Source organism: Oryza sativa, chromosome 5 (assembly GCF_034140825.1).
Source record: "Oryza sativa Japonica Group chromosome 5, ASM3414082v1".
Classification (NCBI taxonomy): domain Eukaryota; kingdom Viridiplantae; phylum Streptophyta; class Magnoliopsida; order Poales; family Poaceae; genus Oryza; species Oryza sativa.
Window position 1 is genome coordinate 28218402 of NC_089039.1, and position 118599 is coordinate 28337000.

At 44.0% G+C, this 118599-nt stretch overlaps 18 protein-coding genes across 25 annotated transcripts; 12 read left to right on the forward strand and 6 right to left on the reverse strand.

The window, feature by feature from the left end:
* The first annotated feature begins 700 nt into the window (after positions 1-700).
* Positions 701-6258, forward strand: LOC9268260 (auxin response factor 15-like). 2 transcript variants are annotated; one of them, XM_026025637.2, is made up of 12 exons: positions 701-1253; positions 1343-1399; positions 1508-1678; positions 1793-1877; positions 2503-2593; positions 2667-2831; positions 3255-3374; positions 3466-3538; positions 4417-4576; positions 4660-5525; positions 5627-5728; positions 5815-6099. In XM_026025637.2, exons 1-11 carry the CDS (start codon positions 969-971, stop codon positions 5633-5635), a joined length of 2082 nt encoding a protein of 693 aa, XP_025881422.1. In that variant the 5' UTR covers positions 701-968; the 3' UTR covers positions 5636-5728; positions 5815-6099. The 2 variants fall into 2 exon arrangements, with proteins under 2 accessions (XP_025881422.1, NP_001411179.1); NM_001424250.1 differs by having other exon boundaries at positions 759-1253; positions 5598-5728; positions 5815-6258.
* Positions 6259-6586: 328 nt separating this feature from the next.
* On the reverse strand, positions 6587-9057 carry LOC4339616 (E3 SUMO-protein ligase MMS21). Of its 2 annotated transcripts, XM_015784778.3 has the most exons (7): positions 8899-9057; positions 8742-8813; positions 8540-8650; positions 8304-8414; positions 7841-7980; positions 7053-7135; positions 6587-6977 (listed from the first exon to the last, which is right to left on the reverse strand). In XM_015784778.3, the coding sequence occupies exons 1-7, from the start codon at positions 8968-8970 to the stop codon at positions 6829-6831; spliced, it is 738 nt and encodes a 245-aa protein (XP_015640264.1). In that variant the 5' UTR covers positions 8971-9057; the 3' UTR covers positions 6587-6828. The 2 variants fall into 2 exon arrangements, with proteins under 2 accessions (XP_015640264.1, XP_066166720.1); XM_066310623.1 differs by lacking the exon at positions 8742-8813.
* A 4643-nt stretch (positions 9058-13700) lies between these two features.
* On the forward strand, positions 13701-14707 carry LOC9272120 (fasciclin-like arabinogalactan protein 13). The gene has a single exon (XM_015782576.3). The coding sequence runs from the start codon at positions 13751-13753 to the stop codon at positions 14504-14506; it is 756 nt and encodes a 251-aa protein (XP_015638062.1). The 5' UTR covers positions 13701-13750; the 3' UTR covers positions 14507-14707.
* A 3337-nt stretch (positions 14708-18044) lies between these two features.
* On the forward strand, positions 18045-19268 carry LOC4339617 (fasciclin-like arabinogalactan protein 13). Its single transcript, XM_015781918.3, has one exon. It carries the CDS (start codon positions 18191-18193, stop codon positions 19007-19009), a length of 819 nt encoding a protein of 272 aa, XP_015637404.1. The 5' UTR covers positions 18045-18190; the 3' UTR covers positions 19010-19268.
* A 14973-nt stretch (positions 19269-34241) lies between these two features.
* LOC9269297 (monothiol glutaredoxin-S9-like) lies at positions 34242-34936 on the forward strand. The gene has a single exon (NM_001424284.1). The coding sequence runs from the start codon at positions 34247-34249 to the stop codon at positions 34643-34645; it is 399 nt and encodes a 132-aa protein (NP_001411213.1). The 5' UTR covers positions 34242-34246; the 3' UTR covers positions 34646-34936.
* A 3956-nt stretch (positions 34937-38892) lies between these two features.
* LOC9266451 (protein ECERIFERUM 16) lies at positions 38893-42849 on the reverse strand. The gene is made up of 4 exons (XM_026025798.2): positions 42515-42849; positions 41949-42058; positions 41445-41549; positions 38893-40263 (listed from the first exon to the last, which is right to left on the reverse strand). Exons 1-4 carry the CDS (start codon positions 42846-42848, stop codon positions 39532-39534), a joined length of 1281 nt encoding a protein of 426 aa, XP_025881583.1. The 5' UTR covers position 42849; the 3' UTR covers positions 38893-39531.
* An 897-nt stretch (positions 42850-43746) lies between these two features.
* On the forward strand, positions 43747-44991 carry LOC4339620 (uncharacterized). Of its 2 annotated transcripts, none has more exons than XM_015784237.3 (2): positions 43747-44521; positions 44614-44991. In XM_015784237.3, exon 1 carries the CDS (start codon positions 43801-43803, stop codon positions 44473-44475), a length of 675 nt encoding a protein of 224 aa, XP_015639723.1. In that variant the 5' UTR covers positions 43747-43800; the 3' UTR covers positions 44476-44521; positions 44614-44991. The 2 variants fall into 2 exon arrangements, with proteins under 2 accessions (XP_015639723.1, XP_015639724.1); XM_015784238.3 differs by having other exon boundaries at positions 43747-44479.
* A 1588-nt stretch (positions 44992-46579) lies between these two features.
* LOC4339621 (splicing factor U2af small subunit B) lies at positions 46580-49329 on the forward strand. 2 transcript variants are annotated; one of them, XM_066310287.1, is made up of 4 exons: positions 46580-46633; positions 46742-46797; positions 47362-47909; positions 48029-49216. In XM_066310287.1, the coding sequence occupies exon 4, from the start codon at positions 48060-48062 to the stop codon at positions 48972-48974; it is 915 nt and encodes a 304-aa protein (XP_066166384.1). In that variant the 5' UTR covers positions 46580-46633; positions 46742-46797; positions 47362-47909; positions 48029-48059; the 3' UTR covers positions 48975-49216. The 2 variants fall into 2 exon arrangements, with proteins under 2 accessions (XP_066166384.1, NP_001407811.1); NM_001420882.1 differs by lacking the exon at positions 47362-47909 and having other exon boundaries at positions 48029-49329.
* A 2156-nt stretch (positions 49330-51485) lies between these two features.
* LOC4339622 (probable E3 ubiquitin-protein ligase ZFP1) lies at positions 51486-58745 on the forward strand. Of its 4 annotated transcripts, none has more exons than XM_015784359.3 (7): positions 51486-51598; positions 54153-54842; positions 55668-56497; positions 56680-57020; positions 57670-57765; positions 57844-57999; positions 58267-58745. In XM_015784359.3, the coding sequence occupies exons 3-7, from the start codon at positions 55735-55737 to the stop codon at positions 58411-58413; spliced, it is 1503 nt and encodes a 500-aa protein (XP_015639845.1). In that variant the 5' UTR covers positions 51486-51598; positions 54153-54842; positions 55668-55734; the 3' UTR covers positions 58414-58745. The 4 variants fall into 4 exon arrangements, with proteins under 4 accessions (XP_015639845.1, XP_066166577.1, XP_015639846.1 ...); XM_066310480.1 differs by having other exon boundaries at positions 54153-54753; XM_015784360.3 differs by having other exon boundaries at positions 54158-54842.
* Positions 58746-59192: 447 nt separating this feature from the next.
* Positions 59193-60935, reverse strand: LOC4339623 (ras-related protein RABA1f). The gene is made up of 2 exons (XM_015784362.3): positions 60534-60935; positions 59193-59930 (listed from the first exon to the last, which is right to left on the reverse strand). The coding sequence occupies exons 1-2, from the start codon at positions 60749-60751 to the stop codon at positions 59495-59497; spliced, it is 654 nt and encodes a 217-aa protein (XP_015639848.1). The 5' UTR covers positions 60752-60935; the 3' UTR covers positions 59193-59494.
* Positions 60936-66450: 5515 nt separating this feature from the next.
* Positions 66451-71676, forward strand: LOC9266766 (WUSCHEL-related homeobox 12). Its single transcript, XM_026025403.2, has 4 exons — positions 66451-66835; positions 66924-68015; positions 70845-71101; positions 71399-71676. The coding sequence occupies exons 1-4, from the start codon at positions 66661-66663 to the stop codon at positions 71420-71422; spliced, it is 1548 nt and encodes a 515-aa protein (XP_025881188.1). The 5' UTR covers positions 66451-66660; the 3' UTR covers positions 71423-71676.
* Positions 71677-75502: 3826 nt separating this feature from the next.
* On the reverse strand, positions 75503-76707 carry LOC136356492 (ethylene-responsive transcription factor 15-like). Its single transcript, XM_066310481.1, has one exon. The coding sequence runs from the start codon at positions 76652-76654 to the stop codon at positions 75806-75808; it is 849 nt and encodes a 282-aa protein (XP_066166578.1). The 5' UTR covers positions 76655-76707; the 3' UTR covers positions 75503-75805.
* Positions 76708-78991: 2284 nt separating this feature from the next.
* On the forward strand, positions 78992-81299 carry LOC4339624 (large ribosomal subunit protein eL20z). Its single transcript, XM_015784507.3, has 4 exons — positions 78992-79429; positions 80218-80296; positions 80381-80498; positions 80998-81299. Exons 1-4 carry the CDS (start codon positions 79108-79110, stop codon positions 81055-81057), a joined length of 579 nt encoding a protein of 192 aa, XP_015639993.1. The 5' UTR covers positions 78992-79107; the 3' UTR covers positions 81058-81299.
* A 3356-nt stretch (positions 81300-84655) lies between these two features.
* LOC4339625 (large ribosomal subunit protein eL20-like) lies at positions 84656-86794 on the forward strand. Its single transcript, XM_015784508.3, has 4 exons — positions 84656-84734; positions 84851-84966; positions 85053-85116; positions 86142-86794. The coding sequence occupies exons 1-4, from the start codon at positions 84720-84722 to the stop codon at positions 86481-86483; spliced, it is 537 nt and encodes a 178-aa protein (XP_015639994.1). The 5' UTR covers positions 84656-84719; the 3' UTR covers positions 86484-86794.
* Positions 86795-89367: 2573 nt separating this feature from the next.
* On the forward strand, positions 89368-91170 carry LOC4339626 (cytochrome b561 domain-containing protein At2g30890). Its single transcript, XM_015782955.3, has 4 exons — positions 89368-90068; positions 90190-90351; positions 90447-90595; positions 90691-91170. Exons 1-4 carry the CDS (start codon positions 89928-89930, stop codon positions 91019-91021), a joined length of 783 nt encoding a protein of 260 aa, XP_015638441.1. The 5' UTR covers positions 89368-89927; the 3' UTR covers positions 91022-91170.
* A 406-nt stretch (positions 91171-91576) lies between these two features.
* On the forward strand, positions 91577-94768 carry LOC4339627 (urease accessory protein G-like). Its single transcript, NM_001402633.1, has 7 exons — positions 91577-91722; positions 91815-92015; positions 92787-92847; positions 93209-93410; positions 93591-93712; positions 93835-93939; positions 94061-94768. Exons 1-7 carry the CDS (start codon positions 91643-91645, stop codon positions 94142-94144), a joined length of 855 nt encoding a protein of 284 aa, NP_001389562.1. The 5' UTR covers positions 91577-91642; the 3' UTR covers positions 94145-94768.
* A 116-nt stretch (positions 94769-94884) lies between these two features.
* LOC4339629 (uncharacterized) lies at positions 94885-99565 on the reverse strand. The gene is made up of 11 exons (XM_015784581.3): positions 98616-99565; positions 98511-98521; positions 97299-97528; positions 97029-97094; positions 96296-96370; positions 96146-96208; positions 95996-96055; positions 95801-95890; positions 95607-95714; positions 95397-95519; positions 94885-95247 (listed from the first exon to the last, which is right to left on the reverse strand). The coding sequence occupies exons 1-11, from the start codon at positions 99548-99550 to the stop codon at positions 95119-95121; spliced, it is 1890 nt and encodes a 629-aa protein (XP_015640067.1). The 5' UTR covers positions 99551-99565; the 3' UTR covers positions 94885-95118.
* A 152-nt stretch (positions 99566-99717) lies between these two features.
* On the reverse strand, positions 99718-100405 carry LOC9272230 (uncharacterized). Its single transcript, XM_015784580.3, has one exon. The coding sequence runs from the start codon at positions 100289-100291 to the stop codon at positions 99893-99895; it is 399 nt and encodes a 132-aa protein (XP_015640066.1). The 5' UTR covers positions 100292-100405; the 3' UTR covers positions 99718-99892.
* Positions 100406-118599: the final 18194 nt, after the last annotated feature.

Below are 118599 nucleotides of genomic sequence, written 5' to 3' on the forward strand. Positions count from 1 at the left end.
CTTGCGCTCTCTTTTTCACCTTTCCCCCATTTCTTTATTCCCCCACGCCCTCATATCCCCTTTTTTTACTTCCCCGTGACACCACCAGTAGAGTAAAAAAAATACAGGTATAGTAGCAAGTACTCCTTGTACGGTTGTACTACGAGTAGAAGTAGAAGTATTGATTTCAACTGGCACGGCCAGTAGCAGTTATACTGGGTTCACAATTCCAGTGAAATCCGATTTGAATTTCGCGAAATCCAGTTTTCTTGAACCGGGTTGAAAACCAGATCATTCCGTTTTTCGATCAAGTTAAACTTTGGCTGTGTTTAGTTTCTGAAATTGGGAAGAAATTTAAGAAAAATTGATAGTTTGAAAAAAAAGTTGAAAATTTATGTGAGTAGGAAAATTTTTGGATGTGATGTGATGTAATGGAAAGTTAAAAGTTTGGAGGAAGTTTTTGATTGGATTTCACAAAATTCGATGATATCGGTCGTAAGCGGATTTCGATCCGGTATACCTAGAATAAGCGAAACGACATATTTATAAATGAAAAGTAATTTATAAATAAAATTTCTATATACGTGTTCTTATAAAATCTAAAAGTACATAATGAAAAATAGACTTTAATAAAAAAATTTTAAAACCAGCTATAAATTTAAGGTTAAAAATTTAAATTTTGGCTAATATATGTGGGCATAAGCAAAAAAGACGAGGCCCCGGGCTCCTCTGCTTCTTTTGGGCAATAGCTTCGCGTAGCTTAGCTCGGCTTCCCCCTCATTCATGGCCATTACCACGATGTGTCACCCCACCCCACCACCGCCCGCTGCTCCACTTCTCCTCCTCCTCCTCCTCCTCTCCTAGTAGTAGCAACCTACGGACACCACCCCCACCCGCTTCATTTATCACTTGTCTCCCCCTCTCCCTCGCCTGCTCCGCTGCTCTTGTGCTTCGCGCCTCGCCTGACCTCGCTGTCGCTGCCGCCAGCCATGACCGGGATCGACCTCAACACCGTCGAGGAGGACGAGGAGGAGGCGGCGGAGGAGGTGGCGGCGAACGGCTCGTCTCCGGCTCCGGCGAGGGCGGGCGCGGTGTGCCTCGAGCTGTGGCACGCCTGCGCCGGGCCCGTGGCGCCGCTGCCGAGGAAAGGGGGCGTCGTCGTGTACCTGCCGCAGGGGCATCTCGAGCACCTCGGCGACGCGCCCGCGGCGGCGGCGGCCGCGGCCGCCGTGCCGCCGCACGTCTTCTGCCGCGTCGTCGACGTCACCCTCCTCGTGCGTCCCTTCTCAATGCTCGTATCGTACGTGTTCTCGTCTTCACGGCGGCGCGAGGGGATTGATTGGCTTTGTGTTCTTCTCTGCAGGCGGACGCGGCGACCGACGAGGTGTACGCGCAGCTCTCGCTTGTCCCGGAGAAGGAGGTGCGCGCCCGCCTGCGCGAAGCAGTTGGAGCATTTGGTTTGATGATTCCGTTTTTTTTTTTTGTTTTTTGACCTGAGTTTTCTTCTCTTCTCTTCCGGGGATTGAAGGAGGTGGCGAGGCGGGCGGACGACGGCGAGGGCGAGGACGGGGACGGCATGAAGCAGCGGTTCGCGCGGATGCCGCACATGTTCTGCAAGACGCTCACGGCGTCCGACACCAGCACGCACGGCGGCTTCTCCGTGCCGCGCCGCGCCGCCGAGGACTGCTTCCCTCCACTGGTCGGTGTATATTGGAGAAAGAAAAAGAAAAGCTTCCTTTTTTGAAGTAAAGATTTTATCTTTTTTTGGGGGTTTGTTTAGCTGATGAAATCCTTCGGATTGGGAACCTTGCAGGATTACAGCCAGCAGCGGCCGTCGCAGGAGCTTGTTGCCAAGGATTTGCACAGCACTGAATGGAGGTTCCGCCATATTTACCGAGGTAGAGCAGAAAAAAAACATGGACTTTGAGAACAAGTTTTTTTTTAACCTGTTTTGATGACTGAGATGCTCTACGCAGCTGTGCCATGCATGCATTCCATCTTCATTAGGCTTCTGTACTGTGCATGCACTTCCCCTGGCTGGAAGCCTCTGCGTCCTGAATGATTCAATGGGGATTGAATATTAGTACTGGATTTGTGCTTTAGTTGTTTCTGACGACCAGCGCGTCTTGTTCAGATAGAGCAGTAATAGCTTGTGAATACACACATGCATCAACCGAGCTCACCGAGAACTTGCACTTTGCGGTTATGATCGACATCTGTACTTTTTGCATATCCACCTGTTTTATGATGCTAAATCATGACTGGGCTGACATGATATGATTGTATGCAATGTGTTGATTCTCCAAACACTCTAATATGTGTTGGCTAGGCTACATTATGTTTCTCCATAGCTCCGACATTGTTAGTTAATCAATCATGTTTAACTGTATTTTACATTTTTTCTTCTTTCTTAAAAACCTTTGTATTGTAATGTCTGGTCCCTTCTTGAGGATTGCAAAGGACAAACATAACAAGTTAAGTGGTCCTTGATTTCTGATAGATCTACATCTGAATATGCTACAGGCCAGCCACGTCGGCACCTTTTAACCACAGGTTGGAGTGCATTTGTTAACAAGAAGAAGCTTGTTTCTGGGGATGCCGTACTATTTTTGCGGTAGGCCACTCGATCATTCAGATAATTATCACATGTTGACGATCTTTTCTAAAGATTCTTAATCAATCTGCAGAGGTGATGATGGGGAGCTAAGACTGGGAGTTCGCCGTGCAGCTCAGCTTAAAAATGGGTCTGCTTTTCCAGCACTTTACAACCAGTGTTCTAATCTTGGTACACTTGCCAATGTTGCACATGCAGTGGCTACAGAAAGTGTGTTCAACATATACTACAATCCCAGGTAATGAAGAACCTCGAGTTATTTTGTTAATGCTCCCGACAGCTGATGTTCTAGAACTTTCTTGCTGTTGGCTGGTGGCAGCCTTAAATTGTGCCCATTATTTACTGCTTGTTTGAGCTATTTGTTGATAGTCATACATTATGCCAGCTCAGCATGTGCAATCACATGGTTTTATCTGGTTGCATTTGTAGTCTTGCTGAAATTCGAAGTTAGGCGCTGTTGCAATAGCTTGGAAAGTTGTATTTGTAGGTTGTAACTGTTCTTTTTAAAACAAAAGATTATATGAACAGAATCAATAGTCTCGTTTCATATATTTATCAATGTAGTCGTTTTGCATTTGATGCTTTACAGAGCTAGCGCCTACTTCTGTTCTTGCAACAAAACAGTGTCTTATTTCAAAGCTCTCTTCTGAAATATTGACAGGTTAAGTCAGTCCGAATTCATTGTACCCTACTGGAAGTTCATGAAAAGCCTCAGCCAACCATTTTCTGTTGGGCTGAGGTTCAAAATGAGATATGAAAGTGAAGATGCTACTGAAAGAAGGTAGATGGACAATAGTTCTACACTTGTACTAGAATGGACTGAACTGCATTCTAGATTGGTGATGCATATGTGATAACTTATAATTTTACAGGTACACCGGGATAATTACTGGAAGTGGTGATACAGACCCTATGTGGCATGGTTCGAAATGGAAATGTTTGTTGGTAAACTACCCTATCTCTTGTGCCTCGTAATATATGTTTATGGGCATCTGCTGTGTATTCAATTAACATTTTTTTTGTAGTGTTGCTGCCATTTCACTAATTAAACCCTTGTTTTTTTCCTAGTGCCGCGTGGCATTTGCATCATGTGGCCATCTTGACTTGTTTGTTTGGATTATATTTTACATATAACAAGAATTTGATGCTAATCTTGGTTCCCAAATTTGCTAGCATGGAACCCATTCACTCTATTAACTGATGTAGCAGTTGAGCTTTAGTTTACATATTACTAAAACACAGTTTAGTTGTCTTGATGCATTTTGTTTCTTATCCAAACTCAAGTCAGATAGTAGTGATTTTTCATGAACTCAATCTGGAAAGTAACAGGTTTTCAGATAATTGAGCACTGCGGTACTATTACACAATGTCAGCTTACATGGTTATGTTTTCAGAGTGACAGTTGCACTGACTAGCAAGTTTGGTTGCTCACAATAACAGTCTTAGATTTGAAGATATCAGTTAATCTTCCTGGTTTGTTTTCAAAAGTGGTAATCTTAACTTGCAATTTGACTTCCACTAGTAGTTTTTGTAGCTAGTCTAGAGCTGTGTTCTACACTCAGCCTGGTTTCTTCAGCGAAATATTAGGTGGATGAAGTTATGGACACTGCTAGCTTGATCTTCTTTTGAAATTTTACCTTCCAGGAGTACTTAGGCATGTGAAAGTTTTTAGACTATGGCTCTCCTGAGTTAAAATTTCAATTTTTGAGCACATAATTCTGTTCTCATGGCCACACCATAAGTCCCGTAAAAGCCATTATTGCAATCAGATCCTCTTTATGACCATATGTATATGATTTATCGACCTATGTCTACCTTGGTAGGTGAGGTGGGATGACGACGCTGAGTTCCGTCGACCAAACAGGGTCTCTCCTTGGGAGATTGAGCTGACTAGTTCAGTGTCAGGATCCCATTTGTCCACACCCCATTCAAAGCGATTGAAACCATGTCTTCCCCATGTTAATCCAGAATACATGGTTCCACGTATGTCTTTCTTCTAGCTATTACCAGTTAATAGGATGGTTCTGTTGGATGCACTGTGCCGATTTAATTTATCCTTTTGTCAGGTGGAGGTGGTTGTCCTGATTTTGCGGAATCTGCCCAATTCCACAAGGTCTTGCAAGGTCAAGAATTATTGGGTTTTAAATCTCATGGTGGTACTGCTGCTGCTACTTCTCAGCCATGTGAAGCAAGGCATTTACAGTACATCGATGAGCGGAGTTGCTCCAGCGATGCGAGTAACAGTATCCTAGGGGTTCCAAGACTTGGTGATAGAGCACCACTTGGAAACCCAGGATTTTCCTACCATTGCTCAGGCTTTGGGGAGTCTCACAGACTCCAAAAGGTCTTGCAAGGTCAAGAATTATTTCGTCCCTACCGAGGAACTTTGGTTGATGCGTCTATGGGTAGTAATGGGTTTCATCAACAAGATAGTCCTCGTGCACCAGGTGTGGTGAATAAATGGCAGGCACAACTTCATGGCCGTGCTGCTTTTCATGGACCACCAGCACTGGCTCTTCCATCTCAATCATCATCTCCGCCATCTGTCCTAATGTTTCAGCAAGCTAATTCAAAGATGCCCAGGTTGGAGTTTGGGCATGGACAGTTGGACAAGCACGAGAATGATAGGCGTGTTAGGTTTGGTCCTTCTGAAGGAATTGAAAGAAGAGAGCAAAGAATACCACTCCAGCCTTATCCTACTTCTGGAGAAGTGATAGATGGACAGGTTACAGTTGAGAAGTCTCACTCCCCTGGTCGACATGGAAAGGATGGTCCAGATAACAAAGCTGTTGGCACAAATAGTTGCAAAATATTTGGCATCTCTTTGACTGAGAAGGTTCCAGCAAGAGAAGAACTAGATGATGGCGACGCCAACTATTCACTCCAGTCTTTGAAGCAAGTGCCAAAATCCCTGGGCAATAGTTGTGCTACCGTGAGTGTTTTATGATGAGTAATTTTCATGCACTCAGTAATGTAAACTGCTTTTTAACTAAAAGCTCTGCAGGTTCATGAGCAAAGGCCTGTTGTTGGCAGGGTGATTGATATTTCAACTATGGATATGATGATCTGATTTATGAGCTGGATTTGCAAAATTATCTGGAGGTGAAGTAACACTAGGATTGCTTCCAACCACATGTTAGTGATACTCCAAAGGCATAAAATCCTCACCTGTGACAGTTTTACCTAGAAATGTTATGATCATTGTTTTGCCGTTGTTCCAGATTTTGCTGTGGATCTCCAGATGGTGGCCGAGTATCAGGGAGATGGAGGGACTGATGATTCTGATATTTTTATCTTAGATGTAGGCGTTGGAGCACTTATCATGTGACATAGTACCTAGCTGCTCGTCTGCATTTGTTGCCTCTGCAACTTTAACTGTCAGCGGCATTTGTCGCCGCTGGAACCATCTAAGTACGTGTTTATAAGCTGTAAGCTATGACAAGCGCATTAGAGGGTGCTGGTACTGTTAGAACATTAATTAATGTCAGTAGCATGCTTTGATCTTACGTGATGCTTTTCCTATGTTGACCGGAGTTCAGTATAACATGATGGTGGCTTTGGGAGACCTCATGTTTTGAAACCTTGGTGCTGATCGCTGATTTGTAACTATAAATTTAGTTGTATTTCTACCACTTAGCTTATTAATTTATCATCGTTTCCATCAACTAAATAAGCTCTTAAAATTATGCGAATCAAGCCTATGATTCATGAAGATATAATGCGGTATAAGAGTTTGGGTGGAGTAGAAGAATACCTCTTTGGTTTTGGACCACGTTTCATTCCATCTTTTCCTCTGATTCTTTCTGCAACATAAACGCCGGTCTTCCCAAACCACGGCCCAGTTTGTTCTATTAGCTAGTTCTCTGGCTGTTGTGATTATTTGTGTACCAAGGGTCCATAAATCATACATAAGCCTGCACTGGAAACGGACAATTGAAAATGGCTCTTCAGAAACTTTGTTTCTCCAGCACTGAATATATGAGATTTGAGAGAGACAGATACAATATTGGACCTTTACTCACATCTTGCCGTGGGAGCTGCCCATGTTTCATTGGCTACAAGTAGTGCAAATAATGGTTAGAGGGGAACAGAATCAACAGATGCTAAGCAGGGCCAGATGATCAGACTGACGTAGCAACCACATTCCCCATAAAACATACCAAATACAACAGCAAAAGTTTAAATTTGTCCCTAGCTACAATAATTATCCAAAAGGGCAGTCATTTTCTAGAGCTTCATTCATTGCTGTCATCCTCGTCGTCAGTTAAATCCTCTATGTTTTCAGCGTCTGGAGCAGAAGGCCCTGACGAGCGTAATTCATCGATTTCAACCTGGAGGAGGGAATCACAGGTAACCCTTCCTACTTGTAAGACTCTTGGGCAACCTGGTTGAACATACAATCTGAAATGAGCATCCGTGAAAAGAAAATAAACAATGAGGCAGCGAACAAATGACCTACCTGCGATAGGGCACTTCGGAGGTTTTTGGTTTCTTATGTAATGCATAATTGGAACTTTTTCATATATGTGCCTACAATCCGCACTGAACAACACAAATAGCCTTGAGTTCAACGCAAAAACTGAATATCTGCAAATATATGTTCACACTGCTTTCTACATGCAACAACTTAGGAGAAATCCATTTGACTGAGAAAAATAAGCAAATTAAGTAGTAGGAGTTTCCGATTTGAATTCAATTATGTGAATAGTAAAACTGTAGAAAGACCTTACATACAGGGGAATGATTAGTTTGAATCATGCCTAATAGTCAAATTGGCTGAAAGGATTGTACTGGTAGAAACCGCACTATTTCTGCCCCCAGAAAGCTATACACTATTATACTTTGAACACAATGATGATTATTCAGTGACAACAGCAAACTTGTTCTACTGCATGGAATTTTCACAGAAAGACAAGCCATTGTTACCGCAAGATGCAAACCATATGGAGAAGGAAACAGATCCTGATGATCTCAACTTGGGCAGCAAAAGAAAATTGGAGAAACATAATCCTAAGGCTTTGCGACATGTTATTTGTGCCAACAAAAACTTGGTCTTTAGCAGGTGAAATCAGATTAATGATGGATATTTTTTGGGACATTAAGTTGTGCTTAAAAACAAAATGAGAGTATGTGTTCTTTGAACAACCATGAAGGAAACTATCTAGCATATGTAACATATCATAATAAAAATTTCCTAGAGTTACAAAACAAAACCATGCCTTAACAGTTTAACTGCTTAACACTTACCACCGAACTGGCTCTGTCAATTGAATTACAGGCTTCCCAGTTAATGGGCACGTGACATTTAAGATGCTAGTTTGGGTACTGGTCATAAGAACATCCTCCTGTTCATCACCAGGCATTGGTTGGCCAGCATGGTGAACATTCTGTAGAAGACAACACAATTACAGAGAGAGAAAATAATTAGAAGTAATGCACAAACCTTTTACTTTCTCCAAACATGACCTATTGGAGATACCATACTAAAAATTGCAGTCATTTCAATCCATCTTTAATGTAACATTTTCAGCAATAGTTCAGCACCGAGCTAACTCAGTGAATATATAGGCAAAAAAGTACATAATCCATACCGTTCTCAACAGCCATTAGCACTAAGGGAGAATTAACATTTGTAAATTCCTCTAATTCCTGATCTACCGCATAGAAAATTGCCAAGTCTCTCAAAACACAAAGGGTCCACGGAACATACCCAAACTGCCTCTCTGAACTGCCGAATGAGCAGATGGTTCTCTACTGATGTTGATGAGTTCCCCTTGACCTTGTTAACCTCAGCCTCGATCAGCTTTTCGAAATCCGTCATCTTGACACAAATTCAGTGATCAATACCAAAACAACAAATAACCATTTAGCCGAAATTCCTCCAATACAATTCGAATAAGCCCCTGAAACCAAAAAAATAATCATCGCGGCTACCAGAGTCCGCACCTGATTAGATGGCTGGTACGCCCCAGGCACCTTCCGGATCGCGTCGGCGTAGCACGTGCAATCTTCGCACGAAGCAACCAGTTCCAGCGCCGCCGCCTCAAGCTGCTTCACCTGCAAAAGAGGATAACGATGGTGGTTATGGGTTTAGGGTTTCCGCGGCACAACGCCGCGTGAGGTTAATGTGGGGGGAGAGGCCGCGTGCCTTGTCGGACTTGTTCTCCCTCTCGTAATCGACGGCGATGGACTTCATTTCGCCGATCGCCTTGCGAATCTCCTGTGGGTTTTGGGGGGGGATTCGATGAGATTGCTAGGGTTTTGGGGGTTTAGCGGAGAGCGGGCAGCCGAGTGGGGATTCTTACCGCGATAAGGGTTTCCGCCTCCGACGACTCCCTCTCGGCGGCGTTAGTGAGCTTGTTGACCACCGACGACATCTCCGGCGACCGGCGGCGATCTCCGCCGCGCCCGCTTTCCCGCGATTTGGTTTTGGTTTTGGTTTTCGAGGGAAAGAGAAAGCCGTCAGGTGGATGGGTACTGGAGGATTTGAGCCTTTATATCTTGTGGATTTGTAGCCCATGAAATATTTTGCTGGGCTAGAGGGCCCGGCCAGTCAACTAGCCCAGCTAATGGTAGAAATACTTTGAGCCCAAGTTAGCTTTCTCTCTTTCTTTTTTTTGCAGGGAGGCTCAAGTTAACCTTCAGAAATTACTTTGGGAGTTTTTTGGTAGCACCACATCTTGGATTAAATCGTCTTTTAACAAACAGTACAAACGCAGATCATAGAACGTGCGTACGCTCACCCTTATGAACACGCGCACAACCTACCTCTATGAGCATCTCCTAAAGACTGAACCGGTATATCTTGAAATCGACGAAGTCATCACGAGCGTCTCGCCATCGATAGATACGTCGTCTACCACTGAAATAATAATTAACCGTAAATCGTTGTGATCTTCAATTCACTTACAAACTACTAGTGAGCGAAATCATGTGAAGTTGGCATTGGCAAGAAGTTATATCAACTGCACCGTAAAAATTATCGAATTTTGGCCAGTAGGAAAATGTTTGATCCTTGGCACTAATCAAACTGTAGTAGCAACAGGATTCCGCACCTATAACTCTGTTGCAATTCGAGATGACAAAAACATCGACAAATCTGATGGTCAATTCAAGCAATCCTCAATCCAGTGGGGCAAACCTAGCCAAACCGAGATGCTCTCTTGTATAACAAGCTCAGAATATTTGATGGTAATTTAACCCAGTTTGAAGTTTGAACGAGTTCTAGTAGATTTGTGGGGCTACACTTGGTGACTTGGAGTAAATTTCATAAGGTGATACCGATTTCAATTTGAACCAGGCATTAGCAAGGCAATACGCAGCAATTCATCATGTGCCATAATAAAATTCAGCAGTTCTGCCTGCCTGACCTAAAGCCTTGGATCTGAACGTTCTGAACTGACATGTCATTCATGTGGCCACCTGCGACTGCATCTTGCCTGCAGGCTGGACAAGCATATGGATCCCAACCTTCCTATGCAGCAAGCGGGCGTCCATGGCTAGGAATTCAGAGCCCTCCAGCATGTGGACGAACCACTTGTCGATGTAGATGTAATCAGTATACTCCAATTGCATGGCAAGCATTGAAGAACAGACAGAAGCCATGGGGGCGATGAAAATTGCTGCCGCTTCACGCATTCGAAAAATAAACCCACGGATATTGACTTCAGGTCATACAAGATGCTCATACTTAGTTCAGTATACATAATTTATTAGTTTACAGTGTAACTGATAAGAGAAAAGAAAAAGAAATTAGTGTGATCAATTAACATTTCTCAGTGAAGTTTGAACTGTCGAGAAAAGAAATCAATTGATTCTAGAACTTTCTTGCAAAGATCCTCTTAATTTAATCAGAACGGCAATTCTGTATTTAGTGCAACTTGTCATATGAAATTCTGAATGCCAGCCAGCAAAGAGCCCAAATTGAGTGGGGTCCGGTCAACTAACCTAACCTACAGAACATCAAATGAAACTGCAACGAATTTTTTAATTAATTGTAAACAATACCGGCCTAATTACCCACGTAAATTTCACTGCAAATCACGCTACCGTTTCTGTATTCTGAAGGCAACGGCTACTCTCAGTCTCAGCTCTTGTCGTATGCTATTGCAATCTGCAACAAGTCGCATAATCAACGGCTGCTTCTGACTGAATCCAATTCTTTTACTCGTGTAGGTTCAGACTTCAGAAAGCAGAATTTCATCAGCGCAGAGATGCGTGATCATCGTCGCCCTGATGCTGCCACGACGAATCCTTAGGAGAAAAACCGCAGTGATCGATTCGAGTTAGTTTACGCAGGTCAAGGAGAGATCTTACAATCTTAGAAGAAATGAAGCCCACATGATGATACTCTCAGAGACTAAAGAATGGAAGATTGGATTTGTGCACAGTGGTCACCCATGTACAGTACAGAATCCCATTAACCCAGTAGAACATCGCGTTGATTTTGTGGCTGCATTGGAGCACCAAACCATCCTACAAACACAAGTGTTTTTCTTAATAGTACTACTACTGTGCCTTTGAATTTTTTTAGTGATTTTCCAGTTCATAAGGAGATACTGGTATGTACTATATTTTTCGTGTAAAAATTTGATACCTCTCGGTATTTTCGGACTAGGAGATACTAAATTTTACATTACCTCTCAATACCTCCGGTACTAAGAGATACCAAATTTTAGAGACCTTTTACAGTGTTTGCAAGGTACTTAGAGATATTGAGAGGTGAAACAATGTGAACCATTGATTAAGAGGATTAAAAGAGGGGCAAGTATGGAATAAAATTTTCATAACTAATAGCAATGGAGTAATCAACTACTAAACGATGAGCATTTTGAGTGAATCGAATACCTGGATCCAATCACCAGTATTGTTAGGTAGAAAACAAAGTAAATCTTTCGAACAATTTAATGCATCGATCGATCTGCAGTTCTACATCGGAAAAAAAAAAGAGATCGACGCCTCCTTTCTTCGACCCTTTGGCTTAGTTCTTGTTCTAGGGTTTGAATTGGTCCACTAGAAGAGGACAAAGGGAGAAATATCAGCATAGTTGAGGGTTCAAGATGGACCAATTGACGGCTAGGCGCAATCGCATCAGATAAGATCTACTCTGCTCCTATACTATTTACACAATTGATTCGTTATTTACATAGTTAATAAATTCCTTCGTATAAGGAACTAAAATGAGATCTCCTATGTTTTTCTTCTAGGGTTTGAATAGGCGAACATGTAAGGAGACATGGTTGAGAGAGAGAAGCTCTAATATCTTGTTGGTTAATCTGACATAGCATGTTCAGATGGATGCAATCATTAGGTATATTTTCTCTACAGTTTATGTTTTCCATGAATGTAAAACTTAAATCGGCGTAACCCTTGAGTTATATTTTAATGTTCTTGGGAACAAAATATAAATCTCAAAATAACTATGCAAATAATGTAATGGAGAATTAATGGGAAGAGTTCTACCATGTTCTTGGGATCAAAATGTAAATCTATAGAAAACCACGTAAATGAGAACTTTAATACTAGTACCACACAAACAACTTAACTGGTACCGACACGGTACCGATCTGAATTTGCGGACAACTCTTTCCTTTCCTCTCTACTAGCAAATTTATCTTTTTACTTGGTACCTGAGTGCCTATGCCAATACTCAAATACCATAGTACATTTTATTATGGAGTGTTGGATCTTTACTCTTTTTGAATGCAAACACCATAAAAGGTTAGTATCTCTTAAATACTATAAAATTTCTTTTTGTTTTTTGTTTTTTTGGAAAATAGAATTTGCCATGCGACAAACTTTAACATAGTTTTGCATCTTGCGCGTTACACATCGGAAATACTAGCATGGCACTAAGTACAGAGGCCGGAGATGTATTACTCATTTTTCCATCATCTTAGTGCATTTCATTTTAAGAAAAGCTGTGTGCTGCTGTGAACTAGAAAGCTGAAGAACCATTATCGAAAAAAGAAAGCTGAAGAACACCCCTAGCACCTGGCTTTATTCTGAAGTGCGCATGGGCTCAATAGCACACACTCATATGATCATATCGTCCAAATTTCAATTCGCTGGAGAGATTCTCTCCGTCGCAAATGGGCAATATAATAAAAATCACAAGAATTATTCCCGTAGCTGGAACGGTTGGCTCAAACGAACTCCTGTCTTTCTCTTCAGTGTCCAGCTCTCCATGATGATGAGCGAGTACATATACATACAGTTGTATGCTGTTCCTGAAAATTACCTGCTCAATCAATCATGGCGCATCATCTCGTCGTCGTGCTCGCTGCGAAGCGTACGAACGGATGCTGACAAGGACCAACCATTAGAGTGACCATCCCCGTTTTGTGTCGGTAGATGATGCTAGCTGCCGTTGGAGCTGGAAGTTTGTCTGAAATCTAGAATTGAGCTCATCTCAGAATTGTGCTAGTTGTCGATTTCGAATCGTGCAAGCCTGAATGTCTGAAACTCTGAAATGCATGGCTCCTGAAACCTCTGCAGTTAACCGTTGCTCTGCAGACAGATGACTGACAATTAGCAGTAGATAAAAACGCATTTGCTGCTTATCCTACAGTAACACACTGATTTGCAAGTTGATGTGTTTTCTGATGGATCATGTGAGCTGCGAACCGTTGATCTGTGCAAAAAACCGCAGACTTTCCTGTGCGAGCTCTGTCCAATTGCCGACCGAGCGAATTCAGTGAGCTGCATGCGTGGCGTGCGTGCAGTTGAATTTGCCCAGGAAAGCTCATCGAATTCGCTCCCATGGGGGCAGAGAAGCATCCCATGTGCGATACATCTGAAAAAAATTGAGTTCAAAACTCGAGTGGTTTGATCTGTCATGCTAACTAAGCCGATCTGCATCTTGAAATCTGCTGCACCTTGGAGGAGAAAACAAATACCAAAAACAGTACTGAAAATTTGCGATTGATTCCCTTCCTGATCTATGCTCCTGACCACTACTATCATCTCGTCTCGTCAGTCAAATCATCATTTGGTCAACACTAATGACAGACTGTTCATCCATCCACGTCGGCTCGCACATGCCGACAGCTACAAATGCAGCTCGATCTTGGGATATAAATAACGGCATCTCGTTTGCCGTTGATCTGTCTTAGCTAACTACTTCACACTAGTGAGAACAGAGCTGAGCTGAGAGCAATGGCGATGGTGGCGAGGAGGTTCTTGGTGGCGGCGGCGGCTGTGTGCCTGGCGCTGGCGGCGGTGCCGGCGGCGATGGGGCAGGCGGCGGCGCCGGCGCCGAAGGGGGCGGCGGCGGCGGCGCTGAACGTGACGGCGATCCTGGAGAAGGGCGGGTCGTACACGACGTTCATCCGGCTGATGAAGAGCACGCAGCAGGACACGCAGCTGAACAGCCAGCTGAACGGCACGTCCACCGGCTTCACCGTGTTCGCCCCCACCGACGGCGCGTTCAGCAGCCTCAAGCCCGGCACGCTCAACTCCCTGTCGGCGCAGGACCAGGTGTCGCTGGTGCAGGCGCACATCGTCCCCAAGTTCTACTCCATGGACGCCTTCGACACGGCGAGCAACCCGGTGCGCACCCAGGCGTCCGGCGGCGACGGTCCCTACACGCTCAACATCACCGCCACCTCCACCAACCAGGTCAACGTCTCCACCGGCGTCGTCGACACCACGCTCGGCACCGCGCTGCGCGCCGACCAGCCGCTCGCCGTTTACTCCGTCGACAAGGTGCTCCTCCCGTACGCGCTGTTCGGCCCCAAGCCGCCGCCGTCCCCGCCGCCGGCGCCCAGCAAGAAGCCGGCCAAGGGGGACACCAGCGCGTCCGCGGAGGCGCCCGCTGGCTCCGCCGACCACCCTGCCGGCGCCGCCCCCGCCGCCGCCAGGGCCGCCGGGTGGGGCGTGGCTGCCTTGCTGGCCGCCGCTTGCCTCTTGTAAGATGAGAAATTCGTGTCGGTGCATATGAGATCAGAGGCTACTACTGGCTGAGTGCATGATGCATTTCAAGAGTAGTTCTTGCTGCAACTTAAACTACTCCTCTTCCTCTCCTTATTCTTCTCTCTCTCCTTGTGATTGAACAAATTTATCCAGTGGTTTTGAAGAGTGGATGACGAAATGCAGTCGAAATGTTTTTCTGTACATTTTCGTAAAAAATCTACGTAGATCTTCGATCTGTAATATTTTACCAGAGTAGGTGACTAGATCGAACAAGCATTTTTAGCGGTCCAAGCTTACCAATAAAAATGGCATGTTGCATTTGGGCCAAAATGGGCTGCATTTGGACCTGATCATCCTTAACCAGCCCAAGATTATCATGGGCCCATTGGGCCAAACGAATTTAGCAAGGCCTCAAGGCTCTCAACTCTATCAATCTAGTGCAAACTGGGCCAAGCTGGATATATGTATCACTACGGCCCTGTTTAGAGGAGTTTTTAGTTGCTGCAGCTTTTTTTAGAATCTCCTAAAACAGTCTAGCTTTTGATTCAGGTTCTAAGAAGCTGTAGTTGTAGAATCAAGAAAATGAACTAGAAACCAGAAGCTGGGCTTTTCTAAATTCTCAGAAACTGGTTATCAACTTCTTTGAATCTTAAACTCCTCTAAACAGGTCCTATGTCTGGCTCGTTTATTTCGTGATTTTTTTGCATGGAATGCGATTAAGAAAAGACAAACGGATTTGGTGCCAAGCACAAGCATGTTCCGGTGAGCAGTCAATTTCTCGATCTCTCGCTGTTCCTGGTCTGGAAATTGAAGCTTCCCCTTGGCTAGCTAGCTGGAAATTCAATTTGGTTTTTAGTTCAAGTGGCGACGTATGGGTGCTCGCCTGTCCATCCGACAACAATGCAAATTATTTTATTCTCGCATCTCTCGCGCCATCAAGATCTATCTATCTAGCATCAGATGTTTTACGTGCTTAAAAAGTGAAGGAAAACGCATCTAGCTTAGCTGGTGATACCTTCTTAAACACTCGTCGTGTTCCTTAAAAAATCATTTGTAGAACGCCTCATCTACCAATGGACCAATGGAGCACCGGAGTCGGAGAAGAAGCTAAAAATACTCACCAAATTAATCGACGCGGCCGGATGGATGGATGGATGGATGGATCGGGTGTCGCTTCCGAGCCGCTGCGCCGTCGCAGTCGCCAATATCTCTTCCTTCTTTCTGATCGTCTGCATGCTGGTGATTGACCGGGTTCACGTATGTATCTACAAGATTCGGCAATAAGGCCAAGAAAAGTATAGTACTTCTGCTGCAACTGCGTGAATGCCCGGGTGTGTACAAGGAGGTAGAGGTTCTGATAAACAGCTGGTGCCAAATGGCAACTACTTCCCCCATTCTAAAATACACTCCCTGTGTTTTATAATGAAAGATTTTCTAGCATACCCATATTTATATAGATGTTAATGAATCTATACGTATATGAATATGAGTAATGCTAGAAAGTCTTACATTGTGAAACGGAGGAAGTAAGTGTTTTTTTTAACTTCGACACAATTTTTAGATGTTATTTTCACTAACAATATCTTTTAAAGTAAGATGTTTTAAATAAAAAGAGTTATTGATCTTTTTATATTTTTACCATTAATAGTCAAAATAAAAAATGGTTAACTTACACTATTTCTAAAAATATTTACATTTTAGAACATATAGAGTAGCTAGTAAGAATTATATAGTTCTTACTAGCTAGCTAGCTACTTATATAGTTCTTTCAACTTGTCTTACATAGTTCTTTCATGGATTCTAGGATGATTTTATAGGAGAAGTTACAAACCAGAAGCTATCTTAAACAGGATTAAGTTTGCTTTAATGTGGAACAGATTCTGGTGATCAGATATTAAACTGCTAGCTAGCTGCATACTGTCTTATTTGTATGAGAACTCCATTGATCAACGGCACAGTGACAGTATACACTACACCCATCATGTTCTCATCGGTTGAACCGCTACTGATACATATAAAAAAAATCAGCACAGTTGCATTGATTATTTGATTTGATTAATTATGTATGGTTCAACTCTCTCCTGGAAGTTGAAGTGGAGTAGTTTCATATTGCAAGTCTCGCACGTCAGAAACGTTGCGGAGGCACTGTCAAACGATCAATATTTCGACAGGGACGGCCAGCTTGCAGTAGAACTACAACTATACTGTCGGTGGCAAACTTCTTCCAGTTTTGTATATATGACACTGCATGATTAGCATACATATAAAATTCTAGTGATAGATTCTTTGCTCTCTGATGTTGAAAATTGCAGTGATAATGTATATAATCATGGGGCCAACATGTACATATATGAACTGAATGAATGCATGCATGCATGCATGGTTTGTGGCCCAACCTAACTGGAATGCACATTTCCTGAATATACAAGATGAACAGACGACAAAATGTTGAGACTGATCATATCATTCATTTGTATGTAGTACAGGTCACACCTAATAATAATATCAAATTGTAGGCATCTTGGGTACTTTGATACAGTTGGTTTTGTACATCAAAGAAGATATTCGATCAAGTTTCTGGCAGTTAAAACATCGCCCTCGAGAGGTGCCTCCCCGGCCGAGACTACTTACCACGGCCGCCAAATGCATACACACTGCAAAAAAAAAAAAAAAATCTCGTAGTGCAGGGGAATGCAAACTGGTGTGCAATCATCCAGTGAAATTTTTGTTCTGGTCGTGTGTGAAATTTAGATCGAAAGGAATCAAAGAGTTTTTAGCACAAAGAGACATCCGCTACGAGCCTATATATTCGCAAAATTAAGGAGGCAACCACATGGATGTTGGCATGGAAAAAATGGCCTACTTTATGGACGTATTTTTTTATTTTGTCCTGTATATAACTGTATTCAATAAAATATAACAAGTCATGTGTGAAATTTAGAATGCAAGGAATCAAAGAGTTTTTAGCACAAAGAGACATCCACTACGAGCTTATATATTCGCAAATTTACGAGGAGGCAACCACATGGATGTTGGCATGAACAAAAATGGCTTTACTTTGTCCTGTATTTCACTGTATTCAATGAAATAGAAGAATCTCCAATCTCTGTCGTATTGATTTTTTTAAGAGAAAAGGGTATTTTTTTACCTGGCCTTTTTAAATTAAGAACTTAGCTTTTAAATAATCCAATCTAAAATTCGCTTCTATAAAGATTTGAATTCAAGATCTTGGAGTGCTACTCAGGGTACTGTAACCACTATGCTACATGCCATGTAACCACTATGCTACATGCCATAGTATTGATATCTAGTGAAGAATGTGAAATAAACCTGCAAATGTGCAATGGAATGAAAATGTTGTAGCATTTGCTGGCTTCACTTGGGTTCAGGTAGCTCGCAAATCACATCTAAGCTCACGCAATAAACTAAAAAAAGAAAAAGAGAAGAGAAGAAAAGAAAAGTTGGCTATGATTATGAAATGAGCCTCGCTGCCTTTGCTGTTCCAGGCCCACGTCCAGCTCACCACCTCACCTTGATCGCTCACTCACACTCGCTCACACACACACTCTCCCTCGCCACCAACCACACTATAAGTCTATTAAACACGCACTGCTCCCAGCTCTCAGATCGCCGCCTCCACCACCGTTCGTCCGATTCCTCGCCACCACACCCACCCACCCACCAATGGCGTCCTCCCGCCTCCTCCTCCTCGCCGCGCTGCTCGCCACGGCGGCGGTGCTGGCGGCGTCGCAGAAGCCGAAGGCCGCCACGCCGACGAAGGCCACGCCGGCGTCGCCCGGCCCCGCGGCGGCGGCGGCCGACGGCCCCGCGCCGACGAACGTGACGGCAGTGCTGGAGAAGTCCGGCAAGTACACCACCTTCCTCCGGCTCCTCCACGAGAGCCGGGTGGACACCCAGATCAACAGCCAGCTGATGGACAGCTACAACGGGCTGACCATGTTCGCGCCCACGGACGCCGCGTTCGCGGCGCTCAAGCCGGGCACGCTCAACTCGCTGTCGTCGCAGGACCAGATCCAGCTGATGCTCTACTGCGTGCTCCCGCGGTTCTACAGCCTCGCCATGCTCACCACCCTCGGCGGCCCCGTGAACACGCAGGCGTCCGGCGCCGACGGCCCGTACAAGTACAAGATCAAGCCGTCGAACAACAACGTCAACATCTCCACCGGCGTCAACTGGGCGCTGCTCTCCACCGTCGTCAGCAAGGACTTCCCCCTCGCCGTCTACTCCGTCGACAAGGTGCCGCTCCCCTACGAGCTGTTCGGCCCCAAGCCGCCCACGCCCGCGCCGGCGCCGGCGCCCGCGCCGTCCAAGTCCAAGACCAAGAAGCACAAGAAGTCCGCCGGGATCGCCGAGCCGCCCGTCGCCGACGACGCCTCCGCCGACGACACCACCAAGAAGGCCGCCGCGCCCGCCACCGCCGTCTCCAGGTGGGTCGTCGCCGCCGCCGGTGTCTTGGCCGGCGCCATTCTCGCCGCCCTCTAAGCTAAGGAGACGACGACGACGACGAACAAATGCATCGCCCATGCATGCCGTATGCACGATGACTGAACTGGAGTGGTGAACCGAATCCGAATCCGAATTGATCGAGATCGATTGAACCGTGTACCGATATTGTTGTGCTGCTCTGTATGTCCATCGGCTTTATTCTTTCTCTTATTTTTTTTGGGGTTATAAAATTTCTTGTTGATTTGTATTTGTAATTTATGTGATATACTTACTAGAGTGTACTTTTTTTTTCCCATTGGATTCTACCGCATGAATCATTTCAAAATTTTCGATCTGGATCTGGGGCATGTGTCACGGCTCACAATAACGACATCCACTGATGCTTAGAAAAAGTACGAGTAGGTGTGGGTGGCCGCTGCCGCTACTGCTGCCAGATCCAAAACACGAGAGAGGTTGGTAGTGGCAGCAGCCTGAGCAGCACGTCGATCGGTGCAATGCACAGTAGTAGATGACACAGTAGATCTCAGCAATTGTTGCATGCATTCCAGCGATGTTTCGCTGTCCGTCTCGTGGCGAAGAAGATCTACTGGGTGCAATGCAAACGCAAGCGATCGTTTTCGCTGCCAGAAGCGACACCGCACCAAACGACGATCGATACTGCCTAGTAGTACTACACTGTGTTTGCACAATCACCACCCATCTCTTTGTACTTGCAAAAACCAAAGAGAAAAAAGAACCAAAACACTCCAATTCCATAGAAAATAAACTTAATATGAAATGTGACACATTCTATCATATTGTTACGAATTTGGATAGAAATCCGTTCAGTACATTGAAAACATATACTCAGATTTTTGGCATACCCATATATTGGAGATGAACATCTGGGAATGGAATCTGTCACAGAAGTAATTGATCAAGCTGATTTTTCGTGTACGCAGTGGAGGAGCTGAGCAGAGCGGCGTATAAAGTATTTTCAGGTACTATACAGCGGATGGGAGGAACAGAGCATCTGATCCGGCTTTGCCTCACATGGAACCTACCTACCTACTACTACCAGCTCTGGATCCGGGCTTGAGCTTCCGGTTCTTGTTTGTGCCGTGCCGGTGATAAAGTAATCGGTGGTGGCTACCTCGGTCTTGCCCATACATGTGATCCTAGTAATGAACCAAATTAATTTTCTACGGATCTCTCTCTGGGCAGGTTAACGTTGTGCGCTTTTGAGAGTAGTTTGGTTCGGTATCCGTTGGATTTTACGTTCGTAGAAGAATTTAAGTGCATTTGAAATTGAGCATGCTCTCGTGTAGCCATTCCTGTGGATAAATTAAGTGGTGGAGGTTATATGCTTATCAATTTATGCCCCCGGAAAATAATAATACAATTTTCGTTCAGCTTAGTCTATGTACGTACAAGTTAATACGTTGGACATCTTAGGACAGAATTTACATCCTACTCTCAAACTGCATTTTCTTTTTGTTCCAGCTGAATGGGCACCAAATGTTAGAATATACTCCCTCCTACACTAAATATTTGACACCATTAATTTTTTTAAACATGTTTAACCGTTCGTCTTATTCAAAAACTTTTATAAAATATGTAAAACTATATGTATATATAAAAGTATATTTAACAATAAATCAAATGATAGAAAAAGAATTAATAATTACTTAATTTTTTTAATAAGACGAACGGTCAATCATTTTTAAAAAAGTCAACGGTGTCAAACATTTTGGGATGGAGGGAGTATGTCTAATATACTAGTTTTATTTGGTTATACTTGCACTCTTAGAGACTAGGTACTACTCCCTCCGTATTTTAATGTATGACTCCGTTGACTTTTTAACCAATGTTTGACCATTTGTTTTATTTAAAAAATTTATGTTATTATCATTTATTTTACTGTGACTTGATTAATCATCAAATGTTCTTTAAGCATGATATAAATATTTTTATATTTACACAAAAAATTTGAATAAGACGAATGGTCAAACGTTGATTAAAAAGTCAACGACATCATACATTAAAATACGGAGGGAGTACTATATTGATTGGGAATGAGTGTCTTTAATCAGAGCTCCGAAAATGTAGGTTTCAGCTGAATTTTGTTAAGAGCAAGTTTAATAGTATAGCCAACTACTAGCTCCAATTCATCTATAGCCAATCTAATAGCTCATTCATATAATAGTTAAATACTACACTATTAATATCTGGTCCCACCTGCCATACACACACTGTGTCTTGGAGTCCGTGTTACAGCTGGCTACAAATCTGTAGCCCGCTGCTCTTCTCTCTCCTTATTCATCTTCTTAAAATATGTTTGCAGCTGGCTTATAGCTTGCTATTGTACCTGCTCTAACAATAGCACGTGTTTATGTATCGTTATATGGCGTCTCTTAGGCTATTAATGACTAACATCGTTTCGCCATATGACTAAATTTTATAACATTAAATTACACGCCTGCATACACTTAAAAAGAGAGAGGGATAAAGTTGAGTTTTGGGCTACACTTAAAAAAGCGGGCCACACGCCTCTCTAAGCTGGCCCATAGAAAAGGAAAGGCTCACATTAGCTATCTCTCATTGGGCCCCTGCCAAACCGAGCCCACTTAACACTTGCTCCTGAAGGCCCAAATATCGGCCCATAATAATATCCCCGGTAATGGATGGGCCTAAATTCTGAACAGGGTTGGCTAAGCTGCCGCCGCCGGTCTTGCCCTCTCGCGGAGCGATGCATCGATAGGCATGGAATGGCCGTGTTCAGCAGAGAAGAAGCTTTCTTGTCCAATCGGTTCGGCCGGTGACGCAAGAGACTTGACGTGTACGTGTGTTTGTGTGTGCAGTACACGAATCCATGCGTGCGTGGTCGAGCGCGTTGGGACAACGTGGCTCACGAACACCAAGGGCTATACATCCCGGTGAGGTACGGTGGCAGTTGTCAGGCATGCAGCAGCTGACGCCGCCCGGAAGCCTGATCTGATCTGCCGACGACAAGGCGAAGGCGAGATTTGAGTTTAGAACTACTAGCATCATCATTTCGTACAAGTTTTATGCGTAAATTATTTTTTATAAGCATAAGTATATGTTAAATGATGGGCTATAATGCTAGAGTGACGTATATATATCTCATGGCTCGTTTGGATCTAAGGGGCTCCCTGAAAATTCTTATCATTTAAGAGTATTTAATAAAGTTTATGTATAAAACTACTTGGAGAACCTCTTAGCTAATTTGCAAGACGAATCTGTCAGGGTTACGGGTTAGATATACCCTTTGCCCTTCGATATACGTTACATATCGATATGGCATACCCACGCGCATGCGGATATTTCCTGTATATTCTAAGGAAACCTTTCACGGAATCTATAGATGAAAAGAATCCTACTCGGACAGAACTGGGTCGTTGACGTATCGTATAGGGTCTGATACCTCCGAGTTCTATGAGGAGACCTCCACATCTGCTATATAAAAGAGGCCCCCGGGGGGGTTTAGACATCGAATCTCAGAGCCAACACAACCTCCACAGCCTACGAAGCCGGAGCTTACGAGGAGCCAAGTCATCGAGAGCTAGTCGAATCAACTCGACTACAATCTCGCCGGATCCGACAAGTTCCCTTGTTCTCTTTGTAACCTTTGTTTTCTACCATATAATCCCATATCAACTGGATTAGGGCTATTACCTATCAAGGGGCCTGAACCAGTATAATTCTTGTCTTTTGTTTGCTTGATGTCGTACTACGTAGATCCTTGTACCAACGTACTCCAATACCCTCTATATCCGGTCTACGGGTATCACCCGTCAACAGTGGCGCGCCAGGTAGGGGTCCTTGGTACTCAAGGTTCTACTACTATGTCATCCAACTTCGTCGACAACAACGTCAGCACCAGCCTCAGCCAAGTACTCCCTGCTTCAACAATGCTGGTATGGACTCAAGTCGGCGAAATCGTCTTCCCGGTTTACACCACGACGCCGATCTCAACCAGTCCTCCAATGACCGTAGACGAGAACGCAGTGGCTACGAACCAAGGCGATTCCATGTCGAAAAATCCTCCCGTCGAGACGGAGAACAGAATATCGACGACATCCAAGCTCAAGAAGGATTCTGATACGGCCAAACCTTGTCCTTCCGACATGAACCACGAGCCGACAAAGATGACTTCCGAAGCCACAAGGTCTTGGTGTCCTATCCACAAAACCAAGAAACACACCCTGCAAGATTGCTGGGTTTTCCTTAACGTCCGTGCTGAAATTCGCGCCTGCAAAGAACGTGGAATTCAGCGTACTTCTCCAACTCGGGATGTCTATTGTCCTATTCACAAGACAAAGAATCACGACCTCTCGAGCTGCAAAGTCTTTCTCGGCGCCATGAAAGCTCAGTCTCCTAAGTCATATATCCCCATCAGGGATAACGGCAAGGAACAAGGAGCGACTCCAACTTCAGATCGATTCGTTGGGGTAATCGATATCGATCCTCACGAACCATCGGTCTTACATCTCCTCGAGGACTATGGGTCATCGACAACGAGCGCGCCGCGGGAGGTATTGGCTATCGATGACGTTGGCACGTCAGCGCACGCCAACACAGTAGCGGGGAATCAATCGACTACTCCAGCCCAGCACATCAGGGCCGTTCAAGCGATACTGAGGGAAACTCCCTACGATCCCGTTCTGAACGTTGACCTCGAGCGTTGGACAGAACGACTACGGGAATCGGTGACTAACCTCAGCAACGCGTTTGAAGAAGCCGCTACCGCAGCACACCAGGAGCAGCCACCAACTAGCGAGGCCAATGGTGAAGATCCGGAATGGAGGGAATCACCTCAACAAGCTACCCCTCCACCTCGCGGCACTGGCGATCTTCGAGATCAAATCAACGGCCGCTGGGAAGCACGACGCACACGAGACAACGTGAATCGCTCTCGGCGTCATGTCTCTTCACGGCGCCATGATAACAGAAATCGAGGAAATCGCTCAAACGAGGACCGGGACCACGGCAATCACCACGATCACAACGATCGAGAACGACGGGGGCCAGATAATACTGGTCATGGCCGCCGCCGTATCGACGACGACGATGGAGATCGGCACCGAGACAACAGTGCAAGACGACGACAGGATTCCCGAGATCCAGGCCGTCATCCTCGTAATCGTACGCCGGAACCAAGTGTAGGATCAAGGAGGCCGACTAGAGGGGGGGTGAATAGGCGGTTTTAAAACTTAATGGCACTTAAACAAAACTAATCTAAGTTGCTAGGCAAGGTGAGGTGCAAGGTTAACTAAGCAACTAAGTTAAGTTTTGCAAACCTAGGTGATATGGGCTCAAATATGTCTCTATGAATGTAAATTGCACAAATGTAAATGCAACAAATAAATGAGACAAGAGACAAGGAATTTTTCACCGAGGTTCGGAAACTCGCCGGTTTCCTAATCCTCGTTGAGGCGAGCCCAACTCCACTGCTCAACCACGAAGCCACCGCACGCCCCCTTCATCAAGGGGTGGGCAAGGTGGGAGCCGGCCCACGGAGAGGACTACCCAAGCCTCGATCACTAGGGTAGTTCTTCCTTCACTCCGAAGGTGGTGAACTCTAAACCACTCACAAACAGCGCCGGGCCTCCTCCACAATCTCCTCGGAGAGGTCACCGGGCAACACCTCCACAAGCCGTCTAGGAGGCGGCAACCTCCAAGAGTAACAAGTCTAGGATGCTTGCCGAGGATGATCAAGTGCCACACTAGCTATAACAATGAAGCAATGCACTTGGATTGGCTTAACTCACTCTCTAACACCTCACTAGATAAACTAAGTGCACAAGGGTGTGAGAGCTCTTGCAAGGGTTCAAGATAATGCAATGGAGTGCCAAAACCTTACCCTTACTACTGGGGAGTGGGTATATATACCCCCAACCACCAAAACTAGCCGTTGGAGTCGAAATACTCAACTCTGTGCTCCGCCGGTCAGACCGCCATAGAGTGGCCGGTCAGACCGGACTACTATGTAACGGCTAGTTACAGGGCAATCATTGAGCCCACTCAACCTGGCCGGTCTGACCGCAGTGTAGCGGCCGGTCAGACCGTCCACGGCTCGGTCAGACCGTCATCGGCTCGGTCTGACCGGTTGCAGCTCTGGCGGCTCTGTATCGCCACCAAAAAACAGACCAGTGCAACAGACCAGTGGGGCCGGTCAGACCGGCCTTACCAGGTCGGTCAGACCGGCTAACAGCTCCGGTCAGACCGACCTAAGGCCCACGGTCAGACCGCAGGTCACTTTTCAGCACAACCAACCGTTAGTAAAACGACGATATCTCTTGACTCGAGTCTCGGAATTTGACGTTCTTGGACTCTATGGAAAGCTTATTCAAAGGGCTATCCAACCCATGAAAAATCCATCCAAGAAACATAACTTAAGTCAAGGATAAAGGGCTCACACTCCAAAGGATATCCACCGGACATAGCCACAAGATGTCACTCACTCCTATTGGACATGCCCACTTCTCTCTTGGTTTAGGACTTGAGAAAACTCATCACACTTGGTTAGACAAGCCCCAAAAATGCACCTACATGCATATGAACTAATATGGCACAAGATCATCCACAAGCTCGCTTCATAGACTCCTCTTGATAGTACGGCGTCTATCTAGCAAATCCGGTCTACACCAAACACCAAGACCGGGAAAAGACTAAGAAAACATTCTTAGCTACATTATACCTTTGCCTTGCGCCATCCATCTTGGGGTCAAGCTTGAGCCGAGATCAACACTTGTGACCATCCGGTTGAACCATGTTTATGCCGAGGTCTTGTCCATACTTTGTCAAGACTTTATTCTCATCACAAGCTTGACTTCATTCTTGCCAACATGACGATGCATTTGGCTTGGCGACCACTAACCCATGGTGTCATTCATTAGCCTCATCGTAGTGGGACCTATTCCTTTTCACACCTCAAAGGAGAACATTAGTCTCAACAAATCAGTTGTCATCCTTCACTTGATGACCAACCGGTTGCATATGAAAGATATGGATATGTTTGTTGAGTATTCGTTAACATCACAAGTGTCACATACTCGTATGCAAGCTCAGGTGTAAAGATCCGATATAAATAATAGGTGAACAACATGGATCTAGAACATGCACAATAAATGTATAGGATTTGCTCCCCCTAAATATATGCATACAAATAAATATACAAGAGATGCAAGTGTATGCATAATTAGAGAATGACCAATGGGGGTTTATCCTATACATATAGAGAAGGCATATGTAGTAATGATGTAGACCAACATAAAACATATACCTTCATGATCTCCATGTTCTCAATGTAAATGAGACTAAATAAGATAAGACTCGAGTAAACATTAGTCTCACACTTATATATCAATAACATAGAAATCATATATATGAACCTATCAAAAAGTAGGAGATAAGAAGTAGTACATATCGTTTTATCTTCATGTATTTCATCCTTGTCATGATTAAGGTCCATCACAAAAGAATGCATGTCTTCCACATCTCATTATCAGGAAATAACCTAGTAGACAACTTATGCAAAAGAGAGGTTAATCCCATAAACATCGGTTTATCATCTATCACCAAAGTAACAATTACACAAATTGTTTAATCCAAGATCTTTCAATCTTTTCTCTCTTTGGTGATGGATAATAACCCGATATAAACAATATAGAGAGATGAGATGAAAAATGATTTCAAATCAAGATAAAAATCTTATAATAAACAAAATATAGAATAAGCTCCCCCTCAAGATGTGCATACATATGGATATGAAGGAACGCATATGCACATAATCAATAAAGATCAAATAGGAAGCTCACACTATATTTTGGATCCACAAGAGAGACCAAGTTAGAATATGTGAAGTTTAATACATACCTCTCATCATTTTTACTTTCATATCCAAATGAGACTAGTCAAAGAAAGGCTCATAAAAACGTTAGTCTCATATAATTAAATTTGTCATTAATCACCGAAACCAAATTAAGGCATTTAAACATACACCAAGCGACCCATCGTCATCGTCATCATCCGCATCCTCCTCATCGTCAGACAGACATCCACGAAGGACACACGACCGCCGGCAACCCACCGCCCCCAACGCTGGGTGTAGAGCTTTCGGTCGTTCCCTACGTGATGTCCGATGGCCTGAGAGATTCCGACCCGGAGCAATAGAAAAGTATGATGGGAGCACCGACCCAAAGGAGTTCCTTCAAGTCTACTCCACAGTACTCTATGCTGCCGGAGCAGACGACAACGCGTTAGCGAACTATTTACCAACTGCGTTGAAGGGTTCTGCACGTTCATGGCTGATGCATCTTCCTCCCTACTCAATCTCTTCGTGGGCAGACCTGCGGCAACAATTCATCGCCAATTTCCAAGGAACATACAAGCGCCACGCGATCGAAGACGACCTACACGCGTTGACACAGAACTCGGGTGAATCATTGAGGGAATATGTTCGACGTTTAAACGAGTGCAGAAACACAATTCCTGAAATCACCGACGCTTCTGTAATTCGCGCCTTCAAATCCGGTGTCAGAGATCGCTACACTACCCAGGAGTTGGCGACAAGACGCATCACAACCACTCGGAGATTATTCGAGATTGTTGAGCAATGCGCCTACGCTGATGATGCGCTAAGACGCAAGAACGATAGGCCGAAGACCGGGGGAGAGAAGAAACCAGCCACGGATACATCTGAGTCAAGCAAGAAGAAAAATCGCAAAAATGGGAAAAGGAAAGCTCAAGCGGAAGTCCTCGCAGCAGAATACGCGAACCCTCCCAAACGTCTAGACCCACAAAGCAGCGACACAAAGAAATCATGGTGCCTCATACACAAGACGGATAGACATTCTCTGGAAGATTGCCTTGTTTTCAAAAAGTCGCTCGAGAAGCACATGGCATTTGAAAAAGGCAAGCGAGTACGCGTTGTCGAGATGAACGAAGAGACGGCTCCTCACGAACCGGACTCAGCGTATCCAGACTCCGACCTCCACGTCTCACACATCTTCGGCGGTTCCACAACGTACTCCTCAAAGCGAGAATATAAGAAAGTGGAACGTGAAGTCTGCTCGACATGGCAAGGGGCTGCACCCAAGATGAAGTGGTCTGAGCAGAAGATAGAGTTCTCGGAAGAAGACCACCCCAAGACCGCCGTTATCCCAGGACAATATCCGATCGTGGTCGAACCTACTATTCGGAACTTCAAGGTAGCGCGAGTTCTCATTGACGGTGGTAGCTCAATCAATCTTCTTTTCGCCAGCACTTTGGACACGATGGGAATTCCGCAAAGCGAGTTGACACCAACTGATCAACCCTTCCATGGAATTACTCCCCAATCATCGTCCAGACCTTTGGGCAAGATTATGTTGCCCATGACTTTCGGCCAAGCCAACAACTTCCGAACAGAACAGATCACCTTTGATGTTGCTGAATTCGATACAGCTTACAACGCCATCATCGGGAGAACTGCACTTGCGAAATTCATGGCCGCATCTCACTACGCATATCAAGTGCTTAAGATGCCGGGACCGAAGGGAACAATCACTATTCAGGGGAACACAAAGCTGGCGGTGCAATGCGACAAGCGGAGCCTCGACATGGTCGAGCAAACGCCCAGCCCACCCGCCACGACCGAGCCACCCAAGAAAGTGACCAAGACAAACAAGACGCCGAAACCAGACGGCGCCATCAAGATTGTTCCACTCTCCAGTGCCAACCCCGACAAGACTGTCAAGATCGGAGTGACACTAAACGAGAAATAGGAACTCGCGCTCATCACCTTCCTCTGCGACAACGCCGACGTGTTCGCTTGGCAGCCGTCCGACATGCCGGGGGTCCCCAGGGAGGTGATTGAGCACAAACTCATGGTGCGACCCGATGCCAAGCCAGTAAAGCAAAGACTGCGGAGATTTGCACCAGACCGGAAACAAGCCAAACGAGAAGAGCTCGACAAACTTCTCAAAGCTGGCTTCATCAGAGAAGTATTTCATCCAGAGTGGCTAGCCAATCCAGTCATGGTGCGGAAGTCCAACGGAAAATGGAGAATGTGCGTCGACTTCACCGACCTCAACAAGGCGTGCCCCAAGGATCACTTTCCACTTCCTCGAATAGACCAACTGGTGGATTCAACAGCCGGTTGCGAGTTATTGAGCTTCCTCGACGCTTACTCTGGCTACCACCAAATCAGCATGGCAAAAGAGGACAAAGAGAAGACAGCATTCATCACGCCGTTCGAGGTATTTTGCTATGTTAAGATGCCGTTCGGATTGATAACAGCTGGGAATACTTTCCAGCGCACGGTCCAGGGCGCACTTAGCAACCAGCTTGGCAATAATGTCGAGGCTTACGTCGACGACATCGTTGTCAAAACCAAGACAGGCGACTCATTGATTGACGATCTGCGGGAAACGTTCGACAACCTCCGACGATATCGCCTCATGCTCAATCTTGAGAAGTGCACGTTCACTTTCTGAGATGACGCCACCTGATGGTCCGCGAGCGGTCCGATGATATCAGTCAAAGGAAGGGCCTACGCTCAATCAAGTCATAAAGTGATTTCGAAAGGAGAATGCGGGATGTTCATCGAATATACTTATGTTGATGGCTTCATCATGTTCCGCTGCCCCCTTTTCACAAAGGGGCACAGGGATGTCACTCGCCGTGGTCGGGCCATTGGTCATCACTTGGCCGACGCGGCGCTCCACGGTTTCGCCGCTCAGACCTGTTAATTAAGAACCAACCTTTGATAAGTCAAGAGGAATGCGAACACAAGTATGTCAAGATAAATGCGAGAAAGATACCCCGAGGAGAAACCCGGGTCACGTCCTCTGGCTCAGAATAGTTATAAGCTGGATGGGCCCGAGCCTGAAGCAGATGGATCCGCCTACCAACGAAGTCTGCAACGACTTCATATCCCGACAAACCCCGTACTCGGAGATCGTCGATGATGTCGATAAACGACTGAAGAGAGGGGGTCAAGGGGGGCTTTGCGGTCCAAGACGGAATCTTGTCCGGTTGATCTTCGGGAACCACGAAGACAGGGTTCGAGTCCTTGATCTCAAGATAAAACCACCTATTCCTCCACTTGCTGCGAGAAGAAGGGCACTGGAAGGGAATGTAATGCGACTTCAGGCCATCCCGAAGTCGGAACCCGACGCAACCAGATACCCTATTGGATTCCATCCAACGCAGTTCGTAGTAAAAGCGAAAAAGATCAAGGAAATGCTCTACCCCAATGTAGGCCTCACAAAGATGCACAAAGATGCTAAGGAAGGCGATGGAATTGGGGTTCAAATGGAGAAGAGAGAGGCCATAGAAATTCAAAACCAGGAGAAGAAATTCGGAAGGTGGAGGGAGAAAACCGCAGAGAACATAATCTTCGATCGCAACCATGCGACCCAAGATGGGCTGAGGATTAGTACCTCCTGCTTCCCTCTCCATGGTTCCACGGCCAGGAAGAGCGCCATCCTCCTGGAGTTTCTTCAACGTTGCATTGGTGGAAGCTGATTTGCCGAGGTCCATTGCTGATCGAAGGTCGCCGAAAAGCGAGCTTAGGTTGATGAACTAGGGTTTCTTGCGGCGGCAGAGAAGGCAAAGAGTGCTTGGAGGTGGTGTGTGTTTAACAGGTTTGGCGGACTTCAAGATGGACTCCCAAAATTCCTTTAAATAGGCGCACTACCGACGGTGCGAATTCCAGGGAACAGAGAGAGATACCCGCCGGAAATTTCTGGTCCCGTTACGCGTGGCGGTTTTTTGGACTTCAGTTTAAAATTCGCTCACGACCATTGAGCTTCGAATGGCGTGCTCGACTACGGTCTATCTCCGCGGTTCTCGCACCGGGAATGACAGCAGTCTCGACACCCGAAGTCGCAAATGGTTGCACGAGTTCATTTTAAGCAGAAGTCGGGGGCTACTGTCAGGGTTACGGGTTAGGCATACCCTTTGCCCTTCGATATACGTTACATATCGATATGGCATACCCACGCGCATGCGGATATTTCCTGTATATTCTAAGGAAACCTTTCACGGAATCTATAGATGGGAAGAATCCTACTCGGGCAGAACTGGGTCGTTGGCATATAGTATAGGGTCTGATACCTCCGAGTTCTATGAGGAGACCTCCACATCTGCGATATAAAAGGGGCCCCCCGGGGGGGTTAGACATCGAATCTCAGAGCCAACACAACCTCCACAGCCTACGAAGCCGGAGCTTACGAGGAGCCAAGTCATCGAGAGCTAGTCGAATCAACTCGACTGCAATCTCGCCGGATCCGACAAGTTCCCTTGTTCTCTTTGTAACCTGTGTTTTCTACCATATAATCCCATATCAACTGGATTAGGGCTATTACCTATCAAGGGGCCTGAACCAGTATAATTCTTGTCTTTTGTTTGCTTGATGCCGTACTACGTAGATCCTTGTACCAACGTACCCCAATACCCTCTAACAAGATATATTAATCTATGATTAGCGGATGATTACTATAGCATCACTACAACAGATCATGGATTAATTAGGCTCGTTAGATTCGTCTCGCAAATTAGCCTTGGGGTTATGAAATGAGTTTTGTCGGTAATAAAACCTAATAATGCCACGAACTTACTTAAAATATGACACAAATTTAGCAATAATATATATTTCATAGCATTACAAATCCACTAAAAGCAACATTTGAGTTCAAAAGTGCAACTTAAATAGTTTCAAAGTTGCTTTAGCAAAAACCATTCCATACGAATTTTAAAGGAATTGGTAGAAAATAATCATTTATTTCAAAGTAACCTATATAATTATTTTTCATAGGATAAAATTCTCTAGAATTTCTCTGCCTTTTTCCATTGTTTCAAAAGAGAGCCTAATTACATGGTTGCTGGTCTCCGTCGACGTCCATTTGGCGGCCGTAGAGCAAGTTGGGGGCGGTCGATCGGTCGGACTGTCCAGGCCGGGGGCGGGGTCTTCTCTGCCGCGATCGACGTACGACGTGACGTGTGCGGTTGCGCGCGCGTCGTCGTGCATGCATGATATTATGATATGGTGGGTGACGCAGCTACGGATCATGCCGCGATGTGCTTCCGTGTCCGCCTTGGAAATTATTAACTGGCCCCTTGTTAGTTAACCGGCCGCCTTTTGGTTTTGAAGCAATTAACCGCAATCAACACGAGCAAATGATTTTGGGGGGGTGGGGGGGGGGGGGAAGGTGAATCACATCGGAGCTGGATTAATTAGCGTCAGACTCTACACAGGTGCATGCATATTGGGATGCAGTTACGAGTACCTAACTCATTATTCTGCAGGTAAGTTTACCATGACAAAAAATCGACCGTGGTAATTGTCAGGAAACTTATATAGATACACTTCATCATGCGCTTCAATAATTAATGAGTTTTGAGAAGCGGACGGCATGGAGTACGTACGTGTGACGACTAAACAATCTTTAATTGTCGCAAGCCAACGACTGATGTTCGATCGATGAAGATGCCAGCTCGATGCCGCTCGCCCTATCTGAACAGAGGGAGGAATGGTTCAGCCAGCAGAAGCCAACTGTTTACGTCACCCATGATCTGTATCCTTTTTAGCTCGCCATGGACACGCGAAAAACAAGCACATACCAACACCAATACGTCGTCAGACACTTACTACACGTCGTGCGAGCATGCACACACGTACACATATCCATTCTTACATACGTGATCAACGAAGCAATCAATTAATCCAGAAAACAAATGAAAACCCAGCGGCCGATCGACTGAATGGATCAAATTAACCATTTACAGATCGATTAAGCCTCTATCTAGATCCCACTACTAATTTGTGAGACGAATCTTTTAAACCTAATTGCTCCATGATTTGATAATTTGGTGCTATAAACATTTGCTAGTAACGGATTAACTAGACTTAATAAATTCGTCTCATGGTTTACTGACGGATTCTATAATTATATTTTTGTTAGTGTCCGAACACCTCGTACGACATTCTATATAATAACCGATGTTACATGTCAAAATTTAAACACCTCTAATAGATCGAATTGGATGAGATAGTACTGTAGCTGCAAGAGGAGATGTCCAAGTCCAATCAAATCACGTCATCGTCTCGAACGAGCGCATCGATCTGCCGACGCCGTATTGCAATCGAAACCTTGGGCGGATCGATCGACGTCCGCATCCGATCCCATACCTGCTGCTGCGGCGAACACCCGGTGCTGATGATGATGCAGAGCTGATCAATTGATGATTGGATTCTTTCCCCAACTTGGCCATGGCAACCGATGAAGTGACATGGTACAATGGGCCTGTTTGGTTTTCAGGGACTTATTTCTAATTCTTGTCATATCGGATGTTTGGACACTAATTTGGAGTATTAAACATATACTAATTACAAAACTCATTCCATAAGCTTGGACTAATTCGCGAGACGAATCTTTTGAGTCTAATTACGCCATGATTTTGACAATGTGATGCTACAGTAAACTTTTGATAATTATGGATTAATTAGGCTTAAAAAAATCGTCTCGCGGATTAGCTCTCATTTATGAAATTAATTTTTTTTATTAGTCTATGTTTAATACTCTAAATTAGCGTCCAAACATCCGATGTGACATAGGCTAAAAAGTTTTAGTCCCATCTAAACACCCCCTATACTAGTTGCACTTGCACGGCTTGGAAGTTGGAACAGGAGCTGTTTGAACGTGTGAGGATGATCAACAGTTGATAATTAATTAGTGTCATAATCCAATGTTGCCGTGCTTACTACACCAAATTGACACTGTTGGTATACTTTAGCAGCAGAAGCAGATCATATCTTTTTTTTTTAAGACTTAAGCAGATTACTTACTTCTATATCATTGTCAGGTCGGCTCAGTGCTACCACGACGTTCAAATCAAATCTACCACGACGTCCTCGTGGCGATTAATCCCGGCCGTCCATGTGGGCACCAGGGCCCCACACGAGACCCCATCCGCACGTCACCCTCCACGTCATGGATTCGGCGGGCGCGCGCGCGCGCGTCGGGTGGGCCCCGCAGCCCCCTCCCCCAAACCGCGGCTGACGCCCCGCCACGTCACGCCCGACCCGCCGCGGTTGGGCGCGAACCGGGTCGCCGTCCTCTCCAGCCTTTGCGCGTGGGACCCACCGAAACCGACCGGCCGGCTGGCGTCACGACCCCCCGCCGTGACGTCACCGGCCTATATATATCGCGGTGGCTCTCGGTGCGCTCTGCCCAGCACAATTTGCATTTCGCACGCAGAGAAGAGAAAAAAAAAGGGAAAAAGAAAATGTACCAGGCGATCCCGTACAACGCGAACCGGGCTTGGCCGGCGGCGAGCCGGCCGGCGACGGCGGCGGCGGCGCCGCCGCCGCCGCCGCCGCGTGGCGAGGAGGAGGAGGTGAGGAGGGCGGTGGCGGAGTGCCCGGTGGTGGTGGTGGGTCGGAGCGGGTGCTGCCTGAGCCACGTCGTGAAGCGGCTGCTGCAGGGGCTCGGGGTCAACCCGGCGGTGCACGAGGTCGCCGGCGAGGCCGAGCTCGCCGGGGTGGTCGCCGGCGGCGGCGGCGTCGCGCTGCCGGCGGTGTTCGTCGGCGGGAGGCTCCTCGGCGGGCTCGACCGGCTCATGGCCGTGCACATCTCCGGCGAGCTCGTGCCCATTCTGAAGGAGGCCGGTGCACTCTGGCTCTGAATCAACAACGCAGTAGCGATCAAGCTGTTTTCCTTTTTTTTTTCTTTTTCTCTCCTATTAGGTTCAAATCATCTGATGCTTTTAGCTTCTTTTTTTTTTCATGGCATTAATAATGGTGTTGTAATTAGATAGGACGAAAAACTTGAATTCTTTTAGGATTTTAATAAGGATGATTAGGAGAAGTGTGTGTCCGTTAACGCTACTGTACTTAATTACCTTGTAACTAGTACCTATACCTATTTTCGACCATGTAAATACGAATGGGAGAAATGAAGAGAAATATTTGCGGTATTTACTTGTCCCAAATTCCCGGTGTTTTTCCGGTTGAGAATCTGATGCTGCAAAGAAAAAATATTGCTGCACATGCGCTTGCAAACATCCCTTTCTCTTCCTGAATGCGTTGTCGCCGCTACCGTGCATGAACGGCAGCGTATTGGATGCTTGTAATTCATGGCCGGCTGTTGGTTGTTGTGCACCTGTGCTAATATTTTTCTTTTCCTAGTTTTGATATTCTGATATCACAATTATATATTTAGACTTCCCTCAAAAATTTATATATTTAGACACTATTGTTCTAAACATATGGAGTAAGTACTAAACCTTAAGTTTGATTAATATTTGCACCTCTCTATATCTGTCACTGACATTTTGCAGCCACCTGCAGGATTTAATTCAACTAAATCTGTAGCAATTTGGAAGTAATTAAGCCGGACGCAGGCAAGCCTGATCATCAGCAAAGAGAATCAAGCTTCACACGTTGGCATGTCTGTCCATGAGCTTCAGATAGCAGCATTATTCCACGTCAGGAAAGCAGAAAACCTTCCAAAACTAACGAGACACAAGCCAACCTGCAGCGTACTATTGTAGTACGTAGTTGTACCATGTAAGAAAAAAATATACAATCCTATGGAATTATAGATGTTCATATTCTCTACTCCACCTGATCATGCATGCACGGCTAGGCCGGTGGGAAAAATGACAAGAGGCGAGGCACATGAGTTGTCATAACGTCATTAACAAAAACCACACGAAATGCATTTATATATAGGTGTCCTTTTTCTTCCTTGCTGTCAAATGCGTACCAAATAAATCATGCAATAGTTTGGATACCCTACATTTGCACTGGCTGGAATGGCACTAGCCAACTACCTAGGATCAGTCAGTCCCAAAAATCATTATCTAGAAAAAGTTAGTCCCAAAATGAAAAAAAAAATCTTGATGCTCACTTTGAATTTTTTTCACACATTATGTGGAACAGATATCAAACTGCAACAGAGAATGTGAATATGCAAAAATTATAGTGGTTTGTTCGATTTGTAGGATTTTCAAAACATAAAAATAGTATGAGAATATATATGCAAATCTAAGAATTGTAAAACATAGGAAATCCTATGCAAATCTAAGAATTGTAAAGCTCGAGTGGATTTTTTTTTTTGGTGTGTGTGTGTGTTTTACATCAAGTGAAGGGATAAAATTTTTCTATTGTCGATTCCTTTGAAACAATGGTAGTTTTAGTGCCCATTTCAAAGGATGGTATAATTCTATACTTTTCCTTCACAATTTTCTCTTAAACGAATGAGCCGTAGTTCTTTCGCCCTGTGGGAAGCCGCAAGCTGGCATGCTACAAACCTACTACAAACTGATTGCTGAGTTATACGAGATGCTGATTGCTGAGTGCGTTTCCCTATCATCCCTATGGCACTAGGGCATGAAGACAGTTTACGTCGAAAAGTAACCCAAGTACAAATAAAAGAAGACTTGACTGACCAATCGAGATATTTTTATATGCATCTCTCACCGTCCCATAAAGTCATAACAGTTTTGGAGAAGCAATTGTACAACTCAATTCTTCAAGGAAAATTGCATGTTATGATCAGGAAAATGCCCTTCTGTTAGAAGTGATTACAGCAAGCTAACACGTCACTATCATCACAAATTCATTGAGATTTTCAGATGAGCTCACGCCAGAGTAAGGACGTTTACAGCTCAAGAAGCACGTGGCAAGAAAGATAGGGGAGAAAAGGAAAGGCGGTGAATTACAATCAAGAAATTCAGATTGTTTTCAGGACTGCAAAACTTTAGTGCATGACTACATGTCTGTGAGACTCTGACCAATCAAATAAATAAAATATATATGGTGTAAGAAATAAAATGCAAATGGAAAAGACTCCGTGTTAACCAGTCCAGAGTAACTGACAAATACATGCATGGTTTCAGTTTCAGCTTGCTACAAATTGTGGGCGGTGGATAGATGTAATTATGTAAAAGCTTAAGCTAACTCTTGCATATGATTGGCGTTATGAATTTTTCTTGGTAGGCATACTAATCGCGCACACAAAAATAAAATAAAATAAAAACAAATGATGCCTTCCAGAATTCAGATTCAGCAAAGAACCAACCATGAGACGTGCTGACATATCAGTGGCATGATAAGAGCGTCTCAGCTTAACAATAAAATAAACAAACAAGCATGTCGATGTAATCCGATGACGATTGCAAATGTACTTAGTCTCATCGACGTGGCACGAGCAAGGCCACAGTACGACGTGAGATAAAGATCTGCGAGATCACGCAGTGACATCAACATGTTTGACAAGTTAGCTAGCAGTTGGGCGGCAAATAGTGCTAGTAAATGGTTTGCAAAAGACACCTACTTGACGTCACGACTTTGCATATGTACTCATCAATATACGTCATACTCATCCTTAATAAACCACAATCTCCCCCTTATGATGGTTTCCAGCAACACCCTAAGTGGATGACTTTGGCTACATCTAGGATCTGGTCTCTTTGTTCAACCTTGTCAAAAACTTCGGTTCAGAAATCTAGATGCCTTGTTTCTTAAGTGGATTGTTCTTTTTGCACTAATTCCATGGAATCTATTTCTCCTTTTCCAATTAGCTGTGAATATTGGAGTTTGGCCGACCACAACTTCCTTTTGAAGCTTATTATGAGGCCTAAAGAAAAACGGGCCACCTTTTAGCGTTAGGGACTTGAGTGAAACAGAAGCGTAGAGGAAAGAAGAGATAAGCTATGGTCAGGCAGACCAGCTGACCAGGTGGCAGGTGCATATGTTAGTATGGAATACGGTGTTGAATATAAAAACAAACAAACTTGGAGGCAGTCAGGAGTCAGGACGCAGGAGAAACGTGTTTAAGGTGTAAAGTATGGTAAAATTGCATGGCTTAAAGTCAGCAACTTAAGTTTCTAGATGAAGTGATACAGAATTTGGTATTATGGTAACATAGCCTGCCATTTTCTTTTTTTTAAAAAAAGTAGAAATTATGTAGATCCATTTGAGTACCGACTTTGGGGTGTGGATTCTACTCCTTCTGTTAAAAAAAACTAATTTAATATTGGATGGAACTTTTCCTAGTATGTTGTTCAGATTCATTGTACTAGAAAAAGTCTCATCCAATACTAAATTGGTTTTTTATGGGACGGATGAAGTAATGCAAAAGAGAACCATCAAATTAAATAAAGTATATACACACTATTTCCATTGAATGCTATGAATTGATCTACAATGCTGAGTTCAAGTATCTTACCAAAACACACAGCTGAAGTCATGGGATGGGCAAGAGTCATCATGTTGTCATGCAGATGGCCCATGAAAGCAACCAGTTTGGCTGCAGGCCACACATAGCCCTTGGAGTGATGCAAGAGCCATCTCTGTGTATATCCTCATAATAAAATGCGGATTTTTCATGGACAGGGTGTCAAGATATGCTCACATCTGCGAACCATAAACATGAGAGTAAATGGCGATGAACACCCACCAAAATAATATCATTACTGAGCAAATGATCAAGGCAAACCCCCCAAAAAACTCAATTGTATTTCTTTTTCCAAATTAAATGAAAGTGCCAGCAACAAACTTTCATAAAATCCTTGTTTTTCTTATGGTTTATGGATCATAAAATTCTCAGTAGCAAGGGAAAAGACAGATAGGACTCTCACATTTACCTTTTTCCACAGAGAGCTGGCACATCATGTTCCATCATAATCGTGCATTAGTCTGTTTGATCCTACAAATCATTGGCAGGGCTGCAGCATTATATAGGAAAAAATCTGAATCGGTTAGCAAGCGCTACTACTAAAAAGAAGATAGCAAGTACTAACAAGCAGAAACAGTCGGTGGCCCAAATTTTACAGTTTGGACGATTTGAGTCCATTTTAGCCCCTGTCGGCTGAATAGCATGTAGCATGAAAGATAAGCATCAGTATGAACTTGAATACATTTGTAGTGAAAAGAAAGTAGGTAAGTAATACATATAAAACATGGCATGGATAAAAAATGGAGACCAGACTGTTAGAATTAGCTCCGTTTCAGTAAAAAACAACAAAGTACTCCATCCGTTTCACAATGTAAGACTTTCTAGCGTTGTCCATATTCATATAGACGTTAATGAATCTAGACACACATATGAATCTAGATTCATTAATATCTATATGAATGCGGGCGATACTAGAAAGTCTACATTGTGAAACGGAGGAAGTATGCTACAGGATACACAAAGGTGACTATAATCAGATAATCAGTTCAAGAAGGCACATGTAGATGTAGGGGAGCTTTAGGTTTTACAGCAGTAAGCTTCCTGCATTCCAGTCATTAAGCAACAGTGTGACACCATAGCAAAGTCTTTGCCTTGAACTAACACGTGCAGAGTGGAAAAAGTGGAAGCCATGGGGTGATGGGGGCCAGGCTTTTAGACTATCACTGTATCAACTCTTGTTCCCCAGTGAACCTCCATACTGATTGGTATGTGAGCTTCAAAAGACAGCTTCCTGAAAGCTATAAACTAGATCTTGAAGTCAACATAAGTGCAATGGGCTTCTGCGCTGCAGTAAAGGATCCAACTGAAACTTCATCATGGCAATTGTCTCTAGAGAGAATCAAACCATGAATCAAAATCGTCCGACGCATTTGAGGGTCCGGAATTAGGAGGAACACTGACACTTGAGATGTTGTCTTTGCCCTTAGCAGATGTAGTTTGTTTCTGTCCATTCAAGCACAGTGAAGTGTCAGTGAGCAAGTCGTCCACCAAATCATCAATAGATGTAGATATATCTATCTGGTTAGCATATCTGATGTCAATATTGTGGTCATTCTTGGAAGTTGAGCCTGGTTCAGCAAAACCTTCATTCTGGACAGAAGGAGAAGTCTCTGAAAGCAAGTCATCTAGAGCATCGTCACAAGCAGCAGTCACCGATGATTTGGATGAAGTGCTAGGTGTAACTTTCTTATCTGGTTGATTGACTTTCACATCTTGCAATGTTGATTTGTTTCCAAATGATTCATCTAAATTGGAGCCAGAAAGATGAGTTCCACCAAGCGTATTAAGAAGCATATCAAGTTCTTCTTCTGCAGCAACCACCTCAAACTTTGCCCCTTCACTATTGTTATTATCTTCTCCAGTGTCCAAATGCACAGAGTGAGAACTAGTCTTGGGTGATGATGTGGATTTATCTTCTTCAAAACATTTCAACTGACAATCTGCTTTCATTTGATCATCACAACGAATGCTGTCATGGTCATGAATCAAGCTGCCTTTAGCATCACTATCCACATCTGTGCCTCTTTGAATCTGTATTTGATTGACCTCAGATGCAACAGCCTATAACAATCAGGCAAAACCATGAATACACAATGAAAAAAAAAATAGCAAAAGAAAATGATCTTAATGGCAAGTAAAGTAGGCATATACAAAGCTTGCAATTAAAACATCAATAGATAAAAGCATCCAAGGCAGGGAGAAACAGCTAACTTACTAAGATGAATACTAACAGATCAAAAACCTTTATGAACCAACGACCTAACAATTGCATGAACCATGCACAAAGCTAAGTAATAAGGGCTCTAAATCATCCCAGTTGGCTGTGTATATCTACATGTGGGTATAGAGGCCAGATTTCAGTCCATTATCTAAAAATAATTCCAATCGTCCCAGTACAATAGGTAAAATAGACATAGTTTACTAGGGTTTAAATACCCAGTGAAATTCATTACTCTATCTAATCCTATGCAGATGGCTATTGTACTGTACAAAAAATAATCCTTCCACCACTCAGAAAGTTTGGAAGCTAAAAATAAGCTATGTGGCTGATGGCAGAACTAAGAGATCGTAGTGCAGACAGTTACCATGATGGGCCACTGGCAAAAGGTGCATTAGTGAAATATGAAAGGTAGATATCAAACCATAGTGTGGTTAATGCACAAAATAGAGTGCCTAGAGGAATGGCCAATAGGCAGATGGATATCAATAATACCAGCAGCAAATATCAACCAGAGCATTGAAAGGCTGCATTGCAGGCAGACCTGCCATGGCAAGGCATATGAGCTACAGGCATTAACAGCAGAGATTAACTTGTAGCAAGTGGAGGTCAAAAGGGTAGGCACCTAGGTGATGATGACTACTACAGATCAACCATAAGGGTACCAGCCCAAATTGTCCTTTTAAGGGTTTGTTTTATCACATGGAAATCAGAATAAGGAACATTGCACATTTTCATTGTATACAGATTGGGTGTCGCCATAGACCCGTAGACACTTCAAGAATAATGTTTGCATGAAGTAAGTTAAACCCCTACTTGAACATAGTGTAAAGGACCGTTTGTTCATAACGATTTTTTAAATTGAACTTTAGAAAAAACAAAACAAGGGTATATACAATTTCTCACGGAAAAGCAAAACTACAGTTACAGTTTACTAAAAGTAGACAATGTAGCACATGATCAAATACATTTGAGTACTTGGAAAATTAGCAAAACTAAAGAAAATTGCTATAAACAGACGTACCAGATCCTCAGGTAGCAGATCTTTCTCTAAGAAAAGCCTCTCAGAAAGCTTAAGCTTCGAAAGATGGGTGGCCAATGCATGCAGATCCATGGAGAGAAAAGGTACCTAAAAGTTGAGGGGAAACAAATTCTCACATAAATATCTAAAAATGTGATATGAAGCTGCCCAAATTCACAAGGTTTTAAGAGTTGATACACAAATTGTAAGGTACATAATCAAAACTACATGAGGGTCTACAAATCAAAATAAAGTCTAAATTCCACATCCCTGTCTGTTCGGACTACTATCATCAAGCTATCCAGACAAATTTCACTCTGTAAACTGACAATAGTCTCGATGCAAGAAACAAAGAGAGGTTTCAGTCATAGCCCCAACCATGCTCAAACAAAACATTTTAATCATGTACATGTCATTCGTCTCACTAAGACCAAACATTACAATAGTTTACTTGATGTGGCAGCACAAGACAAGTAACAAACGTAATATCACAGCACCAAATTTTACCTCGAAATCGGGTGCTAAATCATCTTCTAAGATGAAGTTGTCATCTTCACACCAGGACAAAATCTCTTCCCCTTTAGCTTCAAGCATAGAGGTTGAAGCCTGCATAAAATCTAAAAAAAAAAGAAAAATAAAATTAACAAACTTAGCAACAGTGGAGAAAGCAATCACAAATAGTAGGCCCACTTCCCAAAGGACACATCACATGATCATCATCAAAATAACCGATTACAGACATCAATTTTCCAAAACTCTCAAACCAAAATGTAAGTTGTGGTTATATACTAACTGACACAGCAGAAACTCCGTTTGAACTACCTAGCGGCCTACGAGATGTATGCTCAACTCAAATTCTATAAACAAAGGAGTACCTCATGATGTTTGGTATGCTCAACTGGCTTCTTAAGTGAGGTTTAATATGACTAAGAACAAAATATTTCTCAGTTTAGCTAGTGCCCTCGTTTCGTGTGATCGTGTCTATGTAATGGTAAGCAAGGATCGCAGTTCATGCTTGAAGCGATTCTCCCGATGAGCTTTGTCAATGAGGTAGTGGAGGTAGGGTCACTCACCGAATGGCGAATCCTGGGAGGAGAGACGCTGCGCCTCGCGGGGCTGAGCCCGAGCCTGCTCGAGCAGGAAGCCGAAGTCTGCGCCCTTGCTGCGCGGCGCCACCTCGCCGGTCCACTCCGAGGGGGCCGCGGATTCATCGGCATCGTCCTCGCCGTCGTAGCGGTCCCAGTTCGACGGGAGGTTGCGGCCGCGGGGGCCGGAGGCGGAGGCGGCGGCGGCGGCGGCTTCCGCGCGCTTCTGCCTGTGAGCGGCGGCGGCGGCGGGAGTCTGGTGGGCGCGCCGCCCCCGCACCGTGTGCGAGCGCTTCGCCTTCGCCGCCGCCTTGGGATCCATTGGAGGGAGAAGGGAGGGAGAGGGTTTCGGCGGCGTGTTTTTATTTGCAGTTAAGTCCCTGTAGGTTCGCGATTATTTCATCTAACTCCCTGAGATTTGGGGGAAAGTTTGCTTTAGGTGTCTACTTGCATATATTTGTTGATAAATTTTCTTCTAAAAATTTAATAGTATTTTTTAATAAAAACATATGTAATTACATTATAGCCTGCATGTAATTATAATGTAATGAACCTTTAGATTTTCAAGAGTTTAAGGAGGAAAAGAAATCACAGCGCACGCATACTATTTTACTATAAAATTGATACTCACTAACTTTTAAATCACAATATATAAGTGTGTCGCATCATCACCCAATACCAATTATTATATATAGTATTTTAAATCATATGTAAGTGTGTTACATCATCATTCACTAGCAATTATTATCTAGAGTATTTTAAATATCATGCAAGCATGACATCATTACAATTTAGTTATTATTTCTAAAACTCAATATGCAAGCAATCAAATCATTATCTTCACATCATTTTCATATTTATCAACCATATATATCTATCGTTTCTATAATATATAACATGCATTTATTTATCTATGCCGTAATAAAACGTGGGGTATCAACTAGTATGTGAGAAGATTCGGCCCCACGACCTTCGTTTCACGAAAATATTATTTATGAATGATTTTCTAAAGTTATATATAAGTTACATTATAAGTACATGCAAATTACAATATAATTATACCATGATTGTTGTGCTATAATTGCATATATCACTTTTTTTTAAAAAAAAATTGTCAACAAATAGTATTAGTACTATATAGGTAGTCCTTCAGGGGTGTGTTTGTAATTTAAAACTTTATCGAGGGCCTAATGAGGACGCCGACTCCCCGCCGCGGGATCGGCTGCCACTCCAGTCCCTTCGCTTCCGAGGCTTGACGGCGGCGGCGGAGGAGGATGCGCTTCACGGCGTCTCCGGTGGTGGAGCTGCCGGTGGGCGGCGCGGTGCTGACGTTCGAGCAGGACAACGACTCCTTCGAGGTGGGCACCTCCGTGTGGCCTTCCTCCCTCGTCCTCGTCAAGTTCGCCGAGCGCTGCCTCCGCGACCCGGCGCTCCCCTTCGCCGACGTCCTCCGCTTCCCGGGCACCCGCGCCGTCGAGCTCGGCTCGGGCTGCGGCCCCGCCGGCCTCGGCCTCTCCCGCCTCGGCCTCGCCGACCTCGTCCTCACGGACATCGCCGCGGTGCTCCCCGCGCTCCGCCGCAACCTCCGCCGCAACCGCCGCCACCTCCCGCGCGCCCCACGCCTCGCCCAGCTCCACTGGAACTGCCCCGCGCACCTCGCCTCCCTCGCCTCCCCGCGCCGCTTCGACCTCGTCGTCGCCGCCGACGTCGTCTACGTCCCGGAATCCGTGCCCCACCTCGTCGCTGCCATGGACGTGCTCGCCGACGCCGACCGCGGGGTGGTGCTGCTCGGGTACCAGGTCCGGTCGCCGGAGGCGCATCAGGCCTTCTGGGACGCCGTGCCGGCGGCCTTCCCGGTGATCGAGAAGATTCCACGGGAGCATCTGGACCCGGATTACGCCTACGAGGAATCCGATGTGTTCGTTCTTCGCAGGAGGCCGCGACAGTGAACTGGTGAGCAATTTGCTTACCATTTGCTCCTCAATGACTCTGCAGGTTTGCAAGAATTGTTTGTTCAGCTCCAAAGTTATTATGATCATTTGGTTGTGATAGAAACTGATGAAATTTGCCTCAATGTGTTGATGCAGTCAGTGGATTAGTGTTAGCCGATATCGCGACGGATTCGACCGCGTTGATGAGTGGATCTCTGCCATGAGTTATGGTTGACGATACATTTTGTTGCTATTTTTGCTACTAGAACTCTACTAGAAGAGCATATTAAGTGGTATTGATGGATGTTCATGATTGATTTTCTTCGTGCTGTTCTGTGATTGACAAAACAAAAATTAACTTGTAGATTTATCCTCGCTGAGGATATCCATGCTCAACCTTTATCTGTCAGTTTTTATTCGTTTTATGGTTGCTACCTTTCTGTCTGAACTTGTAGAAACTGTGAATGCTTGTCTTGATCTCTTCCTAATGGGCTAATAACTGATAAGATATCAGAAGGTGTGACATTATGCATCGCTTCATTGTGTTTTGTGCCTGCAATGTACAGCCGATCTAGCTCAAACTGATTACATTGGCACTTGGTAGATATTGCTATTGTGGTTTATGAAAGACTGGTAGTTTGGTACCGTGTAATGCTTGAACTTGTCGCTTAATTGTAGACTAGTAAGAATTTTGCAAGCACCAATTCTGCTGTGTCTGTCCATAAGCTTGAAAACTGAATGTCTCAATGCAGTATGAAGCGTGTCCAAGGATGTGTGCATGAGGTGGATGGGGTTTCCATTTGGCATTTTTATTGAATGTGTGGTTTTGTGGGAATGAGCACGGAATTCGCAACCAAAACTGACACTCCATTCTCCACGCATTGTTCATTTCTTGGATGCGTGATGTAGATGATTCTCTGCTCATTATTCATCGACTTGTGGCTGAATGTTGAAACCAATTGTAGTCCTGAATGGATTTGCTCATATGCATAGGTCCATCAAGCCTGTATGGCTGTATGTATCTCTTCGCTTTTTAGGGATATAATGCTGAATGGGTTTGCACAGATGCATTGATGTCCAGTTGAATGTTGAAACCAGTTGTGATGCTACTTGCAGGCATCGATTGCTGGAACATGTTTTGTTTCAGAGGAAATCCGCGAAGCACTGAGTGCTATGGAGGAACATTCTGCAGAGGATTCAACCTTATGATGAACTATTTAGCGTATTTTCTGTGGGTCCCATTTACCACGTCAGCAAAAACCATTTCCCAAAACATCGAATGAGTTGATTTATACCAGGTTTCTAAGGGACTGTTTGGTAGAGCTTCAACTTTGATCCGTTGGTGTCATAACGTGTCTATTGGTGTCTGTATGCTAATTATACTTAGATCATGGTGTCATATATATGGATAAGCTATTTAGCTATAGGTTTTGCCAAAAGTCGTTAGTATCGCCTGACACCTGCCATTATACTATAGATCCGCTCCTGCTCTTCCATTTAGCTCTAGGAGCTGGGTCTAGAATGGAGTTGTGGAACTGCCTAAACTCCACTTCACATCTCTAGTTCATTTTGTGAGAGAGTTCCACTTAGTTCTGCTCCTATTTTAGGGACATTTAACTATTTGTCACTTTTAAGATGTGGCATCTAAAGATTTGCCACTTGTTGTCTATTACATGTGGGTCCTCATGTGCCTATAACATGTAGGTTCTGTGGCAAATCTTTATCATCACTCATAAGAGGGGTAAATAGTTAATTATTCCTCTATTTTGGGTGGAGCTAAAACTGTTTGGTTGAGCTCTAGCTTCAGAAGAAGTGCCAAATAGGCTCTAAGATAGGGGAGGCCTTATACCTGGTTTTACGGTCGAGGGAGGTTATTCGATCAGAAGCAAGGGAGGAGGGAGGCCGGTGGGCAAATCCATTTTTAGGTGGGCCAAATGGAGGCCCAACTTTGTGTGGCGGTATACAGGCCGTGCAGTTGGGCTGGGACTCCGCCTTCCACACCGAAACGGCCCACGCGTACCGACGCACCTCGCTCATCCCATCCTAGCCGTCGGTTCCAAATCTGACGGCATCAAGGCCCTCCAGGCCGTGCTCATATAGGTTTCCTCTCCACCTCCAGCCCGGACTCTCCCGATCCTTCCCCAACTCGGCGTCGCGCCGCCTCAACCGAAGCAAGGTGCGTCTCATCTCTCTCGCAATCCTCTCCTCCTCTTCCAAATCCCTCGCCCTCCTCCTCGCCTTCGAAAATCGAGGCCCGATTTTTTTTTTTTGTTCTTCCTCGCAGGAGCAAAGCGGGGATTCAGAACGGGAAGGAGAAGGTCCGGTTCGTCCGCTCTCGAGGTTCGTGTTCGTCGCCCAAACCCTAGGTTCCCTCCCCTCTTCTCGTTTGTCGATCTATGTATGTTGTTGCGGTAGGTTTTGATTTTTTTTTCGGGGTTCGGTGTGAACGATCTGTGCCTGGTTGATTTCGGTATGAGAGATGCAAATAGACCGTAGCTGATGAAAACCGTAGCAGATCGAGGCTGCTTTGCTGCTACTGCTGCTGTAAATTTCCTGTAGATTTACGTTCGGGTGTAAATATTGAACAAATTGATGCGATTTTCCATTGGAGGAAATTGAATCTACGGTGACTGCTGCTCACGGTTGCTGCTGAGTGCTGCTTCTTGCAGTGGGGAGCCCGCCATGGTTGGATTAGATGGGCGGAGCTTGTTTTGTGGGTTACATGGGTGGTTCCTTCAACCGGCCAAATCATTTTTTATCATCAGTGGATGGAAGAGACCCTTAGGCTAGATATGTAGTTATGTGATTGGTCGGTGTATTACAAATTATGTCTAGGTTTCTACTGTTTCATTGTCTTGGGTTGTTTTCTTCGATTGAAGATTAATGATCTAAAATGGTTTGCAGCTTAGGTTTTTAAAACGGATCAAATAGTATTCTTTGTCGGGCGGATATTTCAAGGCCTACTCCGGAAGGAATGCCCTTGTGCAACAGGCAAAAAAAAGTGCCTCTGTGCCATGTTGTTTGATCTTTTTTGCAGTTGCAGGGGGGAGAAATACTAAACTTTCTAGTGGAAGAGACACCTCTATGTTGTTAACAGTGTCCAGATATAGGTTAAAACTTATCATGAGCAACATCTAGCTTCATGATTTCTTGAAGTGGATTACAGTCGTTTGTTTTTGTTCTTTCTATTCACTTTGTTCTTCTAATATTAACGGCTTTGAATAAGTGTGCAGATTAGGTTAAAAGGTACTGGGATTAGGGTTTTCTTGCGAGAGCTTTATAATGTTCCAATCACACACTGATCGTTTCAGGGGTAAAGTCACAGGAATCATACTTGTTGGTGATCTCAAAAGTTAAAAATGATAACATATGAACTTGTTTTTATTTAGCATATGCTCCCTTTGTTGTCTACTTTTTCTGTATGTAATGCGCTATGACGACTCTAAATCGAGGTATTTCTTTCTCCCTGTAGTTACCAGATAAGCCATTCATATACATATATATAGAAGCACTTCTTGAGATTTGGACAATAAATTCTGACAATTTTTTTTAATCTTTTTGTTATGTACAGCTCAAGTGTCAGTTGAAGTGTTTTGAAAGTCATGGCGGAGCATTTGGCTTCAATATTTGGGACTGAGAAGGATAGGGTTAACTGCCCCTTTTACTTCAAGATTGGGGCTTGCCGTCATGGGGATCGTTGCTCCCGTCTGCACAACAGGCCAACTGTGTCGCCGACAATTGTGCTTGCTAACATGTATCAGCGCCCTGATATGATCACACCAGGAGTCGATGCTCAAGGCCAACCTATTGATCCTGAAAAGATGCAGGAGCACTTTGAGGATTTCTATGAGGATATCTATGAGGAGCTGAGCAAGTTTGGTGAGGTTGAGACCCTCAATGTCTGTGATAACCTTGCTGACCACATGATAGGCAATGTGTATGTCCAGTTCAGGGAGGAAGAACAGGCAGTCGCTGCGCATAATGCCCTTCAAGGTCGCTTCTACTCAGGGCGCCCAATAATTGTTGAGTATTCCCCTGTGACTGATTTCCGTGAGGCGACCTGTAGGCAGTTTGAGGAGAACAGCTGCAACCGTGGGGGCTACTGTAATTTTATGCATGTAAAGCAGATTGGCAGGGAGCTCAGGAGGAAGCTTTATGGGGGGCGATCCAGGAGGAGCCATGGGAGAAGCCGCAGCCCAAGCCCACGCCACAGGAGGGGCAATCGTGACCGTGATGATTTCCGCCGTGAACGTGATGGTTATCGTGGTGGTGGTGATGGTTACCGTGGCGGCGGCGGTGGCGGTGGTGGTGACGGTTACCGCGGCGGTGATAGTTACCGTGGTGGTGGTGGTGGTGGACGCAGGGGTGGGGGCAGCAGGTATGACAGGTATGATGATGGAGGAAGGCGCAGGCATGGCAGCCCCCCAAGGCGTGCAAGGAGCCCAGTCAGGGAAAGCAGCGAGGAACGCAGGGCGAAGATTGAACAGTGGAACCGTGAACGGGAGGAAAAGCCTTGAACGAAAGCAGTGATATCTCTATGGATGGCCGGTTCATGCCTTCATGGCAATCACTATCCGCTGGAGTCGTGGTGTGCTGCTATGTTCTAAGTGGATATTTAGTGTGTGTCGTTTGGTACTCATGCTTGGCTGAGTAACCCTTTTAAATGCAGGATTCTGGATTCTATTTACATTGTGTTTCGTTTGACGTGTAAACCGCCGTTTGTTTTTAAATATGCAATATTGGATCTTTTGTCAGTCTATTATCCTGTCAATGCGCTTAGAAATCTGTGATTCTCTACTGACCATATTGCTTCTCATGTTATAGCGGTTCAAGCTGGCACCTGTTGTCTTGGAAAAAAGAACCCCATTCTTTCTTTTGCTCGTTTCAACTTTGCTGCCTGTTATTTGTTTGGCCTTTTGCTACCTGTTGTTGCTTGAAACTCTATAAGTGTATATACTTACGTGCTGTACGCTTTGCTCATAGCAGCCTCAAAAGCTATACGAACGATACGGCAGCACGCAGTTCATGGAGTGCCCGTTGCACCAGCAGATAAAAGGCAAAATAAAGCCCAGCTTGGACTGAACACAAGCTTCACATGAAATTCGCAGGATCACCCCAGAAAAGCTTAATTCACAGAATCTCCCAAAAAAAGAGGAAATTTTGTTTTTGTTTTTTTTAAGGAATTGGGGCATATGATTATGTGAACTTTGGCCGAGTTTAGATCCAAACTTTTTTTTTAAACTTTTAACTTTTTCATCACATCAAAACTTTCCTACACACACAAACTTTTAATTTTTTCATCACATCGTTCCAATTTCATCCAAACTTCCAATTTTAACGTGAACTAAACACACCCTGAGTATAAACTCTGGGCATACAAACCGAACTTCCGACAGCGCGTAATATACCTCTTTGGCATATGAGCTGGGAATCCTCGTAATATTCCTCTTTGGCATATGGGCTGGGAATCCTGGTACGACGAATAATCGAATATCCCTCTTCCTGTGTGTGGTACTGTGGTTCTCCACGAAACAAGGAACAGTCTGGCTCTCCTGGACGAAATCGCAAAGCAAAGCTGGGGCTGTGCAGTGCAGTGTGCAGCTGCTGTCACTACGCCGTGTGCTCACGCCGTTGTCTCAACCAATCTCCTCTACTACTGTACGCGTGCCGCTGCCGGTATTGCTGCCAAAACCAGCACCTCTTCTTGTTCTAAGCAAAAAAGTCGCCGTCTTGTTCTTCGAAAAAAGAAATTATACACTACCGTGTATAGCTTTCTTTGAGAAACAAGCTTGAGATAAACTAAACATTATTATAAGCAAAGTGTGTTACACTTTTCACTGACGTGCTAGTGACAAAACCAATTCGAAACCAGAATCACTTCGCAGTGCCAAAAGCTGGGGCTTTTCTTGCGGGGAAAAATATATGGGTGTTGTCATCCATCTGATGGCTATGCTAGTGAATAAACGTACTTCATCATCTTCCGGATCGTGATATGGAGTAATTATGTTTAGCTCTAGTATTTGTCTACGCGTCGTAAAAACTGATTATTATTATTATTCTTTTTTTTTTGGGTTGCTAGCCGCTTGTGACAATTGCCATGACGGCATTGCATTCTTGGAAGTTGGATATGTGTTCCGCGCAGATATAAAGACAAGATAATCAGATAAGCATAGTACTTAACCATTGAATATATCGTCTTGCAGACAAAATACATGATGTTTCTACTCTTCCCTTAACGATGGCAAACGAGGGGAAAGAGCACATATAGTGGTTTTCTTGATAGAACGATGTATATTTTCTTTTCAAAAAAAAAAAAGAAACTATCGTCGGTGGCTAGCTAGTACGGCTAAGTATGCGAAGGTTAAGAGAAGGAACAATGGTAGCTTATGAAGAAGAGCGAGGGTAGCGGTGTGTGGAGGAGAGCATTGGCAGTTAGAGGGTGCCGGCGGTGGAGAAGTTTGTTGTCGCCACCCATACCTAATGAAGTTCCTTACATTTTTCTCACCAAATAGTTCTGACACGTGGCGCACTAGTTATTGTAAAGAATGGTAATATAGCTTGTTTTATATAAAAGAAAAATTTGAGAAATATATGCTTTAAAGGGATACTTGGTTAATTATAGTCAGATCAATTTTATTTTCTACTATTCAAATTTTATGAAAAATATATATTTGGATGAGGATAACTTGTGTCCCGTTGTCTCATCTTTTCATCTAATGCTCAAGAATAGGGCTGAACTAGAATAATCTACATAAATTTGTTTTATTCTTCCTTTTTTATAATTTTAAAGTACAATTTTAATGGATATCTGGACATAGGGGTAGGGTCTAGTCCTAACTATCATACTCTTATATCCGCCCCCGTTTTCATCCTTATCTATATCAATATTTTTTTTGTCTTACGTAGGTAAGTAGGGTTATTATAGTTATTTGTGTATATATTGTTTGAATATGTCCAAAAACTTTAGAAATATAATCATTTTGGGGGTTGGAGGAAGTTAAAAAAGAGAGAGGAAAATATCAGCGTCCAAAATCATTGTGCCTCGAGTGTCTCCCGTACGTCTCGCCTCGCCTGCGCCGATCCCCATCTCGCGAGCAGAGCAGGGAAGAGGGAAGAGGCGCCGTCGTCGCGCTGCATCCTGGTGAGCATCCGCATCCTCTTCCTCGCTCATCCGTCCCTTCCGCCCACTCTTGTCTCGATTTTGCTCGCGTTAACCCTAGCTTCTCTTCTAGATCTGGAAGAAGCTTTTCTCTTAATTTCGGAGCCTTAACCTTAATACAGCTTGTTTTTCCTCCACAAAAGTTTGGGGGGTTCAACTTATTCCAAGTTGGATCCGCCACTGATTAGTGAGCAACTTTTAGTTCGGAGGGTGAATGGAAGATAAACTTTGACAGCTATGAGTTACCACTGATAACGTGTATTGTTTTGGTGAGTTGAGTGTGGTTTTATGTGGAAGTTTTCTGTGCTTATACTATGTAATGCTTAAATGTATTATGAGACACTTATACTTTGGTCACTTTCTTGTGGGTTGTCAGTTGAAGTGATTTTTTCTTTAGGCTTCTTAAAATTGTCGCCAGTAGATGAACCATTATTTAGATGAGCATGATAAGAATTGGTTTTCTCAGGGGGAAAAAATGCATGAAACTAGTCCTTTTTTGGGTACAGTTCTGGTGCTTTTATGGAAAAATGGAGTTGTGATAATAGTTTCATGTCATTAATACTTTAGAAAACTTCTGTGCGGAATAACTCTCAAATGCATAGTTAGGAGGAGATACTGTGGATTGGATAAGTGTGTCTTTGTGGGTAATGTTGTTCAAAACTTGAAATATCAGTCTATATGAGAGCAGCAGCCTCAGAATTGCCTTCTTTTTTGTTTTATGCAACTGCGTTCTTATGGTTCATAGGTGGTTTCACAATGGATTACACTGTATATGCAACAGCGCTGTTGACTGAGTATTTGATTTTACTGCAAGAATGGCTTAAGTTAATAAGTAACACATTGCCTTGGACCCTTTGATTGACGCAAGTAAATAATAGTGACTCATTTTTTCTTTTGATTGCAATTTGCTTACCCAGTCTCTTATTTACACTGTGGTATGATATCTATAGAGTTGATTATTCAGATGGCTGCACATTGTCATTTTACTCTTTTCTGATATAGCAAATTATCTCAGATGTCAACTGTTATGTGCCTTGCCTCCTTCATATCCCTATACTTTTTGAGCCCACAAAGTTATTAAAATTTCTAAGATATTGAGCACACAGAGCATTTAGTCATGGATTCACCAAGGCTTTTAGATATACTCCAGTTTTATTCTATGCTTGATACATGTGCATAAGGTATAAGAGAAATTTATTATGTTGTTAACTGTTTCTTTTACGATGAGATGGAGTACTACTACTTTGAAGTATATTGTTTTTCTCTTATTCAAAGCCTTCCAAAATTAGAACACTCATATGCTTGCTTTATTGGTAATGCCATTTTATTGTTGTCATATAAATGTTATTTTAAAGGCATTAGATTTGTTACATATTCATCCTCTGATTTGGATATAATTTTTATCAACATTGACACCCATCAAGATCAAGATTTTCTTATGGTTATTCATGTTATGTCTGTTGTTTGTTTATAGATGAAAATGAATGTATCCATGTAGATGTATCTTAATGTAACAAATAAATATGTCTCTGATCATTATTGTTTATTAGTTTTTGCTTCCAGCTATAGGAAATTTAATACACATAATTTTTTATGCCTTGGTGTTACTCATCAAAGCATGTGATCATTGTGTCATTGATGTTTGTCAATATATCTCTCCAATACTATAAACAATTCATTGGAGTGTAAACTATGAATCTGAAAGTGATGATTCACCATCTAACACATGAATTCATGTCAATGTTTTTCAGTCATGTTTCTTGAGTTTATAAAGTTAACATTAGTATGTGATATAGAAATTACTAAATTACATGGGTCGCCACTCGCCAGCACAACGGCTGCAGTTGAGGACAGTTTGGTTAGGAAGGTTATCTGGTAACATATATGTACGTACCTGCCATTCAACTGCTGTGTGGCATACTCTTGGAGTGGAAGATGGGAAACTCGATAATTGAACTTTGCAATATACTCCATCCGTTTCAGGTTATAAGACTTTCTAGCATTGCCCACATTCATAGAGATGTTAATGAATCTAAGCACACATATATGTCTAGATTCATTAACATATATATGAATGTGGGTAATGTTAGAAAGTCTTATAATATGAAACGGAGGAAGTATAACTGAAGGAGGCAACAAAAGTGAAGAAATTTTTTGTACTTGGTGTATGCTTTTTATAGGAAATGGTTTTGTAAATCATGCTATCATAGTATATTGTAAATCTTATGCCTTAAGAATCCTGAACCTTCTACTTGAGATAGACCTGTCTATCAAATGTGTTAGATGTGTCTGCTTTTGGCATATTCGAGCTTTTAGGTCTAAGTTAATAGTGTTCTTTATTTCTACAAATATGTAGATTTTTCAACAGATATATCCCGAAGCTGGATTTCATTTAGTGTCAATCTCCTGCTATTGCCAACACTCAATGTTGCATATTTTAGTTTTGCTTCCACCCTTTCATGCTACTCATCTGATTGAACTTTTTTTAACCTGGATTTGAAGTACGAGGTAATCAAGTATGTTGCTTGTTTTGCAGGACAGATGATCTAACTAATCAACTAGCCCTTTGCAACGAAACCTTACTAACCTTGTATTACTAGACCAATGTGGGGTTTTACTAGGCTGAAGTCTTATGGCAGAATGGCATATTTTATGTTGTAGTATGTTGTTATCAACTGTACAGTTCACCAAAATGTGATCAAATCCTGAGATTCCACTGATACCAAGCAACTCCAGTATAAATAGCCCATGTTATAGCAGCAGTTGTTCGCATACCAAGTTTCCGACCATGCTAGAGGACATCATACTTGATGCCTTTGAGGTTCATTGTTGGGATTGTTGGTTATACTGGAGACTTAATATACGGGATTACAGATGTTTGAAAACAATACGGACATGAGGAATTAGGAAACGAAGGTACTAACTGGACGTCGCTAGGTGGTCACCGGTTAGCAGACTCAGCACCTATTTGTCAGTAAGAGGCAGTAACCAGTCTACCTGGGGTTCGGTACATGGATGGGATCAGCATTCAAGCAATTCAGGCGGTGGCGATGCATGACCATCAGAGTTAGTGTGCCTCCGTAAGCCTAGCTAGCTGTAGCAACACAGGGGGTCTTTGGTCCTGGGCAGTCAATCGGGTACTGCCTTCTGGAGTGATCTCTTGATTGTTGTGTTTTTATTAGTCAGGTTCCATGTGCTACTGCACATTATTCGAGAGACTGGAAAGGTGAGTAATTGAGAACTAGGTTAGGAATAAACCCAATCAAATCTCTTTTTGCCCATTTCTTCCTAAATCAATCTATGTTATATTCACTTAAAATCCAAGCCTCTTTTGGGTATGCCTTCCATTCCTGGTTAACATGTAAATACTGCATTTAATGATCAATGTCATTCAGTTGGAGATTTTGTAGATGCTCCTTTTCGAACATAATATCCTGCATGTAGGTTAATAAATGAGTAGCCTAACAATGCATAACCAGTACTTGATTATATTGGTGGTAATTGAGATAAATTGTTCATAGTTAATGTTCGGATCAGTTGAAAGATTTCACTTGTAGAAATATATGGAGGAATAATTTTATGATAAAATGGTTAAGGGAGAGAGGGAGGGTTTTGTTTCAACGTTAGCCGGCCAAACAATTCCATATATGGGAAACATGGTTATGTTTAGGGGCAAGTGCAATCACCACAGTTCATAGTGGATGGCCGATGATGTCGGAACATAACTCTGGAGTTGAAACTTCAATATATTTCTGCGAAATGATATATTCCACAGGCCATAAGGTGGTATGCTTCCATTAGTACATGGCCTCAACTTAATCTTTTCAGTGAGAAACTGGACAAACATTTCTGTTACTTTAGTGGCGAACTGGCAAAATAGAACTTTGTAATGCTTTGGTGAAGTAGTTGAGGTGCCTCAAGAATCAAGATCAGCCAAATGTGTCTTCTTCTCTAAATTTCTGAAGTACAAAGTCTTTCCTTGCATTTTGCATGTCTACTTACGCGTCTTGGATTGCACTGCATTGCATGCTAATCATGTTTGTTACTCCAGTTTGCAGGATAGGTGATGATAAAGCATAATAGTTGACCAAACTCGCTGTACTTCTCCTTAATCAATTATGTTACAAAGAAATATGGTGTGGACACATCAAGTTGCCAGTCCTGAAAACCAAGTTCAACCTGAAAGTTTCTATCATGGAGGTGCTGGGAGCAACTTATCTAACCTGAGTGTGCAAGTTGCTGTTGGAGTTCCAGGAAATACTGATTTCCGGAGTCACTATGAGAGCATTAATCTTCAGCACCAGCATGTTCAGAATCCATACCCACATGTGGGTGTTGCTTCAAGTTCTGTGTTCCCATCTACTATGTACAACCCCTGCATATCAACAACAGCAGTGGACAGATATGTTCCTCCTATTCAAAGTTTTGGATTGGGCAATCCACTACTACTGCCTTTATATCATCAACTTGCTCAAGGATCCATGGATGAGAACGGCAGCAGTGGCAATTTTTGTGACAGCGTCAGGGAATTTATCAAGAGGAAAAATGCATTACTTGTGGGTGGCCATCATTTTGTTAATAGTTTTGCAAGCTCAAGCTCATCTGCTTATGTGCCTCCAAATCCTTTACATAGGTCATGGAACGCTTCATTTGAAGCAAATATCCTACCCAGCACTGGAGTTTCCAATCCACCAGAGTACTCTTCTGCAGATTCACTGAACAATTCCAATTCGATGGCTTCACATCCAGAATTGGTGCATCATGGCAATTATGTATTTCCAGCTGGTCACATGAGCCAATACAATGCATGGATTGCACAGGCAAGCAGAACTGGTGGAGTACCACAGTGGGAACATGGCAATGCAGCGGCTAATCCTCCAGGTAAGTAAACCTTGTAAATAGATCAAGTGGAAGTTATGATATTTTTTAAAATGATGGTTTGAGGGATCATTTTATGGTTAGCAGTGGATTTGGATTGCTAAAATTGTGAATTGGGAATAGAATAGAAAATAGTGAAGTGAGTGTGATTTGAATTTGTAATTGGAAAACCTTGCTTTCAACAGGTGGATTTGTTCATTCTGGAACCATAGACATGCCAAATGGAGGTCTTCAGGGATACCAAGCTGGCCCTTTTGCCAATTATTATGGGCCTCTGCCCCATTTCCACCAAAATCCTCTGAATAGCATGCAGCATCCTGCTCTATTTAATCATATCCAAATGCAAGTACCTCATCAACATTGCCTCAGTAACAATTTATTGCATCACCCTTCTGGCAATGGCCTCCCCTTGGATCCAAGAATTCTGGCAATTTCATCCAATTCTGGGCATACCTTTGGGCCTACAGCTCAGCCATCTTTAGCAAACCAAGTTAATGCTGGGAGTTCGAGAATTCAGCCATATGAGGTGATTCACATTTCCTCTGTTTTCCTCATAGAACAATGGCATATATAACTAATTAGATGATTAATGCTGGATGATATATCTGATCACTGTTTTTTCAACAGTTCCTGTTTTTCAAACTGGACAATACTAAATTTAAAGGATATCAGAATTTAGTTGAAAAATATCACCTGATATTGTTCCTGGTACAATTCATAGTTTTTGAAACCTTTTAAGGTTTTTTTTTCCTTGTGAAATGATTTAAACATACATTGGCTGTCATGTTCCAGAAATTAAATTCCCTCGCTTTCTTAGCAAACCATATACCATATCTGACTTTTCCCTGCAACCTTTTTATCTTGTGTACCTTTTCCTACAAAATAAATGAAAACATATAGTTTTCATTGCGGGGTATATAATCTGCCTATTGCTGTGCCTGGCAACCTGCTGACCCTAGTTTGGAAATTAAGTACCTAATGCTCAGTTGTTTTTTTTTTTGGCTATGCATACCATGTACATGAAAAATGGTATCCTTGGAGTTGGCTCACTGAAGCTGAATGCCTACTCTCTTTTTTTCGATAAAGGAAGCTTTATTTGTTTCCCATTTGTGAGCCATTTTGTAATTCATTTCCCATTAATACGGATATATGAAGTAATAAATTTGTCTCTATAGAATGCTCCGTTCGTGGATCTTTCGAGATTGTATGAAGCAGGAGTTATTGATGAACATAGAGATATGCGGCTTGATGTAGACAGCATGACTTATGAGGTATGGAATGGAATGTTAGCTCATTTGGGTTGTGGGTTACATTTAGTTGATAGATTTATTTGCTTTCTTCTCCTACAGGAGCTTGTAGCGTTGGAGGAGCGGATTGGAAATGTTAATAGTGGTTTTACAGAAAGCTACATTGAGGAAAATTTGAAGTCAAGTTCTTATGTCCCGGACGCTGATTGCATGCCTGATCAGTCTTCTGTGGAGAAGGATGCTTGCATAATCTGCCAGGTCTTCCTCCTTTGTCATTAGTCTATTGTAGTTTTCACTACTGTATATAAATTTGTATATCACTAGCTATCAGATGCATGATCAATACCACAATTGTTCCACAATAATGATAAGCTTCACTCACTATTTTTAGAAACACTACTTTTGCGTAAGATAGTGTACATATATCCAGTTAGTTTTGACATTTGACAGCAAAGTAGTTAAATATACATTTGCAGCCAATACATATTTTATGTTTAAAAAGGGAGTTTGCTCTTTGCTATGTAGGAGGAATATGAGGCTAAAGAACTCGTTGGAACCCTTGGTTGTGGTCACAAGTACCATGCGATGTGCATAAAAGGGTGGCTGATGGTGAAGAACCTGTGCCCCATCTGCAAAACAACAGCTTTGCCAGCTGATAGAAGAAACGGATGATGGATGCCAATAACATTTATTGGTCATTTGCAGCAACAAACATTCAGCTCAGTTTTGTACATAAGACATGCTGGATAATGGTTGTGCCTGTATTTCCGTTGTTGTGATACCTAAAGCTGTACAGTGAGAATCGCTCATCTTGTAGATTGTTTTAGACACTAAATGTTCCATGATGCGCGAACAGCTATCATCATGGCATAGCTATTAGATCGCTCAATTTTTCCCTTTTTATTGTACATGATATTTATCTTTATTCTTTTCCCAAAAAGAAAAAAGAGAACTTGTAGTTCTTCTGTACATTGTGAAATTCAAAGAACTAAAGGAGTTTCTCAGCTCTGGAGTGATAATTCTATAGCAGGGCAATCTTTGTTTTAAATGTGCGAATAATCATTCATGCAGGTATTTAATTGTTCCCATGTATTTTTTTTTTGTTTAACCAATCGGCTGTTTGGTTTGAGGATTGAGATGGTCAATTGACCATTTGATTCTAAATTGTTTGTTTCGTACGAGGAATAAAACAGGTTTGTTCATCACTTCATTCCTCAATATATTTAAAGAATGATCCCACGATGGATCTTCATCCTAGATGGCCTGAATCCTCAAACCAAACAACTTTCTATGTGATAAACTGAGAACATTTTGATTGTTCCATGTCAAATGTACAGCATTACGGATACAATGCAAAGCAAGCATGAAAAGAACAAGCATGAAAAGAACTAGATAACTGTAGCAGCAAAAAATTCATGAGTAGCAGTCTAGCTAGCAGAAGAGAGAAACTGTACAGACAATGAACTGTGCTACTGAAAAATAGACAGCAACATATAAATAAATCAAGCGGTCAAACCATAATAGAAGCAAACAAATGGCCTGTATGAAAATCTGACGGCCTCACAATTTCATATCCCTAAACTATACCGGCAAGATTATGTCCTGAATGAATTAATGTTTCAAATGGCAAAACGAAGGAGACACTTAGTAACACATGAATACAGATGAGGTCTATGAATGCAATAACATCCTGTGTCCTACTGCATAGTATCAACCACCTCGGGTATCTCCATGTTTGTCAAGTCCTTTCGATCTACGCTGATGAACAACAAGCAGACTTTTTCACTGCAGAGACATCATCTTTGCCACCAACATTGATGGTCTGCCCCTTTGGTGGTGCAGCTGGGTCATCGCCGATGTCAAGAGCCTTCTTGCTCACTACATGATATATCTGGGTGAGCACTTCAGTGAAGGCATTCTCCACATTCATTGACTCCAGGGCCGACGTCTCCATGAAGAAAGTGTTCTCTTTCTCAGCAAATGCTTTCGCATCCTCAGTCGAGACAGCCCTAAGGTGGCGCAAATCTGCCTTGTTCCCCACAAGCATGATCACGATGTTGGCGTCCGTGTGATCCTTGAGCTCCCTCATCCACCTCTCCACATTCTCAAAGGTGACATGTCGCGTGACATCATAGACAACGAGTGCCCCTACTGCTCCGCGATAGTATGCGCTTGTAATAGCTCGATATCTACAGAAGCAACACAAAATTATGATAATTTGCTGTGCAGGAACTAATTAATAAACAGCAAAAGCGCATGAAACAACATTCCATCAAGCACAGCAGGCAATAATATGCCGCATACTCCATGACTCCATCAATCTAACTGTTCAGCACAGGGCATTGGCCATAAAGAACTTTTTGTCCCCAATCTACACACTTCCTAACTCCATGATAATCTAGATGTCTGTACAATAACAATTTCCTATGATAATCTAGATGCCAGTACGACAACAACCTATTCTATGCCAATGCCTGGTCCTACACAATCTTTGCCTACAATATCTTAAAATTTATATAAAAATGTCATGGCCTGGGGCATTTTAGGGTGTAATCAAGGAAGTCTATGAATTGAAAGAATGCCAAATTATCACTCTTCTTCTTAATCCTACACAAGGATTTAATCACGCCAATCATATGAGCGCGGCAATTAAATATCACCCGAAATCAGAGATCCACACGAGAGAAACCCACTAATCGCCAACGATTAACGAATGGCCTAGCCTAATCTAACAAGCAGATCAGGATGAGCGGAGCTCGCGGGGGCACAGGCGGATCTGGGGTGGTGTTTACCTTTCTTGCCCGGCGGTGTCCCAGATCTGGGCCTTGACGACCTTGTCGTCGACGTGGATGCTGCGGGTGGCGAACTCGACGCCGATGGTGGACTTGGACTCGAGGCTGAACTCGTTGCGCGTGAAGCGGGACAGCAGGTTCGACTTCCCGACCCCGGAGTCCCCGATGAGCACCACCTTGAAGAGGTAGTCGTAGTCGTCGTCCGCCCGGTACGCCATCGTTCGGTCACACCCCCCACGAACTCAACCTTCTCGCCGCCGGCGCTGCGCGGCGAGGGGGCGGAGCGGATGGGAGCGAAGGGCGGAGGGGGAGGGGAGGGGAGGGGAGAGCGTTTGTCGCGGTGGGTGCGGATCGATCTCGGTCTCTCCTCTCCCCAACTTTTTTGGGTGGCTTTGTTTGTGCGGGAAGGGAATGCAGTTGGTTGGGGTTGGGTTGGGTTAGTCGCGCGCACGCCGAAAATTCACGGGCAAAAACGGCTCGTTTTGGTCTTTTTTGTGTGTGCGTGTGCCTCCTGCCTGATGCGGACGCGGTTGGGTTGGGCCACGTTTTCTTTCAAACAGGCTGCGTTCGTTCGGGTAACATTTGAGGGAGATAACATCTTGTTTTTCGCGCGCACGCTTTCTAAGCTACTAAATGGTGCGTTTTAAAAAAAAATCCTATAGAAAAGTTGCTTTTAAAAATCATATTAATCTATTTTTGAAATTTAAAATAATTAATACTCAATTAATCATGAGCTAATGTCTCACCTCGTTTTGCGTATCTTCCCAATCTCGTCAATCACCTTCTCCTCAAACTCACCCTAAGTTAAATTGCAAAAACTACTCCATTCATCTCATAATATAAGGGATTTTGGGTGAATCTGGACAAGAAGGGAGGATCTCATAAATTATTTTGTTACTAATGATATATTATATCACAAGTTATTTTGTTACAAATGTTCATCAACTTACTCAAATTTATTGCAAAAATCACTCTAGTACGTGTGCTTAACCGAATCAGAAAATGTGAGCCATCAATGTTGTTTTACCAAAATTAAATACTTGATTCCACGGATAGAAATGTTGAGAAGGATTTAAATATTATCGCACTAAGTTTTGCTATATGGAGTTTTTTAAAAAAGTTTTGCTATATGCAAAGAAAAAAGTTCAATCAAATATGAAAAAAAAAGTCCAACGCAAGCACTTAGAAAAAGAACTTAGGTCTAGTTCTTTTTCTCTACTCAAAACTTCAACTACCTCGTTTTCCGTTAGCACATTTTTCAATAAATGGTATGTTTTTGACAAAAAAATTCTATATAGAAATTGTTTTTAAAAAGCAAACAAATTCATTTTTAATTTATAATAGTTAATACTTAATTAATATTATGCTAATGAGATTTCTCGTTTTGCTTGCAACAAAAATATGTCTCCACAACTCCATATGGAACAGAGCCGGTATGCAGTGACTACATAGCGAAAGGTTTAAATTAATAAACGGTACATTTTGTTTAGAAGTTAATTTTAAATAATAGATAAATACATTTTTTTAGTTTTGTAAAAATTAAAAGTTATTTAATTATATGCTAATGGTTTTTTCTATCCTAACCTCACCTCTATCTTCGGTAGAAACCAACGGCACCTTAATCGCGTGTGTCAAATCACAGAAAAAAAATTGGCTCGTTTGGGGGTAATTTTCGGGCGTTTTCGCAGGGTTATACATACGGCAAGCGAAACGCGTCTGAAGCTGCGCCGAGTCAAGGTTGTCGACGTCGAGAAATCGAAAAGTCTCTCTCGCTCAGAACAAACCGATACCAGGTCGCATCAGCAACGCGGCAGCGCGCGGCAAAGTGAGAATTGTGCTACGAAGTTTGGAACACGCTTGCTTGTTGTTGGCTGCGTGCTACGTACCACGTACCACCGCGCACCGAATTGAAGACGAAAAAGAAAAATTCGGACGATCGAGAGTACCGGCACACGATCGCTACCAGACAAGATAAAGTTTTCCGTGCCACGGATCAACTCATGGATCGATCATTCAGTTTGGAGTAACAAAAATTACGCTGTGGCGAGATCGAAATGCATGGAGCAGAGAGGATTCCGCGTCATGGGCCGTGCCGCATGTGGACGCATTTGGTGCTTGCCTGCCTGCGCCTTTTCTGTTTCTTTCCTGGCCGTGTATCATCTTACGCCACATTGTTGTATGCAGAGTATGTATGTACATATAGTAGGAGTATAGTAATACACGGTAGTACTAGTATAAAATGCTACACAGCGATTTCCCAAACGTATCTGGCCATGCAAGCATTCATGTGTTCCCCGGAAGTATTTACTTGGGCAACCCATGTGGTGGTTAGCAGTTGGTGCTCCTCTACCTGTATTTAGCTGCATGCATGAGAATATATACATACTATACAGATCACAATTTCAGTCGACACTAACTCGATCCAGCTAGCGAGCGCTTCACTGCAGCCAGGAAGGAAGGAGGTAAACGTACGTTAACGATGTGTGTTAATTTGCCTGCCTCCCACGTACTACTGTACTACAGGAACAAAAAAAATGTCGCGTCTGGCACGGCAACAGGCAGGGAGATTCCCGACGCGGATGGCTTGAATGGTGTACTGGAGTAGGGGTGGCCCGACCGGGTTGGTCGTTCCTTCGTCCCGACGTGCCCAAATCCCCATGTATATATGTGTGCATTGGCAATGGGCATTCCATTGCCATGGCTGTGGTCCTGGTCCCCCAAAAGGCAGTCCCAATTCGTGTCTCGCCCAAAGGAGGCAAGCCTGTCAGGCACTTCAGCAAAATGGCACGCTGCCTAGCTTCGCCGTGTCTGCATCCTTGCATATGCATGCTGCCATGGTGAACACGCTGTTATGGCCCGGCCCAGCCAGCCCAAAGATCGATCGGTTGTGCACGCACAGCCGGGTGAAAACGGAATCAGAATCAGTAGCATCTCTTTAGAAACGACGATCAACCGGTAATTGATTATATTTACCATTTTAACTACTACTAAGTATTGATATTAATATGATAAAAAAGATATTAGAAAAAAATAAAATGTAAAAATAAAAAAAATGATATGGTTAAAAACGGTACCTAATATAAAAAATAGTGATTGATCGATCGAGAATTTCCGTAGTTCATCCCTATCCACGGATGAACCGTGAACGAACCAACTTCGACGAGACCCAAAGATACCGGGGAAAAAAGAACACATCAGAGCGTGCAAACGTGCACGTACCCACCCAGCCACCCACGGACCCGCGCGCCGTGTGGCCGTGTGTCGCATCCACCTCGAGTCAATGCCACTGCAAGACACGCACACGTACGTACGCGCGCATCACACGTACGCGCACGGGTGCGTGCGGATGGTGCGGTGCCCGGAATCGCGCTGCTCCGCAATTACTCCGACCCCAATCAGAAGGCCTCCTCCTCGGTCGCCCACCGCGGAAGGGAGGGAAGAAGCAAACGGACGCGCGTGCGTGCGTGCGTGAGATCCGGCCTGGCTACCTCCGGTTTTCCCTCGGCTCGTATCGTAGGCCATCATTTACTCTCCCTCTCCCTCTCCCTCTGCAGCGCAGGTCTGCAGTTTCTGCACACCAGCTGCATCCATGATCGATTACAATACTCTACTGCACCCACTGCGTATCCGTCGAAGTATGCATTGCATCTCGTCTTCACTGGCCGGCCTGCATGCCCGGCACTTCTCCCGGCCTCCCGTTCTCCATATCGTCATACATTATATATCCCCCACATTGCCATTTAATACCAACAAGAAACCATCGGATGATGACTATGACGGAGACTGAGAGACCGTGCGTGCAATTGCTGACTCTTGCTGCGTGCGACTGCGAGAGGAAACGGGAGTAGTACGTGGTAGAATCCTATCGATCTCGATCGATCGGTCGGTCTCCGTCTGCTGCTGGAAGGGAGAGACGTTGATCGATGTGCTCTCTTTCGCGTGTGCAGCTACGCTGAATTGAAGGGGAGAGGGACTAGGAGAGAGCATGGTAAGATGGGATGGGATTGACGCTGTACATGCACGTTTTGACCTTTCATTGGAAGGTCTACGGTGAGAGAAGGATATGCATATCAGAAGATGGTGCTGATAAGTGATAAATCTCCAAATTGTTCGCAGCAGACTTGATCTATCGATCGGGATCTAGGGTGTGTTTAGTTCACGTCAAAATTAAAAGTTTGGTTAAAATTAAAACGATGTGATAGAAAAGTTAGAATTTTACGTGTGTAGGAAAGTTTTGATGTGATGAAAAAGTTGAAAGTTTAAAGAAAAAGTTTAGAACTAAACAATGCCTAGTCCTATCATTGCATTATCAGAGAGACTCAGAGGAAATATATCAGGTTTTTTTTTTTGCCGTAATACTAGTTGCTCTCTCTTCTTTCTTTCTTTTATTTTTTTGCCAGGCCATATCAAAAAAGCATTCTGATTTTCCTTTTCAGCTTCTAACCATTACTGCATTTCGTTTTTTTTTTTGCCCCCAACTGATTCCATGTCACCTTCCGTCAGTTAACCGCGGCGTTGAGAGTTCAACGAACAGTGCCAGATGATGGATGGTACAGACCGTGCTAAAAACAAAATGAACTGATGAACGCTACTGACAGTCTGACACAGAAACAAAACACAACGTTTCAAAACAAAATTTAGAAACTCCTTGATCCAGTGATACAGATACGGTGGTACGAATAGTAGTTGCGATTGGGGTTAATCTCTAGCACCTCCTGATATTCTCCCATGCAAAAGTACTGGTACTAATAGAAGGCCAGGCAGAAAGTCATTTGCCTTGTCTTCCTTCCTTGACGATCGAACTGGACGAATCAATCACACCTACTAGCGCGTACTTCCCTACCTGATATAGCCACCAAGCTATCAACAGTGTAGGCAGGCAATGCATGTTTGTATCCATGATGGGAGTGGATTCTAAACTATTAGGGCTTCTTCGGTTAATTTATATGAGGGAGAGATTGGAGAGGAGACTAATTCCATACCTATTGTAGTGTGGAATTATTCCCCTTCAATCGTCCCCTCCATCTTTTCAATCCCCTCTAAACCGAACAAGACTTAAGAGGATATCTTTTAGTTGTTTACATGCCATCCAAATGATTATGAAAATATTTGAAAAAAATTAACAAGATAAATTAATATGTAATAAATCATTCTATGGAGATGCAAGTTAAAATCTAACTTCTACAAGTTGCAACGAAAAAAAATTAAACTACGGTTAGTCAGTTAACATATATACGCAATCAAATTTATTTTTTGTTGCAACTTGTATGAGTTAAATTTGACTTTACATGTTTGTGGAGTGATTCATAACATATTAATCTGTCTTGTTGAATTTTTTAAAAAAATTATAACCATCTGTATGACACGTAAACAATGAGGGGATGTCCTTACGAGAGTTTAAAATAGTTCCCCATCCATTATTCCACATATCCACAACCATTTTTACGCTGCAATAATGTATCATTTCAATTACTACAGGACTGTTTGACGGAGAGCTCTGGAGTCTAAGAAGCAGCCGAAGAGAATTCAGCTTGTGAGAATGGAGAAAACGAAAACCATCTTATGGCTTCTCATGTATTTTTTGAGTTCTACAACTACAATTTCTCATAATCTCGACGAAAAGCTGAACGGTTAGGAACAACACATGATTCTCGGAGAAGCTCTAGCTACCACAAGCTTCCCAATAGCTTTCACTCTTCATGTACTTAGTCTATGCAACAAGATTCAACACCTCCCCCATCTCATCAGCCATCACTGATCTAGCTCCCCAAGGTGCACATCAAGTAGTCCAAGGGAGCAAAACAAAAGGAAGGAGGAAGAGTGATGGCATTAATTAACTGTGCTGTGTAACCCTGCACACATGTACTGGGGTAGGTGAGGCCATTATAAGCTTAGCTTCAGCAGAGACAGGAATACTACACAGGAAGAAAGCCATAGCCAGATCCATAGGGTTCTTTTCTTCCCCCTCACTGTTCTTCTACAGACTTCAGAGTTCAGAGCTGTAGACGACGACACACACCGGCCGGCCGGCCCCCTACTCCCTCTCTCATCATCTCGCCATCATCCATCCATCTGATTTGATCGTTCGTTCGTTGCAAAGCATATCTCGATCGCCAGCAGCAGCAGCATGGCCTCACCGAACAGGCACTGGCCGAGCATGTTCAGGTCCAATCTTGCCTGCAACATCCAGCAGCAGCAGCAGCCTGACATGAACGGCAACGGCAGCTCGTCCTCTTCCTTCCTCCTCTCGCCACCTACTGCTGCGACCACCGGCAACGGCAAGCCCTCCTTGCTCTCCTCAGGTAGTACATGCATGTCACTGTTCAGTTCTTGCCTAGGTTAGGGTTTCTTTGGGGAGTTCTTGGTTAATTTGATCGGTGTAATTTGCAGGGTGTGAGGAGGGGACGAGGAATCCGGAGCCGAAGCCGCGGTGGAACCCGAGGCCGGAGCAGATAAGGATACTGGAGGGGATCTTCAACTCCGGGATGGTGAACCCGCCGCGCGACGAGATCCGCCGCATCCGCCTGCAGCTGCAGGAGTACGGCCAGGTCGGCGACGCCAACGTCTTCTACTGGTTCCAGAACCGCAAGTCCCGCACCAAGAACAAGCTGCGCGCCGCCGGCCACCACCACCACCACGGCCGCGCCGCCGCCCTGCCGCGCGCGTCGGCGCCGCCGTCGACGAACATCGTACTCCCCTCTGCAGCGGCGGCGGCGCCCTTGACGCCGCCGCGGCGCCATCTCCTCGCCGCGACCTCCTCCTCGTCCTCCTCCTCCGACCGCTCCTCCGGGTCCAGCAAGTCGGTGAAACCAGCTGCTGCCGCGCTGCTGACGTCAGCCGCCATCGACCTTTTCTCGCCGGCGCCGGCGCCGACGACCCAGCTGCCCGCGTGCCAGCTCTACTACCATAGCCATCCCACGCCGCTGGCACGTGATGATCAGCTCATCACCTCGCCGGAGTCGTCGTCGCTCCTCCTGCAGTGGCCGGCGAGCCAGTACATGCCGGCGACGGAGCTCGGCGGCGTCCTCGGCTCGTCGTCCCACACGCAAACCCCGGCAGCGATCACCACCCACCCATCGACGATCTCACCCAGCGTGCTCCTCGGCCTATGCAACGAGGCACTAGGGCAGCATCAGCAAGAGACCATGGACGACATGATGATCACCTGCTCCAACCCCTCCAAGGTGTTCGACCACCATTCCATGGACGACATGAGCTGCACCGACGCGGTGAGCGCCGTGAACAGGGACGACGAGAAGGCGAGGCTGGGGTTACTGCACTACGGCATCGGCGTCACTGCTGCTGCAAATCCGGCACCACATCATCATCATCATCATCATCATCTTGCCTCTCCTGTGCATGATGCTGTCTCGGCTGCAGATGCTAGTACGGCGGCCATGATCCTTCCATTCACCACCACTGCTGCTGCGACGCCGAGCAACGTCGTCGCTACAAGCTCTGCACTCGCTGATCAGTTGCAAGGTATGTTTAATTATTAGTACTATGTTCATGCATGCACGGATGCCCCTGCAAAACAAAGTTCAATTGGAACAACTAGCCATGCATAGCACATTCATGGTCATGTTGCAAGTCGTACTACTACTGCTACTGCTTCCCCGTCCCAAGATATAATCATTTTTTATTCTGACACGATCTTCGAGATGCTACTTTGACCAACAACATCTATATAAAAGTAAGATGTTTTAAATAAAATGAGTTGCATATTATGATAAATTATTTAATGATAAATTTAATAATATCAATTTTACGTGGTTGATATTTCTATTATTTTGCTATTAATTAATAGTCAAAATTAAAAATATTTGACTTGAAAATATGCTAAAAATATTTATATTTTGGATGGATGGAGTACTATACTCTGGCCATAGCTAGTACAACTTGTCTCTTCCCTTTTTTGTTGGTTATCATATGCATGGATTGGATGCTAGCTCAGCAGTTTGCATTGTTCATGTTTGTAAGCATGTGCATAGAAGTGTCTCCTCACGGGGGGTCACCACCAAGCTCAGCTCAGCTCAGCTCAGCTTGGTGTAGTGCATGAAACGTTGTGCATGCATGGCCATGGCCATGGCTAGCTATGGCCTGTCTCGATCTACCTGCAACCTTGGCTCTAGCAAGCCTTGGCATAATTGGAGAAAGCAGAGAGTACTCTTGCCGCCCTGATGATTCGAGTAATGGCTAGAGACAGTGCAACAACGTGTCCTTTTGTGTGTTAGCTTTGAACAGTTGCAGCATTGGATTGTGTTGCATTGCGTGCAGCCACAACAGTGGGCGTTTATATGTAGTACACGGTTGGCTCCAATCTCGATCTTGCGATCACATGGGAATGCCAACAGCTACATATGTACGCATGCATGGTTGCAGGCAATGAGACAAGGTTAGGCTATGTAAAAATCTCCTGTTCCATGCACCGATCTTGTCATGCTATATGCAGCATATATGCTAGCTGTTGATGCAAAGAGGGACATTTCCATGACAGAAGGGTAGAGGGGGACTTGGCAGCTTGTATGTGTGTTATATGCATATGCATGCACGCGTAGATCTAGGCTGTTGAAACTATAGCATAGAAAGGGCCGATAACTGTGAGCTGTTCTAGCCCCCCAAGAGTGGACAAATATGGATGGTTTCACTAAGAAAGAGTAATTATATTGGCTGTTCAATTTCTTGATGGGAAAGCATCACATAGACGGATAGACATAGACCATGCATGCACATATCTATATATATGGTACTCCTACATTCCACACACATTTTGGGTGTATTCCAAATGAACACTTTTATGTCATGAAAACAACAGCAAATTAAGCACAGAACACGTTATGCATCTTGAGCATCTAGGAGTGTAGTACAGTAGTTGTAACTTCGTCACACAAAAGACTTCGTAACCTGGATAAGTACAGCTAGCTTGTTGGTTGTTGCCTTGTTCACAGTTCACATGCATAGTAGAACCATAAGCTAACCGAGAGAACCTAGATATTAACTGAGAAATTAAAGGGTCATGCATGATCATGTATTGTACAATATGAAAGTGATTTCATATCCCTCGAGAGTTATCCCATCGTTTTGTGTATGCCATCTAAATAGTCATAAAAAAATTTGGTAAGATAGATTAATATAAAATATATCACTTTATAAATATGCAAGTTAAAATTCAACTTCTACAAGTTGTAACAAAAATAACAAATATAGCTTATTTTGTTTTTTTGGTAACTTATAGAAGTTGAATTTGGTCTATAAATCTTTTTAAAAAAGTTTTATAACTATTTAAATGACATGTAAATAATGAGGACGTCCCCTCGAGGATGAAAATTCATATCCATTGTACAGTATGAGAAGAGATTAGATGCTATAAAATATTTATAAAAAACAAACTGAAAAAATAATAGATGGATAAATTAATCATGAGACAGAACAAAGAGTGGAGTATCGATCAACAGTGTCGTAGTCCAGCTTAGGTCTGGGACGTGGATCGAGATCATAAATGGCACCCTTGTATGGTCATGTCGCAGTGCTTCTTTTCAAGAGGCGATACCGGGGTTGGGGTAAAAAGATCTATCGAAGGCTTTTTTGATCAATTTGCATGCGTACGTTGTTGAAAGGATTGAAGGCGACGGTGCTCAATCAAAATCCTCTCTTCTTGGTTGTTGCTGCTCGATCTCCAAGCAAACACTTGACTTGAAAGCTGGTAGCTCTATCTTTCAGGGCGTTTGTTCCGAGATTGGACGTGTGCATGGCATCCTTCTTCTCAAAAAGATGCTTTCAACATCGCCTCTCTCTCTGGCTTGGATTTCCGCATGCATAGATATGCTAGCTTTTTGGCAGTCATAAACTTGCCAGAGGTTTGAATAGCAGACTGACTTTTTGCATGCACAGATCAGATTATTGGTTTGAGGTTTGGAATAGGAGAGTTTTATATAGGATTGAAGTATATGAATTTTTCCCATATGCCGCCCTTTGGTTTGAAGTTTTTGAGCGAAAATTTTTATATCCTTGATTTTTTTTTTGAGGATTTCAAATGTAAGCTCAATACACCATCGTCTATCTTCAATCTTCATCTCTCCTTGCAACTATATTCTAATAGTAATATTTTTTCCTCTAAAATTTCTCTAAATTTCATGCAAAGGATCTGAATGACCAATTGGACTAGTTGTTGTGTTTTCAGTTCGTGTAAGCCTATATATATATACATATGTCATGACATCCCGGAGTCCTAAAGATGTTAATTAAATTTGGTTTGAATATATAGGTTTAATTAAAGTTTGGTTTGAAAATACAATTCCTTGCAAGCTGCAGGGCTGTTGGATGCTGGGTTGCTGCAGGGAGGGGCGGCGCCGCCGCCGCCCTCGGCGACGGTGGTGGCGGTGAGCCGCGACGACGAGACGATGTGCACCAAGACCACGAGCTACAGCTTCCCGGCGACGATGCACCTCAACGTGAAGATGTTCGGCGAGGCGGCCGTGCTGGTGCGCTACAGCGGCGAGCCGGTGCTCGTCGACGACTCCGGCGTCACCGTCGAGCCGCTGCAGCAGGGCGCGACCTACTACGTGCTGGTAATTAAACCTCAATTTGCTCACATTAACTCATATAATATGTCGTGCTAATAAATAATCAAAAAATTAACTAGCATTTTCTCGAGCTAATTAATTGAGTGACTTTACAGTCGTTATAAAGAGAAGTTATCATATTTTCTAATGTAAAATTTAGTAACTCTCGTTATCTTCAGTATTATTAAAAGATATCAAAATTTGCATTAAAAATATTAATACCTATTAAGTACTATAAAATTACTCTAATTAATATGTGGCTTAATTTATTTATCATTTTTATGTACTTTCTTATGCATGCAGGTATCTGAGGAAGCTGTGCATTGAAGCCGTATTACCTTGATTACATCCACAATTCGGCACTGATCATGCTTGCTGCATGCGATCGAATCATCGATCATCTAAGAGATTCTAAGTTAATTAGTAATTCGCTCACTAGTTTGGTAATAGCTAGCTAGCAACCTTCATCGATCTGTTATTTCATTCAGTACGTACATGTCTACTTAAAATCACTGTCGTGTAGTACTGTACGTGTTTTGCTCGTCTGATCAAACAGCAACATGCATGACGGTTTTAATTTTGATGCAATAACCAGTGGAGTAAACCACATAAATCTATCATTGCAAGCACTGAAACTTTTGGACTCTCTTTGAAGCCTGAACTCTGAACATGTATACATGCACGGCGTGCATGGATGGTCTGCTGAAAACTGCACACGCTGTGGGATTCAGAGAGAGGCAGGAAGGGAAACGAAAACATTGGTATGGTCTGCAGGGCGCATGCATGCAGATTCAGAGCCTTTTCGCGCACTTGAATGCATATGCATGAGTTAATTTGCACACTGTGGACGCAGGGGAACACAAGAACAATGGCATGCATGCATACGTTTCGTGTAGGGCAGCTGCTGGCTAGCTTCTCCCGTACAGTGTGCTCGTGCGTGTGTGCTGCTAGCTGGGAAAGTGAAATCATCCCTCGATATCTTCTCGTTTGGTGCATGTCACCTAAATAGTCAAAAAATTATTAAAAAATTATCAACATATATTAATATGAAATATATTACTCCACAAACATGAAAATTTGAATTCAATTTCTACAAGTTGTAACAAAAATAACAAATATAGTCGAATGTGTGATAACTGTTTTCAGTTTAATTTGTTATTATTGTAGCAACTTGTAGAAGTTGAATTTGGCCTTGCATGTTTGTGGAGTGATATATTTAGTATTAATCTATGTTGTCAATTTTTTTCAAATTTTTTAGTAACTATTTAGATGACATGAAAAAACGAGGGGATGTGTCCTCGAGGGATGAAAATCCACATCCGTGCTAGCTTAGCTTTCACCGGTGAGGTTAGCTAGCAGGCAGGCAGACAGGCACAGGGCAACGGCAGCCAGAGCCAGGGCTGGGCTACGCAGACCAACTCTCTGTACATGTTTAACATCACTCGCTCGCTTCCTCAGAATTAAAAGCGAAGCTTTGTCGTCAGTAAAGTAAACAGCGGGAAAGTCTTTTTAGAACCTAGCTAGCCACCATATGCTTACATCAAGATTCGGGCGTAGAGCTCAAGTGAAAACAATGTTGCGAGTGAGAAATATATAGCACGTATCACGAAAGAGAATTTAATAGTTTTTCTCTTAAGGTACCTAAAATTTACACTACATAATTTTATACCTTGATATACTTAATGTTTATGTAGGTAACAAATTTTATATAAAAAATATGATATATTCTGGTATCTTTTTAAAGATGATAAAATTATCCATATACAAGCGCGCTAGGTGCATCCAGTAAACAGCTACTAGCACGAGCATGAGAGGTGAGTAGCTCGTATGAATTGTGTTAAGGGTATAATCCTATGCATGTGAATGGTTAGCTGCGTTGGTTTTTGATGGAATATAAGCCAGTCGTCATTGCTAAGAATTTGATCGAGTTTTCGGTGCTAAAAATATGTCCTTAGAAAATGTCCATAAATTAAAGAGTAAACTTCACTCTAGCTTGTGTATACTGATATATGTTCCGTAGGTATTACTACTCCTTTATTTATTGTATTCATACTAGATTATTAATTAGCTGATTATGGATGTAATTCCTCCGTTCAAAGATGTACTTCTAGCATAATAATTTTGTCTCAAAACGAAGCTATTTCTTCACTCACTCTTTCCTCTCAACCAATCACAACCATTCCCTATTTAATTTTTTCACCTACTTTCTTTTCTCAACCAATTAATTACGATCTTCCTTCAATTAATTCTATATACTTTTTTAATATCCGTGCTAACCGGATGTAGTAAAAAAAAAGGCAAATTGACGACGATGATTACGTGTACAGTACAAATTTAACCTCTCCGATATTCATTTCTAATGGCCTGCAAAAGGCCTCAAAATGAATACTATATACATACATGTTACATACCTTGAACAAATCCCCTAAATAAATGCAGAATAAGTTCGCCTTGGGTCTCTCTATTTGTTGTCCAGTCCAATTTTCGTCCCTTGACCGCAAAACCGGGTACCTTCCGTCCCTCAACTTAGAAAAACCAGGCAAACTTTGTCCTATGGCAGTATGGTAGGCGGTTTTGACCTATGTGGCGCATTGACCATCCCACGTGTCGCGCTGACCACGTTTCTCCTCTTCTTTTACCGCGTCGCTGCGTCGGCGCTTCAGGATGGTCCTCTCCTGCGTCAGCGCGGCGGGAGCGGGAGCAGCGGAGGACGGCAAGGACAGCGGGAGCGGGTGCCGCGGCGCTCGCGGCGGAGGACGGCGGAGTGTGGCCCACTCCAGCACGAAGATGGCGGCGCCGAGGCCACCGACGAGCTTAAGGATGACCTCGCCGTCCTCCTCCCGGACGTAGGACCGCAGCTCGGCGAGGAAGTCGCCGGTTCGTGTAAAGGCGAGCAACGTGGCGGCGCCCTGGAAGATGGCGGTGAGGACGGCGGGAGAGGGAGCAGCGGAGGATGACGAGGACGGCGGGAGCTGCCGCCGCGGCGCTTGCGGCGGAGGACGGCGAGGACGTAGAAGCCGAAGCCCTCGTGCGCGATGGCGGCGGTGAGGTCGGTCCCCTCCTCGAGGGGGGTGCGGCGCAGATGGAAAATTTGGTGGTCTGGTAATCGATCACACCAAGAAGAAGAAGAAAGCCAAAGGCACCGTCATTGGCTCCTCAGCTCTGGAGCAGCTATCCTCTGTGCCGGAGGTAGGATCAGGTGCACTGTCAGGATGGGATTAGTTGTAATGAGCTGCGAGTCTGATGATTGGCGATTAATGCTTTATGGAATGTTGGAACTCCTTATTTTTCCTTTATTTGCAAACCGAGCTTTTGTATGCACCATCTGCTTGTTTTTGTCACTTTAAACGTGCAAACTGACTGGAAATTTTGTAGAAGTTCAGGTTAGAAGTTTTGTAAAAGTTCAGATGATGGGGAGCTTAATTTCCCTGAACTCAACAGTGTTGCTGCTTTTCATCCTGTTCAGCAAAGACGCAACATTTCGTACTAGTTTTTTCTGAAGATTTGCTTTGCAATACATTAAGAGAAACAGAAAATATGCTGGGCTTTCACCAGATACATGATGTTTGAAGATGATAGCAAAAATCTAATCTCATCAAGTGATGTGTATAAAGAGGGCAATTTCTAAGATAAGGCCCAGATATAGCGCGAGAATTGGATTATACAACATCGTAAACAAAATCCCATCTTCATGTCCACTACAGATCATTGTGTGTCGGAGCACTTCAAAACCTCTTGCAAACAAATTCATATGGAGGAACTTTATCAACCGCAGAAGGAGCAAGTCAATAACTCCACGGCCGTGGGCGGCGGCGGCGGTGGGGGGAGGCACGGCGGGGTGCCCGCTCGCCGCGACGCTGGCCGATCCTGGCGGCGGCCGCGTGCTGGTGCTGGAGCGGGGCGGCGCGCCCGCGGAGTTCCCGCCGCTCGCCACCGCGGGCGGATTCGTTAGGACGCTGGCCATGGCGGACCCGGCGCCCGAGTTGGACGCGCCCGCGCAGACCTTCGTCTCCGAGGACGGCGTGCCGAACGTCCGCGCCCGCGTCCTCGGCGGCGCCACCTCCGTCAACGCGCCCATCCTGTTCCACAACCACGGCGAGAAGCGTCAGAGGCGCAACGAGGAAGAAGAGGGAGAGCCGAGACCACCATATTTATTTTTTTATCGCTGACATGTGAGCCCCGCTATTTTTAAATTATTCTTTTGTATGTGGCTGACAGGTGGGCCCATGGTTTTTATTATTTTTTCAAGATATAATTGCCACGTAAGCGCCACGTGGGACGGAGACCTAGTCAAATAAGCCACGTAGACGCCACGTCAGCCAAAACCGCCTTCAAAATCACCGAGGGACCATATTTGCCTGGTTTTCATAAGTTGGGGGATGGGTCGTACCCGAATCAGCCTGGACGACAAATAGAGGGACCCAAAATAAACTTATTCAAATAAATGCATATACACGCTAAAGAACAACCAATCTTACGGCCCATTTGTAAAGCCCAAATCCCCCCAATAATCCAGCCCAATCCCCAGGAAATTGATTTAAACTGACTTGGGCTGTCATCCCCATAGATTGACCCTTCCAATTGGGCCTGTAGTCTGTAGCAGTATCTTAGACTTCAGCACTTCGGATAGCTACCTAGCCTAGCTACTTGACCATCTAGCTTACCTTGCCATGAACACATCACTAGCTAATTAATTGATCATCCTCTTAATTATACAAGAGGCGGGAACAAATAATCCCAATACTCGCCACCAATCTCCTCGAAATCGATCACTCCTGCGTCACTTTTCGAGCATTCTTGCATCGAAACTTGATCTTTTTCTGAAGCGAACGACACCATGTGATCACAGTTCGTCGCGGTCTGCACGCCGGAGAAGACGACGCTTCTTGCTGCGGCATCGGTGGTGGTGTTCGCTCTCGGCCTCCTCCTGCGGCGCGCGCGGGTGGAGGTCTGATCGGAGGAGGAGCGGCCGCCGGCGAGGTCGCGCTCGAGGTGCTTCTGCACGGTGGCGAGCGGGAAGTTGAGGTGGGCGCGGTGGCCGCGCATGCGGAGCGCCGCCATGTCGTACGCCAGCGCGGCCTCGTCCGCCGTCGCGAACGTCCCGAGCCACACCCGCGCGCCCCTCCTCCGCGTGTCGCGTATCTCCGCGGCGAACTTGCCCCACGGCCGCCGCCTCACCCCGCGGTAGCTCCTCCGCGCCGCGGCCGTCGCCGTCGTCCTGTAGTTGGCGCCGCCGCCGCCACCGACGACCTGGTTGTGATCACCGGGGGAGGCGGCGACGAGCTGTAGCTCGCCGGAGGATTCCGACGCGAGCGCCGCCCCGCTGAGCAGCAGCTCGTCCCACTCCTCTGCGCCCATGGATATCCACCTCCCCAAGCTCGGCAACCTCTGCAAGATCGCCGAATTCTCCTCCTGACCGGTCACCGCCGACGACGACACCGCCACCGACGACGACACCGCCGGCGACGACGACGACGTCATGATGCTGGCCCACACGTTCTCGAGTATGTTGCTCGTGTCATGAGGCTGATTGGAAGCTGGAGCCGCTCCGATCGCCATGACCGATCGATCAAGCTCTGAAGATTTTTTCTCTTCTTCTTCTGAAGATTAGCACAGTCCATTTGCACCGTGCAATATATATCTATCTTGATCGAGGTGGCTGTGTCATAGCTGAGCTGACAATGGCTGGCTGGCTGCTTTGCCGATTTCTGACAAAGCAAGTCAGCGCGTGTGGCTCGTTTGTGAAGCCAGCTAAGGAATTTGCATGAGAGGGAGAATTCGGTGGCCTGAAAATGAGTGAACCCGAATTAATTCAGTCGCGGCGCAAGATCTCTGCAGAAATCCAGGGATGTTCACGCGTGCATGGTATCTTGAGGTGGTTGATTTTGTGCTCTGGAATGCATTCTTTTCTCCAGCTTGGTTGACCAGATGCATGGCTACCATGTAATGCTTAGGTCAGCTCCAGTGTTTCGGAGTTCAGATATCAAAGTTGCAGGTGTTCTCGTTAAAGAATTTCCAGCTCATATTCAGAATGTCCTTTAAGAAAAAGGCATGTATTCAGAAAATATGTACAAATACTTCTTTGGGCACAATAAATGTATTTGCCATTTCATTCATACTTTCATTCGTGAAATTGGTGCAATTTTGAGGGAGATGAGTCATGTGAATTCTGAAGAGAATTTGACACATTCATGCATGGCAAAGTATTTTATTCTTATGTCAGCCATGTAATTGCACTGTTGCAGTACTAGACTATTGGTTATGACATACGACATCCCCATCGATTACACAAAAGAACTATATTAAACACTAAACATTGATCAGGAGCAAAGCATCTCCTTAATCAAATTCCTTAACGAACAAGATAATCACATAATGATTGCGTCATCACAATAGCAGAGGAGGGTTTCTTTCCTGAATCCAGTTGCTTGATCTGCTTCACAAGCCATGCATGTTCATGCGTACCGTAGGCGCCGCATGCATTCAGGCACAAGACCCACTTGTTCCTATCATTGCATCCACTTGTTAAAATCATTGCATCTGAATCGATCTGTGGGTCTTATCTTTGAACACGCTCTAATATAAATTTATAATAATCCTTACCTGACAAGTCAACCGAGCTGAAAATATCACTCAATCCGAACACCGTTTTCAATTCTTCAGGCTAGCATGCAAGTCGCTTTCTGATAAAACTGAAACAGCTTAGTTTATCTGACCGCTTGATCTTGAAGCTAAATACTAGCTAACTAGGCACCGTTTAGTATAATCTGGAGTTTGGGGCTGGAACATGGAAGCAGTGTGGTTGAAGCCTGACTTTCTGGAGGAAATCGCGTGTTTCCCATCGTTGCATTGCTCGTACGTTGGAGCAGGAGATGTCACAAGTGATAAGATGCTTCTGGGTGCAGGAACTGACCGTGATATGCTGCGATCTCTGATGGTGGCCATTGCTCGTCCACAAAGGGCAGATAGCTTGGGCAGGTTGGAACAGAATGTTTTGTGATCTTTTGCCTCTGGGTCAACTCATGCAGTAATGCATGTATGACGCGATGGTTAGCTTGCTAATTGGAATCGAGAAATAAAATGAGCATCCATTTTCACAACAACTTTGCACTACCAAGTACAATCGTTTCCGCAATCTTCCCGAACTGCAAATCAGGGTCTTGAAATCAGCCCAAACCCCCAAAACCACTCTTCATCGTGCGTGGTGAGTTTTGACTTGAAAGGCCACACATTTGACAGTTCAGATTGATGAATTATCTGATTTTTCCTCATAGCTATTTGAGAGTATAAACGAGTGAATTAACTATTATGAAATAGAAAAGTTGCTTTAGAAAAATATATTCCAATATTTATTTTACACGAAAATGCGTTGATTAATAGCTTGGGAAACATCTATAAGAAAATCTAAAATATAGAATAATAAAAGAGAACAGGGCATAAGCCAGTCATAATAAAAGAGAGCAGTCTAAGTCAATGGTTGTGTTTAGTTCACATCAAAATTGGTAGTTTGGTTGAAATTAGAACGATGTGACGGAAAAGTTGGAAGTTTATGTGTGTAAAAAATTTTTGAGTGATGGAAAAGTTGAAAGTTTGAAGAATTACTTTGGAACTGTCCAATATCTCTTCCATTTTTCAGACGAAACGTGTAGCTTTATTTTTTGATTTTTTTAGGCTAATCTGAACTCTGAAGGCAGTCATATGGTTGAACCGGCCCATCAACACAAATACACCATGGGCTCGAACCATAACAAGTCAAGCCAGAACAAGGCCCACACTATCATGGGCCGGATCACGGCCCATCTAAACAAGCCTTTCCACAAGTCAGCGACGCAGTCTGCTCTTTCCTGTCTTCTCCTCCACCTTTTTATACAACGCAAATCGCCTCGTCACTACTCCGTACAAATTTTCTTCTGGATCCCACCTCTGCTCTGCCCATTCGACGGCAACGCGCTGCCGCGCCATCGCGCCACGTCGCCTCGTCTTGCCTCGCCTCGTCCAAGGTCAACGAGAGCATGGGAGGAGGCCGGGAGGAGGAGGCGGCGGCGGCGGCGAGCAAGGTGGGGTACTCCTCCGGCGACCTCCCGCCGTCGGCGCCGCCGCACCTGCAGGGCCAGGACCCGCAGCAGTACCAGTACGGCACCTTCCAGCCGCCGCCCCATCACCATGCCGCCTCGGGCGAGCTCGCCCGCCCCCCCGTCGGGTTCCCCCAGCCCGCCCCGCCTCCAGGCTTCGCCGGCGCCAGCGGCGGCGGCGGCCACTACCACCACCACCATCAGCAGCAGCCCTACGCGCCGGCGGAGCCCTACTACGCGCAGGGCTACCAGACCGGGCCAGGTATGGCCGGTCTCTCTCACACTGACTCCTGCTTTGCTTGTGCTGCTTTGATTAGGTTTGGTGGGGAAATATGGGGAATTGCAAATCGCAATTGGAAATTTGGAGGTCTTCATGAGCCTCACAGCATCGCTATGCTCTCAATTTCTCATGTCCAACTACAAATTTTCGATGCTTTTGTGCTTGTGGATGATTCAGAAGCCTGACCAATATGCGTGATCCGAATTCCTAACCCTCTTATTTCTCTTCACGGATGGGAAAACCTACTTAGATTTTTGACTTGGGAAGGAAGATGAACTAGTCATCAGCTCAACTACGACCTGGTCTGCTAAAATGTAAATAGGAAAGTATAAACCAAGTTTATGGTAGGAAAAGAGACAGGATAGCTGATTTAAACAACTAGACTTTCACTTCCTGCACACACGACGCACCTTTGATGATTGAAGTGTTGCTCATGACATTGGAGAAACTTTGAGGCGTGCAAATTCATCTAATTTGGTGAATTTGAAGTCAGCTGAATCACTGACCATAAACAGATTCAGCTGAATCTTATTGTGATTCTCTGCCCCCCCCCAACACACACACACACACAAAAAAAAAAGATAAAAGAATATCGTCTTTAACCTCTTATTGTCGCATACACAATGATCACCATATCCTTCTCTATTTTTCCTTTTGAGATAATGTAACTTCAGATCAGATTTGCATTTATTACATTGAAAAACAAACAAGTGAACCCCTAGCATGGAAGTAGAAATTGTTATATGATCATATGGTTCGTGGTTTCTCAGGTTATGGTCCTATTGCTGAGGGAAGGCCAGTAAGAATGCGCCGCCTTCCTTGTTGTGGTCTTGGGTTAGGCTGGCTTCTGTGAGTGTCCATGCTTTCGTTATTCTTGCCATACTACTGAAGTTAAGTCCAACTCCTTACCGAGTTTATCTTTTGTTCAAAAAGGTTTATTGCTGGATTTTTCCTTGCTGCCATCCCATGGTATGTTGGGGCTTTCATACTAATATGTGTCCGAGTACATGACTACAGAGAGAAACCAGGATATGTTGCCTGCACTGTTGCTGTAAGTATATTTCTACTGATGCGCTGCAATCACATTGTTATATTCTCCCTCCGTCACAAAATGTAGCTATTTCTGGCTAAGAATCTGGATCAGAAATAGCTACATTTTGGGATGGAGGGAGTATTATCACAAATTTAGAGGTGAATATGCACCTTTTGTAGATGGAATTTCAGTTTATCTTGGATTTTTTTATTGTGAACCACATAGAAGTAGAGAAATGCAGTCGCATGGTTATATTATTGTCAATAATTCAGAGGTGAACTTGGACCTTACGTAAATGAAATTTCACTTCACCTTGGAACTTTCATTTAACTACATATAAACTACTAGGTCATCTTCTAGATCATCACTATTGCTTTAAATATAAATTGCCCACCTGATTAGTTCTTCATAGTAGATGTCCAGTTTTTTTTGTTCATAAACGGTTGTGCTTATAACATGAATTGCCTTCTTAATGCTTGAATTGACTTCGTTTTGAATTCTTCTGCATCACAAACAGGCTGTAATTGCCGCAATTGTCATCCCCTTGGGGTTAACCAAAGGAGCACACGTATGGTGAGCTGCCTCCGAGTTTCTAAGGAGTCACTGCATGTAAATGGCCTGTTATTATTTGAGACCCTGCACTGGGTCATATGATCATATCACTTGTATATGTGTATGGATGGTAATATAGTGAGCAACTTCAGTGTGGTAATCTTATATCGAACCATTGGACCCTCGGTGTTCATATACTTTGTAATAAAGGATCAATCATACAAGAACCTTAATAAGGAGTAATATACTGCGTCATATCAGATCTTACCCTCGATGCTGAAACGACCTGAATATTTTCGTGTTCATGGATAATAATAAATCAGGTGAGATGCATACTCATATCTATTATATTATTAAAGGAATAGAAAAAGGAGCCTCCACGTTCGCTCTCATGGCCTAGAAATTCTCACATTAATCGGAGAAAAAGAAAAGACAGAGTTCATATAGAAATACAATTTAGAAATAGCTAAAATTAAAGGAATAGAAAAAGGAGCCTCCACGTTCGCTCTCATGGTCTAGAAATTCTCACATTAATCGGAGAAAAAGAAAAAGCAGAGTTCATATAGAAATACAATTTATAAATAGCTGAAATTTGGAATTAAAAAATAAGGAATATTAGAAGAGGAGACATAGAAATACAATTTAGAAATAGTTGAAATTCGGAATTAAAAAACAAGGAATATTAGAAGAGGAGACTAGAGTCCATATAGAAATACAATTAGGAAATAACTGAAATTCGGAATTAAAAATAAGGAATATTAGAACTAGAGTCCATATAGAAATACAATTAGGAAATAACTGAAATTCGGAATTAAAAATAAGGAATTTTAGAAGTAGAGTATAGAGTCCATGTAGAAATACAATTAGGAAATAATAAAAATTTGGAATTAAAAACAAGGAATATTAGAAGTAGAGTATAGAGTCCATATAGAAATACAATTAAGAAAAAAATAGAAATTCGGAATTAAAAAATAAGGAATATTAGAAGTAGAGTATAGAGTCGATATAGGAATTTAAAACTAACTAAAATTTGGAATAAACATAATAAAATTAAAAGTAGAGATATAAAGATACAATTTACAAATAACTAAAATTGCAAATTAAGAAAAACATGGGAAGAAGAGTTTAAAGTCAATATAGGAATACAATTTAGAAGTAACTGAAATTCGAAATTAAAAATTAAAGAATATTGAAAGATGAGTTTAGAGTTCACATAGAAATACAATTAGAAATAATAAAAATTTAAAAATAAAAATAAATAATATTGGAAGAAGAGTATAGAGTCTATCTAGAAATACAATTTACAGAAAATTCGGAATTAAAAAAAGGAAATATTAAAAGACAAGTCTAGAGTCCATATAAGAATATATATAATTTATAAATAACTAAAATTTGATAGTAAAAATAATTAATAACTAACACTTAATATTATATAAGATATAATATGAATATTACCCATTAGTAGTTTTGTAAAGTTATTGCAAAATTTAAAATTATGTTGTCATTTTAATATATTTGAATAATATAATGAGGAAACATATATGCTATTATATGAGAGAAAATATAATGATGCTAGCCGCGCAATCTGCGCGGGCCACTGTGCTAGTTGTAGCTAATCCGAAGTAGGAATAAGTTCACCGGAGGTCTCTCAACTTAACAGCGAGATTTTTTGAGGTACCTTAACCATAAAACCAGAAATGTCTACCCCTAAACTTACTCAAACCGTTCACCGGAGGTCCCTCGACAGTATTTTTTGTCCGATTTTGCTGACGTGGCATCCTAGTCAGCAAAAAAAGTTTAAAAAGTACGTGGAGCCCACATGTCAGCTGCACATATTTTTTTCTTCTCTTTTCTTCTCCTTCTCTTCTCTTTTCTTCTCTCCCCTCTCTTCTCCTTCAGGCTGGCGGCGGGCGCAGACGTGATGGCCGAGCGCGGATGCGGGCGGCAGGCGAGCGCGGCAGCAGAGCGGTGGCGGGCGGTGGGCGGAGCGGACGGCGGGCGAGCCCGGCGGCGGAGCGGAGGCTACGGGAGGAGCAGCCGCGCACCGTGGCCGCCGTCGTCGTCGCCGTGGGCGAGGCGGCACGGCGCGGCCGTTCAGCGGCATCGGCCAGGCGTCGCAGTGGCCGTGCATAGGTGGCTCGAAGTGCCGGCTGACGTTGCACCCCAGTCGCTCGCGCTCCTCCTGTGCCGCGGCAGCGGCAGTGGTGGCGACGGCAGCGTCGCCGGCCTGATCCCATGGTCCTCCCGGACGCCCAGCTCGCGCAGCTGTAGCAGGAGCGTGTCCACGCTCGGCGTGCCATCGGCGTCGTGGACGGTGGTCGGCGCGGGCGCGGTGACCCTCATCGTCTTCACCGACGTCGCGGTAGCACTTGACGTCGTAACTCATACGCATATACGCCGGGTACAAACGGCCGCATGTACATGCGTCTTCGTACGAGCATATATATACATGCATGGAGACGACCAGCTATAGCCTAGCTAGCTTCTTGTTGGTTTGCCGCCCGATAACATGCAAACGTATATATTAGCCAAGCATGTGTATATGGCTGAGCACACTCACATGTATATATGCCATTACGTGCAGCGGAGGAGCGCGGATGCGGGGGGTGCAGTGGAAGGCGAGCGCGGCGGAGGAGCGGTGGCGGGCGAGCACGGCAGTGGGAAAAGCAGCGGAAGGCGAACTAGGCGAAGCGGAAGACAGTGGATGGGACGAGGAGCTCCCCTGTGCTCGGCCGCCACCACCGCCGTACCCCTGCGGGTGGCCGACGATGCTAGGAGAGGCACCACCGGCGGGAGAAGGGGAAGAGGCAGAGGCAGAGATTGTTTCTTGGTCGCCGGCTGCCTCCCCCTCCCTCCCAAACTTGCTGGCCGCCGCGCTCGCTCACCGCTGCTCCGCCGCCGCACTCGCGCTCCGCTACTCTGTCCGCGGCCTGCTCGCGCTCCACTGCTCGGCCCACCGTCGCACTCGCGCCTTCCGCTGCTCCGTTGCCGCGCTCGCCCTCCGCTGCGCCGCCTGCATCCGTGCTCGCCGCTCCGCCGCCGCACTCCGCTCCGCCGCCACGCTCCGCCACCTCCGCTCCGACGCTGGACGGCCGCGCCGCGTTGCCTCGCCCACGGCGACGACGACGGTGGAGAGCCGACGATGACGGCGGCCACGGCGCGCGGCTGCTCCGCCCGCAGCCTGAAGGAGAAGAGAAGAGAGAGAAAAGAAAAGAGAAGAGGAGAGGAGAAGAAAAGAGAAGAAAAAAATATGTGTAGCTGACATGTGGGCTCCACGTGTTTTTTTAATTATTTTTGCTGACTAAGATGCCACGTCAGCAAAACCGGGCAAAAATACTGCCAAGGGACCTCCGGTGAACGGTTTGAGTGAGTGTAGGGGTACACATTTCTTGTTTTGTGGTTAAGGGATCTAAGAAAAATCTCGCTGTTAAGTTGAGGGACCTCCGGTGAACTTATTCCTCCGAAGTAACATGAACCAAAAAGCTACGGCCCAACTTCATCCGGCCCAAACTTGAAAATGAATCGAACAGGAAATTCAGCCCCAGAAAGGCCGAAGCCCACGGCCCATTAGGGTTTCTCGTCCCCCACACATAAATACCTCCTCCGCCTCCGCCTCCTCCCTCGACGGCCGCCACCCCGCTTAGGTTTAGGTCTTCTCCGCCTCCGGTTTCTCCCTCCGCCGTCGAAATGGTCGCCTACAGGGTAAGCTTCTCCTCGCCGCCGCCGCCGCCTCCTCCCTCGCGTTCCGTCGATCCATCGAGCGTGGCTGATCTCTTCGTTTCCGTGTTTGTGTGTTGCGAATTTTTCCGGCGGCGCAGTTCCATCAGTACCAGGTGGTGGGTCGCGCGCTCCCGACCCCCGGCGATGAGCACCCCAAGATCTACCGCATGAAGCTCTGGGCCACCAACGAGGTCCGCGCCAAGTCCAAGTTCTGGTTGGTGTCGCAAGAACTCTTATCTATGATGCCTTGATCCTTCGTGTAATTTCGTTGATGATTTCGTGTTGTTTGTTTGCGCGCAGGTACTTCCTGAGGAAGCTGAAGAAGGTGAAGAAGAGCAATGGACAGATGCTCGCCATCAACGAGGTACCGCTCAATTTGCTCACTTTCAATTTGACTGCCTTGTCCATGCGTATCAATTGCCATGACGTCGTTACAGATCCGCAGGCTGCCACTTTGATATTAGTTTGTGCTGTGGTTTATCTTCCTATCTAATTAGGCAGTGATAAGTATCCAACTCAGTGACATTGACCAAATTTGATAGATCAATTTTGTCTCCATGGCTGGCAGTTATTCTCTACTGGAGATGCTCGGTTACATATAGGACAGATCGTGGATACTTATGTTAGGTCTATCTGTGCGCCTTATGACTTTGTGATACGACCGAAATGCTTGATTTTGTGTGTCTAAAAGGTTTGATCACAAGGAAGCTGTTAGGCATTTAATAAACAATTAAATACCTTTGCTAAAACAATTAAATTCTTTATAGAGGGAAATGTAATTTAAGCATGCTGCTAAGTTGCTAGTCTTTTTTAATTATTTGTGTACAGCCACCCATGTTGATAGTGATTCCACTGTGTGCCCTCATCCCAACTCTTTTCCGCATTGTCTTTCGCAGGGTGTATGTAGCATGTGCCAAGTCAATACATCATGCATTTCTGAAAAATCAGTTGTGTTCATTAGTACTTGAAACTGTCAAATTGGTGTGATTATAATGTTCGCACCTGTTGACAATGTGTCGATGGTGTTCTAATAAACCATCATCTATGGCAACAAATTTTGTAATGAATTGATTCAGTAACATTACTAACATCCGTTATAACAAATTGTCAATTGACTGTTGTGATGTTGCTAAAGTATTCTTTTTTGTTAATTGTATTTTAGTGTAGTTGCATCCTAACAAAGGTCATGCACGTTGTAGCCATGAAATAGTAATAAATTACCTATATTGCATCTTGCTGGCAGCTGTATTTTTCCTTGAATAATGTTTACTTATGTATTCACTGTAAATGAAAAGATTGGCTTGCTAAGAGTCTAGTGTGATACTACATATCTTGGAGTTGAATAGTTAAAACAGTGCAACCCTTCTAAACATTCTGATTGTATCTCAGATCTTTGAGCGTAACCCTACAACGATCAAGAACTACGGCATCTGGCTGCGTTACCAGAGCAGAACAGGTTACCACAACATGTACAAGGAATACCGTGACACTACTCTGAATGGTGCTGTGGAGCAGATGTACACCGAGATGGCCTCTCGTCACCGTGTGAGGTTCCCCTGCATTCAGATCATCAAGACCGCAACAGTTCACTTCAAGCTCTGCAAGAGGGACAACACTAAGCAGTTCCACAACTCGAATATCAAGTTCCCGCTCGTGTACCGCAAGGTCAGGCCGCCCACCAGGAAGCTGAAGACCACCTTCAAGGCATCTAGGCCGAACTTGTTCATGTGATCTACCAGTGTGTACCCATGTTCTGCAATTTAGCCCAAGAATCAAAAGATTTTGTCTGTGGAAGTTTTGGTGCCCTGCTGGTTAGGCATTTCCAGTTTCATATCCAAATGATGCTTAGGCATTTCCAGTTACCCTTCCAAATGATGCTTTGCAAACCCTTGAATTTCCTCGTATTAGTAATCAGCAGACTTCTTGTTACTTCAACCTGGCTCACTTGGAAGTGTTGATCCCTGATGTGCTATTATTTATCTCTGTAATTTGTGATGGCACTGTCTTTCTGGTCTGGTCGAACGATTACATATTTTACTTCCTGTTCCTGGGTGTTAAGTCGCTTTGCATTTTATTGATTGCACCCATCAATGCTACATTGGCGTCAAATTTGGTCGGAGCACTAAGTATGGCATGTACCTAACCAAAGGGAATCAGATTCGCAGCTAATTATGCGTCCATGGTTTGGTTTCAGGTTGTTTGAAAAAGCATATGAGTGAAGAGTTGGCTTTCGCAGCCTACTCTAAACTATTCCCAGGCAGGACCTATTACTCGATTAGCCAATTGATGCTTTTCGTGAGCTAACAATTAGAGAACGGTGGTTGTTGGAAAGGAGATCATGGGCATGATTACGCTTCAGATAGCTGCATTTTTCATGATATAGTAACTGACTTTTAGCCCAAGATAGTAATAATTCCTTAATGAAGTAGTATTTGTGTAGTTAGCATCCGTTAGCACACTTAAGAAGCAGTGCAGAAAGAAGGCACATTTCAGTCAGGTGTTAACAACTCAATGGTGGTTCAATTCGAAGAATCTTCGCAAGAATGCAAACTAGGAAAGCTCCTCGCAGCTGGTAAAATCATCAGAACTCACGAATTTGTACCCCAAAAGGAGGGGACAGGCGTGGTGTTCTTGCAGTGAAATGATCCTTCATCATTTTCTCGAAGGTTTGACCATACTGACTTGTCAATTTCACTACAAACTACGAAGTAAAGGATGGTGGTAACAGCAAATGTACTGATGGTCCATAGAGAAATAGCATCAATTTTTCACCTCCACTCAAAAGAGTGGAAGCAGATAATAGTGGCGTGAACCATTTGGTACTGCAAGGCTGCAGAAATTTCACCTTTTTCTCATTTGATTCGTATGGATTCAGTGTGAGTGCTTTCTGGCCCATTTGGCCATGACCTAATGAGTGCAATTGCAGAAACCATAGAACATATATGTCGTGTCTTTTCTGAATTTTTCTTCCTGTCTCTGAACTATTTCTTCTTGGCCTTTCATGCATGTGCATGTGAGTGCAGAATTACAGATATGTGCAGCACGAATGCACAATCTCTCGTGTGCGTGTGTGTGTGTGTGAGTGAGTGAGTGAGAGAGAGAGAGAGAGAGAGATGATTGCTCCTATGGAGAAAAGGCTAAAAAGAAGGCTGAATTGGTCGGTCGGTCATCATAAGAGAGTAGCATTTGCAAACTGCTGATCCAGTTTCAGAGTCTCAGTTATCTCTGAACTCTGAACCCATCATTTGCCTCTACACGGATTTGATCTCCTAATCAAGAAACGCACGTACATTTACCCTGCACATCACGGCATCCAATTAAGCCACAGCTACACAAGTACAATCCTACAAGAACAAACCAAGAAAACCTGTGTGCTAGCCTACACGAGTCGATAGAAAACGAGAAGCAAGAAAGCGATTAGGGAATGGTGCTGATCATGCTTAGCTCGTCACTTTCCGCTTATACAGCGAAATCCCTTGACCAAAGCAGGACCATCTCTGTCCGTGCCTGACAATGACTGCTTAACAGTTCATCCCATTAACAACAACTTCTACAGAAATAAAGCTCTGAATTCTGTTACGCCATGCAAATCTGAAATCTTTCAGCTCTCCTGGTCAGACTTTTTCACATCTTTTTTTTTATGCTCACCTCTTTTTGTTCGAGGAGAAATCACATGAAATAAAGCGATGGATGGATACTCTTGATCATACAATCAAAAGAGGGTATCTCGCAACATTTCCATGCACATTGTAGAGTAGAGTTGGCATCAAACATGCAGACATGGAGTTGGTAGGAGACCAAGAGGACGAGATTGCTGGGCCTATGGCTCACTAGTCACTACTTTCTACTACTACTACTAGCTCCTGTCAATGGCTGAGGTGATGCTGTTTACATTAGCCCGCTGTTTAAGCATTCTGAACTGCTCCACTGAGCAGATCCGAATCCCAGTTCTTTTGGTCAAGACTTCAGATAACATATCAGAGTTGCTAATTGAAAGCAAATACTGCAGATCGTCTGAGCTTGAACGCACTCAAAAACGACTCATTTGAAAATGACCAGGTTTAGCTAGATGCAACTGTACTTTAATTGCAAGGTTAACGACATCTAGTTGTTGGTGATAAAATCATGCAATACCATTGACACTGCCATATGCTAATCTGTCGGACAAATGAACAGTAACAAGGAAATGACACATGGTGGATTACTATTTTTTTTAGTACAACACATGGTGGATTATGAGACTAAGATTATCTGTAAGAAGTTTAGGTTTAACTTGATTCAAGCATACCTACACATTTCGTCATGTTGACACAATTATATGAATGGAGATACGGAACAATGTCATCACAGTATCTGAAAAAAAAAGAAGGAAAAAAGCAATACCATAACCCAAAGCAGATAACTTTGCTGCGCCTTTGTGGTGACCTAGAAGGTTTGTTGGCCATTGGACTTGGACACTTGCCCTACGAATTAGAACAGTTGGACACCCTTCTTTCAGACTTGCTTTCGCCAATTCGTCCCGGATGCTGATAGAGCAGCCAACAATATCTTGGTGCTTCCTGCTGCACCACCACAAAAAGCCTTCCTTTATACCATCATACCATAGAGCTGTAAAAGCAATGCTGAATGTGATCAAAAGAGCCCATCTCATTCCATTCCATTCCATCCCCCAACAGCACAAAAGTCCACCATAGTATATTATTGCTAAGCAGAGAAAGCAGCTGCTCATATCCAAATCATTCATAGGACACCCCTCTCAAGTTATTCCCCCATGACAACTCTTATTCTTTAATTTGCTTGGCAGATTCTTCCCGTTCGCCTAGAAGTTATCCTGGAACACATCCACATTGTGCAGAGAGTTAGAACTTAGAAGGCATTGGTTTTTCCTGTTCTTTTTGTTCATTCTTTAGTGAAGATAGATTTCTTTAATACGCTTGTAATGCCAGTATTTAAGGTGAGGTAGACCTTTGAAGGAAGGGATGACTTCCATACCAGCATGAGATGATAGTGAGAGAGATGAAGAAATTTTAGCTGTTCTTCTCCTGTCTTTGTTAGCTTAGGACCATCATTTGCTGTTTCAGTTGGCTCTTTTCCTGTCGAAGAGGTTCACCTCTGCTGCTTGATCTTTCCTTTGTGTTGTTTTCTGTTGAGAGGAGACTAAATTGACTAGCATCAATGCTACTGTTTGGAAGAAAAAGACTTCTCGCTGTGTTGGGAAGTTGTTGTACGATTCTTTCGCTTCTCACTCCAACTCAGTGTGCTTCAAGCAGCCCTGATAGTTTAAATCAGAGTTACAAGATTGTCCAGCCTTTGGAGGTAATTGTTCCTTCTCATGTAATTTTGAGGAATTTTCTAGTTCCATTTAACTGCACTACAATCTGAATATCTGGTAGTAGATGATGAATCACTAACTGCAGCACATCAACTATTCTTGCAGCTCACACCCAAACTCTCCCTTCAACTCAAGCTCCATGCCTTCCTGCTCTGGTCTTCGGTTGGTTTCTTGATGCCAATAGGAGTACTGCTAATCAGAGTCACAAGCAATGTGAAAAGCACCAGGAGCATCAGGATTCTTTTCTACTGCCATGTTGCTTCACAGGTCTGTAACCTTAGCTCGCTATCCTCGTTTGCTTGATTAATTTCTCACAAATGCATCAGGTGCAAATTAACTGTGCGTTGGACACATGCCTGCAGATTGTTGCTGTCATTCTTGCAACTGCCGGAGCAGTGCTGTCGATAAGCAACTTCGAGAACGCCTTCAACAACACACACCAGAGAATAGGATTGGCACTGTATGGTTTCATTTGGCTTCAACCACTCATCGGATTCTTGAGACCAGACAGGTAGAAGAACACATCTCTGAAATCCATTTATACAATGGATTGATTTGTCTAAATCTCTGAAGCTTGATGTCTGAACATGCTGTTCATTTCTTCAGAGGTGTGAGGTTCAGGAGCATCTGGTACTTGACCCACTGGCTTCTTGGCATCGCGATCTGCGTGGTGGGCGTCGCCAACGTCTACATCGGCATGCACACCTACCATGAGAGGACCGGGAGGAGCGTGAGGCCGTGGACGGTGCTCCTCACCGTGGAGGTGTCGGCCATGGCGTTCGTCTACCTCTTCCAGGACAGGTGGAACCACGTCGTGCGGCAGCAGCAGCAGCAAGAAGCCGCCGCACTTGGAGACGACGACGACGACGACGACGAGCAGTCGGAGGAGCACGTGTACCCTGCCAATGATCACAAGGAGGTCGCCGTGGTGCCGTAGTGAAATTACAGTAGAAATTGATACAGAATCAATGGCGGATTTGCGCCAAATGCTTTGATTTGAGAGAGAGAGAGAGAGAGAGCTTGTGTTGAGGAGCTCACATCTGTACAGTACAAGAAGCTCTCAGATACATTTGCCTTGCTCGATCACATGCGTCTTTTCACGGTTGAGAAAAGCGCCGCCGCGGCCAACCACCGCCGTGGCTTCTGCCGTCGCGCGGATGGCGTCACGTCGGCGGCGAAGAATTCTCGGCGGCGCCAATGTAGGAGAGGATTCCGCGGGCCGGAGTTGGGGAAGAAACACCTAGGTGAGGCCCAACCCCGTTATTGGGCCGCACGAAATCGAAATCCCATTCCGGCCCAACCAATATGGCCCGCACGTAAGTCCAATTCCGTTATTGGACCTCGCAAAATGGAAAGCCCGTTAAGGCCCAACCAATTTGGCCCGCACGTGATCCTTATTCCGTTATTGGGCCTCACAAAATGGAAAGCCCGTTAAGGCCCAACCAAATATGGGCCAGGTCAACGAGCCGAGGTCAACATGTTGAGAGAATCTATCGGCTTCGTCATCCCTAACCTCCCGCATCCCGGAGGAATCCGCCGCAATTCAAGGTCGGAATCCATGGCGTCTCACGACCACGACCACGACCACCACCACCACCACAGCCACGACGACGGCGACCACCACCATTCCCACCACCAGTGCGTGCAGCCGGGCATCTGCCCCCCTTTTCGGCTGGTGGTTTGTACTGATGATCTCGCTCACTGCTGCCTGTTTGACTCGGCGCTTGCAGGGACGGCAGCCATGGCGGCGGCGGCGGCTCGTGGGTCGGGGAGGACGGGCGCGTGTGGCACTCGCACGACGGCCTCGCGCCGCACTCCCACGAGCCCATCTACTCCCCCGGCGACTTCTCCAAGCGCGCGCCGCCGCTCATCTCGCGGCGCTTCGCGGAACGCGCCTTCACCGTCGGCATCGGTGGCCCCGTCGGCACTGGGTAGGTTCGGCCGTTCGGCTCCATTTCACTAGCTACTGTGCTTTCCTGGTAGTGTAGTGTACTATCATCAAACAGTGGCGTGGCTTTCCTGTTTGGTGATGGTTGTGAGTTGTGATGGTAGGTGGAGGAAGGCGCCTGCTTTGCATTATTCTCTGAAATTGTGCATCTTTCCCATGGGTAGGATTGGTGAGAAACTGAGAATTTCAGCGCACAGGGCTTGATTGATCTAGTTTGGACTTTGGAGAGATTTAGGTGTATGCATATCTTTGGCGATAAATAAGTTTACTTCTTCACGCAGATTTAGTTGCTTCAATTGCTTTTGACAAAATGTGTTTGCGAATGTCGGAATGTAATCGTTGTGCCACAGTGCCAGAAGAAAAATAGTGATTATTGGTGTGGTAATCTGGGTTGTAGTTTTCGGTATTCTTGTAAACTTGCTTGCTAAAAAGGCACCTTCTTGTACATCATACCTTTTCTTGCTAAAAAGGCACCTCTCTTGTACATCAAAATCAGTTTTTCTATTCTTGCTTTCAGAATTGTGTTTCTACAAATCTATAATAGAACAGTAAGTCGGTAGCATAAGCTTCCTAGGATTTGTTCTGTGAGTTGATCCTGGTTAGTTTGGAGCAAAAGCGTTTGCAATTTTGCATGTTCCCTTCTATTGATAAAACAAGTATAACAACCATAAAGCATTGCTTGTGTGTGTGTTGTAACTTGCGAAATTAGCATAAGTGATATTTGATCCCTAAAAATGTTTTTTCTGCTGTACAGGAAAACTGCCCTGATGCTAGCACTTTGCAGGTCCCTGCGTGAAAAATATAGTCTCGCAGCGGTATGTGGCAAGATTCTTTTACTCTTCCTTATCACTACATGCTTGTTGGGTTTCAGATCTTTTGCAAGCACCATCTTATCATTTGATTGTATTCAATCAAGAATGGAACTTTTCTTGATTCGCCTCTTGCTTATTTGTAAATGGTAATTCGTAAAGTAAATTCTTGTACAACACGCTTCCAATAATTCAACAAAAAAGTTTGTTGGTATCATTCAACGCTTTCCAGCGGGCTGATATCGAAAGACAAGGATCTATCATTCTTGTGATACTGTTCTTTTTTAACATATCAACCTAGTAGTCTCAACCATGTTTTCTTGAACTCATGCTTGGACTTTTGTCTCTTTGCTCTTTGCTCTTGCAGGTTACAAATGATATATTCACAAAAGAGGATGGAGAATTCTTGATCAAACATGGAGCACTGCCTGAAGAGCGCATCCGTGCAGTCGAAACTGGAGGCTGCCCTCACGCTGCAATACGTGAGGACATCAGCATAAATCTAGGTCCTCTGGAAGAACTATCAAACTTGTGCAAAGCTGATTTACTCCTCTGTGAATCTGGAGGAGGTATTTAACTCTCTGAATCCCAACATTGGAAGCACTTCTCTATTCTTTTTATCATGTATGCTTTTGCAAACCATCCTGGCATCCTGCTACAGACAGAACTGTATTATCTGTTTATTTTGGAAGGCATTGTTATGCTAAATCCAAAATGAAGTGCTAAAAGAAATACTGACACTTGTGCAGATAACTTGGCTGCCAACTTCAGCAGGGAACTGGCAGACTACATAATCTACATCATCGATGTTTCTGGTGGGGACAAAATACCAAGAAAAGGTGGCCCTGGGATAACCCAAGCAGATCTTTTGGTGTGTTATTACTTTCTCCATTCTGTTACGATGCATACCTGTATCAAAGACGTTGATATTTCTGATATGCTTGTACCCTTTTGCATTTACCATTTGATCAATTTCAATCTTTCTGAACACAGATAATAAACAAGACAGACCTTGCACCAGCAGTTGGAGCTGACCTGGCTGTAATGGAACGAGATGCGCTTCGCATGCGGGAAGGAGGGCCTTTTGTCTTTGCACAGGTTCAGTATTAAACCATACACATTTGTTCCTTTTTTAGCGGGGGAAAATTAACAGAAGCTGATGATAATTGCAAGGGACATAGCTCCATATTTACACATGCTTATTTTACACTGCTTCCAGGTGAAACATGGAGTCGGCGTGGAGGAAATTGTGAACCACATCCTGCAAGCTTGGGAGATCGCCACCGGCAACAAGCGTCGATAGCCTGCAGGATTCTTGGGCACGAGATGTTGTTGCGCTCGCGCGTGTAATCATGTACTACTCCAGTATTTCTGCTTTCCTGAATAAACTGCATCTTTTGGTGGCTCGGTGTTGCTGAAAGATGCTAGCATACAAGCCTCCGAGACTTGTCTAGCTGACAGTCGAGTCCATAATCTAGTTCTGAATGACAAAGTGAGAGGTCTAAACTATACCTCGAAAAATTGGTCATGGGAATGCTATTGTCAGCTACTAGCAGTATATAGGTTCCAAATGTCGCCAGGGACATGGTATTTAGTTCTATTGACTGTAGCCCATATCCTCTGGGCTATGGTTGGTTGTTTCCTGCGATGACGGCTGATAAGCAATGTTACACCAACTGGGATCCTAACCCATGGGCAAAAAAAAATTTAGGATCAAAGTAGATAAGAAATTGACCTGATAGACATGAACAGTTAAAACAGGGAAAGTTGCAGTAAAAAACAGGGAATGATTCGACTCCGCTGGGGATCCAACCCAGAATCTCTGGTTCCGTAGACCAGCTCCTTATCCATTGGGCCACGGAGTCCCTGTTGTATTTCGATCTTGATTTTCTCTTCTATGTCTTATTCTAAAATAGCTTCTGCTTAAGTTGCATATCGTGTGAAGTAATGTGGATTTACCCACCACATGCATTTACATAGGCATTGATATACAAGATTGCAAGGGGAATATCTGACAATTTACACGGACATGATGCAAAAAAATTGCATGGGAAAGATGTGACAATCTGACAATTGATTGCAGCTGAAACTTGATCTCAGTTCAACAACGCCACTGGCCAAAGCTACATTACAACCGTCGAAAACGCCAATTGGCACCTCTGCATTGCTTTGCATATATGTTACGAAAGGCAGTAGACTGTGAAATGTCAAGCTACTGCATCTTTTGATAATATTATTGATCGCTAGAGTTTGTCTAGAAGAGGAGGTAACTAGCCCCTAATGGTGAACTGTTCTCAAGTTGCTAGACACGTTCCGTGAAGGCAAACCCAATGCTTCAGCAATACTTTTCACCTCAGCGACCATTGCGACGATGTCGTTAAGTTTGTTGACAGCAGAACCAACTCCCTGCAATCACAAGAAAAGCCAACTATAATCAAATGTTTGAAACATGAAATAACACATGAACTAGTAAGCTATAGATTATTGGGCTACAAAGTTCGTGATGCCTGAAGATTACTCAACCATTCTGCAGAGTTTCAGAGACGGATACATACCACACCGGCAGCTCCTGCAGTTACTGCCATTGGTGCAGTCACTGAGCTTAGCCCAGATGCACACATCACTGGAATTGTGACAGCCCGAGAGATGGAGTATGCAGCGGCCAAAGTTGGTGTTGCCTGAATTTGTTAAACAGTATTTATGAGTTTACATTGTATACTAAATTTGATTGTGAGGTCTTTCTTTTTCTGTAATTTTTGCCATACCTTTTCAATTAATCCAAGCACTCCAGGCTTTGTTGGACTAGAACACTTCCCTCCTTCAGTTTGGATGATATCAGCGCCTTCCTCTTCGAGTAGCTCTGCAAGTCTTACCTGTAATTATGCATAAACGTTTCCAGATTAAACAATTGGTTATTTACCATTTCAGAGTATTGTTGAAGAGATGACAAGTGGTATACCTGATCTAGGAGGCTCAGTGTATGTGGAACTGTTACGGACAGTGTTATATCTGGAAGCATTTCCCTTGTCTCCTTGGTCAGCTTTAAGATCTGAAATGATGAGCAGTTCTTCTCAGAAACAAATCGTGTATAACTGCAGTAAACAGATGCATTATCATAACTGACTACTCATATAATCAAAGAGAACGAATTTACCTTCTCAGAAGAGAATTCGATGCCTGTGTCATAAAAAGAATCATAGTTTCCAATCTCAATCTGCATGGAGAAAAGCTTGTGAGCGGAAGGAACTACTGGAAATTAGTTCTTTCGGATTCATATACTTCTTATCAAAACTTAGAGCCTGACCATCTTTGCTCCAGCTTCTACCGCAGAACGGAATGCTGAAGGATCTACGGAGGAGACACAAATCTGCAACAAGCAATTCCCACAATGCATTTAGAATAGCTAACCCCACAGTTGGATAATGTAGGATAGCTACATGAACGCTTTGCTCACCGGAAGGGAAGTAAGCTCCAGAGCAAGCTTTACTAAGTCTTGGTCACACGCTATATCAACATGGGTGGCACCTCCCTGAAATCATAAAATAGCTGAATAGCATTACAAATGTGTAATTCCCTCCAAAATTTGGCTGTTCTAGTTGAAAGTTACCTAACTTATTAACAAACTTCATACAGAGATTTCTGCAAATATTTAGAAAATATTTTGACTGTTGGAGAAGAGAATGAGATGGCAATATTGGTTGCCTTAGTTCAAAAATTAATGGCTGCTTACTGATTTTGTGGAAGTTGTATGACTTCAAAGAGCATACTTGGGTGATGCAGCGAACTTTCATTGATATATCATAGTAAATGCTGTGCGCTAAAATTATGACTCTAATTATCAGCTAAACAACAGGTCGTCTGCACTAGACTGCAGTGCCGTTTGCTTGTAGACTTCTTTGTCGAGAAAATCAGGAGTGACATAAGCCCAAATTATTTATAGCTACGGAGCACATCAGTAGGCAACTCAACATTACTGTGTTGACTGGGTAAAAATGAATACTAGTATTACTATATTCAGGGATGGATTTCATGATAGCCACGCAATACATTGTTTTTGTCGTTGACATGATTTCAGTTTTTCAGATAAGCCTGCAAAGCTACTCCTAGAACGTAATTGGTACAAACACTTTATCCACATGCAAAGAACCAAACCAAAAAAATAAGCAAGATAAATGCAATATCCACACCTTATCTGCAGCCGAGACAACAGAGGCAACACTACTCCTGTCGAAATTCTGAAGCCCTGAAATGATCTGCAGTGCAAAGATGTCAATGAATATCAGATTCCAGCAATCTAAGCAACATTATTTTTATACTGTTAGGCCTCAAAATCCAGAGACAGCTACATCTACACTTCAGCCTTCAGACATGGAGTAGCATTCAGAACTTAATGCAGTTAAACATTGCATTGGCAGAGCTAAGGCATCAACAAGAACTGGGATTCATAAGAGTGATACCTTGAGAGCTCTCTTCTCGCGGAAGGCCTTGAGGACGGCGTCCTTGGTGGCATCGGCGGCAGCCGAGGCTCTCACGGCGAACAGAGCTCGCGGTGCTCGCCGAGAAGCCGGCCGGCTCGCCGCTGCCGCCGTGAAGGACGATGGCGCCTGGAGAAGTCCCAGCGACCCTGCCGCCGCCATTGTTGCTCCTCTGCTGAAGTGTTTCTTGGAGGGAAAGAGATAAGATTGCACTACACAAGAAAAGACCGTACATATGTTATCTTCGCCTGTGCAAATATCTGACACCTGAAAAATCCTCTCTATAGCAGCAGCTCATCAGCAAAGCCCCTCTCAGTTCTCAGCCTTTGCAAACTGGTCCTCATCTGTCAGATTAGTGTAGCATTGGCAGTTTGGCACAATTCTGAGCTTAGTTAAGGTGCTTCTCTAGTATGCACCTCTCTTGGAGATATTTTTGTGCAGAGAGTTTCTGTCAGGAGATAAGGTTAGTGACCAAGTACTCCATATGTTAATCCATCAGATTATAACACACTTAGCTCGGATAACTGAGGTTACATCAGCAAGCATGAGTAAAATAACACTTTCAATCAGCTGAGTGAACCCTTGAAGTTCATGCTGTTACAGAGAGATGGGCATCGAATTTTGTTCAGAAATAAGAATACAGAACAATCATCAAGTTTTATTAAGAAATAAGAATACAGTGTTAGCCCAAACACTCACTTGCACACGCACAGCTCTCTCTCTCTCTCTCTCTTTCACTCGATGAAACACACACATACAGAGGAGGCAATGACAGAGGAAGAAGATGAACAGCACGCAATGAAACAAAGAGACGCAAGGAAATTTCTTGTCACTGCACACCAGTGAACCACCACACACTTCACTTTCTATTCTCCACACATTAATCACACACTGATTACATGCTTAAATAGCACACACGCGCAGCAGCACACTAGCCACGTTTTTGCCGCACTAACCGGCCACCACTCACATGACTTAGCCACTAATTAACCACTAATCACGTCTCTATGCATGAAGGCCATATCTCTTTGCATGCAAATGCACTAACACACATGCAACACAGCTAACTGATCCACAATCCATGCCACTACTCCAGCTACTTGACTCGGCCACTACTCCCAGCCGATATCCACATATAACTTCCTACATGCAAGCACTTACATGCAGATCATGGATTTTCTTGATCAAGCTAACTCATGCACGCACTAATCACAACTCACACAATAAACAACAAGATTAAGTCTAACATACAGAAGCGTTTCGTTCCCAGTGCGGCATTCTGACGAACACCTTCCTTACTTGCGAATGCCGTTCAGGCGTTCGACTACGGTGATCAATCCCTGGAGGCTCAGGTCGCCGTCGCCGTTCGCCGCCATCGCGGAGAACATCTGCCGGAACATCGCCGCCCCTGGCAGCGCCTTGGCCCCCTCCGGCCCCTCCTCGGTCTCCAGCGCCATGCCAAGGTCCTTGATGATGTACTTCACGGAGCCACCGGACGCGAACTCACGGCGCAGCATGCGCTCGCCGAAGATGTCCATGACGCGCGAACCCGCCGCGCCCTTGGACACCGCGTCGAGGAACAGCGGCGCGTCGAGCCCCGCCGCGTTGGCGAACGCCAGCGCCTCGCTGGCACCGACCACCGCCCCGGCCACCGCGATCTGGTTCGCGATCTTGCTGCTCTGGCCGCTGCCGGGCGGGCCCATGTAGGTCGGCCTGCCGAGGTGGGCGAAGAGCGGCGCGAGCCAGCTCACCACCGCCTCGTCGCCACCGGCGAGGAGGGCGAGCGCGCCGTCGCGCGCGCCGACGTCGCCGCCGGAGACCGGGGAGTCGACGGCGTAGCACCCAGCCGCGCGCGCCGCCGCCGCGACCTCGCGGGCGAGGGAAGGGGAGGAGCTAGTACAGTCCACGAGGACGCCGCCGGGGCGGAGGCCAGCGAGGACACCGGAGGCCGCGTCGAGGACGACGGCGCGGACGTCGCCGGGGTTTCCCACCATGGTGAACACCACGTCGCACGCCGCGGCCACGGCAGCCGGGGAGCCCGCGAGGCTCGCGCCGGCAGCGACTAGGGCCTCCGCCTTGGCCGGCGTCCGCGCGTACGCGGTCACCGCGAACCCAGCGGCGAGGAGGCGCGCGGCCATGGCGCCACCCATGACGCCGATGCCCACCCACCCCACCCGCGTCGCCCCCGGCCTCACCGGAGCAGGGAACCCAAACGCCGCCACGTCCACCTCCATGACCACCTCCACTCTCTACTCCTCTACCTCCCCAAGTGTACCCAAAGCTGTCGCATTTTCTACTCTTACACGAGACAGCGACAAATAAATCATTTCATTGGGTTTTCCGATCAGAAGTCCCCACACGCCATCCATCTCTTGCATTGCATCATCCAAAGAGAAGAAAATACGAATTGCAGTTTGCAGATTGCAAATTTCAATCTTAGCACCGAAAGGTAGGTAGTAGAAATTTACAGCGGAAGCATCAAGAGAAGAACAAAAAAGAAAAAAAAAAGCAGGGAAAATTAAGATGGTTGCAGCTGTTGCACGCCCGATTATGGCGTGGTGTGAAGAGAGGAGAGGTTAGAGGTGGCAGCCGCAGCAGAGGAAGAAGCAGGAGAGCGCGAGGCCGAGCACGACGGCCTCCACGACGTACATGACGCGGAACGCAACCGCGTCGACCACCGCCGACGCCGAGCCGCTCCGCAGGGTCAGGGAGAACCCCGGGAGCCGCCGCTTCCACCGGAGCGACCGCGACAGCGACGCCAGCCTCCTCGACGCCGCGCCGCCGCCGGGCGCGGCGAAGGCGCCGCCGCCCAGCTTCCAGCGCCGGCTGAGCGACAGGTAGTCCCGCGGTATGAGGCGCCGCAGCCAGTTCCCGCGGCGCGCCGTGGCGGCGCGCGGCGCCGCCTCGGCCTGCGGCGACATCGGCGCCGTCTCGGACGACACCGCCGCCCTCGCCGTGTCCGTCTCGACGGCCATTGCCTGGAACGCGCGCCGGCTTGGCTGCGCCGTTGATCGGAGCGGGTTTAGTTGGTGAAAATCGGATCTTTGGGTGAGAAAACAGTAGGAGAGAGAGACGTGGTGGGACGCGACGTGTGCTTCGAGAAGCTGAGCGTCTCGGATATATGCACCTCCGGGAAGAAGTGGGGTTGCCAATTTGCACCCCCAAGATTCTATTTAGGGCCTGTTTGGTTTACAGGGACTTATTTTAAGTCCCTGTCACATCGGATGTTTAGACACTAATTTAGAGTATTAAACATACACTAATTATAAAACTCATTCCATAACCTTGGACTAATTCGCAAGACGAATCTTTTGAGTCTAATTACGCCATGATTTTAACAATGTGATGCTACAGTAAACTTTTGATAATTATGGATTAATTAGGCTTAAAAAATTCGTCTCGCGGATTAGCTCTCATTTATAAAATTAGTTTTTTTACTAGTCTATGTTTAATACTCCAAATTAGCGTCCAAACATTCGATGTGACATGGGCTAAAAAGTTTTAGCCCCATCTAAACACCTCCTTAATCGCGATTTGCTCCTATAGTTTTTTTTTAAAACGATTTGCTCCTATACTGATTATGCATTTATGCTTTGTCTCCAAGGCAACCAACTAACCAAGACGACGTCTTGCTAAGTTGCGCCTCAAATGGCACAAGTTTTTTTTTCCTCTCTATGGATCAGCGATGACGCAGTCGATATGGTAGAGTAATATCTGGTTACGTCATTCTGGGAATTTACACGTATTTTTCGAAGCTTTAGGTTGTGTCTAGATTAGGGGTGAAAAGTTTTTGCGTGTCACATCGGATATACGGACACACAGATAAATTTATTAAGCCTAAATAATCCTTCATTAGCAAATATTTACTATAGCACCATATTGTCAAATCATGAAGCAATTAGGCTTAAAAGATTCGTCTTGCAGATTGGTTGCAATCTGCGTAATTAGTTATTTTTCCGCCTATATTTAATACTTCATACAGGTGTTCAAACGTTCGATGTGACGGGGTGTAAGATTTTAGGGTGGGATAACACCCCCTTAGTTTGGCCTAATAAATTGTTGTTATTATAGAAAGCCGCTGCTCTATCTCAAATAGAAAATGATACACACACGAAAACTTTCTTAGAGACTCTTCGTGCCTATTCAGATTGATGCCATTTTCAAATATACAATTTTTTGGGTAAAGTTGCTAAAAAAATGCCTACATTTAGTTTATTGCCAAACTTTAATAAATACATAAGAAATCATATTAAAATTTTGGTAATATTGCAAATTTACTAAAATTTGGTAAGGTTTATTTTGATTACAATCTGAACAGCCCCTTTTAAAAAAAATTAGACTGGTCAGACTCTTCATAAAAATTGGCGTGGTACACTATGATTTGATCTTAGTTTTAATTTCTTTTCTTTGGTTTGGTTTCATCTGTTATACATATTGTTTCAAGTATTTACTAACGATAATTCAGAAGGGGAACCTCTCCTCCTCGTGAGTGGTGACCCTTAAAAAAATTCATCTTAATTTATCAGAACTTCAAAATGAATAAATCAAATAGTTGAGATATGAATTTTTGTTGGCAAGACTTCTATAATATAACTTGTTAGTACAGTTGGCCTCAAATTAATAGAGAATTAATCATGAGAGTTTAGTACTAGTACAAGGACAAACCCATCTTTTTGTTGTGGCCATGGAAAAAAAAGAATAATTAACTATTTGCCACTCTTATAAACGGTGATAAATGATTTATTACTGGACCCATCTATCATATACACATGAGGATCCATATATTATAGATAGCGCGTGATAAATCCTTAATTGTCAGATTTTAAAAGTGACAAAAAAAAATGTCCAAAAAAAAGAAGTTGCTTGTATCAGGGTGCGAGGTGCAAAGAAGCAACGAAAAGTTGTAAACTACTCCTACAATACAGGCTACAGCCGCAGTACAGCACAGTACGTGTTTATGCCTCATGATGCATCCAGCGAAGCCAAAAGGCAAGCGCACAACTTGCGCTGCGCCGGACGTCGCCGCGCCACGCCACGCCACGCCGCGCGCGGCGCGCCGCACGGCTGGCGCAATGGCGCTGGTGCCTGCCTGGCCGATGAAAATATTGAAAACAACAGTGCAGAGCCGGAACGGAGTAGACTAGGAGTGACGATGCTTGGATGGTGTTTGAATCTCCTGAAGATAAAGATAAAGATTAAGTATTTTACGTAAAACGAGATGGTAATAACATGTGATTATTTGAGTTTTGATTATTACAAACTTAAAAAATAGATTAATATGATCTTTTAGAATAACTTGCATATATAAAGTTTTCGCACGAAACACACCGTTTAGCAGTTTGAAAAGCATGTCACTTCTATCCAAAAGATTATTCAATTTTTGTTGGAGATTTGAACAGGGCCCTTAGTGCAAAGCTGGTGCAGGCCGGCCTAGCCAGGCGTTCGATGGACGACGGATGCAGCTGCTAGCGAAATCAGCAATGGCTTACGTTGTCACTGAGATGTATACTGGTACTAGCAGCGGACGCCACACATGCACTCGCGGCGGATTCGTTTTTCCTCTGCTGGTTGCCTCATGCGATGGCGATGCCCATTGCCCAAGCTCTTCTTTTTTTTATTCAGGTCGTCAAGGTAAGTAATTAATCCATCTCTTGTTCATTCATTTCGCTTGTTTCGCTGTCAAGAGAGCTAGAAGTGGGTGTCGTCAATGTGAGGGTTCGTGTCAAAAACTCGAATTTTCCGTTGAAACCCTTTCTGTTGGGACGAACGGTTATTAAATCTTCACGGAAATTTCGCAGGAAATTCAGACCCAATGCGTTTCTGACACCGAAGTTTCTGAAACGGCTGGTCCGTGGCTCTCTGATTTGATTTGTTCGTGCAAAAGAAGCAGATACAGTACTACTGCTGCTTGCGTTGGCTGGCTGCCGTGCCGTTGGAAGAAAGTTCGGGAGAGCAGAGTGGTTGGGTGGTAGATCTAGTAGAAAAGAACTTGCATGATCCTTCAGTTTTAAAGCATAAACAGCTGCATCCACCCGTTGCTCCAGAATTATTATTTTTTGTTCTTTCAATGTTCAGTAATCCAAATTCCAAAATCGAGACAGATGTTCCAGGTAATTGACCTCTTAGACTTGTTCAGATTGCATTAAAAAAGGATTAGGATAGGACCGATTCAATTCACAATTAAAATAGCACACTAGTCGCTGTAACATATATATACTTAGTATATACTCCGTAAAGAATTCATGTCGCATTTAGACGCACATATCAAGAAGACAAGAACCACCAATTTAAATAAGAAGATGAAGACAAAAAAACTACACCAGCATGGTACTAATCATGAAAAAAATCAGAATAGACAATCTAATGCAAATAGCCGTTAACAAGAGAACCATATGCATATCTGGCCTGAAGAAATCAATCTGGTTCAGTGTTAGTGCAGGCTGAAATTAGGCACGAAAGAGATTAGGACAGGTAGCGCTAATTGACAATCAGATAGAGAATCACGAAGCTTTTCGGCGCGCCAATGCGAAGATCCCGCGCGCATGCAGGGTGTGTGGCACACGCGTATCGGAACATTTGGCCGCATAATTGGCGGCCAAACAAAGCAGCTTATTGCAATCTCTGACGGCGCACAAAGTAGTAGTACTCCGTATTGATATATACTGGGGAACAGAGAAAGACATCGCATCCAGCTTTGCTTCAGATTAACAATTTCAGACAGCAAATTTATAGTATAGTAGCACTTCAGAGTCTTCAGATTAACAGGTTGCAGTAATTCAGTAACGTCACAGGCGGTAGTGTATCTGCAGGATTGCAACAACTGAAGGGAGATTCTTGAGTAGTTGGCCATGTATAGCTAAGCTTCGGAATATATGCCGTTGCCTGAATTCATCGCACGCACTCGATTTTTCCAATGTTTTCAATCCTTGGTAGCGAATCGAGTGGTGGATCGTCACATCACACTCACATCCTCGCTGCTCATTTTGTGAATGTGTTCGTTTCTGCATGTTGGACTTTATCGCTTTATTTTCCCTCTTTCGTAAGAGAACTTATTCTCTTGGTTTATTTTTAGATTGAACAATCCAGTAGCCTTTAGCTTGCTACTTGCTGTAAACTTCATAGGCCGGTGAATACTGATTATGCATGTTGGTTTTTTTTCTCTTTAATCTATAGCCGAATCTGTTTCATGTACACTGTTCTGATCATGTTCCGTTCAGTAGATTGAAAAGGAAAAGGATTAGTTCAGTATACTGAATATACATGTTGGGCTTCTTTTTTTTTTAATCTTTAACTGAATCTGAAAGTAAAATAAAATAGAGCATGGACATCATACTGGCTTGTGATTAGAGGCTAGCCAAACAAGGGGCTATGCCCCCTCTGTCGTAGGACAAACGAATCGGCAAGCCACCTATTCGCCCACTGTAGATACACCTGAAGAATTTGAAGCCTAATCGTCTCCTGGGTGGCATACCAACAGCTGTACCCGAGCCACTGGGAACAAGCCATAGCGTTCGAAAACCAGTGGAAAATGCTGCCAACGAAAAAGGAAGTACCCAAAAAAGGACTTCATACCATAATCCTGTTGGTCGTTTGGTGATCTGGAAGGAAAAAGACCAACAAGTTTTCAAGCACAAGAAGACCACAGCTCCTAGCCTCCTGGCGAAAATAAAGGAGGAAGCGAGAACATGGGCTTTGGCGGGAGCAAAGTGGCTTCAAGTGTTTCTACCAAATACTACATAGCCTCTGTATAGCTCGGTACAGCTTCCTCATTGACGGAGCGTGGGGCTCCTCACCGGGAGACCGCGCAGGCCCCCCTTTGCCGGTTCGGCCGGGGACGCTGAGTGAGGTTCTTCGCCCTCGATCTGAGGAAAGTCAGCGGGAGAGGAAGTGCACAAGACACGGGTGACGTAGACAGATTCGGGCCGCTGAGAAGCGTAACACCCTACTCCTGTGTTCTGGTGGATCTGTGCGTGAAGGAATACAGAGAACCGGAGAGCGAGAGTGAGTTCAGGCTCTCGCCCCTCTTCCCCAGAGTCCCAACCCCCTTTCTCCTAGGCCTGGGCCTCCTTTTTATCTGGTCAGGGGTCACCACATGGGCCTCTAGTTGCCTAAGAAGGGAAACATGCTTTTTACAATGAGGGCTAGTCTACAGCCGGAAATGACCTCTGACAAGCAGAGCACACGCCTCCTGCCCCGCTCGCCCGCTTTCCCGGTGGACGCACATTTCAACCTTCATTTAATGGCCAGCGACTTCCTTGCCATACTTGCGCTGAAGCCTAGAATGGATCTGACCGGGACTGACATACTAACTCCAGGAGTTAGCACGCCGGCTCCGGCTAGGGACGAGAGCCAGGAAGCTCTCATCATTCCGACGGGACGGGGCGAGGCGTGTGACAGGCCGCCTGTTGCCACCTAACCCGCGATCTGACCGGTCTGTGACCGGTCACACACCGCGACCGGTCACGGACCGGATAAGCGTGCGCTGCGCCGCATTAAATGCGGCGTGGCGCGCTCGTCCAACCTGCTATAAATGCGGTTAGGTGAGCCCCGCTGTGCTCACCTAACCCACACACGTGGCGCCAAAACCACAGGGGGTCGGGGCGCCCCAGCCCTCGGGGCCGAAACGGGAGCGCCCCGACCCCTCGGGGAGACAGAGGGAGGGGTGGCCACGTCACCCTCAGGCCCGACCCCCCCGAGGGGGTCAGGCCACGTGGGTGACCGCGGCTACCCAAGCCTCTAGTCACGATACCCCCGGCCCCATGTCACCGACACTCATTCTTGGTGGTTGTATTTTTTTTACCTCTAAACTCAATGAAATAGCACAATCACGTGTTGATTTTATTTTAAAATACTCCCTCCGTTTCAAAATGTTTGACACCATTGACTTTTTAGCACATGTTTAACCGTTCGTCTTATTCAAAAAAATTTGTGAAATATGTAAAACTATATGTGTACATGAAAGTATATTTAACAATGAATCAAATGATATGAAAATAATAAATAATTACTTAAATTTTTTTGAATAAGACGAATAGTCAAACACATACTAAAAAGTCAACGGTATTAAACATTTTGAAACGGAGGGAGGATGTTTCATGAACGGTTGTACACTGATCTTATCAGTACACACAAAAAGAAAAAAAAAAGGGGAGGGGGGGGGGGGGCGGGGTTGTTGCTTGTACTGTTTGCCAAGCAAATTGCTCAAGCTTGTGGTGATCAAAAGCTAAAAGGCCGTTACTTGAGGAGATTCACGAGGGCAAAAGCTTTCCCTAGCCCCTGCAGAGTTCTAGAAAAGTTCGTCTTCTTCTCTACTCTTTTCGGGAGAACAAAAATGGCCGGCCTCATGCATGGGATGATGCGAAAGTGCAGGATGGTGGAGCTATCTTTTTTCCTTCTCTGGATGCGTGCAGAATGCTGGAAGTGCAGTGGAGTAATCCAGGTTATTTTCCCATCAACAAGCCTCTGCAATGCAATGCAGAATGCACACTCCATTGTTAGCATAACACATATTCGGCATAAACACACTTCACACAATCACACTGATGAATTGATCATACTATCATACTCTGCTAGTCTGATCAGTGATCAGTTGATCACTGCTAAGCCACTTCCAATTCTTTGGTTTTCCTGAAGCTGCAGGAGAAGGACAGCAACAGCAGAAAGAAAAGAAGTAAAGGAGATTCTTTGGTAGGTGACCGGCAAAGCTTAGCTGAGCTGAACGAAAGCGAAGTTAACGCGCGGAAACCGAGTGGAAGAAATCACTTTCTAGATAGGGAACATATATGCCCATTTCACAAATTCCCATTGGTTTTTTTCTTGCCATCTTAGCGAACTGAGTGCAGATTTGTCACATCGTTATCACATCGTATCCTAGTCACATCCTCTGCTTCTCTTTTGCGAGTGTGTTCACTGAATGTTCGATTTTCTCTCCTTTTTTTTGTTCCCCTCTTTTGGACGGCATCTGTTCTCTCCGCTTCTTTTAGGAGAAACAGAGGCCGGCCGGTGAGTAAATCTGGTAGCTGTTATATATATGATGTGTTTTTGTCTGCCCTGAAATGAAGCTGTTTCATGAACACATCTCTGAATCTCTGATACGTAGACTGAAAGTAAAAGTTGGTGTTTTGCTTAGCCAATTGCTCTAGCTTGTTGCTATCAAAAGCTAAAGCCACTTCAGCGGCTGAGATGGTTCACGGCTTCACGCGGCGGGGGAACTCATCGTCTACATCTTCAGGGCCTTTTTAGTCCAAAGCGTTTGGGCTTAAAATCACGCGGTCTTCACGCTTTCTCTAGCTTCTACAGAGTTCTAGAAAAAAAGAAAAAAAAAGTAAGAGCCTCTTCTTATCTTAGCCTGTTCACTTTGGTGCCATTTTCAACCTTACCAAATTTTGATAAAGTTGTCAAAAATATGGCTACATTTAGTTTGCTGCCAAATTTTGGTAATTATATAAGAAATCCTGCCAAAATTTTAGCATTTTGGCATAATTGCCAAAATTTTGGCAATACCAAAATTTGGTAAAGTTTTTTTTGGCAACAAAGTGAACAGGCCCCTTATCTTCTTTCTTTTTCGCGTAGGATGGTGCAAAAGCGCCAGATGGTGGAAGACCATGGGCATGTTTGGATTGATGTCCCATCAAAATTTTGGTAGTGTCAAATCTTGGGCAAGTTTTGGTACTACCAAAATTTTGGTAGGGTAGAGTTGAAAATGTTTATTTGGATTAAAGACAAAATTTGCCCATAAGAGACAAATTTATAGGCAAAGCCAAATTTATATCATTGGTAAAGTTTTAGTAGAGATGTTTGGTTTGCTGCAAATTTTGGTAGGGTAGCAGTTCAAATTGGCCCTATTTCTTTTCCTGCTCGCTGAATGCTGAAACTGAAAGTGTGCTGTGTGCATTAGTGCATGCAATGGAGTACTCTGAGGGTGTGTTTGTAATCCCATGTTCCCAACTTCTCTCCCTTGTTTTTCGCGCGTATGTTTTTTAAACTGTTAAACGGTTTGTGTTTTTGCAAAAAGTTTCTATACGAAAGTTGCTTAAAAAAATCAAATTAATCCATTTTTGAAAAAAGTAATCAGCAAATACTTAATTAATCACGCGCTAATAAACCGTCCTGTTTTCTGTGATCAGTATTCTGTTCCGGATAGGAACCGCCTATGCTGTACTGCAAATGCAGTAGGTGTCACTGACATATGGACCAGAAGTAAGTGGGGCCCACATAATTAGTGACACATACTACACGTGCATTATAGCAGAAGATTTGCATCCGGAGTACTTAGGCCATTCCCCGTGAACAAGCTGGAGCAAGTAAGCAACGAACACTCCATTGTTGCTAATTCTCCATACATCACATTCAGATTCAGCTCGTACAATATAATTCAGACTAAAAGCACTTTTTTCTGCTCGTACAATATGCATATGAAAAAAGAAGTACTGATGACAAAACAGAGCAAAGAGGGGCTTTGTGCTTTGCAACATTTTTCTGCTCCTTGCTGTCACCCAGCTAGCTTGCAAGCTCCGATGAGAAACTAATTGGCTCCAATGATGATGGCAAACCTGGCTAATTAATTAATCGGCTTAATGGATTGATTCTTTGGGTTTTCCGGTGACACGCGGCTATATAGCTTTGGCGACAGAGATACGGCTTTCCACTTAACTCGTGGAGCAGTGCACTTTGCTTCTTTCTTTTGTTTCCATTTTTTTTTGTTTGCTACTGCACCTTTGCTTTTGGAAGCCAATTCATGCAGAAAAACAACAACAACAATAACAACAATAATGTGTGAGTTGTATGTAAATCATGCAGCTGAGTATATCGTGGGCCGCACGGCCCATGAGTATTGGATCCATTCGAGGTTGGGCCCTACGGAGGTACACTGAGGCCCATTAGAGAAGAAGTAAAGAGAGAAGGCTCAATCTGGGCCAGGCTGGAAAGATAGCCAGACGGGCCAGATGATACCACAAGGCCCAGTACAAATCGGCCGCCCAATACGAGGCTTCCACAGAATCTGGGCCTCACGGCGCAACAAGTCGTCGACGCTTCGCCATGCACGCCGTCGTCGAGCTCCTTGACGATTCCCCAGTCGTCGTTGTCGTCCGTCGTCGCCGCCGATGCCGGCGCCGGCACCGCCGGAGTGTTCGTATTGAATTGACTGCATGTCCACACGTGTAGCGTTGGATTATTTCTCATTTTTCCTGGCCTACGAATCGAACGGCTGTCAGACAGAGAACGCAATGGGTTCGGAGTTTCAAATTCCGAGGCCCAATGGCCTGCAAGAACGACACCGCCGTTCATGCCGTGTGCCTCAAGAGGAGTCCAAATTTACAGCGCCCCACTTCTTCTTTCCTCCTCCAGCTCAAGCTCATCGGCGTCGAGAGAGGGTCCTATGTAGTACTGCACATGCACGGCGTTGTGTCCCCGCCCTCTAGAGAAAAGAGATTGTACAAAGGAAGATAAAAGTAAGAGAGGTGTAAAAAAGAATAGCCACATACTGACTCGATTAGTTGGATTAGGTCAATATATAAGTTACGTTAACGAAAACTGCTTTCAAACAGCTAGAAGAGGTTATACAGGTTTTGATAATTGTGGGGGATGAACATATCCGATATTACAATTGAGGCATACGAATTAGATTGGACCCATCTCCACTATTATGAAATTCGAAGATGTTTCTGTCAGAATTTTGATACGTTATTTTTTTAATCGGTTTTAATTTTATGTTTCTATCAAATCTTTTTCCTTTTTCTTACACCAGAGTATTCCTCTTATCTGAGACGCGTGCAAATTAATTGGGTCCGCAGCAATCGGGGGTTGCGCCTGAGTTCGTTTTCCACATGCGTCTTTGCGCGCCGCCGCGATTGGGCCCGCAACGCCCTCGCACGCGCGATTTGCCCTTGCCGCATGTCCTATTGGGACTGCATGATTTAAAAATTGAAGATATTTTTGTCAAAACTGTGCTACATCATTCATATCCGATTCCCGTCACACGTAACATTCATTGCGAAGTCACGAATCACAAGCGGACTACAAAAGAGAGTCCATGTGATGTGGATACCAAGCGAATGATACTCGCAGAATCCGTGTAAATATCACGTAGGTCGTCTATTCGTATTACATGGCACGATTCATGTCACATGTTAGCATGATTTCAAGTCAGTCTCCACACATACTCATACGTACTATCAGGGATACCGTTACAATAATTCATAAGAATCAATTTTATTTTCGGAAAAAACATGACAACCGAAATAAAGGATGATCGAAGTTGTTGATTCTGTCCGTCATCAATTCCTTCCCAACTTCAGACAAAGCTGCACGATAAATCAAGCTCGTGTAGCCGTGTTTGAATGTCTCATTGTTTTGCTGATGCTTATTCCTATAAGCCAAAATTTAGATTTTAGAACTTAATTTTGAATTCAACCTTTTGTTTTTTTATCATACTTTATTTTACAGCATTTCCTTTTGAGTCGTTAACAACAGGTATATAAAAGATTTGCACACAAATAGTCTTTTATTTGGTAATAAATGATTTGGATAAGCACATAAATAAACGAACAATGGATTTTTTTTGCGGGGAAACGAACAATGGATTATTTATCCACCGACACATATGTACAAATTAAATTGGCTCTATCAGTTGCAACGCACATCTAGTAACTAAAAGAGAGTGAACTTATGGAAAGACAGGCAGAACTCGGCCCAACAGAAGTCGCCTGCCCATTCGAGGCCTCCACTCGATCTGGGCCGTACGGCCCAACCAGGTCGCCGACGCTTCCCCACGCTCGCCGTCGTCGCCGGCGCCGGCCGAGGAGGACGAGAGTCAGGAGTGTTCGGCTTGGATTGACAGTTTGCAGACGTGTCGAATCGGATTATTTCGCATTTTTCCTGTCCACGAATCGAGTCGCTGTAACCCATGGGGGTTCGGAATTTTAAACTCCGAGCCCCCAATTTCCAGCAAGATCGACGCCGTCGTTCATGGCGTGCCTCGCCGGAGCTTAGCGCCGCCGTGCAGCACGAAACGTGGAATCCAAATTGACAGCGCCCGACTTCTTCTTCTTCTTCTTCTTCTTCTTCTTCTTCGTCAGTTAATCTCGGCCACTTATCTGTTCAAACCAAATCAGTCCAAGAGTAAACAGTGCAGCGAAAAGTAATTAAAGGCGAGCTCGATTGATCCGAGCAGAGAAGTCGAGTCAAGCATTTTGACCACCACCATCGGCAAGCATCTGCTAGCTTCGATCTTCCAACAACCCAAAACCCATTTGCCCCCGTACCATTTGCTGAGATTGAGATCCTGCCTTAGACCAAGAAAACGATGAATAGATTGTCGCCACAATGGCTGCATGCCAGCATTTGACCCCCCAGCCTTTTGTTTCCGTTTACTGCATCAAAGATTCAGTCTTTTACTCTGAGCTTTACATTTTACTGAAGAATATATCCACTCATATACTCCCTCTGTCCCTTAATATAAATTTTTTTGATATTTTGCTTACACTGTTTGATCACTCGTCTTATTAAAAAAATTTGTACAAATATAAAAAACAAAAAATTGTGCTTAAAGTATTTTAGATAATAAAGTAAGTCACAAATAAAATAAATAATAATTCCAAAAAAATTTTGAGTAAGATGAGTGGTCAAATAGTATAAGTAAAATGTTAAAATCATTTATATTAGAGGACGGACGGAGTAAGAATTTTCTTCAGATTTGATTTGCCACTTTGGCCCCTACACATCTCTGTCTGGACTCAGGAGCAGCTGATTGGGCTTGCATGTGCTCTGACTTTTTGGGAGGCATGTCGTCCATTGTTTTAGATGGATCAAGCTAAAACCAAAACCAAGGAGCTAGCTAAGCTAGCACAAATCACGCTGTCACGCATGCAGCAACTCAGAGGAGGGACAGACATCTCTCTCATGTCACTCATGAGTGTGCTCGTGCATCAATTTACTATTACTTCCTTTTTTCTGATCGATGCACCATATCTTAATCCTCGGGTAACTCCTTGCAGTTGACATTACTGTATACTACTAGCTGCATGCGACTGTGTGTAGGGGTTGAAACTGTTAATACAGAGTCACTGACCTATGGAGAAAAGTTTACCGGAGTCGTTGACCTTTGCGACAAGAGAAGAATCTAGCTAGCTATGTGCATTGCCACTGACGAGATCGGCGCGGCATGGGCCATATGCATCGCGCGACGAGCGCACACGCTTGTCTCTACTCGATCTCTTCAAGACGCGTTTCTGGCTAAGCCTTCTGCTGCATGGTGGCTGTGATGCGAGCTAGTGAGTGACCACAGTGGAGTGGTGCAATAATGCTGTGTTCTTGTTCGAATTCCTCTGTGTAAAACCGGGTTGCGAGTGTGAAGGAGATGGCACGCGGGGCTTGACTTCGAGTGCACTCTGTGCTGCTGCGGGGCGCACGCGCGTGTGTGTATAGCTTGCTGCAGATCGAACAGAAAAATTGTGTCAACTGTTCATGTGAGATCTGCACAATTGTAAGAAGGTGTTTAGATCCAAGTGTGTAAAGTTTTAACGTGTCACATCGGATATTATATAGGGTGTCGTATGGGGTGTTCGGACACTAATAAAAAAACTAATTATATAATCTATCAGTATAACAAGACAAATTTATTAAGCATAATTAATCTATCATTAGCAAATGTTAACTGTAGCACTATATTATCAAATAATGGAGCAATTAGACTTAAAAGATTCATCTCATAAATTAGTCGCAATCTGTACAATTAGTTATTTTTATAACATATATTTAATATTTCATGCAGATGTCAAATGTTTGATGTGATAGGGTGTAAAATTTTTGTGTGGACCTAGACTCGAGGTGAAGGCTATTCCGGGAGTACTACGTGTGCTCTGCAAGTTCAGTGTTTCAGTTATCTGAAACTAGCCAAAAATGACCAACCGCTGTCTGAATCCCCAACTACGGCACATCAATTCGTATTTTTCTGTTGAGCTGGTTAATGGAGGCCTGAAAGAATTGCTTATCATACAGTCATACAGATCGATATTTTTCTGTTTGATGTATTATTGACAGGCAGTTGAGAATGGAAAGTACAAGAATTCCTCATCAGTTAGGAAGAAAGAAGAAACATATATATAAATTATTTTCCATCCCTTTAGAACCAAGCCAAGATAATCTTTGGAAACCTAGCGTTAGCAGTGTGAAAACTTTCAAGTATGGGGCTCTTGTAAGCAGATTCCCTGCAGTTCTGCTGCCCCAGAAAAAGAGGCAGATAATATCATAATACTACTAGAAGAAAAAAGAAATACTGATGTGCTAGGAGCAAGTCAAAAGAGCCAAACATAAGCATGATTATTTCAGAATAAATTCCATTCACCTGCCACATATTAAACAAAAAAAAAACTCTGCCTGGATCATGGTCTCTCCTTTAACAATCCTTCAAGGGTAGATCACATGAGGTAGAGCCTTGCTGAAACCACTGAAAGCTTCCAATTTTTATTGGCTGCTGCTCATGGCACTGGTCCAAAGGGGAAACAAGAACAGAAAACAATGAGGAGGTGGATCTCCACACAATTGCTCTTTGCAACAGTGGTCATCTCTTGACTTTGTTCACCAAAGTTCAGCATGCATTCCTTCTCTAGATCATGTAGGGTGGGTTTAGTTCACGCCAAAATTAGAAGTTTGGTTAAAATTGGAACGATGTGACGAAAAAGTTGAAAGTTTGTGTGTAGGAAAGTTTTGATGTGATGGAAAAGTTGAAAGTTTGAAGAAAAAGTTTAGAACTAAACAAGGCCGTACTCTCAACTTTTAGATCTGTTCTGCTGACCAATCACAACATCTACTACTGATAGGTACTGATTTTCTAATAATTGTTGTTTCAGGAACGGTTTATGTAACTTAAAGCCAAAACTAAAAAATCACATCAGAGCTTATGAACAATGTGAGAAAAACATATCTAGTACTACTATGTTCTATGTTCTGCCAAAAGAAATACATCCATAAATCACAAGACAACCCAGTGACTGAGTTACACCCAGTACTATTAACCTAGCTGCTTTTCAGTTTTCTTAGCACTGGATAAATTGGTCTAAGATCCACAGATATAAGATTACAGTTAAAACTAATTTTCCAGAGATATGGATAAGCTCTTTAAATAAAAGGTGATCCTAGCTTGGACCATCTACTGCCAACAGCTCCAATTCTGAACTAAAATCACTTTCAGAATCTACAGAATAAGAGTTTTCATATTACAAAAGCCTGATATAAAGAAAGTGCATTTTATTTCAGATTAGAAAAGGCTTCTCTTTGAAATGGAAGGATCAGAGATAGCCAACCTTTCTACATCCTGTCTCTCAGTGGGGGTGACGAGATATTGAAATGTGAAATATTCCTACCCATTGCCTATCAACTAGCACTTGAAAGCTGCAAACTTTTCTGAACCTTTCTTACGGGCATCAGAGTAATCGGTCCAGCTTTGCGACTCAGTCATTCAGGTCGATGCCTTGGCTGAGAAAGGTTGTGACTTGTGATCCATGGTAAACTCCGGATAGTTGAAAACCTTGGCATTTTCAGCCTTTTGACGGCTCCAAAACGTGCTCGATTTGGATGTTTTTGTTACAGTGGAAATGTGGAATTTATACGGCCTGTACTGCCTGATGCTGTCTATCAGTACACCCCGTTTGAACAAGGAAAATATTCCGGCTTTTTCTCCGAGGAAAAACTTTGCTCTTTTTTTTTTGTCTGTCTCATACCAATCTGGCAGGGCAAGCAAATGGGATGTTGTTTTCATCAAATGAACTTTTCAAAGATGCTGCTCATTTCAAACAGAGAATAGTTCGGAAAATCTATCTTGCGATCGAGGAATCAGGATGTTGGAACAGATGCATGTGCTAGAAGGTTTCAGGATTTGTTGATCAGTACAATATGTAAGGAAATTTCCAAAGATGCCTGAATTGTGAAGGATTCAAAGTTCAATGGATGCAATTGGCAACTACCACTTCATTATCTAAAAAATAAGGTAATGTGTCCTTCTTTTTAACTGGTTGTTATATAGATCAATAGATATATACATATGAGATGTTTAATTACCCTTTTCCTTGGGTAGATTAGTTTAGTTTAACAAAGGCACACCATTTGAAGACAGTGACATGATGGTCAGTAGTCCAAGTTGAACATGTTGGAACGCAGTCCAAGAGCTGTACTTGACTTGGGGAGGTTAAGTCCAATTAACCGGATTAAGTCAAGCCTGTGAAAATTAATTAATTAATAAACATTTTGTCATGTTCATGATTGCCTCATGCCTTGCAAGCATAAGTTTTGATATTTTCTAACCCCTGTCTATGGATCTCTTGCCCCATAAGCAAACACAGACCCAGCCTCTAAAAACCATATATTAAACAATTGTTGACACAGTACAGTGATCTAGAACTGATAAATGATTCCCAAGAATTTTGATCTTGTGTGCTTGCATTGGAATCTCACACTGGAAAGTTTGTTTGGCAGCCTAATGATCTACACGATGTAGCTAATTAAGCAGGGGTACAGATATACAAATATCTGTCTATCTTGCGTGCAAGTACACACTTTGATCCATCTTTCTGCATCCAAAAGAGAGACAAAAGAACAATTCTTTTTTCCAGGAAAGCAAGCAGTGCACTCCTTGTCCATCGGCAAGCAGGCTACTCATTCCGATGAACCCTAACCTCCGTAGAGCTGCAAATTAGCATGCTAATTAACCCGCACAAGTTGCAAATTTCGGAGAGATCCCACTAGCGCTAGTTGAGAGTTGAGTTCGATCGATTCAGTTTGAGGAGTGGAAACCACTCGGAAGGTTCGTACACGCTTGCGGCGCGAGCGACGACGGCGACGGCGGCACGTCGGCTGGCCGGAGACGAGAGAGACGCCGGTCGTTTGGTTGAACGGAGTCTGCAGCTTGGTCCACTGTTCAAAAGGCGCCTGCGGAATCATTCATCTGCTTGGGTTTTTTTTTTCTCATGGTGGAATCCGCCACCCAAGTACGGAAGACGTACACCTTGATTATCCCTGTGGTCAATATTCTCAGGCTTAAGTAGGTCCCCATGCAACATGCATGATCCATGCCCACCTAGAAAATCCATCAGGGCCTTTGAATGTTAGGGTTGAAAAAACGAAGGAATAGAAAAAACATAGTATTATGACAGGAATTGAAGTGTAAAACAGAGGATTGCAAAACACAGGAAAAACACAGGAATGGTCGTTTGATTAGAGCACAGGAAAAACGCAGGAATCGGATGAGAGAGATAGACTCAAAGGAAATTTTCCAAGAGGTTGGAGCTCTTGCTAAATTTCCTCCAAAATCCACATGCAATGTGCCATTCCATAAGAATTTCATAGGATTTGGAAAGCTTCAATCCTTTAAATCAAAGGGCCAAATAGGAAAATTTCCTATAGGATTTGAATCCTATGAATTTCCTACATAAATCCTTTGATTCAAAGGGGCCCTCAATATATATGATTCTATATAGATGAGCACAAGAAAGATCTTACACTTTGAATTCTCTCTCTGAATAACCCTAGATTATGTGTTTAATACCTAGAAATATTATAGTATTTGAGAAAATATTTGTAGGTATCAAAATTTATACTAGAAAATTTGGTATTTCTCAGTACATTTTACCCTTAACTTGGTAGGAGAATTTAATTTTTGGACAAGTTATGCCTTTAATTTCCTTGTGAGTTCATTCTTTGTGAATAGGGTAATTTTACCGTACTTGAAAAAGTATTTAGAGGTACCATATTTTCTAATGTAAAATTTAGTATCTCAAATTACTAAGTATCTCAAGATACCAAAATTTTAATGTAAAATTTAGGTATCTCAAGATACTTTCTCAAGAACTATAAAAATCCTCTTGCGAATAAGCACCAAAATTATTTCAGACGAAGCAATGACTGCACACTATTCTCTGTATAGTACAGAGCTAAACTTGTGGGGATAAAAATGATTGATGAGTGTTCATATGTAGATGCATGGAAATTCACGTGAATGGTAGGGCAAACTAGAGAGAAATAAAAAATTACGAAATATCTAGCTAGGAGGACGGTGCTTGATGCTTGTTGCCGTAATGGTGCGGATTAGGTGTAGACACCGTCCTAACTTAATCGAGCAAGGAGTTGGACCAAACTTATTCTAATCCATAATTATGTACGAACCTATTGGGACTTTGGCACAAGTCAAACCAATGAGCCTCACGCGGCACAGTGTCTCTTACTGGATTAACTAAGCAAAAAGATGTTTGTACTGAGGTTAGCATGCTAGCTAAATTAGTCACAAAAAGACAGTGCTTTTTTGTAGATTAGCAGTTGGATGCTGGCTGATTAACTGCATGTTGTTTTGCTTGCTTGTTATTACCAGGTCGCATCAGATGGGAGATTTATTTGGACTAGAAATAAAGGTAATTAATCTCCTCCTTGTTTGTGGATATCGATCGGTACGTTTTCTAATCTTTCTCCAATACATCTTCAGATTTGCATTTGACTTTGGTTTGGCAGCTTCCTACTAGCGCTAGTTAATTAGTTTAACTGATGACAGTAATGACAAGCAACCGCCAAATTAATAAACTCTGCAAAAAGATTCCTATCCCATTGTGTAGTGCTACTGTTCTAGCACTTGTAAATTAAATCTGTCTTTCTGTTTCAGCAATGTGTTGGTGTCAAGTCTGAACTCTGAATTTTCAGTTGCATATGCTATGCGATGCTACTAGTGACTGAAAAACTGAAAATATTGTGGTTGTTCTGACGTGCCAACGGTAGAGATACACCCTTGACTGATGAATGCAGCATTTCCATCTGGACCAAACGTTGATGGGATTCAACTTTTCAACGAATCAACATATATAAAGAAGATAAAATATGCCTGTACGAACGCAGAAAATATTTATATTCCAGTTATATATATATTTCGCAGGTTCTTGCAATGTTCAGGTTTTCAGACTCGATAGCATTATTGATGGTTGTTGAGAGTGGAATACTGTTGCAACTTGCAAGCATGAAGATCGCTAGCTCAGCTGCATCAGAGACAGTTCGGTTTGGTCGTTGCGATTCAACTCGATTTCATTATAAAAACTGTCCATCCAACCAACCCATAGACCTGATCACGATTATATATGCTGATCGTACTTGGCTAGCTAGTGAGCAGTCTTGCTTAAACTGAAGCTAGGCGTCATTTTAGTCAAATTCACGTCATATGTTAATCTGAACTGAAAAATATAGAATGATAAAATTCTATTATAGCTAATCCGTTGTGCTAGCTACGCGAAGGAATCTCCGCAGCACCAAC

What these genes read in the sequence shown, in the direction of transcription:
- LOC9272230 (XM_015784580.3), bottom strand. Translation starts at nt 100,291, where the DNA reads ATGGCCGTCGAGACGGACACGGCGAGGGCGGCGGTGTCGTCCGAGACG.
- LOC4339621 (NM_001420882.1), top strand. Translation starts at nt 48,060, where the DNA reads ATGGCGGAGCATTTGGCTTCAATATTTGGGACTGAGAAGGATAGGGTT.
- LOC4339627 (NM_001402633.1), top strand. Translation starts at nt 91,643, where the DNA reads ATGGCGTCTCACGACCACGACCACGACCACCACCACCACCACAGCCAC. An exon ending in CACCACCATTCCCACCACCA is followed by an intron (nt 91,723 to 91,814) that starts GTGCGTGCAGCC and finishes CGGCGCTTGCAG; the next exon opens with GGACGGCAGCCATGGCGGCG. An exon ending in AAAAATATAGTCTCGCAGCG is followed by an intron (nt 92,848 to 93,208) that starts GTATGTGGCAAG and finishes TTGCTCTTGCAG; the next exon opens with GTTACAAATGATATATTCAC.
- LOC4339624 (XM_015784507.3), top strand. Translation starts at nt 79,108, where the DNA reads ATGGGAGGAGGCCGGGAGGAGGAGGCGGCGGCGGCGGCGAGCAAGGTG. An exon ending in CTTGGGTTAGGCTGGCTTCT is followed by an intron (nt 80,297 to 80,380) that starts GTGAGTGTCCAT and finishes TTGTTCAAAAAG; the next exon opens with GTTTATTGCTGGATTTTTCC. An exon ending in ATGTTGCCTGCACTGTTGCT is followed by an intron (nt 80,499 to 80,997) that starts GTAAGTATATTT and finishes CATCACAAACAG; the next exon opens with GCTGTAATTGCCGCAATTGT.
- LOC4339617 (XM_015781918.3), top strand. Translation starts at nt 18,191, where the DNA reads ATGGCGTCCTCCCGCCTCCTCCTCCTCGCCGCGCTGCTCGCCACGGCG.
- LOC4339622 (XM_015784359.3), top strand. Translation starts at nt 55,735, where the DNA reads ATGTTACAAAGAAATATGGTGTGGACACATCAAGTTGCCAGTCCTGAA. An exon ending in CGAGAATTCAGCCATATGAG is followed by an intron (nt 57,021 to 57,669) that starts GTGATTCACATT and finishes TTGTCTCTATAG; the next exon opens with AATGCTCCGTTCGTGGATCT. An exon ending in ATGCTTGCATAATCTGCCAG is followed by an intron (nt 58,000 to 58,266) that starts GTCTTCCTCCTT and finishes TTTGCTATGTAG; the next exon opens with GAGGAATATGAGGCTAAAGA.
- LOC9268260 (NM_001424250.1), top strand. Translation starts at nt 969, where the DNA reads ATGACCGGGATCGACCTCAACACCGTCGAGGAGGACGAGGAGGAGGCG. An exon ending in AGGACTGCTTCCCTCCACTG is followed by an intron (nt 1,679 to 1,792) that starts GTCGGTGTATAT and finishes GGAACCTTGCAG; the next exon opens with GATTACAGCCAGCAGCGGCC. An exon ending in GTTCCGCCATATTTACCGAG is followed by an intron (nt 1,878 to 2,502) that starts GTAGAGCAGAAA and finishes AATATGCTACAG; the next exon opens with GCCAGCCACGTCGGCACCTT.
- LOC4339625 (XM_015784508.3), top strand. An exon ending in CGCGCCAAGTCCAAGTTCTG is followed by an intron (nt 84,967 to 85,052) that starts GTTGGTGTCGCA and finishes GTTTGCGCGCAG; the next exon opens with GTACTTCCTGAGGAAGCTGA. An exon ending in AGATGCTCGCCATCAACGAG is followed by an intron (nt 85,117 to 86,141) that starts GTACCGCTCAAT and finishes ATTGTATCTCAG; the next exon opens with ATCTTTGAGCGTAACCCTAC.
- LOC9266451 (XM_026025798.2), bottom strand. Translation starts at nt 42,848, where the DNA reads ATGGATCCCAAGGCGGCGGCGAAGGCGAAGCGCTCGCACACGGTGCGG. An exon ending in CTCCCAGGATTCGCCATTCG is followed by an intron (nt 42,059 to 42,514) that starts GTGAGTGACCCT and finishes TTTTTTTTTTAG; the next exon opens with ATTTTATGCAGGCTTCAACC. An exon ending in ATTTAGCACCCGATTTCGAG is followed by an intron (nt 41,550 to 41,948) that starts GTAAAATTTGGT and finishes CTCAACTTTTAG; the next exon opens with GTACCTTTTCTCTCCATGGA.
- LOC9269297 (NM_001424284.1), top strand. Translation starts at nt 34,247, where the DNA reads ATGTACCAGGCGATCCCGTACAACGCGAACCGGGCTTGGCCGGCGGCG.
- LOC4339626 (XM_015782955.3), top strand. Translation starts at nt 89,928, where the DNA reads ATGCTACTGTTTGGAAGAAAAAGACTTCTCGCTGTGTTGGGAAGTTGT. An exon ending in AGATTGTCCAGCCTTTGGAG is followed by an intron (nt 90,069 to 90,189) that starts GTAATTGTTCCT and finishes CTATTCTTGCAG; the next exon opens with CTCACACCCAAACTCTCCCT. An exon ending in ACTGCCATGTTGCTTCACAG is followed by an intron (nt 90,352 to 90,446) that starts GTCTGTAACCTT and finishes ACATGCCTGCAG; the next exon opens with ATTGTTGCTGTCATTCTTGC.
- LOC4339616 (XM_015784778.3), bottom strand. Translation starts at nt 8,970, where the DNA reads ATGTCGTCGGTGGTCAACAAGCTCACTAACGCCGCCGAGAGGGAGTCG. An exon ending in AGGCGGAAACCCTTATCGCG is followed by an intron (nt 8,814 to 8,898) that starts GTAAGAATCCCC and finishes CAAAACCCACAG; the next exon opens with GAGATTCGCAAGGCGATCGG. An exon ending in CGTACCAGCCATCTAATCAG is followed by an intron (nt 8,415 to 8,539) that starts GTGCGGACTCTG and finishes ATTTGTGTCAAG; the next exon opens with ATGACGGATTTCGAAAAGCT.
- LOC9272120 (XM_015782576.3), top strand. Translation starts at nt 13,751, where the DNA reads ATGGCGATGGTGGCGAGGAGGTTCTTGGTGGCGGCGGCGGCTGTGTGC.
- LOC4339623 (XM_015784362.3), bottom strand. Translation starts at nt 60,751, where the DNA reads ATGGCGTACCGGGCGGACGACGACTACGACTACCTCTTCAAGGTGGTG. An exon ending in GACACCGCCGGGCAAGAAAG is followed by an intron (nt 59,931 to 60,533) that starts GTAAACACCACC and finishes TTGCTTCTGTAG; the next exon opens with ATATCGAGCTATTACAAGCG.
- LOC4339629 (XM_015784581.3), bottom strand. Translation starts at nt 99,550, where the DNA reads ATGGAGGTGGACGTGGCGGCGTTTGGGTTCCCTGCTCCGGTGAGGCCG. An exon ending in TTGTCTCGGCTGCAGATAAG is followed by an intron (nt 96,371 to 97,028) that starts GTGTGGATATTG and finishes TTATGATTTCAG; the next exon opens with GGAGGTGCCACCCATGTTGA. An exon ending in TGCTTGGATTAATTGAAAAG is followed by an intron (nt 95,520 to 95,606) that starts GTATGGCAAAAA and finishes TAACAAATTCAG; the next exon opens with GCAACACCAACTTTGGCCGC.
- LOC9266766 (XM_026025403.2), top strand. Translation starts at nt 66,661, where the DNA reads ATGGCCTCACCGAACAGGCACTGGCCGAGCATGTTCAGGTCCAATCTT. An exon ending in GCCCTCCTTGCTCTCCTCAG is followed by an intron (nt 66,836 to 66,923) that starts GTAGTACATGCA and finishes TGTAATTTGCAG; the next exon opens with GGTGTGAGGAGGGGACGAGG. An exon ending in GCGCGACCTACTACGTGCTG is followed by an intron (nt 71,102 to 71,398) that starts GTAATTAAACCT and finishes TTATGCATGCAG; the next exon opens with GTATCTGAGGAAGCTGTGCA.
- LOC4339620 (XM_015784237.3), top strand. Translation starts at nt 43,801, where the DNA reads ATGCGCTTCACGGCGTCTCCGGTGGTGGAGCTGCCGGTGGGCGGCGCG.
- LOC136356492 (XM_066310481.1), bottom strand. Translation starts at nt 76,654, where the DNA reads ATGGCGATCGGAGCGGCTCCAGCTTCCAATCAGCCTCATGACACGAGC.